The sequence below is a fragment of the Schistocerca americana genome, chromosome 3, assembly GCF_021461395.2.
Source record: "Schistocerca americana isolate TAMUIC-IGC-003095 chromosome 3, iqSchAmer2.1, whole genome shotgun sequence".
NCBI lineage: Eukaryota > Metazoa > Arthropoda > Insecta > Orthoptera > Acrididae > Schistocerca > Schistocerca americana.
In genome coordinates, this window is record NC_060121.1 from 108388089 (window position 1) to 108532267 (window position 144179).

Genomic DNA, 144179 nt, shown 5'->3' on the forward strand with positions numbered 1-144179 from the left:
AGAGTCCGTAAGGACTGATACTTCACACACTTACTACATAGATAGCAACCTATTAAGTGCCAACACTGTAAGTGCAAAGAACTGCCATTTTCCTTCTCCGGCTGTAACACTGTGACTAATAATCTTGTCTGCAGTTTATGCAGTAAAAGTAGTATAACTTAGGGGGTGCGTTCCTCTATTTGTGTACACGTACCCACATACAGTTCCCCAACCATACATACGTCCACTCATCCGCCCGTATAAACACACACACACACACACACACACACACACACACACACACACACACACACACAAAATAATGATCACATTGGTCAATAATTCAAATGTGATTAATTTATTAAAAGATATAACAGTTTACAATAAATATATGAATTATGCTTATACAATACAGACTATAATAATTAATATATAATATTCGTTGATAGAGTTTCTTAACAGTATTAAAGCAATATTAACCGGCAGGACAAAAAGTAATAGTCCATATGGTCGTTTTACGACAATAGAATCAAGTTGACACATTTTCTCTTCTATTAAGTACAAACACTAATGGAATTGCAGCAGCTGCTCGTGCAACTAACATTAAGAACCAATGAACGGACAGAAATTACAACAATACTTTTTTAAAGTCATCAGTCTTCTGATTGGTTTGATGCAGTCCGTCACGAAATTAGAGAGATTCGAGCGCGCACGGAGGCTTTCCGGCAGTCGTTCTTCCAGCGAACCATACGCGACTGGAACAAGAAACGGAGGTAATGACAGTGGCACGTAAAGTGCCCTCCGCCACACACCGTTGGGTGGCTTGCGGAGTATAAATGTAGATGTAGATGTAGATGAATTGGTTCTTCGTACCAGCCTCTTCATCACTGAGTAGCGCAACAATATACAAGCAAGTATTTTATGCTGAGATCATGAGGTGACGAAAGGTCTTTCTTAAACTCCGACAGAAGTTCCAGAATTTAGAGACAGCCGAGAGTACTTCATCCACTGTTTGATCTTACTATACCTGAAAATGAAATTCTGAAAATTGCTTACAGTAGCAGAAGCGACGAGAGACGAATTTAAATAAGTCTTACAGAAGATACCGTCTCCATGACCAGTCATGTTCTCAGAGTGCAAAGCGTAACCTCTTTTGATTTTTACTATCGCCTACTTAGAATACCTCTCTTTAAGATGTAAGTACTGTGCTTGCGAACATTTTCCCAGTGTGACTGACAGGATGAATATTTTGGGGTGATCAGCTGCGTTGAGAATTACACTTTTCATACACAGTCTTTTGGCGGCTGACGAAGTGGTCTTCATCAGATACCGCGAGTGATGTACACGCAACGGGCACATATGCGTAGTACCGTCACTTGCAATGCATGACGAAGACAATAAAGTCTAACGTTGAATCGCCAATTCAGAAAAAGGAGAAAAAGGTTAAAAGACTGGGAACAGAGCAACATAGCAGTTATGAAAGCGAAGAAAATCAGAAAAATACTTCAACAGAATTTTAAAAAGAAGTGTGGCAGTGAGAGTCATTCCTCATTGGACCCAAATGCTTTAGAATTTTGCGGCGCTGCATGGCAATGGCATTCACAAATTTTTCGGAATGAGCAGTAGTTAGCATTTTTTTCGCGTTAGTGAATATTGAAACTTAACAAATAGAAATCACAAAACAGATGGTGTGTACGGCATGATTACATTTTTTGTTGTTGAACAGAGTTCATGATTCTAGATGCGAGAGATGCAACGCAGTCACTGAAGGTAATGTATGCTGACATCCAAGGATCATAAAAGTTTAAATACCGAGTTGATATTCTGAATCCCAAATATAAATGAAAAGGGAGCAGTGGAGACAGAGCCAAAAATACGGAGATACCAGGCCTGGATACTTAAAAATCCAAATCACTATTGGACAACTCTAAATAAGCTACCATAGTAAAAGTGGACATTTATACACATATACAAAAGGCAATTGCGAGAAAAAACAAAGCTTGAAGAAAATATTTACCACAATAAAGACAAGTTGTAGGGTTTGTCATAGACCCATTGCAAGATAGAGTCCGGAATGGGCTGCAAACAAAATATTGACTTTCCAGAAGAGCCGGAAGACGCAAGTCACATGGGTGAAAGAAATACATCGAGATCTAGGGAAGCGTGTGGGGTCATTAAAAGAATTAGAGATCTACAGTAAAGAAAGGAGAGGCTCTGCTTCTGTCAGACGAGGATTAAAGAAGATGACAACGAGTACTTTCGCAAGAAGAGTGGGGAAGAGGAGTCAGAGAATGAAGAACACCGGGTACAGGAAAAAGAACTCAAAATGTGAAGACAACTGTGTAATGATTGTTGAGGAGAGACTGAAACTGTCAAATAAATTTCTGATTTGATGGAATGGAAATATCCTTCGAACCGTAATTCAAAAAGTAAAATTAGGAAAGGTGACAAGAGGAGCAGAAATATTCTTTGCGAGATGGAGATCGAGATGTAAAGCAGTCATAGTCACCTGGAAACGGTGCTAATGTGCCCATTTACTGAAACAGCATTCCACTTTCGTTTCTGATAAACATCCGCTTTCGTGCCATGCCAAGTACCCGACGGCAAGGCTTACAACAAGCTTCAGGTACATATTTCCTACTGGACATCGATGTTCATAACTGGAAGACTGACAGTCTACAGTGGTTGTGCCAGAAGGCGACAAAAACATACCCCTGAGATGTGAATATGTTGCAACAAGAGTAATTTTTAGTGTTCGACTTACGTGAGACTGCTTTGGAGCTCTCTGAATCTACGTGTATATGAAATGAAGAAAACTGGCGAAAATCGAAATGTACCAGCACACTATTGTGTCAGATGATATTACGAACTGTGTACAGGTAAGTACGTATCAACGTAAGCAGCTAATTGGCGAGTATCAATGAAACAAACTTACAAATCCATAACATGCTGCTACATTAACATTTACAATATAGATATAAAATATAATACTGAAATTATAGTGAATGTCAGTCCACGAGAAAAGAACGATAAGCTACTGGTTGCCTAAATGAGAAACACACAGTTCCAGGAGAGAACAGTGTGTTAAATGAAAATGAAACCCAAACAACAGTTCCCTGATGAGTAAGGAGAAGTGGACTGAGTGTTTCGGCATCTTAATTACAAAGCCGCTTGATATGCATAGGAATGAGCCTAGCGTTGTAAGCTTAGAACTACGTTTTCAAATGCTTTACGGTCAAGTAACTGTACTGTTTGCAGATATACAAGACATGTGCTGGACAGGGCTCTCGCTGGTGAGGCAAGTAGAGCTCTAGATTGCCAGCTTACAACATTTTTTACACAGATGCTAAATGTAGATATCGACCGAGAGTGATTCAGCCAAGTGATGAGAAATCCGATGGAACATCCGATTGGAGTAGATCAAGCGACATTCACTTCCACGGAGAGTTGGATTTTGAACCTTGACCGTCGTGACTGGATCGTTCCAAATGTCTGTTGGCTTTTCCCACCACACTGAGGCCACTGTCGGTGTGTTGGACGGCTGAGTTCTGAGCCGGGAGGTCCCCCACTGTGCCGCTACGAGGAGACCGGGTAGTCGGAGGGCCGGTTGGGCAGCGGCGTGGGCACGCACAGCTGGGGGTCTCCCGGCGGCGGCGAGCACTCGCCCCACGGGATCCAGGTGAAGTTCCAGCGGCGCGGGTCGGCGCCTGCCGCGTCCACCGGAAGGTTGGCCTGCGGCACGAGGCCGGCGCGCCTGCGCACCAGCTGCTGCCGCAGGTGCAGCGCCACGTTGCCGTACGTGCGCGCCAGGTTGTTCAGCTCGCACGGGTCGCTCGCCACGTCGTACCTGCGAGCACGTGACCAGCACCAGAATCAACACAGGCATACTACTATCAGTTTACACGGCCACACGCGCAGTCATCCCTTTCAGGTTGCTGCTCGTCTGGCAGCTTGAGGAGCCTTGCGGCCATGCGAGAGAGCAGAGAGAGAGAGAAAGAGAGAGAGAGAGAGAGAGAGAGAGAGAGAGACTCACAGACAGGGCTCGCCGGACTGGGCGGGGTTGCAGGGCGGCGCGTTGAAGGTGGAGTTGGGCTCGCAGCGCACGGTGGCTGAGGCGCGCAGCGTCGCGATGACGTCCTCCCGCGTGGGCCGGCGGAAGCGCACCAGCATGGCGTCCGCCAGCGCCGCGCCCGCCGGGCTCTCCACCACCGCCGTCGCGTTGTATGGGGGCGTGGCCGGGTCCTCGCGGCCGCTCGCCCCGAAGTAACCGTCGTAGCGGCCGCCGCGCGTCGTACCTGCCAACAGTGGCGCATGCTGCAGCACTCGAACACGCTGGAACTCGCAGCAGTCCACGTCAGACATTGTGGCCCCTCCCACATTTCCAGTCATCCGTAAATTAACCCTTTCGCTGTTGTGGACGTGTACACGCTTCCCGATGCACTGTCCCCAGGTGCTGTCGATGTGCATAGGCGCCCAGCTTACTTGTAATGTTCCAGATGTCATACAGTAAGAAAGGTACCAAACATTGTACACTGAAGCACCAAAGAAACTGGCAATAGCATCCGCATCCAAATACAAAGATTGGTTGAAAGGTGGCTATAATTCCGCACCTTACAAGCGCTATTCCACATATTTCTGCCGTGACCTACAACTACAATTAGGTATTATATGATAGGTTATTCATTGTATATATGAATATACGGGGTGGTCCATTGATACTGACCAGGCCAAATATCTCACGAAATAAGCATCAAACGAAAAAACTACAAAGGACGAAAGTCGTCTAGCTTGAAATGGAAACGAGATGGCACTATGGTTGTCTCGCTATATGGCGCTGCCATAGCTCAAACGGATATCAACTGCGTTTATTTTAAGTAGGAACCCCCATTTTTATTACATATTCGTGTAGTACATAAAGCAATATAAATGTTTTAGTTGGAGAACTTTATTCGCTTTGAGATAGATGGTGCGGTAATAGTCACAAACCTATAAGCACGTGGTATCACGTAACATTCCACCATTGCGGACGGTATTTGCTTAGTGATACATTAACCGTGTTAAAATGGACCGTTTACCAATTCCAGAGAAAGGTCGATATCGTGTTGATGTATGGCTATTGTCATCAAAATGCCCAACGGGCGTGTGCTATGTATGCTGCTCGGTATCCTGGACGACATCATCCAAGTGTCCAGACCGTTCGCTGGATAGTTACGTTATTTAAGAAAACAGGAAATGTTCAGCCACATGTGAAACGGCAACCACGACCTGCAACAAATGGTGATGCCCAAATAGGTGTTTTAGCTGCAGTCGCAGCTAATCCGCACATCAGTATGTAACGGAACTGAAATGATGGTAGGGTGCCAGTAATTTGGAGCCCGCGCGTCGGAAACGGGCGCGCTGGTGTGAGACTGCCAGGGAGTGCACCCTGATGCCATCTATTGGCGAAGCTGGGAATTAGCGCTACCTGTCAGGTAATGCACTAAGCTCTCGGAGTCAAATGTATTCTTTTTCTTGGTAATTATAAGTTATTACTGTATAATTTAATGTTGTAAAGCGCTAGTAGTAAATTATTATGACTGGTATGAACTCCAGGGTAATAAATATAAATATTCTTAAATACTAAATGATTTCGGTAAAAAGGTGGTAGGGGAACGCCCCCACTCTTGGTGATACGAGCGTAGCTAGGGGTAGCTGGAGACACAGGGACTGAACAATGGAATGGCCTGGGGAGTGTTGACGTGATCGGACGTGTGTAACTGTGCTCACGCAAAAGTGATTGCACAACAGTGAAGAGGCGAATATCGTCGCCGTTTGTGGAGTAAAACGCGACGAATGGTTATCGAAGCCGCCTCTATGCCACTGGGGCTGATTGTAAGAGTTCCTGCGCCCAGATTTTATGGCGGACGTGCAGTAGCTTATACGAGTGCTACGGCTCGTAGTTCCAGCCGCCATTTAGGGCATGAGGCGTGAAGAGCTGCGTTAGCCACATGCATCTCACCACCAGCACCGACACGTCTACCCAAGGCAAGACTGCTTGCAATTGTTAATTCGAACTTTGTATAAATGTAAAAGGAGAATACCAGTTTTCTTTTATGCAAGTACAGAGGACAGAATATAGTAATGAGTAAAATTAAGACGCATGTTGTTCATTGTAAAGTGTAGTAACCTCAAACATAATATAGTGAAATCAGACTGAGGCCACCATCGCCTCTTTCATATACAGTTCTTTTTGTTCTAGAGTACTTTAGCGTATAAGAATGTTGAATAGAGCAATGGTCACACCAGAATGAGTCGCCTATTTATAGTTACTTAAATTTTTCTGAGTAACCTTTCAAGTAAAGTCACTTAAGTAATTCTATATCAATTGTCCAAAGAGTAATATCCAAAATCATTACATAAAGTTGAAGGATAGAATTTTGTTAACCCAAATTGCATAAATAGTCTTCGTAGTAATTACCAAGCCAACTCCCAGAAATTGAAAGAGTATTTGCTTTGTAGAATCACCTCGAATGATCAGAAATAGTAATATTCAGAATGAAGTTTAAATTCAACTCAAGCCGATTCACTTTGAAACGAGCCAAAAATTGATTTATTCTTTTGCTCCTTCAGAGCTGGCGACCGTACTTACAAGTATTTTCAGGAGGATTCGACGGTAAGTCTGCTGCTCTCGTCGTGCTGATAGGATTATCCACTGCTGCTAGCAGTGGTGATTGGATACATAAGCTCACTACCAAGTTAAGTGGGTCAGGTAGGCAGTGTTACCGTGTGAACTGTAGGGCACTGTAGGCCGTGGATCGAACCCGTTTAATCATCACAGCTCTTTGGGAAATAGTCCGGTTAGGAGTGTGCTAATCATTAGGTAAATACTGGCGAGTAACGGTCAAAATGTATACGCAAGTGAATTTAGCAAGGTCCACGTAGCACATAGTTAATGTGGTGCAATGGCGAGGGTAGGAGTGGAGTAAAAGTGAACTGAGCTTGTGGCAGCTGTGCTGTATTCAAATATAACAACGTGAATTCACTACTACCTCTTACCATTAGGACTGAGCTATTTACTGTTAAAATACGTAGCAGTAAGCGCAAAGGCGTGACAGCTACAAGTCCGTATTGGTTTTATACATACAGAATTAGGAAGCGGGTCATTCCGTCAGTGGAGGGGGTTAAAACAACCGAGTCAGTTGAGAACATACCCCATTTACTGATGGAAAGATTCGGCGGTTCGGTCGCAAGTAGCAGACAAATTGCGTGAGAATCGGGAATATCAAAACGTCGGTGTTGAGAATGCTACAACATCCATTGTTCCCGTACCATATTTCTATGCACCAGGATTGCATGGCGACGACTTTGAACGTCGTGTACAGTTCTGCCACTGGGCACAAGGGAAATTACGGGACAATGACAGATTTTTTGCACGACTTCTATTTAGCGACGAAGCGTCTTTCACCAACAGCTGTAACGTAAACCGGCATATATGCACTATTGGGCAACTGAAAATCCACGATGGCTGCGACAAGTGGAACATCAGCGACCTTGACGGGTTAATGTATGGTGCGACATTGCAGAAGGAAGGATAATTGGCCCCCATCTTATCGATGGCAGTCTAAATGGTCGAATGTACGCTCATTTACTACGTAATGTTCTACCGATGTTACTACAAGATGTTTCACTGCATGGAAGAATGGCGATGTACTTCCAACATGATGGATGTCCGGCACATAGCTCGTTTGCGGTTGAAGTGGTATTGAATAGCATATTTCATAATAGGTAGATTGGTCGTCGAAGCACCATACCATGGCCCGCACGTTCACCGGTTCTGACGTCCCCGTATTTCTTTCTGTGGGGAAAATGAAGGATATTTGCTATCGTGATCCACCGACAACGCCTGACAACATGCGTCAGCGCATTGTCAATGCATCTGCGAACATTACGGAAGGCAAACTACTCGTTGTTGAGAGGAATGTCGTTACACGTATTGCCAAATCCGTTGAGGTTGACGGACATCATTTTGAGCATTTATTGCATTAATGTGGTATTTACAGGTAATGACGCTGTAAAAGCATGCGTCCTCAGAAATGACAAGTTCACAAAGGTAAATGTATCACATTGGAACAACCGAAATAAAATGTTCAAACGTATCTACGTTCTGTATTTTAATTTAAAAAACATACCTGTTACCAACTAATCGTCTAAAATTGTGAGCCATATGTTTGTGACTATTACAGCGCCATCTATCACAAAGCGAAAAAAGTGGTCCAACTAAATAAGTCTTCATTTCTTTACGTACTACACGAATATGTAATAAAAAATGAGGGTTTCCACTTAAAACAACACAGCTGATATCCGTTTGACCTATGGAAACGCCATCTAGCGGACCAACCATAGCGCCATCTGGTTTCCCCCTTCAAGCTAGACAAGTTTCGTTCTTTGTAGTCTTTTCGTTTGACGCTTATTTCGTGAGATATTTAACCCGGTCAGAATCAATTGACCACCCTACATACAGTAGACTGACATTTTCACGTACGCCTTGTAAATAATTGTTAACGCTTATTGCATGAAACGTGACGAAGTGTCTTTATTATCAGTATGTGGTAATGAACGATTGCATATAGTAGTAGAGGTTGGAACGCCAGTGGAGATGAAACGGCAGGCACAGCTCAAGCTCTGGGTGGAAGGCCCGCACAGGTGTTGGTCCCGCTTAAAAACTGGAAGTCCCTGGACGGACGTCATGGTACCTGAGCTCTGGAGCACAACAGCGTGACGGCCGGCCACTATTGTAGCAGGACCGGAAGGATAACCGGGAACTTTGCAAATTTTGCACGCAGGTGAGAAGAACGAAGAAGCGGCACATTGGGAATCACGCACGCTGGGTTACTTCCAAGGATTTTTACTCAGAAACGTGCCATTGTACGAGTATAAATTTTTCCTCCAATATTTCCGCGCTGAACGACAAAAGACTAAAATATGGTTGGTCGGCGATCGGAAAAATCTGTAGAGAGGGAGAATATTCCGTAGTTTCAGGAATATGATTCGTTTTCGGAATTACGAGGGTGGGGAGCCCAGCCTTGATGGGAAGCCAGAGGTGGAGAGGCGAGGTCTTCCATTGTGAGCGCCCGTGTGTGACGGTCGCTCGGTATCAGCTTTGTTGGTATGGACGTGCTTGCTGTCTTTGCTCTCAGGAGAATTTATAGTAAGAACAATTAGGCACTGTACTGTTGCGAACCTGTACGGTTCTGGATCTCACCTCTGGGTTGGAAGTCGTCGTTGAGTATGCAGTGTTCAGTAATTGAGAGCACTTCTTCGGCACTTACTTACGTTGAGAGGAGAAAACAGTATTAGAGTGTATTAGTCAGAGGACCGCCTTCTTCCGTCCTAGTCTTCGAAAACGTTTATTTGTGGCTGGAGTTCTTCCATCGTCGGAGACGAGTACGAGAACTATCACTTCGAAGCACCGGACGCAGTACATACGGTGATATCGCAAATTGCTTCGGCGTATTAGGGCTATAAAGCTAAACAGCTTTCATCACGCTAGTTTATTTCCACTGAGGTTCCACACCCCCGTAGATCATCTTTGAAAGTATTGTCTTCCATTGCCTGGTTCGTTGATGATGTCGTCAATTTAAAACCATATCCCAAGTGCTTCATGCGAACCTTCGATGCGGTTTTGAAGTCACTTATAATCAAGTCTTAGAATGAAGCACCTGGTATACGGTTTTGAATTCACGACATCCAGGAATATATGCACAGTATGACAATATAATTTATTATTTAGAGATGCATATGGGGCCTGAAGATGGCATAGTGGAGTGCCGAAACTGGTAGTCAAAATAAAATAAAATAACATCTGAATTACACTGCTGTTGGCGAATTGCATTGCTAATTACTTGACCAGCTGATGTCCCCTGTCCATGATGCACCAACATAGATGAAAACACAAGATGGCGAATTACTTGGACCATTATGCATAGGCGCTGCGTGTGTGAGTCAAAGCTGTGGAAGTTATAAAGTAGTATGAATGAAATGTGCACAAGGAAACAACATGAAGAGTGACAGGTGATCTAAACAGGGTTAGAATGTGTGAGCCCCTCCTTTGATGGCGGGCTCATATTTTGTGGTTAATCACGTAGCAACGTTTCTCCCGTGAGTACCCGAAGCTTACAGTTTGTGTAGAGGCACTAGAGTGGCTGACAGGCTGGCCGCCGGCATTCAGCGCCACTGACCTATGACGAGCTTCCAGTTGTGCAGCCGGATGGCGGCGTTGCGCGTCTTCTCGTCGATGTTGATGAGCACCTCGTCGCGCCGCGAGACCAGGTTGTACAGCAGGCTTTCCCACTGGTCCACGCCGTCCATGTTCCTCGCGAGGTCCAGCGTGTTACCGCCTTCAACGGCAAGACACACGCAATGTAAAGACACAGTGGTGAACATCACGTCAGATAAATCACACGTATACGTAATGTTGCATCAATACACTACCTACGACTGATGACCATAGATGTTATGTCCCATAGTGCTAAGAGCCAATACGCTACCTACGACGCAGCCGAAATGTCTTTATCGGAATGTGTTATTCCATCTACAGGCATTGAAGTGTTAGGCATTTACCCCAGCACACAACAGAGTCTGGATATACAAGGTGAAATTCATTGAACTAAATGAAAAAGAGAAACGTAAATTAGTTACAAACTGCGGCGTGCACACACTTCTGTTCAACATGTGAACGTCACTACAGATATACGGCTTAGGTTATGACATGATCGATATGCCTGCCATCATTGGCGTCGATGTGGGGCATTCGAATAGTGAAATTCTGTAGGACCCCCGAAGTGTCGGAATATCGGTTCTGTCGATGACCTCCTCGGAGGCTGGTCATCTCAGCAATGGTTTTGGGGTTATTGCTGTACACCTTGTCTTTAATATAGCACTACAGAAAGGAGCCGCTTATGTTCAGATCGGCCGACCGAAGTGGCCGTGCGGTTCTAGGCGCTGCAGTCTGGAACCGCGAGACCGCTACGGTCGCAGGTTCGAATCCTGCCTCGGGCATGGATGTGTGTGATATCCTTAGGTTAGTTAGGTTTAACTAGTTCTAAGTTCTAGGGGACTAATGACCTGAGAAGTTGAGTCCCATAGTGCTCAGAGCCATTTGAACCATTTGTTCAGATCGGGAGAATATGTCGGCCAGTCGAGGCCCATGCCAGTGACCTCTGGGTACACCAGAGCCAGAATCCGGTCCTCAGTGTGCTTCTCTAGGACATTAAACACTCTCCTGCTTGGATGGGGTCGAGCTCCGTCTTGCATGCACCACATCTTGTCGAAATGAGAGTCACTTTGGATACTGGGGATGAAATCACCTTCCAAAACATTCACGTACCATTTGGTAGTCACCGTGCCATCGAAAGATATCGCACCAATTATTCCCTAACCGGACACTGCACGGCACACAGACACCCGTTGAGGGTGAATTGACTACTCGATCGCGAAATGCAGATTCTGAGTATCCCAAATGCGCCGATTTCGCTCATTGACGTGCACATCCAATCGAAAATCTGGCTTTGTCGCTAAACCGAATCATGCATGCGCGTACTAATTCCCATCATGCCCCACGGCCAACTGTGCAGTTTGAACATCTTAACGCAAACAGAAATTATGACCATTTTATTTCATAGTTCAATAATTGCCACCCTGTAGGTATCCCAGGCACCCTCGCTTCATAAGTGACAGGATACTATATTGTAGCAGACACGATTTCTAGCACTTGTCCTGAACAATAAGCACATTCGGACTGCCTACTCTTCTGCATTGTCTGTAAGGTCAGACTGTGTGGTGTGCTTGGACAAATTGCTGTCGCATTAGTTGGTATACTTCAAACCTAGAGAACAAAATGCGATATCACTTGCTATAACGAAATTATTTCAACTCACTTAAATGTGATATAGTGATACCACGTTCCAATAGAAAAGGTAGGCTATTTGCGCCGTCATTACACACACACAGTAGAAACAAATAATTCGTAGAGGAAACGTGGATGATAAACCATACAGACGACAGTAGAATACACTGTAATAAATACTGCAGCCAGCCACAAGTCACTTTTTTTCAAATTTTTTTTTATTTTACCGTTACTAGTTTCTGGCCTGAACCCATCCTCAGATGGTAGCAATAACTTCTTGCAAAATTATACGTTCATGTCTTCATAAGAAGCCCTTCTTCATGTATTACAAGACAGAGGTTTGATTTTCTTTTGCGACACATGTTTATCAATGAAATTAACTAAATACAAAAGATTGTAATCAGTTCATTTCATTGATCACTGTGCATTGTAGAAGAAAAACTGTCTTGTAACATGTGAAGGAGGACTTTTCATGAAGACACAAATGTAAAACTTGCAAAGAAGTCAACGCTACCGCCTGACGATGGGCTCAGGCGAGAAGCTAGTAAAGGTACAATAAAATAATTTGAAAAAATAACTTGCGGCTGGTTGCAGTACTTCTTAGAGTGTTGTTTACGAAAACAGCTGAGGTTTTCTCTAACCAAAATAGAAAAAGTAACTGTAGAACTTATGCTTTCAAAATGAGTTGCTACAGAGTAAGGCTGAAACTTAGACATATTGACCGAAGAGCCGATGAGGAGATACTGAACTGAATTGGGGACAAAATAAATGTGTGCCACAACTTGACTGAAAGAATGTATCTGTTGGTAGGACACATTCTGAGGCATCTGTCAATAGATAATTTCGTGACGGAGGGCACTATGGACTGTACAAAATATAGATCAAGACTAATTTTTAGGCTAAACTATGCTGGTTTAAGTGGATATAGGATCTATATCTTCATCCACACCAAGCAAGTAATTTTATGATGTGTCATGAGGGTACATCGTATATTAATGCTACAATAGTACTCTTTACCTATGTAAAGGTAAACTAATATATGTAACGGATAGCTTTGTTTTTCACAATTTTCACTTAGCGATGTTGCTCAAACATTAATTATGAACACAAAGATGGCCGAGATTTAATCAGTGACTGTTGGACAGCGTTAGTCGTGCATGGATCAAACAAGTATTCAGACCGATGACCACTACAAGATCAGCCTATTGCAATTTACAGCAAGAATAACAATTAATACCAAGAATACACTCTGCGATACATAATCACGACACACGTAATCGCTGTACAGTGCAGTAACGTAACTAATTTGCTACAGAAATATTCTCGTGGAACTTTTCTATACTGCATCTCAGGAACCAGACGAAGAACCTACGCTGCCCTGCTGGAGACGTACTAATATATCACTGAAATGGGCAGTGTCATAGATGAAAATAATGTAAACGAAAATATATGATCTTAACACTAACAACACAATACTCAAAGTATAACAGTACAAGAGGTACAGGTAAGTTCTCGCTTACACCAGGAATTGGTCATTCCCTTTCATTGAAAAAGCGAGGAAAATCGGGAGTCCCCAAGTCATTTCGCAGCTTGCTAGTTGAGATTCACATCTGTCTCACAATAAAGAGCCACATAGCACTTTCACGGAAGTCTGTCAACACTGCCCCACCGTTTGACGACAACATGTTACCTTCCTCCGCAGGCATCAGCATAAGAGCGGCAAGCACAAATAACATCGCGGGCAGTCAGGTGTAGTGGCTCACTGGGGTGCGTTCAGTTCGAGACAGAGTCGTCGCTATGAATGAAGAAGGCAAGCTTTCGACTGAAGATGCTGGCAGGAGTATGGCGTGCCATTCACAACCTTAGAGGCTGTGGAAGAACTACGTTCAAAGGGGCACTACCTGCTGAATTCCTGTTCAAGCAGTAAGAGACTGAGCACACAGCAGGAGGACTCAGAGCCTGAGCATAATAGCCGACTGTTTCCTTTCCTAAACGTGAAGCATTTGCGACGAGAGACCAATTTCCCAGGCTGCTGTGACTCAGCACCCCGAAGGCCGAGGGAAGCTGGACTGAACGCACGGAGATCGGCTGTAAAACAGGAACTCGGCGACAAAATTTTGTTGTACCGACTGGTATTGCCAATGGTCCATCTGAATGCGGCGTGCGAAAACGTGATTTTCACAGATGAGGAGATGTTTTCCACGAGCAACGACGGCACAAGAGTAGTTTACGGGCCGGGAGGGACAAGATATTGTGAAGAATAAAAATGTGTAGTGACAACCGTTATCGATTTCCTGCTGGGGGCCGGCCTCGGTGGTCTCGCGGTTCTAGGCGCGCAGTCCGGAACCGTGTGACTGCTACGGTCGCAGGTTCGAATCCTGCCTCTGGCATGGATGTGCGTGATGTCCTTAGGTTAGTTAGGTTTAAGTAGTTCTAAGTTCTAGGGGACTGATGACCACAGCTGTTAAGTCCCATAGTGCTCAGAGCCATTTGAACCATTTGAACCTGCTGGGGTTGGGTTCCTGCGAGAGGATCAGGAATGCTTCGTAGAACTCAGGGAACCCTTAATAGCAGGCGGTGCGCTCACATAGTGAAGAACGTGTTGCTACCTTCAATGCGGATGCTGTAAGGTGTGGGAGAATTCGCGCAGTAGGAAGACCATTCAGCTGTGCATAAGTCCGCATTCGCTCAGCAGAACGTCATGAACTGCTTTCACGGGCTGCTGATATGAACCCAATGGAAAATTTGTGGACGGAAGTAGCACGAAGACTGCCAGAGAACTGGCTACGAAACCAATCGATTACAGCTGACGTTCTTTCGGGCTGCATTCTAGAAGCCTGAGAAGAGGTTGCCTCTTTTGGCAATGCCCAACGCCTCATAAAATCCATGCCAAGACGCATGACCGAAGTCAGAAATAATGGAGGGTTGTGAACAAAATAGAGCCCTTGAAGGGTTTTATTTTGTTCACTTGTTCTTCTGTTCAATCTTCTGTCAGAGAGGGTCAATGGAAGATCACAGTTTGACGAAAAAATATCGAACCAGAGATAAGAAAATCTGAGTTAGTATCCCTTTACCTTACTCTTTTCATTGAAATAAATTTCTTTTAAAAGATATATTACGTTATCTTTAATTGCTCTCTGCCTACATGCGTAAAAAGGGAGAATCATGTTTCGTTGTTTCAAATTCATCTCTATCTTCCCACTATCAAAGGCTGGATCCTTCCAGAAATATGCAAAACATTCCTTCCAATATTTATTCACCTTTAATTTCCCATCCCACCTCTTTTCCTCTCTTTCACTCGGGTCTCACTTGCCTTTTACTCCATTCTCCCGAAACTAATAAACAAATCAAGCAGTTTCGTTGAAATAATAGCTGCTCTTTTAACATCTCCATCTACCTCACCCCTTTGTTACTTTCTTCCTCTATTATTTCTCCCAAAAATTATCAGACAATTTCCTTTTAAATCCCTCATTTCATTACTCATCCTTCGAACCGGAAACATCCTTGCCTTATCCCTTTTCTCTCTCCTCGATGATAAAAGGAAGTAGGACATACTTTTCTATATGGTCAGTTACCTTTGTCTTCTAGCCACCTCACTCTCCCCTGCGCCCCTCCCTTACTGCCATCTATATCTCCCTCCCACCCTTCCCTCTCTCTCCCTCTTACTCTCTGTGTTTCTCTCTGTCTGTCCCTTCCTCTATCTCATACACACTTACGCAGTGACACACAAACACACCCACCCACCCACCCACACACACACACACACACACACACACACACTCAGAGAAAGAGAGAGAGAGAGAGAGATGGATGGTAGGAAGGGAGGGGCGGTTGCAACGACTCTGTGTCGAACTGAACACTCTCAGTGAGCCATTGCAACTGATTGGCCGCGATCTTACTTGTGCTGACCGCTCTCATGCTGATGCCTGGGGAAAAAGAAAACATATTGTCGTCAAACGGAGTGGTAGTGGTGAAAGACTTGTCACTTTAAGTCTGTTGGTAAACGTACGTGATTCCAGCTTGTGGAGGCCGAGTATACCAAGACAGAGGGGTAATTTCAGGGACCGTGGGTTCGAATTTTACCCAGAATAGGGCGATTCTGTCTTGATTTTATGTTCGTCTATGCGTACTGGTGCGTGTCCCTGAATAAAAATTTTTGAATTAGTTCTTAAGAAAGTTGCTTCAGTTTGAATAGATAATTGTTAATTCTAGTATAAAGTTGCTAAATACAAGTAGGTAGTTGCCATTGTAGACGCGTATCCAACGTCTTTAAAATACAGATAAAAATAAAGGGGAAAAGTCTGTCTGGCCGATGTGCTGTTGCAAATGCAACCAAATTGGAATGACGGAGGTCGCTGGTTCGAATTTGGTCCAAGCCTGAACTTTTTAACGCACCTGTGTCCAATTTAGAATTCTTAAGCAAAAGAAGAATAAATAAGGTGTACTGGAAATAGCTACAGCAGTCATATATGTAATGTATGTCAGACAGTCGTTGGTTTGTCCTGAATACCATGCATTTATTCAGTCCACAGGTCGAGTCTAGGGATAGACGTTTGACGTTCCGAGGTTCCATTCAGCGCAATGTTATATATTTAATCCACATTTACCAGTACAGAGGCAACTTACGTTCACATAGTTATCCTTGTGGTGAATTGGTACAAGTTTAACAACAGATCTTACTGCTGCTTAATTGTTGTTGTTTGAATGCAGGAGACCTAAAAACTCCCGAATGCGCCAGATATCTCACACACGTGGGTGGTAAGTCAATTCGTCTGTATATAGCAAATGGACAATAAAATTGGTTTTACATTAAGTGCTTGCTGAATTTCTCCGAAGACACTATGAGCTATTTATTACTCACATCTATTACCTCATGACAGTGATATGAAATGATGCACCATTTTTACCCTGAGATAACAAACTACTTTTAGAGTGCTTTCGAACGTCTTTGAAAAATGAATTCTTAATGTAATCTGATTTGTGCTATAGCATTACATTTCAGGTACATTATCAATAATTTCATACACCAAGGCAGAAGTGTGAGACTAATTATGAGACAACTGACGAGAAGCTGATTGCAGAGCAGAGAATTCAGTTTAAGAAATGCTCATTGCGTATATCGGGAGAACTTGCGACAGCGAGCGTTTTGCAGACTTGCCCTTTTCGGAGGTCCAGAGTTTCTTACCAGCGGCGGAGTACAGGGTGGGCAGCCAGTCGGACACGTGCATCAGCTGGTGAGAGACACGTGGCGTCTGGTGCAGCAGGTTGCTCCACATGAACGCCACGCCCTTCACCGAACCCTCCCACAGCGTCTCTTTCACCTGTAAAACCGTACACAAACGTCCTCACTCCAATACATCGATACTGCGAAGAGAGGCGATTGTGCGTAGTTCTTCTAGCCTGCCGCTTCTGCCGCCCGCAACACAGTGAAGTTAAACGGGTAGCCTTAGAACCAGTTTCTCGAGAGTGCAGCTGGAAAATAACTATGCATATGGGAGAAAGGAGGAGGAATGTTGGATATTAGGGTATTTCCGAAGAGCTGTTTACTTTGAAAACATGCAATATTTCTCTTTTTGCTATTCTCCTGATATCATGAAAAGAATATTGTTTACGGTGTAACATAAGCATCAGTTATGATGTAAGTTGCATTACTAACTTCGCATGTGTAATAAGCACTTACATCCAGAAAAAACTGATGTTTGTTGCTCTTTTACATCCGACGGATCTTTCTAAAACAATTACACTGTTTTCTGTAAATTATATAAGGGTACACTGCAATCAATACATTTGTTTCGGTTCATGAAACGGACAACATAAGGTCCTACAGCGCAGCGGTTATCGTTTAGATTCCTGCTTTATGGTACATCACACAACCTTTCCTTCAAAGCTGAAAATAAATTTCTAATGAATGAATCAAAAAATGTACTTTGCTAGCTAAGACGAGAAATAATGTTTACGGGGATTTTCGAGTTTTTTGTGTCAATGATAACATAAAACACTGCAGAAGGATGAACAAGGAGCGTTTACATCCATGGAAATTAGAAGAAGAAATGGTTTACAGCTACAAGTCAGTGGGTCGAATGAACACTGGAACACCAAGGAAAATAGGAGAATGATTGGAGCCAGATTGTGTCATATGGTGCACAGGGCCTAGAAATAGAAGGAGCAGAACCTGAAGAAGAAGAAGAGTCAGAGAAGAGGAAGAAATTTGCAGTTCTGAGAACACCACATCAATCACATTACAATAGTCAGCAAGATCTACTTTACTTACTGGATGTGAATGGCATGTTGCATTCAAAAGTTCACTATGTTAATCATGTATTACAGTATCTGAAATAAGCAGTGGAAAAAAAGATCCATAAAACCCAGAATCCACTGCACTACCAAAATAAACTTTTACTTCGGCGTGCATGAACACTGTATTTCATATTTATTCCTCAAATGACCACAGCAGTTGATAGAAACAAAAAATATATATCACTGTCCTGTACTAAGGGATGTGAAGAAGTAACTAAGGAAAGTTTGACATGTAGTTAACGGACCGTGAATGTTGAAAAATAAATAAATATATACACAACACCTCGAATATTAGTGGAAACAGTCATAGTATAATACATATGAAGAAATGGAACAGCTCACCCAGTCAGGTAACAAAAGTATCTAAGCGTCATGTCACAAATACATCTATGTGCACAGCACATGTTTCAACAAAGTGTCCTGGAGAAGACGTTAATTACAAAGCGTTTTAAAATCCGAGTCTGTCTTGTGTCGAGCATAGCACTGATTTTATATGGGAAAATCTGTCAATCGGTAGTAATGTAACGCTCTAATCGCCAAGCGATCCATTTCCTTTTCATTTTAATTGAATTCATTTTGTGTCCAAAAATTGTTCAAATGGCCCTGAGCACTATGCGACTTAACTTCTTAGGTCATCAGTCACCTAGAACTTAGAACTACGTAACTAACCTAAGGACATCACACACATCCATGCCCGAGGCAGGATTCGAACCTGCGACCGTAGCGGTCGCTCGGGTCCAGGCTGTAGCGCCTAGAACCGCACGGCCTCTCCGGCCGGCTTTTGTGTCCAGATCGTGTTGGTTTTCTTCCATGACATCCAAATTTCTCTCGCTTCCTGGCAGTCTTTTTCTCTCCTGTTGTCTTGATTACACTCCCATACATGTTCCACTCATAAGCCACGTCGAAAGCCTCCCTTGTCTTGACGTTCGTGAGGATGTTTATTAATAAATTCTTTTGTTTTGGTAGGCGCCCTTGGCAAGGGCTGCTCTTGTTTCAGTTTATGGATATTGTAATCTTCAGAACTGATATTTCTTAACCAAGAGGATTGCTTCATTTGATCGATTATTTTATTGCTTTTCTATTAGTTGCTTGTTGGCTCTTGCTTAGTGTTTAGACATTTACTTTCTTTGTGTTTATCTTTAATTGGTCTTGTTTGAGGGCCTATACCAGCATCTGCAGAATAAAGTTAAAATTCCATTCTAAGTATGGAGCTCGAAACGTACACAACCAATTAGCCCTCTATTTTTATTTATCCCATACGCTTTCTATTTTAAAGAATAAATTTCGCTCTCAATAAACAACTTAAATTTTTCTGCAGAAATGATGTACTGCGTCTGTCAAATATGCACTTGCACAACACACGTGATAACAGACAGATTGCTCACATACGCTGATGGGCCAAAACATGCGATCACGTGGCGCGGTGAGGAAAGAATATAAGCGGAACAGACACGAATGGGTGGTCGTCTTGCCGAAGACACGGACCGCAAATCCACTGATACAAGCGACTCTGACGAGGGTCACATTGTTATGGCTCTGAGTCTGGGAACGAGAATCTCCGAAACGGCAAGGCGGATCGGCAGTTGACGTACAACTGTCGTGAGCATCTGCGGATAGTGATTGAAGGATGATGAATTTACGAGTATTGGACGTCCATGTCTCATCGCAAAGTGTGGAGACAAGGGCAATGCACGCTGTGTAACGAAGGATAGGCAGCGATCTGTGGCAGATCTGAGGACAAGATACAATGCTGTCGCAGGCACATACGTTTCGGAGCACTCGGTTGAAAGGCAGTTGTTGAAGATGGAGCTCCACAGCACACAACCCCTACTTGTTCCCGTGTTGACCCGAAGACATCGTCGGTTACGATTGCAATGGGCACAACATCACTGAGCTTTCACCGTAGGTCGGTAGACAGAGGTCGCAATTCTTGTTACACCAGGTAAGTGGTCTTTTTCCTTACACGTTGTCTGTCATCGAGGCGAATTGCTGCTTGAAACATGCGCTGCACCACAGATGCAGTCCGGCAATGTCAGAATTATGCGATTGGGTACGTTGAGTTGGGCTTCCGTGGGAGCTGTGGTGGTAATCTAAGGCATCGTGGCAGCTGTGGACTACGTGAACATTACTGAGGACCAACTGCATCGCTTCATGCTTGATGTCTTCCCCCAACGGCGATAACATCTTCCGGCAGGGTAACTGTCTGTGTCACGAGATCTGTATCGTGTGTGAGGGGAATGATAGTGACACTGATGCCTTGGACAGCAAATGCCCCCGATCTATACCCGTTGGAACACATATAGCTCGTCAGCTGCGCAATCGCAAATCACCGGCCCTTAATTTATGGGAATTGCGTGATACGAGCGGTGGCATATGGTCTCGCATAACTCGCGAAACCTACCAAGGACTTTCGGATCAATTCCAAGCAGAATCATTGCTGTACTCTGTTTGACAAGCGGACCAACCCGCTATTAAACAGGTGGTCATAATGTTTCGATTCGTCAGCGTATTTGTATGCTTAATAAATTAGAATATTAAAAAGCTGGTACAGATATGACAAAGACCAAACGTGGAAAGCTGAACATTTGCTCTGTCGCCATAGAAACGTTTCGGAATTCAGTGAATATAATATCCCGGCTTCATTGCTTTTCATTTTCCTAGACCATACACCTTAATTCTTTTCGGCTTAGATCATCAGTAGACTCTCGTCTAAAAGTCTATAGACACAATCTCGTCAGATTTTTACATACCTACAAACATGCAGCACAAGTTAGCGCCCAATTTGATGGTGGCTTATGCCGAAAAGCTTTAAGCTGTATAGTACATTAAAATAAAACACGATAATTCACAAACAATTCCGACAGGAAATGTGACAATGGTGCCTGAAATTAATGAGAATGTCTATCGTTAAAATGCTGAATACTTCTGCTGAAAGAGAACGACTTTGAGGAAAATATATGATCTCATCCTCTTCACGCTGCAGACATCCTGGACCTGTTCATTTCCGTGATTGTTGCGTAACATGAAATTAATAATACCAGTATCTAATAGTCCGTAGATAAATTATTCGCCTCTTGGAGGCTCTCTCGTATACAGTCACGATTTTAGGAAAAGTCAATACATATTGTGACACCTATATTGACATCTATATGAAGATGGTATCTGTTCTTTCGGTCCGTAGATGTCAATATAGGTGTCACAATATGTATTGAACTTTCGGTCCGAAAGAACAGATACCATCGGTGACCTTGCAGCTCTCTTAGAATGAAATGATAATAAAATCAAGACCCTAAGCTGTCGACAGGCGTTGATATACATCAAAGGGGCCAGTTGAAAATGTGTGCCGCGACCGGGACTCGAAACCGGGATCTCCTGCGTACATGGCAGACGCTCTATTCATCTGACCCACCGAGGGCACAGAGGACAGTGCGACTGCAAGGATTTATCCCTCCCACTCTCCCCGTGAGATCCACAATCCCAACTTAATGTCCACACACTGCACTCGTAGTGCCCTGCCCATTACACTCATTACTCGCGGCAGAGAATCTTACCGAGTCTCGCAAGAGTTCGGGCAATGTGTGTGCATCCAGCATAGAAGAAGAAGGTCAGTGGCTGGTTAGCCTTTAGTCTTCGGGACTCGGTAAGAATGTCTGCCGCGAGTAATGAGAGTAATGGGAATGGGCACTACGAATGTAGTGTGTGGACATTAAGTTGGGAATGTGGGTCTCAAGAGAACCGTGCAAGAGATGAAGCCCTGCAGTCGCACTGTCCTCTGTGCCCTCGGTGCCTCAGATGGATAGAGCCTCTGTCATGTAAGCAGGAGATCCCGGGTTCGAGTTCCGGTCGGAGCGCCCATTTTCAAGTGTCCCCGTTGACGTATATCAACGCCTGTCAACAGATTAGGGTCTAGATTTCATTATCATTTCATATTGACATCTGGTCCAGATACTACGGTTAGAACTGTTCCGGCGTAGGCTCAAGTGCCGGCACGCTCGTCGAGAACGTTAGAGCGGAGAGGGCTGTGAGACGAAGTACGATGACGGACCCCTCTCTGGGACGACACCGAGACTGCAGCGGCGTCTACATGTAGAGGACATAAGCGCCGCGCCACCTGGCCGCGGCCTAGTTGAAGACTAGCCGTTTTACGAGCTCTGCAGCAGCGACTTAGGAATCGTATTTGTCTCATTTTTATTAGGAGTTGTATATACTGAAAAGATTTTCTTAATTTGTCGCTCGCCCATTGCTTGCGTAAATTCTCGAGATAAGTGTTATCATTTATCTTACTGTAATAAATAAAATACGATTTGGTTGAATTGTTGTCTAGCGATTCGAGAAAGCAGGTTTTCTAGGTACCTCGTATTCTACGAGTAGGCAGGACACAACAAGAATCGAGATGAAACTTCCTGGAAGATTAAAACTGTGTGCCAGACCGAGACTCGAACTCAGGAGACCAGGAGTCTTGGTGCGGCACACAGTTTTAATTTGCCAGGAAGTTTCATATCAGCGCACATTCCGCTGCAGAGTGAAAGTCTCATTCACGAATCGAGATATCTACAAGAGAAACAAGAAAGTACAGTTTGACTAACCTTTGGAGTCACAAAATAGAAACTGTGGAGTGTTATAAACGAGGATGCACCGGCATAGCTTGGGTTGCTCGCTGGGGTGTGCTGCGATGTGCTGTACTCACCCCTCGGAGTGGCCAGTTGGAGCCCCAGTTGGGGTAGGTGCCGATGGTGGGCGCGCCGTTGTCCGAGATGAAGACGACGATGGAGTTGTCCAGCATGTCTCGATCCTGCAGCGCTGTCATCACGCGCCCCACGGACTCGTCCAGTTTGGCGATCATCGCTGCAAACACATCAGACCACTCGATGCAACTGCGCCACTTGCGATCATGTATAACTTCCATACAATACCGGCGAAATGGTGGTAGACTAATGTGACTTGTTCTTCACTTGAAACTTCTGGACTAATACATCGAGGTCGATGTATAAAACATTCTCATAACGTTTCCTCCAAGACTGTGGGAGACTTCTTCAGAGGTGAAGCGGCGAACTGCAACCAGAACTCCAGGGAGTGCCGAATATTGTCACTGTGAAGCGCGCCACAGTCCATCACATGACGGCGGCGGCGGGATTATCTCTGGTAATGACAACATTCTCGATTGAAAGTAATCGATCGTCGCATTCTTACAGTACAATGTCGACATTCGAATTTTATCTAATTTAATACCTTCCTCCTGTCTGTTAAAACTATTATGTTTTTTATAAATCTCCACAGACTCTCTATTTATGCGGGAATGGTAACCGATGTTTTCCATATGACCCTAATGTCATTGAATTTTATTTCATGATCATCCTCTTGGAGAACGTGTTCCGCTACCGTCGATTTTTCCGTACGTCCCAGGCGTCAACTCGTCTTGTGTTCACCCAAAATGATGCTAACACTTCTTTTCGTGGTACCAATATAAACCATTCCACAACTACAAAGAATTTTATGTACGTCTGGTATAGCCCAAGAACGTCGCATATCTTTTACCGATCTCAGGCATTATTTATCTCCCTGGTGGGCCTGAAGGTAGGTTCCATAACATTAATGCTCTACACTATCCGACTGCGATCTGCAGTCTTACTAGTGAACTGAAACATCACATTATATGCGCGCATGTAATAATTTTAACAGAAAAGAGAAAGATGTCAACGGTGCACCATAAGAACGTCGATCGGTTATTGTCAATGGAGAATGTTGGCATCAGCAGAGATTATCTCATAGCAGATGTCATGTGATGGACTGTTGTGTACACCACAGTGCCCATATATTCGAAGCAGTTGGCCGCTTTACATCAGAAGATGTCTCCCACAACCGGAGAGGAGACGTTAGGAGAGAGTTTTACACATCAACCACGGCCTATTATCTCTGTAGTGTGAAAGGTCAATAGCGGCCGTAGAGGCTTTCACTGTATGATTAATGTGACATAGTATTCATACTCTGAAAGTATTTGTATGGAGTGTAGCCATGTATGGAAGTGAAAAATGGACGATAAATAGTTTGGACAAGAAGAGAATAGAAGCTTTCGATATGTGGTGCTACAGAAGAATTCTGAAGATTAGATGGGTAGATCACACAACTAATGAGGAGGTATTGTACAGGATTGGAGAGAAGAGAAGTTTGTGGCACAACTTCACTAGAAGAAGGGATCGGTTTGTAGAACATGTTCTAAGGCATCAAGGGATCACCAATTTTGTATTAGAGGACAGTGTGGAGGTTAAAAATCGTAGAGGGAGACCAAGAGATGAATACACTAAGCAGATTCAGAAGAATGTAAGTTGCAGTAGGTACTGGGAGATGAAGAAGCTTGCGTAGGGTAGAGTAGCATGGAGAGCTGCATCAAACCAGTCTCAGGACTGAAGACCACAACAACAACATCATTCATACTAAGGTAAATCAAGTCATGGTTTCTGGAGAGCTGTCAATTGGTAGTGCCTGAGAAGGCATCACTGTCTTTGACCACCAGTGACAGTTCGGGAATTATTCAAAGAGAAACTCTTGGGTTCCCCTGGTCGAGGCGGCTAGCTCCGTTATAAAGAAAAGAAAAACATTGCATTTATTACATGCAGTAGTGTTATCATCTACCTGTTGTAGGGAGCGATGCGAGGCTCAATCCACACTGTTGTTAGGTGGCTTACCGGTAATTCAGCGGAAATTTAATTGCTTCTTTATACGGCTAGCTCTTGCCTGTGCCCTTGCACATTAGAATTTTTAAAATTAGCTTCAAGTACAGGTTTTATGTCCAAGATGAAATGCGAAAAAATCTGTAAAAACAGAAATACCGTAACATGGCAATTAACAGTGGTAGGGGTAACTGCTATCTTATCGTGTGCCCAGAGGTATTCCTTTGCCATTTTTCAGCTACACTACCGGTCAACTGTTTACGATCACACATGTAAATGGCTGTGTACTCTATTTCAATGTACAAGCACATCGCACATCTAGACCAACAAAATAAATATTTTCTCTGTCTTTCGTTAAGTGCAGGACAATATATTTTCGATTTTAGTCTCTTCAAAGCGTCCACCCTTTGCACTCAGAACCTCATGGCATTCTGGCGATAAGATTTTGCAGTGCTTTTGCAGATATTGCAGTCCAATTCGTTTATGAATTAAATAGCCCTTCAACATTAAATGACATGTCAAGTTCATTCCATAAGAATTCATTGGGATTTAAGTCAGGTGACTAATTTGGCCAAATCATAGTCTTCAATTCCCCACATTTCTCTTTTCGACATACCGACGGCACAATTTAGAATCAGGTTTAGATTTACGGACCTGCTGCAGAATAAACTCTCAATTAGTAAGTCTCTTGCTAGGTGAACTGCATTGTTCGTCAGTTTCCTGTGATATTCTTCCTTCCTTACTGTTTCATTTATTCCCAATAGATCAATGACTGTATCACCCACAGAACATCCACACCAAGACCGACCCTCCACCATCCCTCGCCGTTGGTGTCATACACTGACACTTGGTACGCCGTCCACAAAGTCGACGAGCAAGCATTCGACAATGGCTTCCAAGTACTTACGACTTAGATTAGTGCGTGAATGACGCGTTGGACCATTGCTGCATGCTCCAGATTTTATGTTTCTGTGCCTACTGCAATCGTTTCACCTTATTTTATTTGCATGATAATGTCATTTTGACCATAGTGCACCTCTTTAACACTTGTTCAAGGAGACTGTAACTGCGCGCATAGTATTTACTTCATCGAGAATTTCAGGCGCAAGTCCTCTGACGTTTACACTGTACACACAGGAAGAGATCTTCCCCCTATGACACACGTGAATTGGCACCAGTATGCTTTATCCGCTGCAGTGTATACGCCACTATAGGTTGAGTTACGACAATTTTTCTTACTATTGTGTTGCTAGAATAGCCTTACTGATGCAGAGCTGCAATCACAGCACGTTTTTCAGTATGTCTCCTGATTCCGCCGCGTCAGTCGGTAATACGGAATTAACCTGAGCAGCTATACGAACACACTGCTAGAGGCTCAGAAAGTACTGTAAACTAACACGAGGATTGCTACGCATACAGCAGAAGGAATGAGGCCTGTTCGAATGGAACCGTCTCAAGTAAAGGCGATAGCCCTGCTTAATCGTGAATCCATAGTAGTGATAGCTGATACAAAACTTTTGACTGGCAGTGGCCTATATTATTTTTGATGGCCGTAGACGTGACATAATTTCGACCTGCTGTATGTCCATTACTATACAAACCCGAAACCTTCTTTCATATTAGAAAAGCAACTACAATTCTACGAAAGCTGCCAGCAAAATAAACATATCTGGAGGCTACCAAGTTATTGTGGAGGGATTAATTTTATTGCTTCAGTGAGATAATGTAACTTCTGTAAAACTGATTACTAAGCATTTTTTGAACACCTAGCACAGATCAATTTATTTAGGACACCGAACTTCTAATTCCAGCTATTAGAAGTAAAAAAAGAAATAAGAAAAGAACTTCTATTTTGAGAAAAAACTCAAAATAATAAAATTTTTCTTATAAGCTGTTCACGTTTCAGATTTCTCAACAATATACTACAGTATTTTGCTCTGGGATTTCGACTGTAATGTTGTTTATTTAGGTCACGCTGGACACGGCTAGATGCAAATAAGATTAACTGACTTTGGCTTCTGCGCCGGTTAATTGTTTGATGCATTGATTTGATACATTCGAAGGGAATTTTCTATAAAGGAACTTACAAGTTGTACTTGGATACGCCATGTAAAATTATTGTATGACATTGCCTTTTCGTCCTCGTCCCCTCCAGACCATTGCAAAGATGACAGTCTGTGCAATGTCTGCTTCTATCATCCAACTTTAATACTTGATCAGATACTGTATAACACCTATGTACATTATTTTTTTAAGATATTAGATTACTACAGAAATTTTAAACGATTCCGTGAATGCTTCACTTCTTTTAGAGGAGGCCGTGGCGACGCATGTATTTCAGTTACTCAATAAGCAGCGAAGAGTTTGTATATAGTTTTGTCGAAGTTTACAGTGGAATGTTTAGCCAGCTAGAAGAGTCACTGCCATGTTGGACAAAGGGGTAAGTCGTCCTTGTGGAACATGCTTTAAAACTTCCAGATCCAGACATCAAATTTCAGAAGGCTGTTTTTAGCCAATACAATGCATTACTATCCACGCTAGGCAGCACATATTTGTAAACACCACAATAATTTAAACAGAAAGAAACTGGAAGTCAAAACATGGATGTCGGCTTAAAATATACGAGTAATATTAACGATTGGTTAGTTGTGATTGAGAACGTGTGAGTGTGCGTGTGTGTGTGTGTTTATGCGGTTTTAAACAGTGCTGGGCTGGTCCCTTGCCTACACCTCAGGAAACAAGATACAGAATCACTTAAAAATGTGTCAACACACAAACCGATGTTTACACAATTTATTGACGTGTGGTTCATACTACTTCCCTACTTTGCGTTAACTAACGCCTGTGGCGACAGGTAAGGCGTCCGGCCACCATGTTAAGTAAAACTGAAAGATTTCTGTTTATTTGCGTACGTGTTTCATTAGAGTGTAGCCTATCAACTGGATACGGTTGAGCCGTAGTTGCGTCCGGCTCTTCGAAAAGCGCACCAGGCGGAGTGCTTTCGCTTCGCGTCTAGTGTTTGCGGTGGTGCTTTCGATTTGGCGCGCTGTTTGGATCGCTACCGCCCTCTGGCGGGAGGTGGAGCAAGTGTACGGTCGAGTGACGATCGAGGGGTACGTACTGGGCGGTGACCGAGAGAGGTGGTGGCGCGAGCGGGGCCCTGCTGTTGGGGGGTCGTCAACTGCTCGCCACGTGCTTTGGACGAACTCTTGGCTGTCAGGGGCTAAGTCTGCCTTACCCGCATGTACGTGGCTTATGAAGCTTCGAAGCCGTGGAGCAGGAGATCAGCGCGTGGGACCGTATATCTTCTTATCGGCAGTTGAAACCACTGGCAGCGATTGGCTCACGTGTGCAACGTGTTCCCGGCGCTGTGGTGGAGTGTGAAAAGTTGAGTACCGTTTTTATGTAACAGAGTTAGTTACATATAAGAAGGTTTTCAAGTTCTAGTGAAGTTTATGAGTTTCTTCACCAGTGGTTTTGTTGGAGTCGTCCCACCACAGTTTTCGTTTACCTGTCCGCCGGAATGTGGTAATTGCTTCTTGGTCCGGCCGTTTCACTCACACCTCGATGGGGTGATTTAGGGTCGGTGTCACGGGGGTCTGTGGTTCTGAGTCTTTGCAGGCACCGCCCTTGCTACATCTTCTGGTTTTGAGTAACTCGGGGAGGTGGCGGCTTGTAATGGAAGTTTTGGGGCTGATCTGCTGTGGCCCTGTAGACCTCCAGTAACTATTCCGCCTATTGTGATCTGGGCCCCTTTACACGTGTCACTCCCTCATCGAGCTAAGGTAAATTTATTTGGGGGAACTGCCTTTAGTGTGAAGGTTTGTTTGCTGGTTTATTCACATTTATCTTGTAACAAATATAAGCTATGTATCTGGCGAGAGACAACTATTTTGCTTTGTGCAAGCTAGCTAGTTAAAGTTTTTTTGGAATTGTTCCCTTATCGATAAACAAGTTTGATATTGATATAACAAGTATAACAAGTTTACAATCTTCTTACTGTTAACGTCAGACCTTGTAATATCCTTTACATAGAACTATTTTATTGTCTTACTTACATATGTCAAGTTAAAATCTCATTGCTGGCAAGTTGTTAATGTCATACCTGGTAATCTGCTTTTCATGATGAAAATTGTCAAGCTATTTGAAATTGTTTTGAAATTTTTTTAAAGAAATGCCGGACTGAAAAATTTATTATTGAGAAAGTTTTAAAATAAAAAGGTATCTTTAGCGGTGTGTGTTGTTTCACCAGCACCTCCTGGCCCCTACTTCCACGATAACGTTTTGGAATAACATGTGTACTTGAGTTTTTGTTTGTGAACCGCCCTAATTGACGGTTCAACGGTATTTTATCATTTTCATATCCTATTTTTATCATTTTCTACTCGTACCAACGTCTATAAAAAGTGATCTGAGGGGTGTGTTTTATTTTAATCTTGGCTTTCCTCTTGATTGTCAGCAGATTCTATTTCATGGACAGTCCCTGTATTGAATGAAATCCATTTTTAGTTTTGCTGTAGGCTAATGCGAATTCTCTGCTCTCACCAAGTTTAGAGAACTAAATCCACAACACAGTAGGTTGGGAGGGGATGGGGGGAGTAGAGATCGGAGAGCAAAGAGAGAGATGGTGGCAGAGGACACCAGATCTCTCTGACTTGGGGTACGTGACTTGGGGCACACATATGGAATGATCACTCCCTCCATATTTGTGGCCGTGTGTTTCCATTGCTTGCGTGAAGCTTGCGGTAGGAGTTTTGAGATATTTCAAGAGAGCCTGTCCGTTAAAACGAATGAATAAGGAACCCATATTCCGCGCTTTTGACACGAGTCGATGGCTCCGTCATGTTGCTCCATGAGGTCAGAGCTTTGATTGACCGGAAGATACGCCAAAAAAGTGAGTCTTCTCGCAGGAGTAGTGGAGCGAACTAGGCAGTTTAAGACGGGAGGATGTGCAGAAATGCTGTTGGCCGATGTGCACACGCTGTTCAGTTGTACCAGGAGGCAATTACGGTGTGACGCAAAGCAACTGCTTGCTGGCGTACCGTCAGATAGTTCGTGACCAGCGCTGGTTAGTATTCCCAATTCTTTGTACCAAACTCTTTTGGATATGCTGACATATTTGTCAGGTGTGTCGTAAGCTACATTACTTACACCGCCCTGTTTTAGGTTGAACAGTGTGTTCGTTATCTTGTTTCAATGACTGTAATTAACATACAGTTTTCCTCTCGCCCTGCTCTTGTTCTGTGTAGATCTATTAACGAAATGTTAAGTTTATCAGCCCCGAAAATTTCTGTGAATGAATAATAACAACTTTCTCTCTTGTTCTTTGTTCTCAGAAATGCTTGTCTCTGATGTAGCATGATAGATCGTGCACAGGTTTATAAAATCCCTCTTGATCCCATAGAGGCCCCCTACTCCCCCCCCCCTCCCACCCACCCCCCACCCACCACCCCCCCATGCTGATCACTTCGTCTGCTAAGTTACCGCCAAGTCTGTATTCGTAAGGGACAGCAGTACTCCAGAACATTATTTGTTACTGAGTTAATCCTCCTCCATGTAAAAAAGTAAGTGTAGCAAATCTAAAGGCTTAAATTCAGTCTTTTACTTCAGGCCATGCAGGTCATTCTCAGATGCATCAGGAAATGGATTAAAATGTTTATGTACAGGGTATTGCTAAACCTTGCGTTCGTCTCCATAAAGCCATACTATACTGCTTGTTTCAGTTGCATCAGAGCAAAGACATTGTTTTACTTTTTTTTAGAGCAGAAATTCCTCCTACTTTAATTAATCACAATGTGGCCAGTACACTTATAGGGCACGAATGCATCATCAATGGATGTAATAAAAAGTAAATTGACATTAGAAGTTAAATGTTTTGAAGTCCCATTTCTGCCTATTTTGGACCAGAAACCCAGATTAAGGTTACTAGTTTACCGCCAGATCAGTCCATGCTACCACACCAGAAAAACAGATGGCTCAGAAAAAAAATAGTAAAAGTTTTTGGTATAATGAAAACGGCGGTCTCAGTACTACAGAATAAACGGCACGAACAAGGTTGTAACTTACTAGCAAACTAAATTATAAAATAAAATACAGCAAGCTCAAGATTATTCGGGTTAATAGGGAGCTGAGACGCCATTGCTAAGTGTCAAAAAAAAATTCCTATATATCACATTTTATAGCCCAGTGTAGTACTTACACGTTATTTAGCCGGAACGAGGTAATTTATTTACAAAATTACTCTTACCACACTGAATTCCGTTCGCGTTCCGGACTGCAATTCAGTCTTTCCTGTTTCTATTCTTCATTCACATGTTTCCTCACAGCATCTCTCATTTTTGGGGGAGTCAAAATATCGGTAGCGTCCAACAACTCTGCATAATGACCAGGCAACATATTTCAGTGCCTCGATGCGAGTCGTAGCAATTTCCTCTGTCAGCCCTGTGTAATCTTCAGTGCCTTGCGGCTCCTCGCGGTACAGAAGTGCAATTTCGGTTGCCTGCTCAGCAGGCGTTAAGCGGTGAGATGATGCGCAACGTGCCTCTAAAAGCCGTAGTTCGGGCGTGGCCTGCAGAGGGTGACATTTGTTGCCATGCTTTCATCCCCTGTCATATGAGACGAAATAGAGCGCCAAACGGTATCACGCCGTCTGCCGGGTATTAATATGGGCTGTACGGCCCAACAAGTTCAAGTCGACTGGAGAGTCAATCAGTGGATCTACTTCTTGGCCCGACGCCTAGCCTCCTAGGTAGGACGAGTGCCAGTAACTAGTCTCTGATGAGTGCCGCTCGTCCATCAGTTCTTCGCTTCACAACCGGACAGAAAAAGTTCTTGGAAGCATTTAGCAACCAGATTTGGACTTTGATTCAGAGCGATACTGTACTGAGGTCGAGTGTCTTCCAAACGAAAGTATTATAACTGGCTCCGTAGTAAATAATAGGAAGTTTGACTTCGTCACTCAGTAGTTCTGCCAGTGGTAGCCACCTAACTGGAACTGGTATAACATACGTTTCGCCTGTTAAGCGTTGTAGTATGCTTTTACAAAGCAGACATCATTCTTGAAGAGTACAACAGAGCAGAATACAGTAGGCTCACCTTCGCTCTCTTGTCCCACCGGACACACTTCGTTGAATGTATCCATGTCATGTAGCTGCTCATATCGTTGTTCTTGGAGATCATCATTTAACCATTTGAAAATATTTTCGCCATCTCCGGCTTCACACTCAGTAGTTTGCACTTTATAGAAAAGTATTCGTTCTAATTATAACAGAATAGTTCAGACTTCATTTTTATTTTTTTCAAAACTCGCTGAACTATGCACAGATATTCCGTAAGGCGGATAGTCCACTCCCAGTTCATAGTAAACTTGCTGTAGCATGTACACACAACTACACGCACCTGGTTACATTATACAGTAAGTCATCAAAGTTCAGTTGCACAAGACTCAGTAGTTGCGTAATGTTTTTTTAGTGTTCACATTGAGAAAAATTGTATCTTTAAATAAATTTCATATTCTTGCTGTGACATTCATATGGCAAAATGAAACTGTCCCAGTAAAAGTTTCATGTACTACATCTACATCTACATTCACATACTTACTCCGCAATCCACCACACGGTGCGTGGCTGAGGGTAACTCGTACCACAACTAGCATCTTCTCTCCCTGTTCCCTTCCCAAACAGAACGAGGGAAAAATTACTGCCTATATTCCTCTGTACGAGCCCTAATCTCTCTTATCTTATTTTTGTGGTCTTTCCGCGAAATATAAGTTGGCGGCAGTAAAATTGTACTGCAGCCAGCCTCAAATGCCGGTTCTCTAAATTTCCTCAGTAGCGATTCACGAAAAGAACGCCTCCTTTCCTCCAGAAACTCCCACCCGAGTTCCTGAAGCATTTCCGTAACACTCGCGTGATGATCAAACCTACGAGTAACCAATCTAGCAGCCCGCCTCTGAATTGCTTCTATGTCCTGCCTCAATCCGACCAGATAGGGATCCCAAACGCTCGAGCAGTACTCAAGAATAGGTCGTATTAGTGTTTTAGAAGCGGTCTCCTTTACAAATGAACCACATTTTCCCTAAATTCTACCAATGAACCGAAGACTATCCGCATTCCCCACAACTGCCATTACATGCATGTCCCACTTCATATGGCTCTGCAGTGTTACGCTCAAATATTTAATCGACGTGACTGTGTCAAGGGCATCTGATATCAGCTACAGTCCCACGCCAAAGCAAATGATGCTAGATCCATTTTTCATATATTAGCGATTTTAAAATCAGTGACGTTGAACAATAGCCTAGTTGTTGTGGCTTTCAGTATCAACACCCAATGTGCAGAAAAGTTTAGACTGTGAATGTTTTTACTGACCAGCAGTACTTTGCATAGTTACTACGCACTCTATTCTGCTGTGAGTAGTTGTGTACAATAATTAATTTTATTTTGTTATTTAATATCCTGAAACGTTATTGTCGCACTTTTTCTTTATTATTAAATAAATCACTCGACGATGAGTTGATGAAAAGCCCAAACCGTAACGACACCTTTTGTGTAACAGACAGATGAATATAATAAGAAACCCTAAGTAAGTAATTTTATATGTCGATCTCGTCTTGTCGGTCGGTATATTTCAACAGAAGTTTTAAACAGCAATTAAATTATGAACACTATCATCTCACAAAGGATGCTTCTTTTATACTTAGGAGATGTGGATATAAAGGACGGCTGAGTATCGTCGGGGAAGAGTGTACTGTAGAGTTAAGTTCGACGTGCGACGCACCTGCGTATGTGCGGCGGTCGGGGTCCGGGATGTAGGGGAAGCGGTTGATGACGTCCTGCGGCGCCTCGAGCAGCTTCCCGCGGTTGCCGGCGTGCGGCGCCACGTGCGCCAAGTAGAGGAAGAGCGGGTCGCGGTCATCGTGCTCCTCGATGACGCTCACCGCCTCCTCCGTGAACACGTCCGTCGCGTACTGGCCCACCTTGTCCCAGGCCACGCCCAGGTTGCGCCGCAGGCCGAACCCGCTGTACGGCGTCCCGTTGTACTGTGAGAGGCAGCAGGCAGAGAATTACCGACAGCAGTGCACGATACGTCTCTTTAATATACACTAATGGCCAATACAGTTGCTACACCTAGGAGAAATGCAGATGATATGCGGGTATTCATTGGACAAATATATTATACTAGAACTGACATGCGATTACAATTTCACGTAATTTGGGTGCATAGATACTGAGAAATCAGTACCCAGAACAACCACCTCTGGCCCTAATAACGGCCTTGATACGCCTGCGCATTGAGTCAAACAGAGTTTGGATGGCGTGTACAGGTACAGCTGTCCATGCAGCTTCAACACGATACCACAGTTCATCAAGACTAGTGACCGGCGTATTGTGACGAACCAGTTGCTCGTGATATGCGGGTATCCATTGGACAAATATATTATACTAGAACTGACATGCGATTACATTTTCACGTAATTTGGGTGCATAGATACTGAGAAATCAGTACCCAGAACAACCACCTCTGGCCCTAATAACGGCCTTGATACGCCTGCACATTGAGTCAAACAGAGTTTGGATGGCGTGTACAGGTACAGTTGCCCATGCAGCTTCAACACGATACCACAGTTCATCAAGAATAGTGACTGGCGTATTGTGACGAGCCAGTTGCTCGGCCACCATTGACCAGACGTTTTCAATAGGTGAGAGATCTGTAGAATGTGCTGGCTAGGGCAGCAGCGAACATTTTCTCTATCCAGAAAGTCCCGTTCAGGACCTGCAACATGCGGTCGTGCATTATCCTGCTGAAACGTCGGGTTTCGCAGGGATCGAATGAAGGGTAGATCCACGGGTCGTAACACATCTGAAATGTAACGTCCACTGTTCAAATTGCCGTCAATGCAAACAAGAGGTGACAGAGACGTGTAACCAATGGCACCTCATATCAACGAGCCGGATGATACGCCAGTATGGCGTTCACCGCGATGTCGCCATACATGGACGAGACCATCATGATGCTGTAAATAGAACCTGGATTCACCCGAAAAGTCAGGGATTTTCTCTGCCTCGTGATGACTGGGTGTTGTGTGATGTCCTTAGGTTAGTTAGGTTTAAGTAGTTCTAAGTTCTAGGGGACTGATGACCATAGATGTTAAGTCCCATAGTGCTCAGAGCCCATTCACCCGAAAAAATGACGTTTTACCCTTCGTGCACCCAGGTTCGTCATTGAGTACACCATTTCAGGCCCTCCTGTCTGTGATGCAGCGTCAAGGATAATCGCAGCCATGGTCTCCAAACTGAAAGTCCATGCTGCTGCAAACGTAGTCAAACTGTTCGTGCAGATGGTTGTTGTCTTGCAAACATTCCCATCTGTTGACTCAGGGATTGAGGCGTGGCTGCACGATCCGTTACAGCCATGCGGATAAGATGCCTGTCATCTCGACTGCTAGTGATACGAGGCCGTTAGGATCCAGCATTCCGTATTGCCCTCCTGATCCCACCGATTCCATATTCTGCTAACAGTCATTGGATCTCGACCAACGCGAGCAGCAATGTCGCAATACGATAAACCGAAATCGCGATAGCCTACAATCCGACCTTTATCAAAGTCGGAAACGTCATGGTACGCATTTCTCCTCCTTAAGGAGGCATCACAAAAACAACGTTTCACCAGACAACGCCGGTCAACTGCTGTTTATGTTTGAGAAATCGGTTTGAAACTTTCCTGATGTCAGCACGTTGTAGGTGTCGCCTCCGGCGCCAACCTTGTGTGAATGCTCTGAAAAGCTAATCATTTGCATATCACAGTATCTTTTTCATGTCGGTTAAATTTCGCGTCTGTAGCACGTCATCTTCGTGGTGTAGCAATTTTAATAGCCAGTAGTGTACATCGTTGTACATGATAACACTGCTACATAAATATGTAGGTATGACAGTGGTTCCCAACCTTTCTTACACGATTACGCCTGAGTGCAATTAGATATTAGCTATTGCCCCACTCTCCCTTTGCCCCCTGCCTTTCGTTGCCCCTCCCCCACCCTCCACCCCCGCCCTCGCCGTCATTATCCTTATCACCAAGGAATGAAAGACTCCTCATCGAACACTTTTATTTTTTTTGCTGATGAAATAGGAATCATATTTAATTTGTGTGTGCAGTGTGTATGAATGAGCGTGTATGCGCTCACGCACGGTGTGTGTGTGTGTGTGTGTGTGTGTGTTACAATGAATTACAAAGGAATTCAAGATGCATCGCAAGTGCTACTCACAAATGCTTCTCGAACAAAAAAGCTACACTCAGTCAGTGTAGACGCTTGCTAAAAAGCATGCTCCCCCGCACTACTCCTCTCCAGTGCGGCCCTTGCTTGACCTTGCAAACTGCAACCGTATTTAAAATAAAAAACAAGTTATAATGTGTGCACTATAATTACTACATTTCATAGCTGCAGTCCTTACTTCTGAACTGTCAGAAATTGGAAGCTTTCTGGCTGTTAATGCTTCGCGTCTGACCACAGCCACTAATAGTAATGGTAATAGTAATAATAATACTGTGTAGAGCACTATACTAGCCCTGCTGTACTTACTACTTTGTCGTACGGCCTATTAATTATTTATAGGTTTCGAAGTGATTAATGAAGGAATTTCTGCACTACTTCAGGTGCTATCTACATCTTGGAGAAGGCATTTTCTTAAGATTTGTAGAATTTATTTCGTATATTTCTCACTTTTATCATCAGCGATTCACGAGGCAAAGCGTAACATATGTGTGTATTGTGTGGACTCTGTGAGAAGCCTTGTCAACATCCATCTCACTAATGCTATTAATTGAGAAAAGGCAATTATTGATTGAGCCGTGCGTGGCTAGTGTTCGCGCCATCTATTATTTTACATTCTTTTTTTTTTACCATACTGTACCATACTGCCACCTCGTTGTGTTAGTTTCAATTTCTGTTGTCACTGAGCTGCTGCTTTGCCTCCCCATGAGCGGCAGCTGCGGCGCTTATCGGTATAAGCCCTGACGTATTATCTTTGCTATTATTTCCCGGTTGTCGTGTGTTAGCAGTTAGTTCGGATCGGTTAGTGAGTTGGGAGGCACTGTCAGTGCAGTTTGGAAATGCCAGTGTTTGACTTAGGACGCAGCAGAAGTTCAGTCAGAGCGCGGCTGCAGTGAGGTCCGGACAGCCATGTCTCGCTCGACGGTTGCCGATACACACCACTTGAGTGCGGACCACCTTGGTTGGTCGTCGGTCGGTAGTGTTGTCGGACGGCGTGTATGTTGGCCGGCGATCGCTTATGGGTTGCCTGCGTGTGCCGACTCGTGATTCGTCCTTGTTATTCCACAGTCACTGCCGTTAGTATTGTCTAGTCCTTCGTGCAAGTGTTCGTGAAACTGTGTGTAGCTTGTGATGTCGACTGCTAAGTTATTTTAGTTCTGTCTCCGTGCCAATGTGTGGCGGTCGGTCGGTTGGCGTGGAGCAGCGAGGAAATCTCCGCCGGACGCGGTTTGGCCGGGCCTGCTGGCGGTCTCTACGCAGTGTCGGAGTGTGTGGGGCTGTTCCCATTGCTATGAGGTTCGTGGCTCACCGAACCTGGACACGAAAGCTGAGTTTGTATTTAATTTACCAACAAGTCAAGACTGTTCACATTGTGCCGTTTGGTTCTCATTGCTGGCTGTTGGACATTCCCACGAGCAACAACGTGTCTGCTCGAGGTGGCGAAGTTTAAGCCACCGTCTGGTGGAGTCTAACTGTATTTAGTTATTTGCAATTGAAGTGCACCACCTGAATTTTCTGCCTTGTGGCCGTTAACGTTCCGATTAACTGCCCTCGCCGTTGACGTAAATTTAGGCAGTGCCATTTCCTCATCGTGTTGTCGCTGTCCAGCACGGTTCTAGTTCTACAGCTTAGTGTATGCTTGGTTGTGGGCGTCTATGCCTTTTACGTTTCCATTGAACTCCCGGTTATGTGCTGGTCGAGTGGTGCCCGAGTTACCTTGTCGGTGGGTCCATTGACTGTCTGTTAGTGGGGTTGTCGTCGGATCGAGAATTGTTGGGCCGACTGCCTGTCTCACCTAAGTGAACGTTAGTAATTCAAGTGCTGGCCGATCCCCAAAACTTCTGAGCGCCGTTAGCTGCATTGCCTTTTCTTATTTTCTGTTGTGTGTATTTGTATGGCTCATAGCCGATGGTTTTGAATCAAAGTTGAACTGTTTTTAGTTGTGTTTTAAGTCTTGGGCATTCAGCCGTTTTAAAATTAAAGTTCATTGCTTGTCAAGTGTTAGATTGTTTGGGGCCTTCAGCCTAATTTAAGATAAGGCTTTATTGTTTAAACTTATTTTACCTTGAGTTTTAAGTCATGGGGCCTTCAGCCGTTTTTAAATTAAGGATCTTTGTCTTTCGAGCATCAGACTGTTTGGGGCCTTCAGCCTAATTGAAGATAAGGCCTTCTGCCACGTGTTTTTTATTTGTTTTTTATTTAATTTTACCTTGAGTCTTAAATCAACTGCCTTCAGCCGTCTTTAAATAAAGGTTGTTGCTTTTCGAGTGTTACATTTTTGAGCCTTCAGACAAGTTATAGTACTTAACGTGAGGCCTTCTGCCTTCTTAATATACCTTTTGGCCTCTGAATTTTGAGTTAATGGCTTTAGCCTTTTTTTAAAAATTAAAGTGGCTCTGGCCTTAAGGCATAAGATAGTGGTAGTGTATTCAGCCGATAACAGAGTTCAAGAATTTGTACTGTAATGTTTGGTCAAATAAATAAAGATGTATGTGCTCGAGTGTAAGTGACGGCCGTACATTTTGGCCCCTTTCCACAATTCCAAGTACCTGTTCCGACCTGCGGGTTTAGCAGCGAATTTCATTGATAATTTATATAATCAATATTGCAGTCTTATGAAATTGTGATAACAGGAGTCATATGTTGAAAGTAATTTAATTTCCTGACTGAAACAGAATCGAATCGTTTGTAGCACTCAGGATGGGAACCACTGATATATGATAATGTTCTAATTTCTAAAATTATATGCGTGGTGGTTTTTATCTACAAAACCAATATTTATAATTTCGTGATTACGTCTATCACTCTATAGCATCACGAAGAATAAAGGTTTCAAAGAACATTAACTCAATAAAATTTCATTAAACGACCAGATCGTTTGTTCATAGTGTAAAAAAACTAGTCTTCAGTACGAAATGGAAATGTATACTTCGTATAAATTGATGGAACTTTATCATTAGAGTCACCACTATCAGAGAAAACATGTATATTGTAATATTAATCGTGAAAACTGTCCATATTACAAAATTTGGCGTTGGAGACCTCTGTATTTTACGAAACAATTTATTTCAAATATGTTTTCGTTCTCTGCTGACCTTGATGTAAAATGTGAAATTATTTGTATTGTAATTTACATATATCATAAGTCGTACTAAAAGCTAATGATGATTGCTTTGTTGAGACGTCATACTTGGTTTCCCAGGAAGAATGGTTAATATTCAGACAGGAATCGTGATTCAAAGGAAATAACTCTAATAAACATTGGCTCTAAAACGCATACATTAAGAGCTACGAGCACTTCTGTGCGCCTTACTCCCACGGATAGCGCTCCGTCTGCCACCAATAGCAGCCATAATGGAGATGGAAGACTGAAGATGGACCGAGGAAAGGGCCGAAACCGGTTGTCAACAAATAGAAAAGCTGAAAACGCAAACTGAACTATTTTACAGATCTTTAACATTTTAACTGGGTGTCGTCGTGCTCTGTAGCGAAATTTGGTCCACCATTGCGGTAACAAGTCTGTACAAGAAATTCACCCGGTATTCCAATTTCTATCCGTATTTTCAGATTATTGTGCCGATGTGTAAGTCTCACAAAACGCCACTTATTTCAGTATTGGTAAATACTAGAGTAAATTAACACGCAGTGGAGTTCTAAGAGTTGACATATCGTAATGTGATGAGGATAACTTATGACAGCTCGGTTAGATTCGTGTAGGACGACTTTTGCTGTACGCAGGTTCACAGAGCAGGCAGAGTGTACTCACCACATCCTGCAGGATGTAGTCGTAGTAGCTGACGAAGCCGCCGTAGTAGCCAAAGTGCGAGTCGAAGCCGCGGAACGTGGGCGTCATCTGCTTGCGGTAGTAGCCCAGGTGCCACTTGCCCACGGCCCTCGTCACGTAACCCAGGTCCTTGAGGTACTGCGGCAGGATCTTGCCCTCGGGCATGCCGCGGGGCTCCGCCGCCATCAGCGGGTACCCCTGCATGCCTGCCGTCATGTTAACACATCCGTCATTAGAATACTGAGGATCCGTGAACACTGTGCAAAGAAATTCTGTGCTTTGCGCTACACCAGTTCAAGAAAGAGTTCTGCAATATACCGGGTGTTCAAGAAGTCAGTATAAATTTGAAAACTGAATAAATCACGGAATAATGTATATAGAGAGGTACAAATTGATACACATCCTTCGAATGAAATGGGGTTCTATTAGAACCAAAAAAAAAAAAAAAAATACAAAAGTTCAAAAAATGTCCGACAGATGGCGCTTCATCTGATCAGAATAGTAATAATTAACATAACAAAGTAAGACAAAGCAAATATGATGTTCTTTACACGAAATGCTCAATAAGTCCACCATCATTCCTCAGCAATAGCTGTAGTCGAGGAATAATGTTATGAACAGCACTGTAAAGCATATCCCGAGTTATGGTGAGGCATTAGCGTCGGATGTTGTCTTTCAGCATCCCTAGAGATGAGATTTTCACTCAGCAGCGGAGTGTGCGCTGATATGAAACTTCCTGGCAGATTAAAACTGTATGCCGGACTGAGACTAGAACTCGCAGGACAGCTCCTGTAAAGTTCGGAAGGTAGGAGACGAGGTCCTGGCAGAACTGTGAGGACGGGGCGTGAGTTGTGCTTGGGTTGCTCAGTTGCTAGAGCACTTGCCCGCGATAGGCAAAGGCCCGAGTTCGAGTCTCGGTCAGGCACACAGTTTTAATCTGCTAGGAAGTTTCATCCCTAGAGATGTCAGTCGATCACGATACACTTGCGACTTCATGTAACCCCAAAGCCAATAATCGCACGGACTGAGGTCTGGGGACCTGGGAGGCCAAGCATGACGAAAGTGGCAACTGAGCACACGATCATCACCAAACGACGCGCGCAAGAGATCTTTCACGCGTATAGCAACATGGAGTGGTTCTAATAAATCCCCATATCATTCCAAGCACGTGTTTCAATTTTTACCTCTCTATCTAGATTATTCCGTGGTTTATTAAGTTTTCAAATTTATACTGACTTTTTGATCACCTGGTACATTCTGTGACATTTTAAACTACAGGGTAACCCAGGAGTAAAAGAATGTTTCAAATGGCTCTAAGGACTATGGGACTTAACATCTGAGGTAATCAGTCCCCTAGACTTAGAACTACTTAAACCTAGCTAAAGACATCACACACATCCATGCTCGAGGGAGGATTCAAACCTGCGACCGTAGCAGCAGCGCGGTTCCGGACTGAAGCACCTAGAACCTCTCGGCCACAACAGCCGGCAACCCAGGAGTCAACTAACATTTGCAAATGCACTAATTCGAGGTATAATATAGGCAGAGAGGTAAAAATTAACAGCCATGCCTGAAATGACATGGAATTCCATTTAAACCAAAATCGGCTGCCAAAGGATAGCTCTATGGTTTTGTTTATAAATAACCTTCTGCTACCAGTCACGATATTCCTTTATTTATGTTTTACACGACGCGTTTTGGGAAATGATTCTTATTTTCAAATGTGTATTTCTTAGTATTAATACATTTTTTCATAGTTTTCGATGCATGTGGTTCTGCTTCGTCGCCGTCTCACACATGTCAAACTTCACTGACGACTTAGATTGCATAGTACACATCGAGAGTAGCTTACATAAACAAAAAAGCTGTTTGTGTAACTTACTCTCGATGTGAGACTCTGGACAAATTGGCCATAAGAAAACATAAAGTCAACAAAACAAAGCATAACATCACACATTGAAAAACTTACGAGAAAATGATGTAGCACAAAGAAATACATACTTGAAAATGGGTACCATTTCCCAAAGCGCGTCATGTAAAACGTAAATAAAAAGAAATCGTGACTGGTAGCAGAAAGTTACTCTAGCCGAAACTTATTTATAAGCAAACTCATTGTTTTCACAGTCGCAGACTTTCAAGAAAACCACATACAACGGACTAAGTGAGGAGGGCTGTATATAGAAACTCGTCAGTGACGCCGCATGAGCATCTTGTAAAAAGTAAGCTGTAGTCGGAGAGGAATTCACATGCTCCAGCAGACGTGGCATGTTGACTTTATTGGGAAATGCACACCTAGTAAAGCTTCACTATCAGACTGGAGAATATGCTACTGCAGCCTTACGGTCCTGTAGCCATAAGAAAGGTATTGGAACCGGTAAAAATCCAGTGACAAGTGTCCCTGTGAAGAAAATTGTCAACTTCCTAACCATGGGTTGGTTCAAAATGGTTCAAATGGCTCTGAGCACTATGGGACTCAACTGCTGTGGTCATAAGTCCCCTAGAACTTAGAACTACTTAAACCTAACTAACCTAAGGACATCACACACATCCATGCCCGAGGCAGGATTCGAACCTGCGACCGTAGCGGTCGTGCGGTTCCAGGCTGTAGCGCCTTTAACCACTCGGCCACTCCGGCCGTCTTAACCATGGGTTCTTTAGACGGTCGGACCCGTAGTGGGCTACCAGACATGAGGGCGTCTTATGCTCCGCGAGTACAGGAAGAAATAGACACTTTATCGGGTTCACCCCCGCATAGTGAAGACAGAACTCATGAAGTCAGAGCCCGTCAAATCGGCATTACAAGCACACATGTTTGAGCATCACTAAGGCGTGCCCTTCAATGCTGTCCATATAAATTTCAGTGTCAGCACGAACCGCCGGCCACCGATTTTGTGATGCGGAGGGCAAAAACCGTTGAAGATGACGATTGGTTGTTTAACGCGTTGTGAATCAACGAAGCCCATTTCACACTCCCAGGGCCTGTCAGCACTCATAACTGAAGAATTTGGGCTCCAGAAAATGTTACAATTGTCTTGAAAACTGCATTGCATGACGAGAAAGTCACGGAGTAGTGTGGATTTACCACATCAGTCGTGATCGGAATTATTTTTCTTCGAGGAAATGCTTGACGCGGCTTTTCAAACTGTCAGCGTAACGCGTGCGGGACACGGTGATATGTTAGAGAATCGCATCATCCATGCGCGGACCCTCCCGCCCGAGGTTCGACTCCTCCCACGGGCATGGCTATCTGTGATGTTCTTAGCATAAGTTGGTTTAAGTAGTGTGTAAGCTAAGGACCGATGACCGCAGCAGTTTGGTCCCTTAGGAATTCACACACATTTGAAAATTTTTACATCGTCCCTACCGGGCGGTATGACTTTTATGCAGGATGGCACTCCACCCCATATTGCTATACGTGTGAAAGATCCCTTGCGCACTTCGTCATGGTTGGACTCCCAGGTACCAAGGCCTCAATCCGTGTGATTATTGATAGTGAGGTTACCTGAAGTCACAAGTCTAGAGCTACCGTCTGACATTATGGATACTAAAAGACAGCTTCCGAGGGCAGTATCTTTCCGTACCTACTGATATGCTGTACAATGTTGTTCATAACATTGTCCCTCGACTACAGATACTGTTGATGAATGACGTCCGACATAGTGAGCATTTGTTACAAAGAACATCGTCCTCGCTAAAAATCACTTTCTATGCTGTTCAGTGCTTTTGCATCATACGGAGCACCATCTGTTGATCATTTTGTGTACTCATTTCTGGTTTCAATAGAAACTCACATCATTTCAGGAATGTGTGTCAAGTTTTACACCCCTACTTACATTATTCCGTGACCTAATGAATTTTCAAATGTGTACGGACTTTTATGTCATCCTGTACGTCTTTCATGTAAACGTTTCTGTAATTTTCTTTGCTTTATTTAAAGCACAAAAATTTTTCTTAAAGGAGAAAGGAAAGAAGTTCTTCAGCAACGGTCTCACGTTATTCCGCTAACATGCAACCATAATTTGATAGTGATGGTCAAAATTACGATTGTCTCTTGTATTTTTATGAAAATGAGTAATGTAGCTTGTAGCATTAATAGAGCTTAATTACGACAACAATATGTCCGTCAACAAAAGTGAAATGTCAATGGCTAAGACTGTCACAACAAAAATTTACCTCCGATTTTTGAGTAAAACAGTGAAACATACTTCGGTGCAACTGAAGTTCGAAGTATGAAGATAACCTCGTCATATACTTGGGTCAACAATCTGTGGAGAGATTTTCAAGATGATTAGTGATCTCGGATCTGGTTCTGGTTTCCGAATGATCGATGATTTTTATTTTTGTTTGCACTCTTTAACCTTATCTGACGATCATCTAAATAATGATTACAGTTACTTTGTAGCGAGAATGAATAATATTGCACAATGATAAAGGAATAAATTACGAGAGAAAAAAGAAAAATGAAAGGTTACAGACTAACGTCCTGTCGACGACGACTTCATTATAGACGGACCACAAACGCCAAGTGCCCGAGGACGCTGCAGGAAATCGACCGGACTCTTTCGAAGAAGCGATTCCGGCATTCTTCTTAAGCGATGTAGGAGAATCAAGGGAAGTCTAAAGCTCTATAGCCTAACGATAATTTGGACTGTGCCCTCCCGATTATAATAAAGAGAATAACAGTGACAGAAAAAATATAGATATCCGTGGAAAGTTTACTAAGAAACCAAACATAGGAAAACATTAAGTCAGCATTTACAAGAAGGAAATATAGACCGATCAGTTTCTTCAGTCCGCATTAAGAAAACTGCTGGATTGCGAAACCAGCATTTTTACATCACATATATCTCGATATTGAAGTTATACGCTATGGCAAAAATTGGAGCGGTGCGTGTAGAGTTCGCGCAACTTATTTATGCGCGTAGACAGTTCGTTCATTGTAGGAAGAGAGAATGTCGAATCCATTTCCTTGACTTTTACAGTGAAAGTTTGCTGTTTCCTAAATTTTATGGTTTTAGATTAGCGGTAAGTACCGTATGAGTCTTGATGAATGCGTTGGCAAGGAAGCTTCAATTTTGTACACTGCCAACGGACACTGGACTTTAGTATGTGACATAAATTTGAACTCGATACCTTTACCCTTTTTTGGAGTCAGAGAGACAGACAGACAGAGCAAGTGACCGACTGACTGCCAACAAAGTGATCCTATAAGGGTTCCATTTTCACCTATTTAGGTACGGACCCTAAAAATAAATTAACGACACGGGTTGTACCATAATGCCGGACCAAATATGTATTCAAGACCCGAAAAACGTCTGAAAATACCTGACACTGGGTTATTCACGAAACCACAGTCACATTTTCTGTTTAAAACAGCTGTCACTGCACAAGAATCAATCGTAAGTAGTAGTCTGCTATTGTTTTTTGGGGGTATAATGGGATGGCGTCGGCTTCAGAGCACTGAAGGTCTGTAGCACCATCTCTCATTATACCTCAATTTCTGTGACAATCATCCTTGTCAGAGATCTTTAACTGTTCGTACAGGCGCAACGCTAGGAGAGAAACGTAGGAGATCGGACCCATTGAAAAGCCCATTTCTGAGTGGCCAAGCACCATTCCAACTGGTAACGGGTCGGAAGGGATCTCAGTTGTAAATATTTAGAACTGGATATCCAGTCCTGCAGTTTGCTTTACAACCAAGGGAAGCGTTTGAGGTCAGTACCAGGATGGAAGCTGATTTTAGTTTGTTTCTCAAACGGTTTCTCCCGCGCAAGTATCTAATAGCCTAGTGCGTAACTGAGTGTTAGCTTGCGTGTCTAGCAAATTAATGTGGGTGGCTTCCTCGGAATCTGAAGTGTACCTTCTGTTTTGATGAAAACTTTGTTTTTCGAAACCATTTATTTACAGTAAATAAAAGGCAAAAGAAAAAAATACATGAAAGTACTTTCGCAAGATAACACGCATCTGATAATCCAGATAAGAAGTTTACATCTTTGTGGAATTAAAAAGAATGTATGTCAGTGCTGAAGTAGAACAGTCATGAATTTATAACGTCGTGGACAGATTGCAACACTACAGGTAGGAAAACTTCGATTACTGCCGTAAAGTTGTTATTTTCAAGGAAAGCCAGTTTATCCTACTGTGAAAGTGTGTCGTTCCCAGACGAATTACGCCTGAGCAAGGCAGAGAGGTGTAGAACGTTTTTACTGAGCAACGGTGTTGGGAATGCGTTACGTCCGAGCCGGCGGCTGGAGGGGAAGAAACGTTACGCTGCGAGGTAAGCGCAGCGCTAGTGGCTTAGAACTGACCTCAAAGTGAACCGTCACGGTGTATTGAGCTAATATCGACCATTCAATTCAGTTTTCGTTATTTGGACACTGAAAGGTGTTGAAAATCATGATGTACAACAACATAATGAGCTCTTGCCAAATTGTTCGTCAACCTGTAGTTCGAGAGAAAGAATCAGAGCAGAAAATCTTGTATACATCGGCTATGTATACTGTGTGAAAGGAACGCAGAAATGAGCACAATTTGTTTTCATTTTATTGCATTTTTCACCCTCCTGTCATACAAATTCCATCATAGACGGTGCAGACTTTTTAACACTTCAGTACTGTCACATTTTTACGAGTTACTATGTAACGTGTTCGTTTCACCTGATGACGACCACCTAGGAAGTAAAAAACTGGTTATGACATAATGTGTGTGACGCAAGGCGGAAAAATATAATAAAATAAATACTGTTCACTATGCATAGGTGCACTTATGCTGCGACAGTACGAATATCTTTTTTTAATAACAGCAAATGCAGTTCATAACTCTCATTTGCATACCGGAGCTATATTACGTTTGAAATGCTTCTTCTTCAATGAATGTACCTTTTGAAGTCACCCTGTGACCTTTGTTAACAATTCTTGAGTTCCTGTCCTAGTTCATCGTGTTAGTTTTCTTCGTCTTGTTAAAGTTTAATAATAATAACAGTGTCTGCGCCGGATTATCAAAGTTTTGCGTTCATCCTGTCATGGAGATCACATAGCCCGCACTAATTTTCTGCATGTCATGAAAATTGTGTATCCTTTGATAGATATAATACTGAAATATCTCCTGTCCACCTTTTCTGAATGTCCCATTGTACAGCCCATATTGTTGCGATATCTCATTTTTCATGGCAGCCGATTAATGGTGGTCCTGCAGTATTTACTTTTCGTCCTTACGGTCTTACGAGCACTCGCCATTCACAGAGTGTGTAGTTATGTCAGCTCTGATGCTCCGAAATTCGTTTTGACCTTTGGCCACTGCGTATGTTACCTCAGACGAGCTCCGATTTATCAGCAAAGATAGAAGAAATGGTTTCATCAAGTGGTGAAATAATTGTACAATACACGATACACATTACAAATTTTTGCCTGATATTATTTTGAGGTGCCGATCACTTCAATACGTAATGAAGAAGTCATGAAATACAGCGAAAAAAATGAACATGCCACGGCAGTATCGCTTGAAATGCAAGAAAATAAAATCATTAAGAGCTTTCTCAGTTCTTCGGCCTGTAAATTGAAATCTCTACTTGGCTAGTTATGGAAACCTTTATTGGGTTATTGAATTATGAACGGTAGTTGACGAGAAATTGTGTTCTATTTTTAATATTTTGCGGTACTTGAATATTCTGCAGTCCACAATGCTTCTACGAAGTCATCATCACGCACCGTGGCCAGTTCATTAGCCCTTAGTAACAAAGATATCCTAGAGCACCATTTAGATGCGTAGCCAGAGGTCACCTCTCGACAAACTAGTGCTTGAAAGTTTGGAAACTGCAACACTCCAGTAGAAATGACATATTCTAATGTGAAAACGGGAATTATGTCCAACTGTACAAGTACAGAAACATGTATCGCAAAAATACGCTGGTCAAAACAGTTAGATCAGTTGAGATATCTAGGTTCTGAAGCATTGCCATCGGCAGAATGAACTAAAATGGTTCATCTTTCTGTCGGTTCTATGTAGTGGAGACAGCAACATTACGGTCACCGAGATAGTGGTAATAACGGAAAGCTGCTGCAGAGGGGGTTGGTATTGGCCTGTGTTTACTCTACCAAACGAATTACACAAGCAGTTGGGTTCAGATAGTGTAGTGAGTAGGTAGTGCAATGCAACAACAACGTGACTTACCCGAAGCTATGGCACGGAGAGCCATAGGACGGTTGGAAGAGAGACAGAAACAGAGGGAGGTGGCTGCAGCTATTGGAATGTCCCAAACTGAAATTTCCAGGACCTGGGCGCGATTTCGAGAACAGGAACCGTTAAAAGAAGGCAAGGCCAAGTCCGTCCAGGATGACGTTACCTCCGGTTAACAGCCCGTCGAGACAGGAGGCTGAATGCAACTCAGAACGCGCAATATCAACACAAACAGTCCGAAATCTCCTTCGGGAATCTTCGGGAATGTGGCCTCTACACACGGAGGTACATAGTGTGTGTCCCATTAAAACCACGACACCGTATAGCCCGCAGAAATTAGGCGGTGGAACATCAAGATTGGAGTCGTAACGCATGGCGCCGGGTGCTGTTCACAATTGAGTCAGGATTTTGTGTTCAGTCTTTCCCACATCTGGAGAGAACGTGGAACTTGGAACAATCCTGCTTATGTGCAGGAAACATTACCATATCATGCTGATGGACGAATTCTGTGGGCAGGAGTCAGTATTGGTGCACGTACGGACCTCTATGTCGTTGAGAATGGCGCTTTGACTGCTCAAAGCATAGAGACGAGAACCGTCGAATTTTTGTTGTGCCCTACGCAGGTGTAATAGTGGATGTGTTCATTCTGGTCGACGATAACGCTGGTCCCCACAGAGCTGCACTGGTGGACAACAAGCTTGAAGCTGAGGGAATTGAACGAATGGAGTGGTCAGCTTGTTCACCGGACTTAAACTCGACTGAGCATGTCTGGTATGGACTTGGCAGACGCAATGCAGCCAGACCAGTACCTCCTACAACGGTTGCAGAGCTGGATATGGCACACATGTAGGAATGGCCAAATATCCCTCAAGAGCTGATTGATAACCTGATACTGTCCGTGACACGCAGGTGTGCAACTGTGCTGGCCGTCCGAGGTGATCACACACCATATTAGAGGGCAACGAGAATGACTTTTTCACTATTATGATAGCCCCATGGCGCCTCGCTCCACGTAAACACCATGTAAACTTCAAGTAAATAGTTTAGACAGCAAAATATAGTACTATCTCACAAATTAAGTTGTAACCGATATCTGAGAAAAATGCGTTACCATATGTCTATTGTGTATCATATCCCACCTAATCCCCTAATTGTTTTGGGCAGTGTAGAATGAAATTTGTTTTTGCCTAGCGGGTCGGTTTGTGGGGTACATATAATTTTTCTAACAAATTTGCATATCGAAATTTCGGACAGGTAGGAGGTCGGGCGCTTTTTCATTAAACATGTTTTCGATTGGCTATATAAATGGCTGCTTTGGGAAAATATATGCATTTGTGAACATAGTGAAATACCTTTGTATGATATGCTTTTAAATGATCATTTCTGTAGTTTGTTAATACTGCACAAAATTCGTTAGTCTAAAATCTGATATACTATCTTAGTGGGACTATCGTAGTTGAAACATGTTATGTAAAATTTTATCATTTAAAAAAATTCCTGACATGTAAAATCGAAATTTCAAACTGTTCAAAGGAAAAATTAAAATCTGTCCGGAGTAATCGGACCTGCGAGAAACGTGACTAATATTCTAGATTCATGACAAGGCCTGATCTCCGACACAATGATTCAACGCATTGTAGAAAATACAAACAAATTTTTTCTTACAATAGAAGATAACTATTCTCGTTCAAGGGAGGCTCAACAGACATGCACAGTGGAAATGAAAGCATTATTTGGGGTGCTTTATCTCGCTGGTGTGTACCATGCGAATCGTCTGAATCTCAACAACTTATGGCGGATGGTTGACTTCCTGTCATGAATGTAGAAAGGTTTCAGTTTTAATGCGATCTATTCGTTTTGATAAATTCATTGTGAACTACCAAAAATGCTATTCACTTGGTGAAAATGTCACAGACGATGAATAACTCGAGGCTTTTCGAGGTAGATGCGGTTTCATACAATATATTCCAAAACAACCATCGAAATGTGTTATAAAAATGTATGCTTTGGTCGACTCTCGGCTATTTTATACATATAATATTGAGATATACGCTGGAACCCAACCAGATGGTCCATTTAGTGTAAGCAATAAACCATCCGTGTTGTGAAAAGGTTAGCATCACCCATTTTGTACAGTGGTAGAAATATTACTGCCTACGGATTACGATTTGCTAAAGGAATTGGCATAAAAATATTTCGTATCTTGGCACGTTACGTAAAAATAAGCCTCGGATTCCTTCAGAACTCACAGCGACAGCAAGCCAGAGCCCCACTCTAGTGTGGTTTTGACAAAGAGGCAACACTTGTTTCATACGTTACAAAAAAGTACAAGAATGTTTTGTTGATATCCAGCCTTTACGACGATGAACAAATCGATGAAGTAACAGGTGATCTCAAGAAACCAGAAATTATAACTTCTTACAATCGTATAAAAGGAGGCGTTGACACTGTCGACAAACTTTTTGGGTCTTTCAAAGTTGCGAGAAACACAAAGCGATGGCCTCTGGTGGTGTTCTTTTGGATGTTGCCATAAATTCATTTATAACCTGGAGTGGAAACACCAGCAAGAATCTCAGGAGAAGAAAATACCTCAGATATCTTTCGACCGAACTTGTGCAGGAACTTGTAAAAAGGAGAAGTACGAAAGTAACTGCAGACCTCCATACAAAAGTTATAAATGCGTGGCACACAGAAGATGAGCACCAACAGCAACAAAAAAGAGGAGAAGAAGATCAACCACAGGAGCCTCTGAAGAAAAGATGTAGGCCATGTTTAATTAGTAAGGAAACGAGAATCACCCGTTTCAGTTGTGAAATATGTGGACAGTTTATTTGTTTACAGCATTCAAGAAATGTTTGCAATGACTGTATTTCAGCTGCTAAATAATAACCCGTTTCAAATGTGAGATATATAGACGGTATGTTTTGTGTACATCATTCAAGAAATGTTTGCATTGACTGTATTTCACCTTCTAACTAGCTTTAGTAAATTGAGAAACCAAAACTTCAAGCATAATCCTGTATAAATTTGACATTCGTACAAGGGAAGTAAATATCAGTAGCTCAAGAAGCTGTGGGAAGAAAATGCGTGTTTTGAAACATAGCTTTATTTTTAAATAAGTTTTTTACCTTGCTTTTGTTTGTATAGCCCATGAATAATACCGAATATTACTTTTATGATAAAAATTTAATGTTTAAAAGAAACATAAAGTGTGTTAAAAGTAAGTGGTATCTGCGAGATACGCACGACGGCCTTCGTCCGACTAGAAGGCGCACCTACCGGAAGGTTAAATTAAATAAATTCTTTTTGTTCACTCAAGAAAATTTGATAAATTTTTTGGTTTGTTTATTTCATGCGGAAGTTAAGTCTTTCTATAAAATATGTGAAGTTGACTTGTATCAAGCAGTGACGACGGAGTGCTCATAGGTACCAGTTTCTGCAGATCCGCCTCGTACTAGCTTTTATGAATTGGTCAGTGAATAAGAAGTAACAGAATCTAGTGAGAAGAACATATAAAGGCGAAAGGACATTTTTCCTAACAACAGGATGCGTTACTTGTCTATTTACATTTGTAACTGAACGTCGCCAGCTGGCGGACAACGTCCGTGACGTAAACGCCAGGTACTCACCGAGGTGTATGGGGTACCTGCCCGTCATGAGGGAGGCTCGCGTGGGCGTGCAGACGGGCTGCACGTAGTGGTTGTTGAGGATGATGCCGTTGAAGGCCAGCGCGTCGATGTTGGGCGTCGGGATCTGGTCCGAGCCGTGGAAGCTGACGTCATTCCACCCCTGCAAGCGGAAACACAGCTTCCAGTAGTACCTACTTCAGATAGGGAGCTCACACTCCATGCTAAATAAAGCGCAAAACTGTGAAGTAGATCTAACAGTTATACTGCTCATATTATACAGTCCCTGATAAAAAGTGTCCACACACCTATTAGTGGACATTAATATGTGTCGTGTCCACGCCTCACCTTTATGACGGATTGAACCCTCCCGGGGACACTTTCAATGAGGCGTCTGAATGTCTGTGGAGGAATGGGAGCCCATTCTTCCTCAAGAGCCGAAACCAGAGGAGGTAGTGCTGTTGGGCGCTGGGCTTTAGAGCGAAACAGACGGTGCAACTCATCCCAGATGTATTCCATTCCCCAGGTCGGGAGTCTGTGGAGACAAGTCCATTTCCAGAATAGTGCTCTCCACAAATCATTGCTTCACAATGCAGCTTTATGACAGCATGAATGAACTTCTCCTTATGTGTCGACACTTGGCTGTTTGAAGCGCAGCCGAGCCCGAGCGTAATGTCTCAGAATGCCAAGCTTTTTCACCAATACAGACGAAGGTTGTAGTTGCCCTTGAACCAAATTTCAAACGTCTGTCTAGTAATAGGAGACATGTACGAGGTTTCAGAAAAGTGACTCTTCAATTTTGTTTAACAAGGTGACTTCTTTATTCTATTTCATAAGCTCGGCATACGTTGCAGCAATATTAAATTTCTTTGTGATCTAGTAAACTGTTGATTTTTAGTGATGTAGCTATCTAGTGTAGATGTCACGTGTGTTATATTCTTTTTTCTTTACAAATGCTTTGAACTTTTCCCGAGTCCTACAAGAATTCTAGGTGTCCAATTCGCCGTCTCTACTATTAGTAGCCCGTGCGCTTTCCACTATTTAGGGATCAAAATGACTGATGACATTGAGAGCACGCATGATATAAAACGTAGACAGTAACAAAAAAAGATTTTGTAAAAATACTGATATTGTAAAATAGAATATAAATATAAGTGACTTTTTTAGGCGGCTGTTCATCACCTGCGCTCTGTCTTTTTTTTTTTTTTTTTTTTGGCGAAATAAAAATCAGTATTTTTTCACTCACTTTACTGGCTTCGAGAGATTAATCTGTCATCTTTAGAAGTGCAACACAAGCTGATATCATGGGTATACCAAAGCCAAATAAGTGTAAGACGATAAAAAAGTTCTAAAAACATTTATTACAAAATATAAAAAAAATTTGTAAAAGATAAATGTGCAACAGTTCCTTACCAGAAATGTATGACACTTTTAACAAACTTGTACATTTTTCTGATGATCAATTATTGTTTAAAAAAACTTTTTTATTATTTTCACTTTTTGTTTTTGGGTAGTCTATATCTTCTGGCCCCTATTTAACACAGAATTACTTATGATTTAAGCCGGTATCGGATTTCTAAAGATGACAAATTAATCTGCTGAAAATGTAAAGTGAAATTAAAAAGAAAATATACAGTTGACAGTGGGTTTTTATTTTGGTGAGAAGAAAAAATTAAGTGTTAAGGGGGTAGGACGGCAAACGGGCCGACCTGGAGCAGGAGAGGAACCATAGGACATTTTAATATTCACTGTGTATATTTTTACAAATAAATTCATAAAACTTTTTCAGAATGACCATAAAGGATTCAATATTCACACTCATAGCAATGGAAGTTCAAAAAGGTAATATAATAGTTTTTTCATAGAGAAATTTCATCGTTTTTCACTTACTGATGGCTGCATTTGTTGCTATAGGTACACTTTTCGACACAAGTAAGAGAAGTTCTTCGATGAAGTTTGCACAGCATACAAACCATCCTTACAGGTATATCAAACTCTAGGATTTTCCAAATCTATTAAAAACGGTAGTAAAATTATAGATAATTAACTATAAAGTTTGAGTTTCTTCTAAACATCAAGTTTGAAATGTAACAGCGCATTCACTTTTTCATAAAGTGAATAAAGATTTCGAAGTGGGACGCTGCAGAATAATCAGGAAGATCATATAATTAATGAAGGGGAACTAATCCGGAATCGTGAAAAAAGAAATTTATAACACAACTTGAAAAAAGGAGTATGTGATAAGTTGCATCCAGAGACTTCAAAGAATAGTCAGTTTTATAATGGAGGTATTATGCTGTGTGGTGGAGGGGGGGGGGGGTGGGGATTCTGTAAAGGGAGACCAAGGCGTGACCATCATATAGAGGTTTAATTATAAATAGATGGAAATAGCCATGCAGGAATGTAGGGACTTGCACAGCATAGACTGATGTAGAGTTTTGCACCAAGCATTGATTGTGACTGAGGACCACTACAGCATCAAACACTCACTGAGACAAGTGCCCGAAGAACAGAAAAATCCAAGGCAGAAGAGATAAACACGTCCATCTAAGCACAGCGTTCAGCCTGCAAATATTTCTTCAGCAGTGGCTTCGTGGATACAGGCGTAGAACGTCCGGTTGGAGCAACTGACTAATTGTGAAACCATTTTCTTTCTTTTCATTATTTTCTATCCTTGCCCCAAACGGAGACTGTCTCATTGATCACTTGTACAGACTGTCAAGCGACTATGTGCTTCAAAAACAGAGAAATGCGAAAACACATAGATGCAATCTAAAGCAATTCGATTCCGATCTACTGAAGATATTTTGTAGGAAAACGTTGTGCCGTCAATGATACGCTGGATGGTGATGACGTTGGTGATTCAGTATGTGAGATGGGAGGCATGACGACCAGCTCCATATACACCAGTGAGTGGAAAGCAAGAAAAGTGGAAGTGTGACAGGGGATTGGAGTTGAAATATGCCGTGGGAGAATAAAAAACGCCAAGTACTGGCGTAATGAAGCAGGATATGGTTAGGCTTCTCAGAGAGATTTGTTGCGTTTGTTGCATGGAAGAGTGGGATGAGGATATAATAATGAGAGAAGAAATGAGTGGGAGAAAGTCGAGATGTAATTCTGGGAGTATGTAGGAGTGGCATGTAGATGAAATATGAAACGATCAGCTACTGTGACGCAATGAAGTATATGAGGTGATACATTTGCGGGAGAGTTGACACTAAACAGGATTTTATCATCCGTAATTGGAGATTGCTGTCTCGAAATTTCTTGGCAAGTGAAAATTTAGTTCTGGAAACAACACCTAGACTGTTCCATCCACGCATGTTAGTTCAACATGGTGTACAGGAGTGGTCATATGATGTTCGGAGTTATTTACTATTAGCAGTAAAGTTGTGACGGCAGGTTGTGGATCGCATCTGTATAATTCAGTCGGTAAGAACATGGCCCGCGAAAGCCAAAAATTCTGCGGTCGACCGGCACTCATCTGACCTGGCGTTTCATAATGGTTATAAAGTTCTCAGCCATAACATGAATGTATCAGTTTCAGACTCAGTTGGTACAAGAAACAACTGGTTCTCGGAATAAGGTTACAGATCTCAATTACCAACCGAAAAAAAAATCACTCACTTATCATAATCAAATTTGTGTGCCTAGCCCTTTTGTGCGTAGAAGGTTTTTCAGAACATTGCATCAAGCGAATTCGTCGCCCAACGTATGTCTTCTCCAAGGAAAACACAAAGTTCTTTAAGAAAGGAGGATAGAAACTGCAACAATTTCGATGCCTCTTGCTGTTTCTTCCCTCCTGTTGAATCTCAAACACGAACATCAACACAGCTATGGCTAACAGTGGTATCCGTAGCGGTAAGGAATAAATCTTTAGCTCATATATGTTTCCTAGCAACGTGGCATCAGTTCTGCCTTTCACTTCATTCCCCTCGGCCATTTGATCTTATCCGTGTGTGTATTTCTACAGAGTGTGGTTGACAGTGTCTCTTGTATAACTTAAGTCTTCGTAATATCGCAAATTTCTGCATTCCAAGCCGTCGTTGTGAACAAGGAAACCTTCTGTTTTTATTCGAACAAGACGGGTGATGAGCTTGTGCTCCGTCTTCTCATGTCGAGGTGTCGACAGGAAGTTAAACGCTAATCCTTCCTTTTCTTCCCCTTTCTTAATTTCTCTTAGGAGCTGCAGCGGCCGATGGTCTGACGAAGCACTTCCGCGCGTGTGATGTGTGCTGTGCCAGCGAGTGACAAAACGGATAAACAAAAACGTTCCATACTAACCGTCGGCTTTCACCACTGATGTCATATCATTCTTCAATATGCTACACGAATATAATTTCAAAATGGCGATCAGTAAGTATGTTTCTAAGGCGCGAAAATATAAACATCAGTTAAAAAATAGCACAAATTCTTAGTAACAAATATTAAAGGTGAGGGGACTCTCTCGGAAAAATAACGAGTCTGGATGAGGACAAATTAAAATCTGAAACAGCAAAATCACGATAACAGTAAAATAGACAAAACGAAATAATTATAGAAAAACGGTAGAGCATAATGGAGAAAATGCTAAATTAGAACAATCTAAATATGACTAGTGTCGAATAAATCTTTTGAACTGTATACCTCAGCTGAAAAGTCGGATAGCGATACCGAAATCCAAGAACTGGCAGAAAACAGATAACAGTACAAGAAACCAGAAGGCATTACCAACACAGATAGCGAAAAACTGCGAAAGTAACGAAAGCCGGTACCGAAAACTTAAGTGGACCTACTCGTATATAGCTCTACTTAGAAGACCGATACCAATTAAGACAACCAAAGGATTAAACAGCAAAAAAAACTTTTGCGAAAGAAAGAATGGAACTTACTAGACAGAAACGTTAACATGACAGAGACACCGAAATACATGAACAGAAATAGCAGTTATGGATAGAGAGAAAACAGTGAAACATAATAGAATAACACAATGAAATAACCAGTTTAAAAAATCTAAATAACGAAAGCACAAATATAAATTTAAAGAAAAAGCAGTGCCATATACGAAACAATCCCAAGCCAGATTTCCTCGCAACCACCAACAAAGGGAAAAAAATTACGCCCGATTCCATTTAACTTACAAGCTGGGAACTATATAGTTTTCCTATTACCCACATAAGACCCTGGAAAATAGAGTAACCCAAAGGATCTCTCTTCTGCTATCAGTACTCGTCAAGATGGGCCTGTAAGATGAGGTAGCGCCTTTTTCCATTTAAGTCAGCAGAAATGTTCCAGCAGCAAGAATACCGATCTATTTCTGTCCGTTCACAAACCGCAGTTTCATGCGTGGGAGATTTGATGGAGGACACACACAAAAATGTCAACTTATCCATGACATAGAGACTGAGTCGCGATCTCTCGAATCAAGGCCTGGTAGCCTATACGTCATCTCGACGACATCCCCGCATTTAGTTCTCGGAAGAGCGCTGAGACGGAACCTTTGGCAAACTCATATTAACACCACATCTGTGACATTTACCACGTTGACACGTGGACAATACAGATTGACTAACCGATCAATTCATATGGAGCTAATTTCCAAATAAGGATCATTCGATTCAGATTGCATTCATTCCCACGGCTTGCAAGAACTATGTCACGTCTTTGAGACAACGCACTTGTCTGACTGTATTGTGCTTAAATTTAATAAGAAAAGACATTTTTCGAGATAATGAACACTGATGAGCCACACAAACATTATGACCTGTGCTCACCACGAAACTGAATGCTGACTGATGGCGCTGTGGACAGGTGATGAGGTAAGGAAAGAATGTAAGTGGAGCAGAGATGATTGGTGAATCATTCAAGCGACAATAAGGCCTGAAAATGGGGAACTTGACCGACATACTCGACTTTTATATAGGACAGATAGTTATGGCCAGGTACCTTAGAACGACCCCTTTTGAAACTGCGATGCTGATGTGCTGTACGTATCCTGTTTGCAGAGGATTTATGGAATGTGGTGGATTATTTTCACAGTTTCTAGTATGTTCTTAAAATATGGTTTGGACAATACAGAAGTTTCATTCTGGTAACATCCCCCAGACTGTGGCAAAGCCATATCTCCGCAATATCCATTCTTCCAGGAGTGCTAGTTCCGCAAGCTTCGCGGTAGAGCTTCTGTGAAGTTGGGAAGGTAGGAGACGGGGTAATTCCGGAAGTAAAGGTGTGGGTACGGGTCGTGAGTCGCGTCTGGCTAGCTCAGATAATAGAGTACTTACCCGCGAATGGCGAAGGTCCTGAGTTCGAGTCTCGGTCCGCCAGAAGGTTTCAGTACAGAAGTTGTTGCAATCATCACAAGTGATTCTGTATACTCCAGAAGTGTCGTACTCTGATATTGTGGTTGTGCTTCTACCTAATTTTGTTATCAAAAATGGTTCAAATGGCTCTGAGCACTACAGGACTCAACTTCTTAGGTCATCAGTCCCGAACTTAGAACTACTTAAACCTAACTAACCTAAGGACATCACACACATCCATGCCCGAGGCCGGATTCGAACGTGCTACCGTAGGGGTGGCGCGATTCCAGACTGTAGCGCCTAGAACCGCTCGACCACTCTGGCCAGCTTTGTTATCACAATGTAATTTTTAAGGAAGGCCAGTTGCATGTGTGCAGGTTTAAATAGTGCATTTATCTCATGTGACATTCGTCGTAGGTAAATTGCAGATATGTAGGAAGTTCTGTGTTTTGTTCAGGTTTCTCTAATGTCATCATGTATCGTGACGGATTTCGTTTTTCGGAGTTTTTGCACAATTTTGATACCATATTTGGATCAAAATAATTTTTTTAGGCCTTATTACAAAGTGTTCCCAGTTCATTTGTATATCTGATCGTTCTAGAGATAAATTGGTAATTCGGTAAATCATTATGTGGCAGAAGGCATGCTTTTGCGTTTTAGGATGGGATGAGTTGACATTTACTATATTATCTGTGGTGGTAGGTTTTATGTGTATGTCAAATCTGTGGCGGTTGTTGTCTTTGCTAATTTTGAGGTCAAGGAAGTTTATTGAATTACAATGTAAATTTCGTATTAGGATCGAGATTGTTAAGTGCCTGATCGACATAGCACCAATTAGTATCAAAGTGCCGTTTACGTTTCTATAATAGTATATGATTTTATTATACGTTGACCATTGTTAGTTATAAAGTTTTTCTTTCGAATGTGTCGAGAAATGTATCTCTGTTGTGCCAGCTGTACACCCTTCCATTGCTACTCTATCCGCTTGGATGTATATTTTTTCTATGAATTCAAAATAATTTCGGGAAAAACTAGCTTTAACGAGATTATTATTTCGTAAGTTCCTGCCGTAGAAGTTACACGTTATACAGGTCTTGGAGTCACTCGCGTCCATCTAGAAAAGGTCAGGCCTTATCATACGGCTTCGGCAATATAATTACATTTCTGAATGTTCGATCACTAGTGAATTTTCTTATCTGTTTTTACTATTTTATATTTCTAGTTTTTGCAGAGTTTAACGAAGGCGACGTTGGCGTGATGTGTTCGACGTTGCCCGTTTGGCTACACTCTCTAAAAGATCGTTCTAAGAAATACCAGATAAAGGTATCTGCTCTTTCAGTATTTGATCTGTTTAAACATGCTTTTAGGTTATCCAAGTCTGCACAACGCGATCGCCATTCTTAAGTAGATGTATTTGTTCTCTCTTTTCTATGTAGATCAACCTGAAGATGCCTAAATAACTGAAATTGGAAACAAGAATGTTTTTAACAAATAAAGTTCTCCTATGTTAAAAGATTTTGTTTCATAATTTCTATTGATTCCCGTACTGGAATATTGGCACATACGTTTGCAGCGTCAAAAGAGACAAATCTTTGATTGGGTGTAATCTGTACATCTTTTACTGCTTTCGCCAAAGCACGTGGTACATTTCTTGTTGTATATCCGAGATCACATAGTAGTATGTTCACTTTTTTACTTATGAGTTATGTAGAGTTATTGATACAAATCACAGTTTGCAAGATATTTTACGTATCTTTTGTTCAGCACGTAACGTTGGTGTGCGTGGGTTCACAGTAATACAGGATTTCTTTTCATATTCCTTACTACTGCTTTGCTATTTTTAATATTTTTCTTGTTGTGCTGCATATCTGTTTGTTGTGTCATTCTGTAGTTCAGTGACACTGTTAATTTTAAAAAAAAAGTCATAAATTTACTTGTTGTAGTCATTGCGGTTGGTAGAAAGTTAGCCGTGACGATTGCAACAATTTCTAAATTGGCCAAACCGGACGAAATTTTAACACACTGCAATATTCTGACATCCACACCGTCAAGAACGTGCCGAGAGTACCAAATTTCGGGCATTACCCCTCACCACTGACAACGCAGTGGCCGACGGCCTTAACATAACGTCCGAGAGCAACGGCGTTAGCTTCGAGCTGTCACCACTAACAGACGAGCAACACTGCGTGAAATAACCCCAGAAATCAGTGTGCGACGTTCGGCGAACGTATCCGTTAGGACAGCGTGGCGAAATTCGGTATTAACTGGCTGTGGCAGCAGACGACCGACACGAGTGCCTTTGCTAACAGCACGACATCGCCTGTAGCGCCTCTCGTGGGCTCGTGACCATATCGGTCGGACCCTATAGGACTGGAAAACTGTGTGCTTGTCAGATGAGTCCTGCTTTCAGTTGGTAAGACACGATGCTACGGTTCGAGTGTGGCGCAGACACCACGAAGCCACAGACCCAAGTTACAATGAGGCACAGTTCATAACGGCGCGGGCTGCGTTTAGATGGAACGGACCGAGTCCCCTCTTTCAATTGAATCAATAATTGACTGGAAATTGTTATGTTCGGCACCTTGGCAACTATTTGCAGGCAATCATTGACTTCATCTTCCCAAACAACAATGGAATTTTTATTGTAACATTATAAAGCATGAAGTGCACATGATAGCCAAGACTTTTAGCAGACTGTACGTAATGTTGTGTTTTGGTTGTTATTGTTGTGTGGAAAGTGAAACAAAATTTAAATGAGAATAAATGCCCGTAACTATGCCAAAGATCTCGACAAACTCTGGTTATGAGGTTAGCGCCGAGCGTCTGTGTCTTGTCTCAACATCTAAACGTATAGAAGAGATTCTTACTTCAGACCATCACGTGAAATTATATTAGGAAAAGCGCATGGAAGATTTGCTCGGAGGGTTCTGCTACAGTGTGTGCACCTTTAAATTAAGCAACATGCAAGACGCGATGCCGCCAGTTCTAGAGTACCGCTGAAACGTCTGAAGGTCTCATCAAGTACGCGTCACAACAGACCACAAGTGAATTCAGAGAAGCGCTGCTAGTTTCGTAAGAGGTCGGTGTAGTCCATACGAAACTTTCATGGAAAACGTGGGGGAATTTAATTGATAATTCTTTGTAAAAATACGACGTAGATCTCGAGAAATCCGTGTTGCGTAAAGTTAGAGAACATGTTTTCGGAGAAGAGTATTAGGCGTTTCGAAAAATCATCGTCAGACATAAAATGAGCCATAATGTACAGAAATTATGAAATATGTAACACATACCAGCATAATACATGATCGTGACAAAAACTGTACGCGTAGTTGTTTTTTTACCTACAGGTGGATTTAATTTTCAGGGTCAACAACCGAGCACATGGACTGTATATAGTAATACAATTCTCATTTCATAAAGACATCTTATGGCAATACAGTTTTAAATTCAATGAAATCGAGTGTCACAATGGCTGTTGCGTGTTAACCGGTCAAAGTAGTAAACTATACCGACAGATGACATAAAACTTCCTGGCAGATTAAAACTGTGTGCCGGACCGAGACTCGAACTCATGACCTTTCGAGTCTCGGTCCGGCACAAAGTTTTAATCTGCCAGGAAGTTTGATGTCAGCGCACACTCCGCTGCAGAGTGAAAATCTCATTCTGGAGATGACATAAACGTTAACCACAGGCACTTCACATTAACGAGTAAATATACGAAGATACTACTCCCTATACTAACCTATTCTCGTTTTAACATTTTATGGAATTCGTTTTGTAACTTATTGTATTATTTTACTCACTGTATAGCAACTGACATCATATATATATATATATATGACTCTCGTTAGTTAAGTAGTTCTCACCTACTGTGTTACTGTTATAATACGATGTTCCTTTCCTAAACATTTTGTTTTATCTGTGTCATTGCTATATTTCGATGCACATTTTATTTCCATTTAACTTTCATCCAATGACGTCGTTTAAATACCTTCTGTTACAAAAGTTCTAACGTCATTTTGCAGATAATTAATCTTAGTCGCTGCGAATTGTATTTGGTTAGTGCTTACGCCGCTGTCAGTGTACGAACAGTTCATTACTTTGGCAGTTGAACACGCTACATCTTGCATTCATGTAACTGACCCCTGTACTACCATATACAAGCCTTAAAAAATAAGAATTGTATTACTTCTTACAGTCGATGTACTCAGATTGTTGAAGCTAATAACTAGGTCTACAAGTATGGGTTGAGATAATTCCGCATGCAGTGCTCTATGCTGATATGTGTTACTTATTTCATAATTTCTGTACGTTGTCCCACAGGTTATGTGTGACGACTATATTTCGAAACGCGCAGTATTTAATAAAGAATTGTGCGATCAGGAGTATTCCAAAATTCTGTCAAATCTGAATGGTCGCCTACCTGTACTATGGAAGAAGACTCTACGACGAATCTGGAACCACCGTTGTATACCTCCCATAAGCGTAATGAGGATAAGCTAAGAGACGTTTTTCCTCGTTCTGCTTGCGAAATAAATAGAACAGGGGTCATTAACACCAGCACCAAGTCCTCTCCTACATGCGCTGCATGATGGCTCGCGAAATAAGTAAGCTATATCACAGTTAACATTAAACACTGACGCGAACGAAACTATACGACAACAGAAGAAAAGTCGTCCCAGTAAGGAAAAGTGCGAAAACGAGCCTTTTATGAGACAGCTTCTAATGAGTGTCTACGAAGTGCCACAGAATTTACTATAAGGTATTCTCGTAGTTCGTACAAAAGCACGGAGGCCACATCTAATTGAGAACATATTTAAATCATGTACAGCAGTCGGGAATCTGGTTAGACATCGAAACACCTAGCTCGGAATTGGCAGTACGTTGTTGGTGTATGAACACTATATTGAAGAATATATCGTCGTGACCATAAGTACTCGGTTTAGTCGATGAACACAATCTGAACTGTTGTATGCAGATAAATCGGAACATTAGAAAATTGTAGCACAATACAGGCCAGCTACAAGCTGTTGACACTTTGTGCAGCGATTCGTAGTTCATCCCCACCAGACACATATTTAACGTATAGCTCGTAGACGATGGGAAGACGAACTGTTGTTTGGTTACGGAATCCAGGATATTCACTGGAAGCAGACACATCCATTAAGTATCCGGGATGATACGCACTGTGCGATTCAATTTGTAACGACTACTTAAAAACCAACTCGATTCTGTATTCTCCAGTAACAAGCACACCCCACTCCACTCGACTTTGTTGGCTGTACACGCTGGCGTAACATGTTTCATAAATTGTACTGAGTACATTGGAAGACTCGGTTGGTCCTTATCATTGTGGTGTGAAGATGACACTTTTTGCTGTCGAAACTGGTGGCATGTTTTGAGGAAATGGCGATAGATTACAATACAGTTGTTGGTTTCAGTTATCATTATTCAAGTACTTCATGTCCGGCAGCTGTCCCGTTGTCTTCGATGAATAACCAGGGACTAGTGGAGAATAATTTTGGATCTAACTTTAGAGTGTCTTACGAAACCTCGTTAGTGCCCTTGTGTATTCCTAGGCTGTTCGACATTTGACTGATTCTCGTCGGAACTACGCAAGTCCTGCTAACAGGTCCCGTTCAGCCAGTGTAACTTTCGGTAAGAGGGTTACGTAAGCTTGGTGTGACAAAGTCGCCGCTCACCCGCCGCCTTGGCGCTTTCACTGCCAGCTAAAATCACCTGCCGTTCTTCTGTTTCTTTTTCTTCCGCTACGTTTAGTGCCGCTGACTCGTCAGTTGCATATCCGTAAGCTAACCCCGCGGAGAAATCACGCGGTGTAGCGAGTATAATAACGCTGCGACTTTCGCCCGTGACCTCCGGAGTCACGTTCAGGTACTTTCACCGCCTAGACCTGCCCGCTTAACTCAGGACGGATTATGCCACTGACCGAGAGGGAAGATGGGGAACATTATGGTGCACAGTTAAAGGTAATTTTGGTCCTGGGCCCATGAAGGTCGCAAGTTGGGCTTTATAAGCGCACAAATCATAGGATTATTAGTGAAACTTACTGCGATCTCTTTCCGATGATTTCGTGGTTCAAATGTCTCTGAGCACTATGGGACTTAACACCTTAGGTCATCAGTCCCCTAGAACTTAGAACTACTTAAACCTAACTAACCTATGGACGTCACACACATCCATGCCCGAGGCAGGATTCGAACCTGCGACCGTAGCAGTCGCGCGTTTCCTGACTGAAGTGACTAGAACCGCTCGGCCACCGTGGCCGGCGCTGATTTCATGCCTCAAGTGTAAGAGAAGTCGTAGCAACAATAAGACGCTTGGAAACACCTATTCATTGACCACTAATGACGACTGATGATAGACTGCGCACATTAAGAGCGAGTCTGCTCAACATAGACCGACACGATTACCCTATACGAAACGTGGGTTGTCCTAAAGAACAACAAACGATGAAGCTGTTGACAGCGTATTTATGATGGACAGAAAACGAAGATTATAGTCGAAGCCTCGTGGAGGAGGGGGGTTTCCTTCGTATTTATCTTTATCTGTAGTTCCTTAATTCGACTACCAGCATTTTCAATTGCTTTTATTTCATCACTCAGTTGTACTCTTCTGCTACCTATTACCCACTTAAATTATAAATGGTAGATGTTTGTCAAAACATATTTCCTCATAGTAGCTCGTTTCATCATGCCTTGAATTTCTTATTTTGTCTACCCATTTTATCTTTTCTCTCTGTCTCCAATACTAAATCTGATATTCCCCCAAAAACATTCGGTAAAACACTTTTCAAGTTCTCGTTTTTAACTCATGTGATGCTTCACCCCAGGAGTAATTTTTGAGTCTTGTTTTCCTCACTCTGAAATTAATTTTCCTAGTCAGAGGAAATCACGTTTTTAGGACACGTCGTCCCGCACGTTAATTTCATTATTTCAATAAACGTCTCCTCAGTAGTAGTCTTCAGCTATATATCTAGAAGTTCACACATTAGGCCTTACTCTTAAATTTAGGCACATTAATTATAGATATTTTAGTAACTTCCTTATGTTAAGTTTTCATACCATACTCTGTGCAAGTTTTAACTACTCTACTATCTTTTGTCATTTTTGTTTCAGTGGAATTACCCTCAGACTTCAGCTTATTTCTAATCATCCCTCCTGCTTTAAAATCGTCCACTTCAGCTGACACCTCTTCCCGTATACATATTGACTTTTTTGGGATACTTCCAATTTTAGCATTATTGGTGTCTCCAATCTCAGGCGTAGTTTTACATTTTGTACAGTGAATAAACAATAAAAAAGCCTTATATCACTCCAGCCTATTATTATTTGCTTTAATATTCTCTCATCTGGTCCAATTGGTACGATTAAATGCTTTCTTATAATATATGAAACACAAAAGCAGCTCCCTGTTTACCTTTAAACACCTTCCTGAGCTCAGCCTCAGTAAACCAGCTGCGTCTCTTGCCCCTTATTCCCCATACAAATTAAAACAGGTTTTCTTCCAATACTTCTACCGTTTTATTTTCCATATGCCTAGTGATTGCAAGTGCATTAATTATTCCTTTGCGTGAAATAAGGCTGGTCAACCCATAAACACTGTACTTCTTGCGGTTGTTTTCTTTGACAGTGCGACTACTTTTACCTGCAATAAAACATTTGACCATTTACCACTTTGATAGACTGTACTGGCCATTATAGTCAAAGTGTTTTCTCCATACTCTGGCATATCATCAGCTCATCCTAAGTGTGACAACGCGTGTTCCTTCTTTGCACCGTGCTGGCATGATCGAAACCGATTATCTGAAAACATTATTGTGATTGTGTCAGTAAATGAGAACAGTTTTACCAGTTCTAGCTACTACTATCATTTGCAGACGATTCAGATGTCATACCCGCCGCATGTTCTTGATGTCTTTTATCATACAGCTCACACGAATTTCAGGTCCTCTTTCGTCACCATCTCTCCCCTTTTCTTTCAATCTAGAGATCGCTTACGTAACAGACGCTGCCGGAAATGAACTGATGTGTGTAAAGTGCAGAACTCTATCGGAAGCAACCATGGAATTGAGGACGAATCATGGAAAGTATATGTTGTTGTTGTCTTGAGTCCAGAGACTGGTTTGATGCAGCTCTCCATGCCACTATATCCTGTACAAGCTTCTTCAGCTCCCAGTACCTATTGCAACCTACATCCGTCTGAATCTGTTTAGTGTATTCATCTCTTGGTCTCCCTCTGCGATTTTTACCCTCCACGCTGCCCTCAAATACTAAATTAGTGATCCCTTGATGCCTCAGAATAGGCCCTACCAACCGATCCCTTCTTCTAGTCAAGCTGTGCCACAAATTTCTCTTCTCTCTAATTCTGTTCAATACCTCCTCATTAGTTATATGATCTACCCATCTAATCTTCAGCATTCTTCTGTAGCACCACATTTTGAAATCTTCTATTCTCTTCTTGTCTAAACTATTTATCGTCCACGTTTCACTTCCATACATGGCTACACTCCTTACAAATACTTTCAGAAACGGTTTCCTGACACTTAAATCTATGTTATATTTTAACAAATTTCTCTTCTCCAGAAATGCTTTCCTTGCCATTGCCAGTCTACATTTAATATCCTCTCTACTTCGACCAACATCAGTTATTTTGCTCCCCGAATGGCAATACTCATTTACTACTTTAAGCATTTCATTTCCTAATCTAATTCCCTCAGCATCACCCGACTTAATTGGACTACATTCCATTATCGTCGTTTTGCTTTTGTTGATGTTCATCTTATATCCTCCTTTCAGGACACTGTCCATTCCGTCCAGCTGCTCTTCCAGGTCCTTTGGTGTCTCTGACAGAATTACATGTCATCGGCGAACCTGAAACTTTTTATTTCTTCTCCATGGATTTTAATTACTATTCTAAATTTTTCTTTTGTTTCCTTTACTGCTTGCTCAATATACAGATTGAATAACATCGGGGATAAGCTAAAACCCTGTTTCACTCCCTTCCCAACCACTTCTTCCTTTTCGTGTGCCTCGACTCTTATAATTGTTATCTTGTGTCTGTTCAAATTGTAAATATCCTTACGCTCCCTGTATTTTACCCCTGCCACCTTCAGAATTAGAAAGAGTTTTGCAGTCAACATTGTCAAAAGATTTCTCTAAGTCTACAAATGCTAGAAACGTAGGTTAGCCTTACCTTAATCTATTTGCTAAGATACGTCTTAAGGTCAGTCTTGCCTCACGTGTTCCAGCACTTCTACGGAATCCAAACTCATCTTTCACGAGGTCGACTTCTACGAGTTTTCCCATTTGTCTGTAAGGAATTGGTGTTATTATTTTGCAGCATTTGCTTATTAAACTGATAGTTCGGTAATTTTCACGTCTGTCAACACCTGCTTTGTTTGGGATTGGAATTATTATATTCTTCATGAAGTCTGAGGGTATTTCGCCTGTCTCATATATCTTGCTCCCCAGATGGTAGAGTTTTGTCAGGACTGGCTCTCCGAAGGCTGTCAGTAGTTCTACTGGAATGTTGTCTAGTCTAGGGGCCTTGTTTAAAGAAGTTAGAAACTGCAGGCTCATAGTAAAAGCAAATCGTAAAGATAACGGGAAGAAAATACGAGAAATGATGTCATTAGGACACAATTTTTTTGTGAACTGGAGTGTTCTAAATAGATTGTTCAGCATATCTACAAAAAGAAATCTGGATTGTATAAAAATTGTTAAAATGTTAATGCCTTCAGAAGAAAGTCGTCTTAAAAAACTACGGTCTTTTGAGTATTTACGTATAATCATGTTTCAGCGAGAAATGTAGAGACTGTCAGAAAAAACTCATGGACGGAATAGCAAGTGAGAAACAGTTCAATGAGAAATATCAGAAAGTTTAATCTACCGCCTACGTTTCGTAATAACTGTAAATATGACAACTGATTTCAGACCAATGTTGGTAAGACGAAGACACCTTCAAAATCTTCAGATGAGTTTCTGTCAGAACTTGGCGTTGAGAGTCCTTCGTTTGATGTATAGAACTATGCGTTAACGACTAATTTCCGTCTGCGAGGCACATTAAATTTTAAATTATTCATTCGTATTATGAAATTACGATTCTTGGTGGTTAAATATCGCATATAGCTAAATCTATACTTCGTTGCTGCATTGCATTGCGTAGTTCAACTTCACACACAATACTCACACTAGCCAGCAATGAATTATAAGTATTCCGGAAAGCTTGCAGTATTGTAAGCGTGTAAACTAGAACCATGTTTATGTCCATAGGAAGTTTCAAACAAAAAGTAAGTTTAGTACTTCAAAACTTCCGTCTGTTTTAACTATATTCCAGAAGTTCGATGCAAAATACATTGCCGTTTGCATGAAGTGGATGAAGGAATCAAGAAATGATATTACAGTTGTCGAAGCTGTCGTCGTCTGAAGTTTGCAAATGTTCACATAAACGTTTGAAAGCAACGGCAGCATACACAACTTGGCATCGAATTTACCGCTGTCGAACCGAGAATACCGCAAACCGCAGGACTGCAGCAAAAACTAACCGCTGCCCGCGACCTGGAAAGCCTTAGGATTTGAGTGTCACTTGGCATCATTCGATATGCCCGGTAGTATCCGTATTTACGTCATCAGTCAACAAATACCGATAACATTCCAGTCGTGTTTCTAAAAGCAGTGGCGGAAGTGGGTACGAAGCTATTGTTCAAATTTGTAGAATCTATGAGGACATGCTGTCTGACATTCCACGGAGTCCCGAAGAAAGCAAGGGCATACAAACGCGACACACGTCGTAGAATCAGCTTTGTATCCTAATTGCTCGCAAGAGTAACATACATGTAAAAAATGGAGAATAAAACTGAGGATCTGTTAGATGACGGTCACTTTGGTTTAGGGAAGGTAAAGGCAGCAGAACGGAAACTCTGACGCTACACTTAGTTATGAAAGGAAGAGTTAAGAACAATGAAAAAAAAGCTTCCGGCGGTGTAAATTGTTGCGATATATTTGAAAGGCTGAGAAAAGTAACTATAGGCTATAGAGAGAAATGCAATCTTAAATTTCTTGTCACGTCAGTTCTTAGTGTGTCCACGACCTTTGCCACCTAAGATAAAAGGAGTGAACATGGCTCCAAGTACGGACAGAACATTCCACAAATTTTATAGTCCTTAAGAAAAACATTTCTCAGAAAGTAAGTCTGGGCCACAGCACTGTAAGGTAGTAGATGACAAAAAGTGGTAGAGACGGCATAAAAGAGAATCAAATCGTTGACATGTGCTGCTACAAAGTAATACTGTTAATTAAATGGACTGATAAGGAGTGAAGCGGGTTTCCGCAGTTTCGTCGAGAAACGAATTACATGTAAAACAGAGACACATCCTGGAGTAACTTCCTAAGTACGGGAGGAAGCAGCAGAATATAAAAGCCGTAGGGAAAGACAGAGATTGAAATATGTTCAAATAATAGTCGAGGACGCTGGTGAAGGTGTAAATCGCGGTGGCCCTCGTAATTCGAATCAGAACCCTAATGCCCGCAAGCTAACCTCTGGAAGCCACTGAAAGTGGTGATCGCCGTTTCTTAGTATTTTCAACATGTAAGTCGTTCCTTTTTGTGGTTCATGTTACACATTTAGAAACTTCCACTGTTTATGAGGTAAGAAAAAATTGGAACAATTACTTGTGTCGGTCAGTTTTACTTTCCTTCACGAAAGGCTACTATATAATCTACATTAATTTCGACAATTCCATCATGCTGCATGACGTACACTATCAAAAAGGGATATTTTCGTACTCAACTTAAGCATCAAATTATCTTCTCTAGAATTCAGATCATTAGCCCATCATTACGCATCCGATTTACCCATCTAGTCTTCAGCATTCTCCTGCAGCATCACATCACTAAAGCTGCCACTCTCTTCTTGTCTGAACTGTTTATTCTCCACGGTTCACTCCTGTCAGATTACATTAGATTAGATTCAGTTTTCGTTCTTCCATAGACCCAAAAAATGAGATGATTCTCGTTCATGTGGAACATGTCAGAAAGTATAACATAAAACATTTGGATATAATATTTAATAACCTCATCATTTGTCAGGAGATGCTCGAAATAGGTGAATAGAATGTCTTAAACTGGAACAGCTAATATTTACAGAATCACCACGCTGTCAGAATAAAACTTTTTATGCACTATTAATAAATTTATCATACAAAAATACCTAATCTTGACCTGTGACCAAGTACTGTCAAAACTGAAATCTAACACACATTTTTCTTAACCTGGCTTAAGAGTTTCTGTTAAGATATTCATCTATACAGTTGTAGGAGTTGCCTCTCTGTTTATCTCAAAAACCGAGTTCTTAATAGTTGCTGGCAATTTATTAAAAATGAGTGTTCCTGAATATTGATCCCTTTCTGGACCAAGGTTAGTGATTTTAGGCCTTTAAGTATGTTGTTCTTATTCCTAGTACTGATTGTATTGAGCTATTGGTTGGAAATAAAGATATATTTCTTACAAAAAATTTCGTTAAGGAGTAAATATACTGAGAAGAAGTGATTAGAATACCAATTCCTTTGAATAGGTTTCTACATGATGTTCTTGAGATTACACCACAAATGATTCTTGTCACATGCTTTTCACCCTAAAAACTTTTGCTCGGTTTGATGAGTTACCCCACAATATGACCCTGTACGACATAATGGAATGAAAGTCAGCAAAGTATGCAAGTTTCTTTTTATATTTATATCTCCTACATTTGACATAATTGTCATTGCAAATACAGACTGGGTTAGGGGCTTAAGCAATTCTGTGGTATGGTCTTCCCAACTGAATTTATTATAGTGTTGTAACCCAGAAATTTAACACTGTCAACCCCTTCGATCCGCATGTCTTCATATTTTATACACAAACTGGAAGGAAATCTCTTACAGGTTCTGAATTGCATATAGTGGGTCTTCTCAAACGCAGGCAAATACTTTCATAAATGTTTTCGTGACATTGCTTTTCGTGATGTTTCCAATCATTATTTTATATCCTATCTGTTTTCGTCATCATCACTTCATTTCCTGTCCATATAAAACTTAACTTACCTATTACATTTAGTATTCGAATTCCTAACCCATTTCTCTTCCAAGTAGAACCCCACAAGTGCCGTCACCTAATGCCCCAGGAACTCCGTCTAGTGGATAAGCATCCATAATGAGCGAACACGTGTCTCGGCTTATCTGTAGATACTCATCTGATTCTTCAAAAAGACGCTCAAACTTGTCGAGATATTTTCACGATACTTTATGTGCCTTTTACAGCGCGTTCTCCTCAAACGAAGTGGTGTCTCAGAGGTTAGCATCGCGGCTTCGTAATTTTGCTTCCCTTGTTCGAAACCCAATAATTGTTTTTTTATAGATATTTTAATTTATTTTTGTTGTTTAGATTTATATACCCATGTCCTTAGAAGGTCACTACATCAGTGTTTCTTACCAAATTAGGGGCACAAGGGGATAATATTAACTGTAAAATTGTAACTGCATTTGATAATAAGTGTCACACATTTATTTTATAATATATGTGTATATGGTATGTCGAGGGTTTACAATCCTTTTAAATTTTATATTCTTATGTTTCATTCTCATATCAATTCTTATAGTAATTTATTCATATTTTTATTCTCCAGGAACATTTGGTGCATTCCCTTGGACGGTACTGATTATAGAGACATTAGAAGCACTAGTATTCCAAACACCACGAGCACGGCGCGGAGCCAGGTTTGCCACATTGACATTTCTCCGTACGAATCTCACTCGGAAATGGAAGGTCGTTAATACTGGTGAGGATTTCACACGTTCGCAACAGTTTCGCTGCACACCATGCATAACGCATCACTTTTCCGAAAACAGGCGCTTGCGGTTGATTATGAATGAAGATATATTACAGGAATTTCACTGAAAACAATTTCAAGTAATTTTCTCATTTTTTAAAGTTCATTCATCTAACGAACATTTATTAGACGAATGAGGACAATGTTATAGCAATATGCACTGGAAAACATTCATGTAGTAATCTTCCACAAACATTGGTATGTAAATGAAAAATGGAAATAAAAATAATAATCGGATTTGGGATACAGGGCGTAAAATTCAAAATCCACAATGCTAACCAAAGTGTTCAAATGGCTCTGAGCACTATGGGACTTAACATCTATGGTCATGAGTCCCCTAGAACTTAGAACTACCGCACGACCACGAGCTGCGGACAATGCTAACCCCTGAGCCACCAATTAGTCTGAGGATATCACGCGGCTAAAGGGACATAAAGTGCCTCGAAAATACCTCTTTTTTTTCAGAAACGCTCGAGTCTCTACAGATAAGCCGAGACATGTTTTCGCTTTTTTTGGCCCCTCTCTCCGAGCGGAGTTTCTCAGACATCGGGTTATGGCACTTGGTGTGTTCTCCTCGTCAGCATCGCCTAATTTGATTTGACTACATTCTCTTAGTCTTTCTTTGCTTTTACTGATATTCATCTTATTATCTTGTTTCAAGATGCCCTCTTTTCCTTCCAAATCGTTCTCTGACTCCGTCGTGAGTAGCATATAATCGAAAAAACCACAAAGGAAATTGTTTTTTACTTTTGACTTTTATACCATTTTCAGATTGCTGTAGGGCACAGTAACGCTTGTAGTTACGCATTTTTTAAAGTAATCGGTAAGATACGCCAAATGGGAAGACAAATTTTGCTACCATGACGCAGTACTACCTTCACTGCCGCGTAAACATAGAAACATAGAATAACAGGTATCAAATTGCCCTGCGCAGGCAGAGTTCATCCTTACATGTAGCAGTTTTAATTTTTTTTTTTTTTGTAGTTTCTTGGGAAATCATAAAGAACACCAAGCCAAGCTTCTTTCGAAGAGTTACTAAATGCATCTAAAACAGTAAACTCCTCCGCTAGACAAAATTTCTTGTGTGAGGATAACACGTTCCCCAGAAGATGAAAGCCGGAAATATTCATGCCACTAGAGCTTACGTCTCCACAAGTAGACGTCGACTAATTTCGATTACAGTGTAAGAATTTCACTGAAGGCAGGTAGCCGCGGACTGAATGAAGCATTGTACCATGAAACGCGTTGAAGGCCTCAGGGCGACCGGGCACCTGGGAAAAAGCTTGCACTGTGCAGCGTGAGACTCGACAAAGTCCCAAAGCACTCCGCCACACCACGTTGTGGGCGGAGTGACGAAGCGGATCCCTAACGACTTGGGCGCTGTTCCACATTCTGCTCGGCCATTTAAGCGACTCTGGGACAATCACAGTTCTTGCCCATAGTTTCGCACTGCTGAATGAGAGTTAGCGCACCTGAAGAAGTTTCTTGCCCGTAAGGTCCAGCAGTACTTTCTCCCAAATTCCACGGCACCCTTCGTCCACTTCCTCCGCGAAATTTTGATGGCTGAGATCTTCGTACGTTAGCAGATGATTAAACGGGCGCAGAAAGTTTTGACTGTACAATTGTACATCGAGAAATCTAACCGAATGTTGACCCTTAAACTGTTAAATGATACCTAAGTGAACCAAACAGCTGCTAAACTAAAATCTTGACCATGTAAGCAGGGGATCCCGGGTTCGAGCCCCGGCCGGGGCACACATTTTCTGCTGTCCCCATCGAGATATATCAAGGACACCAGTCGGCAGCTGGGGGTTTCAGTTGTTGTTGTTGTGGTCTTCAGTTCAGAGACTGGTTTGATGCAGTTCTCCATGCTACTCTATCCTGTGCAAGCTTCTTCATCTCCCAGTACTTACTGCAACCTACATCCTTCTGAATATGCTTAATATATTCATCTCTTGGTCTCCCTCTGCGATTTTTACCCTCCACGCTGCCCTCCAATTCTAAATTTGTGATCCCTTGATGCCTCAGAACATGTCCTACCAACCGGTCCCTTCTTCTTGTCAAGTTGTGCCACAAACTCCTCTTATCCCCAACTCTATTCAATACCTCCTAATTAGTTATGTGATCTACCCATCTAATCTTCAGCATTCTCCTGTAGCACCACATTTCGAAAACTTCTATTCTCTTCTTGTCCAAACTATTTATCGTCTATGTTTCACTTCCATACATGGCTACACTCGATACAAATACTTTCAGAAACAACTTCCTGACACTTAAATCTATACTCCATGTTAACAAATTTCTCTTCTTCAGAAACGCTTTCCTTCCCATTGCCAGTCGACATTTTATATCCTCTCTACTTCGACCATCATCAGATATTTTGCTCCCCAAATAGCAAAACTCATTTAGTACTTTAAGAGTCTCATTTCCTAATCTAATTCCCGCAGCATCACCCGACTTAATTCGACTACATTCCATTACCCTCGTTTTGCTTTTGTTGATGTTCATCTTATACCCTCCTTTCAAGACACTGTCCATTCCGTTCAACTGCTCTTCCAAGTCCTTTGCTATCTCTAACAGAATTACAATGTCATCGGCGAACCTCAAAGTTTTTATTTCTTCTCCATGGATTTTAATACCTACTCCGAACTTTTCTTTTGTTTCCTTTACTGCTTGCTCAACATACAGATTGAATAACATCGGGGATAGACTACAACCCTGTGTCACTCCCTTCCCAACCACTGCTTCCCATTCATGTCCTTCGACTCTTATAATAGTCATCTGGTTTCTGTACAAATTGTAAATAGCTTTTCGCTCCCTGTATTTTACCCCTGCCACATTTAGAGTTTAAAAGAGAGTATTCCAGTCAACATTGTCAAAAGCTTTCTCTAAGTCTACAAATGCTAGAAACGTAAGTTTGCCTTTCCTTAATATTTCTTCTAGGGTGAATCGTAGGGTCATTATTGCCTCACGTGTTCCCAAATTTCTACGGAATTCAAATTGATCTTCCCCGAGGTCGGTTTCTACTAGTTTTTCCATTCGTCTGTATAGAATTCGCATTAGTATTTTGCAGCTTTGGCTTTGTATACTGATTGTTCGGTAATTTTCACATCTGTCAACACCTGCTTTCTTTGGGATTGGAATTATTATATTCTTCTTGAAGTCTGAGGGTATTTCGCCTGCCTCATACATCTTGCTAATCAGATGGTAGAGTTTTGTCAGGACTGGCTCTCCCAAGGCTGTCAGTAGCTCTAATGGAATGTTGTGTACTCCCGGAGCTTTGTTTCGACTCAGGTCTTTCAGTGCTCTGTCAAACTCTTCACGCAGTATCATATCTCCCATTTCATCTTCATCAACATCCTCTTCCATTTCCAGAATATTGTCCTCAAGTACGTCGCCCTTGTATAGACCCTCTACATACTCCTTCCACCTTTCTGCTTTCCCTTATTTGCTTAGAACTGGGTTTCCATCTGAGCTCTTGATATTCATACAAGTGGTTCTCTTTTCTCCAAAGGTCTCTTTAATTTTCCTGTAGGCAGTATCTATCTTACCCCTAGTGAGCTAAGCCTCTGCATCCTTACATTTGTCCTCTAGCCATGCCTGCTTAGGCATTTTGCACTTCCTGTCGATCTCATTTTTGAGGCGTTTTTTATTCCTTTCTGCCTGCTTCATTTAGTGCATTTTTATATTTTCTCCTTTCATCAATTAAATTCAACATTTCTTCTGTCACCCAAGGATTTCTACTAGCCCTCGTCTTTTTACCTACTTGATCCTCTGCTGCCTTCACTACTTCATCCCTCAGAGCTACCCATTCCTCAACTACTGTATTTTTTCCCCCCATTTCTGGCAATTGTTCCCTTATGCTCTCCCTGAAACTCTGTACAATCTCTGGTTTTATCAGTTAATTTATCGGTTTATCAGGTTTCAGATAATTATCATTTATTCTAGACAAGCTGCAGGTGCATCAATGGTATGTGTTCTTTCGAGAACAGTTACAGTCTTCATATATATAGTTAAAGGCTTCCCAGCCATTGACCTTCGTCTGTGCGAATGCGCACAGGTTGCCCGACCCCTTACGGGAATCGTCACCATAGTCTGCGCGAGCAATGCGTGAATGGGCAAGTACCTATTAGGTAAATTACGTATACAGACTGCGGGCAGTTGAGAATGTTCGTCTCACGGGAACCGTGCAAGGGATAAGTCCCTGCAGTCGCGCTATTTATCTGTGTCCTCGGTGGCTCAGATGGATAGAGCGTCTGTCATGTAAGCAGGAGATCCCCGGTTCGAGTCCCGGTCGGGGAACACATTTTCAGCTGTCCCCATAGAGGTATGTCAACAACACCTGACAGGGGCTGAGAGTTTCAATTAATTATCATTTATTCCTGAAATTCTTCGAAATGATTAAAGTGTTTGTGTCAGGTTAACTGAAGACCTCACTAGAATTCCTAATACAACCCTGCATAGCATTCTAACAGAAAAGAAACACGTGTTGTCGCTTTGTACCCCACTCACTCACTGACGATCAAACAGTTTGCTGAATGGAACAGTGCGAAGACATGGAAAGATCAACTGTCAGAGACCCAGATTTCATGACTCGCATCGTAACAGGTGATGAAACATGGCTTTTCCAGTACGAGCCTGTCCCCAAGTGTCAGTGCTCTGAATTGAAAGATGTAGAATATCCTAGACGGATAGAAGTGTACCCACACAAAAGCAGTTTTCTCTTTCATTCAAAAGAAATTAACCACGAGGAAGTGGCTCCAACAGGTCACTAACGGAGTACGGATGAGTACTTGACTGTTTTAAATCGTTCATGGAGACCATTGTTGACTTTCGTCCTGAATACCGGAATCAAGAAGCATGGTGTTCGTTGCACGAAACTGCAGCGGCACACAAAAGTTACATCGTACTCGATTTCTTGCCTTAAAATATTTCGTTGCGCTTGAAAACCCCCCACACTCGCCTCCATCCAACTCCGGTTCTTTCCGAAACTGTAAATGGCATTGCAAGGAAAGCGTTTCGACCCAAAGTCAGATATGTAGAATGCTACGACCACCGTAATGCAGACGGTTTTGAAGGTCGAGTATCAGTATTATTTGGAACAATTTTCCCAACGCTTTCTGTTGTGTACTGGCTCACATGGAGCCTATTCTGAACAGTAGGACAGCGTGAACTAAATACAAACAGGTCTTGTATTTTATTTCACGTCAGTCGGCTTTCCTGCGGGACCCACTGTGCAGGACCACGGCGCCGGCAGCTGTCTGCTTTGTTTTGCTTACCAGGTCGTCGGCGACGATGAAGATGATGTGCGGCCGGACGGATGCGGTGGCGACCCTCAGGTGAGCGGCCAGCAGCAGCAGTGCGCAAGCGCGCAAGGCGGTGGGAACGGACGTCATCTCGCTCGCCTGCGGCAGACAACAGACAGACATCTATACGACCTGCCACTTGCTGTTTTTCCGCGCCTCTCCTCAATCTCCACCGACAGTTGTTCCCCTTCGTGCTCGAGGTCAGGCCATAACACATCCTTCCACAGGACGTTGGGCCTTCCTTGAACAGCTAGGGCAGTATGGAGGGTGGGAAAAATAAAACTAGCCCGTAAAATATTTCATGCACCTAAACATAGGCAACCTAGCCTACATCATCCCCTTCGAAGACAAATGATATCACTTGGATTGCCTGTCTTAAGATACATGACATATTTTCCGGGAAAACACTAGTATGCCGAACTCTTGTTCGGTCATTTATGTAAGTATTTATTCCCTATTTAGCCTGGAAACATTAATGTCCTCTTTTGCCTCTGACGAGAACTGATTCCAATGAAAGGTTGACACCGAGTCGATGACGAGTGTTCTTCCTATGTTGAATAATAAAGAGATGGAAACATAATATTTTGGTATTTCTGAAACATTTTGGTTTTAGTTCGCATGCTAAGATCATCTCCTGTAGCACCGAGTCGGTGTCACCCTCTCATATGAATCAGTTGCATAACGGTTCAGATTTACGGTTCCAGATTCATGGCAAAAAAAAAAATGGTTCAAATGGCTCTGAGCACTATGCGACTTAACTTCTGAGGTCATCAGTCGCCTAGAACTTAGAACTAATTAAACCTAACTAACCTAAGGACATCACACACATGCACGCCCGAGGCAGGATTCGAACCTGCGACCGTAGCGGTCACGCGGTTCCAGACTGAAGCGCCTTTAACCGCACGGCCACACCGGCCGGTTGTTTCATGGCACCATACGATAAGCTTGTTAATACGAAATAAGCGTATTGGGCATGAAGATGGCAATATTGAATTGCCGAAACTGGTAGCATGTGATATATAAAATCAAATAACCCAAAATATACGACTGTTGGTAAAGATTTTTGAATCTAGAAATACGTACCAGCCGATGTCCCCTGGCCATAATGGACCGACAGAGGCAGTCAAATTAGTTGTGGACAAGATAACGTCAGTAGATGATCAACGGCTTTAAGACCCACTGCTCAACCGAATCAATGCGACCCAGAGGCTGTTCAGCCTTGCAGTGATATGTGGGCTCATACTGCAAAGTGCTTTCTAAATTTTACTCGATTTTGTAATAACCGAAATAACATCAAATACCCTCTCAATGTATGAAATTCCGTTCCTTTTCTTCTCCCATTCAGTGCATTTTGTTTCTTTGTCAGTCAGTGTATTATACAGATCAGAATTAAGTGTTAGACTAAATACTGTATGTTACAGACTATACTGGCCATATTGCGCACTTTAATTTTTATCCAATTTTCTTTTCAAATAACTTTTTTACCATTTTTATTATTAGATAGCAAACAGAGTAAAAAATTTTATTTTACGCAATCAAACTGACATTTAAAATCCCTGAAAATCCTTATCGTAACTTTCGTCTTCTTCTTCGCCATCGTTGTCCTCTTCGTACATAAGGTGGCCACCGCTGCCATCGAGAGCATTAGGTACGCCGCACTTGTTGAAAGATTTAACAGGAATGTCTTCTGTCACCCTAGACCACGGTTGTTTTACCTTCGGCGTGAATTCATATTGTGTTTCATCCATCTTCCATTTGTTCCATTCTTCTCTCACATACACTTAAAGTGGTTTATTTATCGAAACATCGAGAGGTTACAATAATGTGAAGTGAGTCCTCCGGAATAACAGCAAGCTCTGTATTTTCCTGTGTAAATTTCTCTTCCCCAGAATTTTTCAAATGACTGCTTGATTGATATAGCACAAGAAGAGAACTCTTCTTCCATAAATCACCTTTCCTTCTCTCCCACATTCTGTTAGTCTGTAAATCCATACCAGCCTCGTCCATCCACCCCTTGTCATGTACGTCAGCAACAACATCACGGCGGTATTTCAGAAAGTTTTGGCATTGTTTTGCGTTTGAAAATGATCATTGGATTAAGTTCAGTTGTGTCAGAACATGAAAGGACAACGGTGCAGTAAATTTCTTCATGTCCACTTGTTTTTTAGTTGCAGTTTCAGCAGCTTTCAGGGCAACAGCTCTGTTACTCAGCACTTCAAATGTTGGAGGAGTTTTGTCCATATCCACTATCTGGCTTAGTTTCACACTGGTTTTCTTTTCGTGTTGAATAATAAAGAGAGGGAAAGATAATATTTTCTATTCATACTCTTTCGGTATTTTCTGAAACATTTTGGTTTTGATTCGCATGCTAAGACCATCGCCTTTAGCATCAATCAACTCCACCCTTAATATCTGTTAAGTTCCACTGTAGCGCTAGCTTGCGGGCATGTATTCGAATCATTTTTGGATACATTCCAATGCTATTTTGACGGTGTCCTTGGATCCATTTCAATACGTCATCTTCTAGGGTTGGCGATTTTGCATTCAGTCCTCTATTTGCGCATTTAGTGTTTCTCATTCTTTTTCAGTTCTTCACTAGGCCGCCAATCGCGAATGATTTTTTATGTTGGTGGAGGACCGAAATGCTGCTCGGATGCTCTGGTTCCATGTTCTTCTGCAAATGCTATTACTTTCAATTTATAGTCTGCATCATATGAATAGCTTTTTTTTCTGTTACGAAGCTAGCTACTAACAAAAATATTTTACTGTTACCAATAACAAAAATCACTTTCAATTCAAGTTTAGTGGCACCGTAGACTGCAATGATGCGTCATAGGTTAGGCAGTGTTCTGGGTTTGCGGGAGGGAGACAGTGTTAGCAAGCTTGTGTATCCCCGCAACACTCATGTTCGACGCATCTGTGCACCGCTGCTGCCAGTTGAATCCTTTGCTGTCAGGTAGAGACAGGATGGTTCAAATGGCTCTGAGCACTTTGGGACTTAACTTCTGAGGTCATCAGTCCTCTAGAACTTAGAACTACTTAAACCTAACTAACCTAAGGACATCACACACATCCATGCCCGAGACAGGATTCGAACCTGTGACCGTAGCGGTCGCGCGGTTCCAGGCTGTAGCGCTAGAACTGCTCGGCCCCACCGGCCGGCCAGAGACAGGTTTCCTGCAGCATCATATATGAGTCCAGTTTTAAGACTGGCGGGAACTTTAAATCAAACACTGGACGTTTTTGTATTAATTTAGAGTATAAGACGCACCTGAATATTCCAAGCAATTTTTCGAAGAAAAAAATGCGTTTCATACTCCGTAAAACACAGTAAACTATTGATTGCAAGTTTATAGTGACAGACATAAATTATGTTATTTTTTGGAGTTTATAACTTATGGGATCAGCAACCATCATAAAATGCTATTATTGTCAATTTCTTCGAACAACTCACAAGATAAAATAATTGTGAAAAATAATTTTCTTTGAGGATTCACTTTTAAGCGAAACAAAATTTCTTGTTTTTCATCCTTCACACATAATTATTTCGACGATGTTACACCATCATTACTGGGTTACCTTTTATTCTTCTGTGAAGCAATTATGAATGTTCGTATCGTAATCGCCATATTCACGAAACGTATTTCGACAAAAGCTTGTTCCTTAACATGGCGTTATGTTACTGTTTTTGCTGTCTGTCATCTAATATTATGACAATGTTTTTCATCTGCAAATAATAAGGATTTCTTTAAACTGCTGTGTTTCTATGGAGCGAAAATTCTTGCTTAAAATAAAGCTGTTGGTGTATGGGCTATCCTCCACTTCGTTAGTGTTATTGAATAGTGTGCTACTGTTTATTTGTTGTTTCTACTATCAAAATGCAATGGTAATTATACTTACTGATTATTTTATAAGACAGAGAATGGTATGAGGAAAAATGCGTTGGCGTTAAATGAGAAAATAGACTGTTTCAAAAAGAATATACGTATTACGAAGTATTATTTTGTCCAAACTATCGATCGCTGCGCCTCGGCTCGGCTATCGGAGAACCGATTAAATAATCTAGTTTGTATTAGTAGCCGCTGGGTGTCAGTTGTCTTCTCTTTTGCTTGGTAACCCTCATATGTTTAAAATGGCTACTCCGCAGCAGAAATCATTTTGTGTTGTCGAGTGTGCGAAGTGCAATTCCGTGATTACAGTGCAAAAAAAAAAATGGTTCAAATGGCTCTGAGCACTATGGGACTTAACATCTATGGTCATGAGTCCCCTAGAACTTAGAACTACTTAAACCTAACTAACCTAAGGACAGCACACAACACCCAGTCATCACGAGGCAGAGAAAATCCATGACCCCGCCGGGAATCGAACCCGGGAACCCGGCCGCGGGAAGCGAGAACGCTACCGCACGATAACGAGCTGCGAACGATTACAGTGCAAAGACGTTTCAGGTTGAGGTACCAAATTGATCCTCCGAATGGGTGGAACATTCCCAGATGGTACCGACTGTTTCTAGATACAGTATGTGTATGTAAAGGAAAGTGTCCTGGCCGCCCTAGCGTTCCTGAAGAAAATGTTACACGAATTCGTACTGCTTTCCAACGTAGTCCTTCAAAATGAAATCGCCGCGCCAGTCTGGAGTTACAAATGCCTATAATACAAATTTGGCGTGTTTTGAGACGTCGGTTGGTTATGAAGCAGTACAAGTTACAGCTGTTACAAGCTCTGTGACCTGATGACACACTCAAACGTGTGGCATTTTGTAACGAGATTCTTGATGCTATTGACAATGATAACACTTTCGCACAACGCATAATGTTCAGTGATGAAGCGAATTTCCATGTTAGAGGTCAGGTAAACGAACACAATGTTCGATTGTTCAAGTGGCTCTGAGCACTATGGGACTTAACATCTGTGGTCATCAGTCCCCTAGAACTTAGAACTACTTAAACCTAACTAACCTAAGGACATCACACACATCCATGCCCGAGGCAGGATTGGAACCTGCGACCGCAGCAGTCGCGCGGTTCCGGACTTCGCGCCTAGAACCGCTAGACCACCGCGGCCGGCCACAATGTTCGAATTTGGGGCCTTCAGAACCCACATGCAGCCATTTAACATGTACGAGATTCGCCCATAGTCAATGTGTTTTGTGCGATGTCCCAATCATCTGTTTACGGTCCATTTTTCTTTGATGGAAACACGGTTAACGGCCAGCAGTATCTTGCTATGTCATTAAACTGGTTGTTTCCGAGGATGCACGAAGGCAACTTCGTTTTTCAACAAGACCCCTAACTGGAGTCGCCAAGTGCGTGAATATCTGAATGAAACTGTACCGAACCGTTGGATTGGTCGTCAAGAAGCTGGCGACTTAGCTCGTTTCAGCTGGGCTCCAAGGTCACCGGATCTGACACCATCTGACTTCTTCCTGTGGGGTTTCGTTAAAGACAACGTTTATGTATCACCACACCTGGTAGAGTAGAAAAACCGGATCCGTACTGCCATAACGTCAGTGACAAAGGACATGCTTGCGCGAGTATGGGAGAAATTTGAGTATCGACGTGATATTGCTCGTGTCGCTGATGGAGGACATATTGAACATCAGTAATGTGAACCTGAGAGGTTCGTAAATATGTGTGTAACGTTTCACATTCGTTTGTCTTAAAGTTTATTAAATATATGCATTCGAGACACGTATATTCTTTTTGAAACACACTGTACTTTAGTGTTGATGGAAAGTAAGTAAGTGTTTGCAATGAACTGTGGCTGTGTCTGTCTTAGATATATTCGAAAGAAGCACTGTTAGGCTGGTTACCTTACATTTGCCGAAAAAAAAAAAGAGGCTTCGTCATTTGCTCAGGACAGAATTATAAAGTGCAAACACGGACACAAGTAACGAGATTACGTAAAGTTAACATCTTAGATGAACACTGATCGCTGGTAAAGGCCACACGTTTGGGGCTTTATAAGTAACAACTATTTCAGTGGCGCATTTCCGTTGAATATGTACGAAAATGATTACCCTCTATGATTGTAAACATACCCATGTTTCTTCCAGACTTACTGTTGCATACTAGATGGGAAAAAAGAGCCACAGCAGCACTGGGACATTCCCATTTAGTCTTGAATATCAATGAGCTTGATGAAATATTAAAAAAGAAACGAGGACTGTGCTAGTTTCAATTATCATCATCCACAAGAATCTTGTTACTAACGTGCTTCGATGTAAAGGTAGGGAATACAGAAAGCTAATAGAAACGCTTGCATATGTATATCTTTTCTCGTCCTACTTTATTTCGTCCCATTGAATAGAACTGGCAACATCAAACCAAGTCATTTCGCGAATTCATTGGAGAGGAACCGATTACACGCCAGTGCTGACAGGGAAGAATTTCTGCCGAGTCTGAGGAAGAGATCCCGGGACGTGGGGTGTCTCACCCTTAGACGGCTGACATGGGTAGGGGTGGTTGGCGGTCGGCTTCGTAGTTAATAGCGGCGCCGAGTAAGCCAGCCTGTGCGCGGGGGTTACTCTTTATGGGGGCTCGCAGCCTGTAATGGACGGCAGGAAAATTCATCCACTCTCAGATAGGTTCCACGTCTCCGAATGTGTATTTGATGGCTTGAAATTACTATTGTTATTACTATTATTATTATTACTACTATGTTAAGTATAAAGTAAATTCTCACAGATTTGTATTTTTTTTTTTTTTCAATATCTGAGGAGAGTACTATTTATAGGTTCTGGAGACTCTTTCATTAGTTCACATTCACAGTCGATATTGTGGGTCTCGTTACGGATATCGGACGGATGGACGTTGTCAGTCAGTGGCTTTTAAAAATCCGACTTTTTTATTCTGACCCCGGTTCTCACTAAAATGAATTTAAAGCAAGCATTTGAGACCAGCCACTTACTCACGACTGACAACGGTTTGCTACAGTGTTGAGTGCGTTTCGGAAGTATCTGGCAACATACGTGTCTTTTATTCTATTACGTACCTATAGAAGCCTGTGTTGAACCAGTAGAAGTATGTTGCACTTGTTGGTAGATCTCTGTGTTGGTCAAAAGTTGCAGGTAACAAGTAGTTTCGGGCTGCTTGCAGGTATAAGGGATTTCTCGAATCACGGACAACCATATACTTTCAGAATCACTTTATGCGTTTGGTCGTTTACTAGTCGATAGTTACGAATATTGTATTATTTGTGATATTAAAAATTTGTAGACAGCCAAATAGCACTGTAAATTTAATAAAAGTTCATCCGATTACACGTATTTTTTCCATTATATCAATTTTAATATAAACAGTAAGGAATATGACTGTGTTGGGAAAAAAAACTGACGAACGGGACTCGATCCAGCGATCCAGCAGGTACGGGGCTTGAACGCTAACCACTTGGCTGCCGCCGCTTCATGGTAAGAATGGTAACGCATAGGTATATATTTGACGACTGAAATTATCTTGCGATTTTCTCAACAACTCTTGAGAAGTACGCGCTGTTGCTTACACATTTTGCTGTCCTCATGGAGTACTACGAGTGTACGAAGTCTGAAGTAAATCCGCGTTCCAAACGTGGTGACCTCCCCTTGTTAGTGCGTCAAGTGCCCGCAACAGGTGGCGGTGTGCAGTGTCGATAATGTTTTGTCTCATCAGTATACCTTGTTACCAAGCAGTTCTCTTTCGCTGAAATTGCTAGTTGTGAAATTTCTTACGATACACTTTCACATTTCTTCTACCGTTCAAAAGGAAAACGTGATACAAGTGAAAGGGCGGGGACATGGTGGGTCTCTTTTGACACACCGAATGCAGCGTCGCTCTCACTACTTTGGATAATATTTCGTTGCTTACGGAATCGTCAGGTGGGTCACTTTCACGCAACGACATCTACACGACAAGTTCTTTGTGACTACTTGAAATGTTGTATAAACGACCTTCTCAAAGCATGTTTAACACAAATTCCTCTCCTTTCCAACAGACGCACGACACGTTTGGTCACGTTTATTTGAAAAACAACTGACATATTCCGCTTCGCACCGGATAATTCCCTTCTTTGACCTGTTAAGATGTAATCGTCGGGTGGGAATCTTGGTGAATAACGAAATAATGACAGTATCTGAGAGCACGGACTCGGGGCATCTTCTTGGGCTCCATATTATATGAAAATCAGCTCCTATTCCCTTCATGCGTTATTTAGTCTGTGTGCGTTTTACATTTATGCGGTATATCTCTGTTAACGCGGAATACATCCTAAGCAATTTGGAGTATTTTAAACAATTAAGATCGCATGGCTGTTCATAAAGACAATAACAAGGAAAATTAATACACAAGATTTTGTGGAATGGTTCTTCAAAATCAGGCACCATGTCGAGGAGACCAAATTTATACCAGGTGTGCCTGACATGATGACTGAGATACAAGACCAATTTCGTTCCGTTCATTAAATATGTCAACGAGAAGAAAATATTTTTGTACCTGCATTAACATTTTTAAAAATTTAAAAATATTTTTAGTAATTAAAACTTTATAATTTATTTGCAACTGTAGGTTTACTAGATAGGTATGGCTAATTGCAATTTATAGAAAAAAGAAATACAATGCATTAGAATCTTGTAGCTTCTTGCCATTTCTTTTGGCACTACTTGTTTCTTTTGTAAACGTATATTATTTATATTTATGTCCACACAGTTCAGAAAAAATAACAATTAAATTCTTTTTTGTTCCATGAGATTAGAAGGGAGAAACTACATTTTACAAAAAATGAATGTATAATTGCTTAACAGAAATTTTATCTGCCTAGCAGTAGAATTCTAGCCTTAATTCATCATTATGTGTATAATTCTGAGGGGTAGTGTAATGCAATTTCATAATCAGTTATCGAAGCGTCTTCTTTCATAAACTAAGTGCCGAAATGTAAACAATGTGTTGGTGTAGATTGCATTACCGCATGATGTATTCATTGCTGGTAGTCTTCCACATTGTCATGGCGGCTTTTGTACATTGTTAATTTATAAGTCCATATTACAATTCACGCTTGCTTGTGAATTGTTATAGGCTAAATACAGGGAGATCAAAACAGACCTCTTCCCCCAGTAATTTACTCCAGTCTTCCTCACTAATGACTTATCCCATATTTCATAAGCCTACAGAACGTTTTTACACAGGTGCCTCTGATTAGTAGCTGTATAGTAAAGTATTGCAGTTTTCAGTCCCTCTACGTAATTCGATAAAATGTGCGTCCAGTGCTGACAAGCAATACATTTCTTTGATATCGTATCAAGTAATTTTTCTTCCAGTGTTATATTAATATGCGCATAATTTGCAGTCAGTGGCATGTCCACTTTTGTTTAATTTTCAGTATATTCATATTGGTTTGCGTTTTATACAGCATGCACTCACAAGCATGGATGAGGAAGAAACAAGTTACATTAACTCCTTGGGTGTAACACTGTGCAATGCCAAGGCAGTAAACCTTCAGTTGTCTTACTCTGCCGGAATACTTCAGCTACGAATTCAGTTACAGTATAACTGGAGTCTTATGAAGCATGATTCAGCTGCCCCTATTGATGTCGTTTTATCCAACGACACATGACAGAACAATGGTGTGTCAAAATAACTGGTAAAATGTAAGATGAGACCTTAGACTTATTGAACAAATTCTGTTTATGATACTACTTTTGTACATTAAAGTAGCGAGTCCTTTATTAACCCAGTGACATAGTAATATTTTGGCCCGTAGTCGACCCTGTTTTTACTATTTAAATTTACGAAAAGCAGCACATTTGGTGTTACACACTTTTCCCAAAAACATATAATTTTATAGGAATTTTTATAAATATGTTCTTACTATTTATTGAAGTGATGATGAGTGAAGTTTCTGTTGATGTGGTAGGCCCGAAAAAACACAGGCATGTGCAATGCTGCTAGACATTGGTCACACACATTCCGTGCATTACTTTCCTTTTTCCTTACTGCACACTACACAATGTCTGGAGGGTGTTTCCTTGAAGTTATTGGGGAGGCATAAATGTAACAAAACCCGAAAACTATTGCCTATATTTCTAAAAATATCGAAAGACATGGAGTGTGTTACACGCCACTAAATAGATCGATTACTCAGCTTCCAGTGGTATATAAGAGTAAAATGTCATGCCATCTATTAACAGCTGCTCGGTCCTTCTCACAATTGGCAATTTACTAGCGGACTTCAGACTTGCAACCAGTTGTGGAGCCGGCCGTATAAGCCAATGGGTCATATGCCAAAAAGTTTTTACTTCCATGCTTCCCATCTTAATGTTTCCTGTTAATTTCGTTGCTTCCAACGGTTAATCACACTCTATAAGGCAACGTTCCTCAACCCTTGACGAAAGGTTACGTACTATAAAAGGAATTAACTTACAGAGACATCCAAAACGTGTGTGACTCCTAATTACACACAGAAAAACTGTAGACCCTTGGATAAGTACGGCAGAATGAAGGTATTTATTGGTCCGAAAATACTGTGTAACTCATGGTTAATCCTCACATGTTATTTTTGCAGTATTATTACGTTTGCTAACAGTCGCCCAAAGCTCTGAGAGGAAACCTATATCGATTACGTGGGCGTCGACAGACTGGTTACCTTTCCTGATGCAGACGTAGTGAGGGTTGCATAAAACGACATCGGTAGGGACAGCTATCATCCTGCCGCATGGCATGAAAAAGAAAAGAAAAAAAACACTAATCTTCATATCATACAACATGAAATTCAAAAATAGTATATAACTGGCTTGCCCTGGTAGGGTAATCAAAACATTCCAGATGACAGTTGAATGTTTACATCCGACAGTTGAGAGGTTTCAGCCACTAGCAGCCGGCGTGAGTTTAACAGTGGAACGATTGTCGTTGGTCAGCGGGTCAGTGGCTCCGAGGCGGTCTGGACGCGCTACACTGGGCCCCATCAGCTGACGTAACGGGTCTCGGCCGCTGCAGCCGAGCTATGTCTCATCGGGAGTCACTGCTGCCTGCCCGGCGTCGCATTGCGGCGGTTACGTCAAGAGGCCGGCGAGAGCAACACGTGGCGCCATCGTGACAGAGAAACCGCCCGGGAGGATCTTTCCGCAGGCGCAATACACTCGCCGGGTGTACCAATCGACTCATTTTCTTCCGTGCCCGGTTTCCGCGACCGGAGAGAGCCAGTACTCTCACGAGAGAGACGGGGAGAGCTATTGGAGCTGCGAGTTTTGCCCCCAGTTCCAACAGTCTGGTGCTTCCGCAAAGGCTTTTTCTGCGAAATTCTTTTGGGTGGATGACCGTCTCATATATGATAAAACTACGGTCGTTTTGGCTGCAAGTGGAGGCAGATTTCATTGGACTGTCTACTTTTGGTTTGTGCCTAATTCCTTATGTTGATTACTTGGAGGTATCTGGGCGTCGTGGCATATTATGTTTTGATAAGCTGACTAGATCTAGAAGGAGAAATATCAAATGCTTATTGTTCGTTTTAATGAGTGTAAGGGTGCTGATAACCTCGCCGTTGAGCGCCCTTCAGATCCAGACACACACACACACACACACACACTGAAATGCTAATCGGTTCGAATACAATAGCCGGTGCTAATCAGTGCTAGAAAATGTGTAAGAATTAGACAATTCATCTTCGCAGCGTGCACGTATGTCGTTTCTAGAAAAAATGTAAGTCGAGTGAATAAAAGTATTGTTTACATATCAACAGAAATAATCCTGGTGATTCGTCCTGATCGTATACGCACCGATAAAACAGCAAATTGCTTGTGTTACCTTCGCAACGCAGCATTGAAGTCTCCAGTCCACTTAGCCCTGACGTCAACGTAATATAGATACGTACCTCATTTCTGATAAAAAAAAAATCTTACGCCCTTGGATTTGAAGACAGGAAGTACGTCTCCAGTAATCTTATAGCAATTTTACGAGATGTTTAATAATAAAATATTTGCTTTGAGTTTTCATAGTTTCTTTGTAAAACTAAGGTCGTCTCGTGTAGTAGTGATAGAATTTTGGCATTCTCCACTTCAGAAACTCCGACATTTTCAGCATAAACATATCACGCAATGGTACTTTCAACTGTCGTTACTACCATCATTAACATAATCAGGTTTTCGACAAAACATACGAATGAAATCCTACTAACTGCAAAAGATAGCTTCATATTAAAGCGATGGCACGAAACTCTTTGTCACTGCCACTTAAAAGCAAGAACACACACATAGAAACGTAATATCATTATTTCGAAGGAAACGATTATTGAGATACACTTAAATTCACCGACTTAGCATTATATGCTGTGTAAAAATAAACCATATGACTCCATTCCCTCGTAACAATTGTTGTGTTAAGCACACAACCTTCAGTTAATTACTCGCGAGAAATTTATGTGAGGCACTAAAATTGATACATATGAAAAAAAAATGGTTCAAATGGCTCTGAGCACTATGGGACTTAACATATATGGTCATCAGTCCCCTAGAACTTAGAACTACTTAAACCTAACTAACCTAAGGAAATCAACAACACCCAGTCATCACGAGGCAGAGAAAATCCCTAACCCCGCCGGGAATCAAACCCGGGAACCCGGGCGTGGGAAGCGAGAACGCTACCGCACATCCACGAGCTGCGGACGATACATATGAAATGTGGACCACAATTTCCATTGATCATCCTCAGATGGCAAACCGTGTCTATACTGGACAAACAAGAGAGAAGATGAAACTGATCACTGGTAACATTAAATTTTGTCTGCCTTACAAGACTATAGAGCAGTCATAAAATAAAATGTTTTAAATATATTTTAAAATTTTCTTTAGCATTTCAGGAAACTAAAAGTTACAACAATAGTTGGAGAATACAATCGCCGCTCTGGCCTATCTTTCACAATACTGCCCTATACGTTATAATACATTCCATAGCTAATAACGATTGAATGTTAAGAAAGTTTCATATTAACAAACATTATTATTCTTGCGACTGGAGATTTTAGTTGATATAATTCACGTTTTTCAGGAACTGTCGTTACGTGTATTGTACGTGCAACGTAATCGCTATTTTAGAAGTAGCTTGAATTATAAGTGGGCTTTGATCCTATAAAGAGAGCGTTTCAGAGCTAAACTGGAGCAACAGTTGCGTCAGACATCCAGCTATATGCACAGTTCATTAATATGAAGAGTCCATAAATATGTATTCTACGAAACGTAAAGGCACCAGAGAGACGGTTCTTTTTCTTTTCATAACGGAAGGAAAACTGAAGAAAAATCAAGACAGGTTCATAGGATTTCTCAACCTAGAAAAAGCTGCAGACAATGCAAAATGGTACACGATATTCGACATTCTGAGAAAAATAAGAGTAAGGGGTAGGGATGAGGAGTAATATACAATACTTACAGGAAACAAGAGGGGATAGTGAAGCTGGAAGACTAAGAACGAAATGCTCAGATTGAAAAGGGTATAAGACAGGTTTGACGTGTTTCTATCCTGCTGTGTAGTCTATACAGAGAAGCAGCAACGATCGGAATAAAAGAAAAGTCTAGAACGGGGTTTAAATTCAGGGTGAAAGGATGTTAATAAGGTTCGCTGACGACAGAGCTATCTTCTGTGAAAGTGGAGAGGAAGTACAAACTTAGCTGCTTGAAATGAACAGTCTAATGGTTACAGAATTAAATCGAAGAAAGACGAAGGTAATGAGAAGTATCAACAATGAGAATGGCGATAAACTTAACATCGAATTTGTGTTCGTGAAGCAGAGGAAGTTAAGGAATTCTCCTGCCTTAGAAGCAAATTAATCCTTGACGGGACGGACGCAAAGACGACATAAACAGCCGATTAACAAAGGCAAAGAGGACGTTCCCGATCAGAAGAAATCAATTAGTTTGAAACATAGGCCTAAATTTGAGGAGGGATTTCTGACAATGTACGTTTGGTGCAGTGTATTATAGCAATGATGGACAGCAGACTAGAAGCGTTAGGGTTGTGGTTTTACGAGACATTGTTGAAAATTTGGTGGACTGATACGGTACGAAACTAGGAGGTTCTCCGCATAACCGGCGAGGAAATGTACATGTGGAAAACACTGAAGGGACGGGGGTGATAGACATCAGGGGTAATATCCACATCATTAGAGAGGGCTGTAGAGAGGAAAAACTGTAGAGGAGAACATCCTACCAATAACTGACGGCGTTGGGTGCATCTGCTACCCTGAAATGAGGAGGATGCTGTGGCAGGCCGTATCGGAGTAGTCAGAATGATGATGACTAAAAAATGTATACAGTGTATTTGATAAATAATCGTATACACTTGGTCGTTGTTCTAAGGTGAGAATATAGCTTCTCAAAGACCTGCGGCATGAAGCAATTCTACTTCTGAAAAATATTCCATAATTTGTTAGATACATGGTTTTTGATAATCCTTTTAAACTCACTGTTTGAAAATATCTCTCCGAAATTCATATTTACATACAAGCTGTTAAAGGTACAGCACTGGCTACTACACTGAGAATACGAATTCAGTCGGACATACGTGTAACTCGATCTCGCAGAACACACACAGTATTTACTGAATGAATGCAAACCAAGAGTACAGTTGCTCATTAACAATAATGCCCGGCGATCGGCTACGTCACGTCACAGACCAGCCGTGGCTTATTCATCCATCGCGGCCAATACTATCAAACTGTCGTCGCTGATTACGACAGAAGAGTGCTGTTGTCATTCCACACGGGGAGCACATGAGCGTTCACAAAACGGGCTGCAAAAAGATTAGGTTTTGACTTCTCTTTGACGTCAAGTTTGTTAGAGATGGAACGTTAGTTCAAATCGTTAGAGGTGGAATGTTGGTTCAGTACATGAAAAAGAAATTGGACGTAGTCATTTCAAAGACAGCACTTCCGGCAATCTTGGGAATTGCTTTTTGGAAAACAAGTGCCATTGTCTGCATGTGCACTTGAACATTCTCTACTCCTGCACTATGTTGCACGAGAAACTGAGAACCATCTCCATGCAAGGCTTGGTGATAAACAATTAGTATTGCACACTGGTTCCGTGTTATTCGTGCCCACTGTTTAATGCGAAACGGAAACTCACGACTTATGTGAAGAGCAGTTTTCTACTTAGAACACACAACAATCATTTGCTCATTAGCGCTCATATTGCGTTCTTTGCGAACGACTATTCTTAAAATAAATGAAGAGCTCTAGGCAACACAGCGAAAGTCATAAGAGAATTGTCTAGTGTATACTACACGTAAAACAGTGTAAGTGATATCTTCAGTAAAATCAAATAAGGAGTGACATGGCAAAATAGTGAAAGGTGTGGACGAATAGTCGAGGTAGACGTGGGTGATTCATTATTGATTAAAAGAGTATGAAACAACCCCATCCTTGTCGAATCTGAGATTGTGCTCCATCTCTAATGACGTCATAGTCTACGGGATGTAAGTATGACGACCTTAATGTACGTTTTGGGGTACCATTTGTGATAGCGTTTTCAACTGGACACAAAACTCGTACGTAGACGTCAGGAGTTCGTAAAGGGAAATTATCTTCCTTGTCCTCCGTAATCCGTAGTTGATTTTACTACCCTAAGAACATGACTTTGCATGTAAATATGCAAAGATCAGGAATTAACTGTATGGATCTTCTGCCGGTAGAATCGGCGCTTTCTGTGGGACTGCCCTCCGCAGATTGGCATATCAGGTATAGTCTTAGGAATCCAACAGAGGAATAATAGGTGTCACGTTCACGAGTTACTAACTGTTGTCACCTGGCTAATGTTATCGTGGCTACCACACTATCAACTGCCAAAATGCATACGTCGACACGACTTTCCAACTAATCTCCATATTATCAGCTCGTAGCTAAAAATACTACTTTTAGTAACATTATTTTAGCATGAACCATAACGCTCATTTATACACATGTTCATTCATGATCATTCTATACCTCAAATTTATTTAAATATCTCGCCGAATTTTTTATCGCTTAGGCTATCGCCGTCATCAAAACGAAAACCTTCCTGCAACATATACAATGCATCTATAATCTTACTATGAGAAAGTTTTGCGGCATGAATTAAAGTAATTATTATAAATTAAACATCAACCAGATGATGCTATCATGACTATAAAAATCAGAACAGAAAGTACGTAAAGAGTTACTCAGCTTCAATGATTTCAGGAATACCTCGCCAGTCGCAACTGTTGAAAGACAGATAATCTGTCAGTGACCTTAAGTGTTCAAAGGGGTACAGCAATTGTTGCCTTGAAATGGATTATGCACCACCAGTTTACATAAACTTCTCCCTCCTTCTGTACCCAAAAAACGACTCTGAGCACTATGGGACTTAACATCTGAGGCCATCAGTCCCCTATAACATAGAAATACTTAAACCTAACTAACCTAAGGACACCACAAAAATCCATACCCGAGGCAGGATTCGAACCTGCGATCGTAGCGGTCGCACGGTTCCAGACTGAAGCACCTAGAACCGCTCGGCCACTGCGGCCGGCTTCTGTATCCAGAAACATCAATAAAAGGCTTTACCGCTTGTCACAAAATGCGCTGTACATCATAAAGTTTAAGGAAATATCAAAATTTAAAAAAGGATTACGAAATTTGAAGGCTGAGCTACTAACCCTAAACGTGAAACCATCTTCATTGTATTGTGGTACCTGTGCATTTCACGAGCTAGTATATACAGTCTATGTAAGGTTTATAGTCATTCCAGCTGACTTCAACACTTACGTGAGTGATACCAAGTCTAGCAGCTTTGACAGCAACAGTCAGATCTACTTTGGAGTGTTCCGCGTCAGCACCTTTCACGATCCTTACAAGTTACGTACAGACAACGCTCAGGATTCACTGAGCAGGTTTCTGCAGTGACAAATTATTTGAACTTTTTTCATTAAGATTTCTAATGGCGTGTAGAAGATACAGTGTAAGTACCACAAAAATGATCTCCGGTAACAGTCACTTCACAGTATGACGAAAACATGCGAAAATGGCGAAATTGGAATCAAAATACTAGCCCCTGACTCACACTAGGATGAATTGGTAGTAGTCACCAAATAACGCAAATAAGATAATTTTTGCGGAAGAGCCGGCCGCGGTGGTCTCGCGGTTCTAGGCGCGCTGTCCGGAACCGTGCAACTGCTACGGTCGCAGGTTCGAATCCTGCCTCGGGCATGGATGTGTGTGATGTCCTTAGGTTAGCTAGGTTTAAGTACTTCTAAGCTCTAGGGCACTGATGACCACAGCTGTTAAGTCACATAGTGCTCAGAGCCATTTGAACCATTTTGCGCAAGAAATGAAACATTCATTTCTCAAAGTAATATCCTTTCAATTTGAAAGGAACGTCTAAATTAATTTGTCTAGTGATTAGAGGACTTAATTGCTGGTGACTTTCCATTAAATTAATCTTTGCGAAAGTCTGCTATTCTCTGTAAATTATCACAGTACCACTCTAATTCTTTATCTCTTTCCAAGAAACCTGTGACATTGATTACATCAGAAACCGCTCCAACGTGTAACTTCGGGCTGAGTGTGTTTGAAAGTCTTTGCTAAAGTGTTCGTAGAACATCAATTATCTATAGTCTTTCATATTATCAGAAATTTGTAGTATGTTATAGAGATCCGCGTCTCACTAGTTCGCTAAATTACGGCAGTAGTCTCGATTTTCATATCTAGGGTGATTTTAAAAGTTCGAAAAAGTTTTTTCACTAAGGAAACGTTCGAAAGGAAAAAAAGTCAACTAGAGCGCTGTATGTTCGTAGAACATCAATTATCTATAGTCTTTCATATTATCAGAAATTAATAGTATGTTATAGAGATCCGCGTCTCACTAGTTCGCTAAATTACGGCAGTAGTCTCGATTTTCATATCTAGGGTGATTTTAAAAGTTCGAAAAAGTTTTTTCACTAAGGAAACGTTCGAAAGGAACAAAAGTCAACTAGAGCGCTGTATGGTGTTCAGACCTTCTTCCTCCTGAACCGTAAAAACTGATATCATTTAATTCACAATAAAAGTATATTCTATAATATATGAAATAGTCATTTTAGAGCCTTTTCGAAATTTTTAATGGTAACGGATTTTAATGTGAGGGTATGGATATTTTTCAGCTGTATTTGTGATAAGAGATGGAGATAATGAGGAGAAAATAGCGACGGTGTTACTACAGACGGAGGAAATGTTATCGTTGTTCAATACTGTGTACGGAAATTATTTGAGGGCTTCTCAAATGAACCATCCCGGCACATGCCTTCACAATTTCTATGTATGGATGATCTGCATAAGTATCCCATTCGCTGATGTGAGGCACTAAGGTAAGCGGCGAAGCGCTGATTACGGAATCGATATTGGGTGAAGCTTTTCTGCTTACTTCTTCGGGTAAGTTTATTTCTTTTCTTATAAAGAAAAACGTCATTTATCTTCACAGACGAGTTTAAGAACATCACAAGAAGCCTCATAGTAACCGCCATCTAGAAGCGTTGCATCTCATCAGTAGTCATTTCCATTCAGCAAGCAGAGGGTGAAAGAAGACGTCTTAAATTCATCACGCTCCTGAAATGGGTTATTTGAACCTTTTTCACTTGAGGTGATTTCCAGTTCCTTAAATGCTCCCTATACCTACGTTATTTCCTAGTCTTCTCTACATGGGCCAGTATCTACTGTGTAGTGACGTCACTGTCAAATAAACGATAATATCTCCGAAATAATTCGGGCGAACGGCTGGATGTTAATGTCTAACGGACAAGCAAGGAAGCGATCACTGATTAGTTCGGCAGCGCACCTGATGATGGAAACGTGGCCGGTAGTCGATACATTGTACCCGTTAGACACTCACATCCCGGCATTCACCCCTGAGCTATTTCGTTATGAATTACTCAGGAAGAAGTTGAACGATCGCTATAATGTTTTCCTCTACTGCCCTATCCCTTGTTTTACTGGAATGTTGCAGGGCGTGGTTTTCACATATGCGTTTCTTCACTGTATGTTATGGGAGATAGGAGTGTTGTACGTCCGATTATAAAGTATTCTACTCGGCAGACAGCTATCCAGTGCTTGGCCACACAATCTTCTGAACTCGGTGAAGTATGCGTCTAAAATACGTGTCAAGAGCTAAGTGATTTAAGTTATTGCTTGAGATATACCAACACTATTTCTTTATTCAAAGTTTCTTTCTTTTATTTTGAATTAACATTGAACGTCTGCGTTCTAGGCACATTAAGGTGGAAAAAGAGCTGCAGAAAGACAATTTTGCTGTCATGATTAATAGCATCTGTCTGGTAAAGTATTTAACAATAGCTACCTGCGCAACTTGTTTGAGAATGCAAGTAGGTCGAAAATTTTGAACAATTTGCTATTCGAAACTGTACGAGGTCTTTAGGAAGCTGATATCACACGTGATGTCGTACGGGACATATGTTCCAGACATTTTCTGAATAAATGGGTTTACATATTTTATCACGTTTTTGAAAATATGTTTCAGGGTATATAGGCCACCCAGATCTAAAACCTCGTCGTAGCAGCTGGTGCAGATTGTCAACTCACACAATTAACAACGCGCAACATACGCTGTGACGAGTCTTAGGTCTGATGACTGCGTGTAGGGGCTGAAACAAGCTATAGGAAACATTTATAAAATATGGTTTGGACTGTGATGCGCAGACGGTTAGGAAATACAGATAGCCTTGATGACTCCACGACCTTGTAATGCCGTCATTTCGTACAGTCTTCATACTCAACAATTTCCATACAATCCGGAAATTGCAACGAAAGGACCTAGACAAAAGCACTGATGAGAAACTTCAGCGAAATGATTAAGAGTCTTTTGTAAAAGAAGAAAGGAAACTCATTGTCTCACTAAGTTCAGTCACACTCCTCAGTTGCAAACTGTTATTTATCGAGATAAAGCTGCATAGGAAGATGCGAATCGGGCTACCGGTTGAATTCGTTTATACATGAACGTTTGCTACGGCTTTTGCCGGCATGTGGCAGAGGGTTCCCTTGGATCGGTCTGCGCGGCGCCGCTGCCTACCTGCAGGTGGAGGATGACCGCTGGATTCGAGGATCAGCTGGCGAGTGCAGCGGAGACCCCGGGACGCCTTGCAGGCACTGTGCGGCCGCCGCCCCTCCAGGCCCTGGAGAAATCACCGGCCACGCCCCCTCCCCGCTGCCCGCCTCGGCGGAGAAACTCACGTTCATTCACAGCTTCGTACGGCAGCCACGCAACTAACAAGTGTCTTTCCTTCCGCCGGAACACTTGCGAACACACGCGTGACAGAACACGAATGCTGTGTTCGACAGGATGAGTACAACAGGTCTGCGACAGCAAATACCAACGCGTTTTTGGGAAGGTGGTCCTTAAGGCGAACACAAGAGAATGAGCAGTATCGGACAGTTTACCAGTGTTCGCTACGATTATCTTGTATCTATGAATAACTGTTTACACTGGACGAGACAAGACCGAATGAGACGTCTAATTTCAGGCTCTCACGCCGCCAATCAATAATTATACACACACACACACACACACACACACACACACATATATATATATATATATATATATATATATATATATATATATAATTTTGTGAATTTGAAAGATTATGTATGAAAAATTAATGCGGTAATCGGCATTTCATTTATCGTTTATTAGAACGGAGTTCTCGTTGTTCTGAGAATAATTATTTACACTACTGGCCATTAAAATAGCTACACCACGAAGATGACGTGCTACAGACGCGAAATTTAACCGACAGGACGAAGATGCTCTGATATGCAAATGATTAGCTTTTCAGAGCATTCACACAAGGTTGGCGCCGGTGGCGACACCTACAACGTGCTGACATGAGGCAAGTTTGCAACCGATTTCTCATACACAAACAGCAGTCGACCGTCGTTGCCTGGTGAAACGTTGGTGTGATGCCTCGTGTAAGGAGGAGAAATGAGTACCATGACGTTTCCGACTTTGATAAAGGTCGGATTGTAGCCTATCGCGATTCCGGTTTATCGTATCGCGACATTGCTGCTCGCGTTGGTCGAGATCCAATGACCGTTAGCAGAATATGGAATCGATGTGTTCAGGAGGGTAATACGGAATCCCAACGGCTGGATCCTAACGGCCTCGTATCACTAGCAGTCGAGATGACAGACATCTTATCCGCATGGCTGTAACGGATCGTGCAGCCACGTCTCGATCCATGAATCAACAGATGCGGACGTTTGCAAGACAACAACCATCTGCACGAACAGTTCGACGACGTTTGCAGCAGCATGGATTATCAGCTGGGAGACCGTGGCTGCGGTTACCGTTGACGCTGCATCACAGACAGAAGCGCCTGAGATGGTGTACTCAACGATGAAGCTGGGTGCACGAATGGCAAAACGTCATTTTTTCGGATAAATCCAGTGTTGTTTACAGCATCATGATGGTCGCACCCGTGTTTGGTGACATCGCGGTGAAAGCCCATTGGAAGCGTACATTCGTCATCGCCATACTGGCGTATCACCCGGCGTGATGATATGACGTGCCATTGGTTACACGTCTCGGTCACCTCTCGTTCGCACTGACAGCACTTTGGACAGTGCACTTCTTCTTGGTGTAGCAACTTTGTGGCCAGTAGTGTATGTTTTTTTAATAAAATTTTATGAATTTGGAAGATTATATATGAAAACTTAATTCGGTAATCGGCCTTTCATTTATCGTTTATAAGAACGAAGTTCTCTTCGTTCTGAGAGTAAGTATTGAGTTGTCTGTTACCCTAGTACGTGACTTTGTTATTGAGTGAGTTGCGTTTTTTCGTAAGTTCTGAAATAAATAAATACCTAAAGGAAAACGCACTGAAGGATTTGTTCAGAAAAGCCATCAGCACATCACAAACTGACATTTGCAGAATCATAGACCTACCAATCGTTTACGACTACAAGTGTGTTGATTTTCCGCATTTACCGAAGCTGGTACGAATTCAAAGTAATTCGCCAAGTCTGCGGGTACTTATTGAGAATTTTAATAGTTGCGGAATCGGATCCACGCTTCGATCGTCCAAATTGCATGAGTCAAACCTTTAAGTAGGTATTTTTCATCTCTGTTACTTTCTTTGGTCAGTTACGAGTATAGCCATAAGTTTCCCTTCTTGCTGTACTTTCGTATAATAGTTTACAGAGCCTTTTTTGTTTAATGTCAATCAGATTAAAGTCGAATCGAAGTTACATTCTTCAGTTACTTGTTAAACATTAGACTTGGACGTTAATACTTCTTTGCAAAGATGAGCAAATATTCTTCTGTGGTGTGCGCATACACGATCTCTGGGTCTGAGATATTATTATCGCGAACAGTTGACAGGAGTCAGAAGCGTTCGGAAGTAGCGTGCGGTAAAGTAGCCACGCGGCGTGAGAGGACGCAGCCCACCGTTATCGTGCTAGCACCGCCGGAGGAGACTTTGGTATTGAGGATTTTTCGCAAATTTGCCTTTTTACTGCACGTAGTTGTTGGTTGCTTGCGCACAGAAGGGATTTTGTCAGATTTGTGTTTGCATACTTTCAGAGTATTATACGTATCTTTGTTGTGGCCAGAGCCGGGTTTATTGAGTATAGTCATTGTGGAATAATTAAAATCTGTGTAATGTTTGTCAGTGTTTAAATAATCTATTTTGGGAATATACTAAATTAAAGTTTGTATTGCGTTCTTTCAATTTTTTACGCCGTTTAAGGCTAATTGACAAAACCCCTCCTGATCATTTCTATAAAAAAATATATGTGGCAGTAGTTGTTGCAGTTGTTACGAACATGCATTGCACTCAGCATGGAGCGCTATATTGCTTTTGAAATATGTTTAGCAAGTTGCTGATCGTGCAGTTGCAGCGGCAAGACGAGTAAATTGTCTGGTGCGTACAGGAACATTGCAGAGTAATTGTTAGCGAATATTTTAAAACTCGCAGTCAGATACTTGAGAAATGATTTCTTTATGATTTGTGGGAAACAATTATGTGTTATTGTTTCTATCGATTGGGACAGGTTAAGATATAAGAACACATCATCATGCATCTACATTGTTTACTCAATACTGAGGAACATCCCAATATTACTTATGAATGTTATCTTTGGCTGTATTTAGTACGATGAGAATTTCACTGGAAGTAGCCAGGAATCAGGAACCCACAATCCAGCAATTAAATAAAAGCTGATTTATTGCAAGAGTCACCAGCTAGATTAAGATTAGAATTTAACATCATTATTCGTCACGCCTGTTCTCAGGCTGCCGTTAATGTGTTTTACTGTCCATGAGTACGAGAGATAAAGTATATATCGATTAGAATTACTGACTGGGACGGAACAAAATACACCACTTAAGGCTATCCTACCGTATACAGTACCCATAAAAGAAGTGATATTAAAATTTATTTATGTGGCACCTCTAAGAATATGAGGGAATGAGAATAACCTATGAACGATGCGTTATTCCGTTTCGGCGCCGTTAATCGGCACACAGGATACAACACTATGTAATTAGAGTCATGATACACAATTTCAGATATCCTAATTCTGCACAGTGAACGCAGTTCTTTTCGGACTGTAAAGAAAATGCCGTAGGGAAGGAGAATTGAAGCGTAAAAAGGTATGATGATACGGCTGTGAATACTGAACTGCAGCTACAGCTTGGCTTAACATTATTCCAAAACTTTGCACATACGTCCATTTACGCTTTTCGCTGACTCCTCATTACAACATTACAATTTTGTGCAGTATCGACTATACTTGTATTATGTAATTTCTTTATCGCCATATTCTTGGTTTGACCATCTGTGTAAATGTTTATTCATATTTGCTGCCAGTTTATCTCACTGTAATTACTCTGTGGAAGTAATTTTCAAACCTATGTTCTCCTTAAATGCTGTTATATTGAAGTTTTGTTTGTAGAATTGGGTCAGGCATAGGGGATGTAGGTTCGTACTGAAGTAAAGCCTACAGGGAAGTCCATTCGCTACGATACCCGCATATTGGGGATAGAAAGTGTGGGCAATGGAACATCAAGGGATATTCTTGGCACAGTCCTTCGATGGCTCATACATTAACTGTTCAAATATTGTGTATAGAACGAGGTTAAGAAATCAAACAGATTCAGTAAGAACGGGGAAGATCATTCATGGTATATATTGGTTGGCTCTGAATCAAGAAACTCCGGCTCCTAGAACATAATTTTCAATGCCTTTACACACTGAAGAGCCAAGGAAACTGGTACGCCTGCCTAATATCTTGTAGAGCCAACGGGAAGCGCCGCAGCACGACGTCAAATAGGCCTTACAGAGGTCTGAAGTAATTAGGATTACATTAATGCCTTCAGCTGCTAACGGGCGTTGATATATATCAACGGAGACAGGTGAAAATGTGTCTCCCGACCGGCACTCGAACCTGGGAGCTCCTGCTCACATGGCAGACGGTCTATCCATCTGAGCCACCGGGGGCACAGCGGATAGCGCGACTGCAGGGACTATCTCGCACACGCCTCATGCGAGACCCACATCCTCACATTGTATGTCCACACACTTCATTCGTAGTGTCCCACCCCAACACAAAAAATGGTTCAAATGGCTCTGAGCACTATGGGACTCAACTGCTGAGGTCATTAGTCCCCTAGAACTTAGAACTAGTTAAACCTAACTAACCTAAGGACATCACAAACATCCATGCCCGAGGCAGGATTCGAACCTGCGACCGTAGCGGTCTCGCGGTTCCAGACTGCAGCGCCTTTAACCACCCCAACACACTCATTACTCGTGGAAGACATCCTTACCAAGTCCCGTAAGAGTTCGGGGAATATGTGTGCATCCGCACAGAAGAAGAAGGTCATGGGCGGTGTTGCCAGAACTATATACTTACATGGATATGGTATCTGTTCTTTCGGACAGACACTACATTCGTAGTGTGTGGACATACAAGGTGAGAATGTGGATCTCGCGGGAGGCGTGTGCGAGATATTCCCTGCAGTTGTGCTATCCGCTGTGCCCTCGGGTGCTCAGATGGATAGAGCGTCTGCCATGTAAGCAGGAGATCCCGGAGTCGAGTCCCGGTCGGGGCACACATTTTGACCTGTCCCCGTTTAGTTATATCAACGACCGTTAGGAGCTGACGGTATTAATGCAATTCTAGTTTCGTTCTAGACACCTGCAGGTCTTCAAAGGTGTCTGTTCTTTTGGTTATGTCCGAACTGACACGCTGAATCCTGCAGGGCTGTCCATAAATCCGTAAGAAATCGAGATTGTGGAGATCTTTTCTGAACAACACAGGTATGCTCAATAATTTTCATGTATGGGAAGTGGATTGCCAGCGGAAGTATTTAAACTTAGAAGAGTGTTCCTGAAGCCACTCTGTAGCAATTCTGGACATGTGGGGTGTCGCATTGTCCTGTGGAATGCACTATGGACATGAATGGATGCAGACGATCAGACAGGATGCTTACCTACGTGTCACCTGCCAGAGTCGTATCTAGACGTATCAGGGGGTCCCATATCACTCCAACTGCACACACCCTACACCATTACGAAGCCTCCATCAGCTTGATCAGCTTGAACAGTCCCCTACTGACTTGCAAGCTCCATAGACTCAGGAGGTTGTTTCCATACCCGTACACGTTCGTCCTCTCGATGCGAGACTCATGCGGCCAGACAACATGCTTCCAGTCATCAACAGTCCAATGTCGGTGTTGACGGGCGCAGGCGAGACGTAAAGGTTTGTGTGGTGTAGTCATCATTGGTACACGAGTGGATCTTCGGCTCCAAAAGCCCATCCTGATTTATTTATTTATTTACACGTCAAGTTCCCTAGGACCAAACTGAGAAGCAAATCTCCAAGGTCATGGAACGTGCTAGTACATCAAATTACAACATAAAAGTAACAACAGATAAAAAAAATGTTTGTAAACCCGAAAAAAGTCAATCCATAAGTTTAAGTAAACGCAATCAACAGTACAACAAGAATCAGCTTAATTCTTTAAGGAACTCCTCGACTGAATAGAAGGAGTGACCCATGAGGAAACTCTTCAATTTCGATTTCAAAGTGCGTGAATTACTGCAAATATTTTTGAATTCTCGCGGTAGCTTATTGAAAATGGATGCAGCAGTATTCTGCACACCTTTCTGCACAAGAGTTAAGGATGTCCGATCCCAATGCAGGTTTGATTTCTGCCTAGTACTCTTGGGAGTAAGCCAATGTTCTTAACATGAAATGACAGTAATGAATTTGCATATTGAGAGGCCAATGTCAAAATACGCAGACTCGTGAACAGGGGTCGACAAGAGTTTCGTGAACTTACACCACTTATTGCCCGAACTGCACATTTCTGAGAATACCCTTTTAGAATGGGAAGAGTTACCCCAAAATATAATACCATACGACGTAAGCGAATGAAAATAAGCAAAGTAGACTAATTTTTGTGTTGAACGATCACTCATTTTGAATACCGTTGGAATAGTAAAAATGGCAGCATTAAGTCTTTGAACAAGATCCTGTACGTGGGCTTTCCACGACAGTTTACTATCTGAACACCTAGAAATTTGAACTGTTCAATTTCACTAATCATGTGCCCATCTGTGAAATTAAAACGTCAGGTTTTGTTGACTCGAGTGTTGGAAACTGTAAAAACTGAATCTTATTATAATTTGCCGTTAGTGTATTTTCTAAAAGCCATGAACTTATATCATGAACTGCACTATTTGAAACCGAGCCAATGTTGCACACAGTATCCTTTACTGCCAAGCTAGTGTCATCAGCAAACCAAAATATTTTAGAGTTACCCATAATAGTAGAGGGCATATCGTTTATATAAATAAGGAACAGGAGTGGCCCCAACACTGATCCCAAGGCACCCCCATTTGACCGTACCCCACTCAGACCCAACATCACAACCATTCTCAACACTGTGAATGATTACTTTTTGCTGTCTGTTGCTAAAGTAAGAGGTGAACCAGTTGTGAGCTACTCCCTGTATTCTGGAGCAGCATTTTGTGATCAACACAATCAAACGCCTTAGTTAAATCAAAAAATATGCCTAGCGTTCGAAACCTTTTGTTTAATCCATCCAGTACCTCACAGAGAAAAGAAAATATAGCATTTTCAGCTGTTAAACGACTTCTAAAGCCGAACTGTACATTTGATAGCAAATCGTGTGATATAAAATGATCAATTATCCTTCCACACGCAGCATTTTCAGTAACTTTAGCAAATACTGATGGCTTAGAAATAGGTCTAAAATTGTCTATATTAGTCCTTCCTCCCTTTTTATGAAGCGGCTTTACTACTGACTACTTTAACCGCTCAGGAAACTGATCATTCCTAAAGGAAAAATTACAAATATGGCTAAATACAGGGCTAACATGTGCAGCACAATACTTTAATATTCTGCTAGGCACTCCATCACATCCATGAGAGTTCTTAGTCTTCAGCGATTTAACTATTGATTCAATCTCCCCCACGTCTGTATCACAGAGAAGTACTTCAGACATCAATCTCGGAAAGGCATTTGCCAAGAGAGATATATGATTCCCTGTAGGAACTAAATTTTTATTTGATTCACCAGCAATGCTCAGAAAATGATTGTTAAATACTATACATATATCTGATTTATCAGTAACAGAAATATTATTACTACGAACTGACTTTGTAACGTCGACCTTAGTACTGTTTGTAGTGGGCAGCTGTAGCTTGAGTGTGACTACTTCTAACATCCTAATATAATTTCCACTTTGTTCTATATGATATCCTTATCACACTAGTCAGCCACACAGGGTGGCTTTCACTGCTAGTATCCCGTTTAGAACTTTCTGATGGAAAGCAACGCTCAAAGATCATGAGGGATGTGTTAAGGAAAGCATTATATTTGTCATCTGTGTTATCGGCACTATAAACATCCTGCCACTCTCTATTGCTGTTGGGTTAACTTCCCTACATTGTTTGTAATTATATATGACATTTGTTTGAGTACAAAAGCCTTTTAGGGTTAAAATTTGTGGATCATGGTCTGAAAGGCCATTCACCCTCCTACTAACAGAACGCCCATCCAGTAATGAAGAATGACTAAAAATATTGACAATGGCTCAGCTACAGTTATCCTGCACCCCAGTTGGAAAAAACAAATCTGCATCAGATCATGTGAGTTTAGGAGATCCACCAACATACTTTTTCTTGCACAATCACATACAAAATCAATATCGAAGTCACCACTTATAACTAATATTTAGTATTTCCTATTAAGTGAACCAAGAGATCTATCTAGCTTGAGCATAAAGGCTCTGAAGTCAGAGTTAGGGGACCTATAAACAACAATAATTTGAAGTTTAGTTTCACTAAATTCAGCTGCCCCTGCACGACATTCAAATATCTGTTCAGTGCAGGCCGTGATACGTCTATGGACTCAAATGGAATACTGTTGAATACGTTCATGGCTACTCCCCCACCCCGCAAGGAACTCCTTGAAAAACAGGCACCTAATCCGTATCCTGGTAAAGGAAACCTCTGGCTTATCAAACTATTTAAGTGTTGCTTCGATACACCAATAATTTCAGAGTCAACATCTATAACCAGTTGACTAACTTTATCTCTAATACCGCTTATATTTTGATGAAATATGCTAATTCCTTCTCTACTTGGAAATATGACGTCCTCTGTAGGTGAGCCCTTAGTTAGAGGGACTTCCTTTAAGCACATATACCTATCAGCTAACTACAATCTAAAAAAAGGTGCAGCTCTAACACCAACTACTACAGGAATTTTTCCATGGGTGATCCCAGCACCACCCACTACATTGGCACCTATAACCTTTGCCAGCCTCCCCTTCCCATACCTATTGAGGTGCAGGCCATTCCTATTGAAAACCGATCTACTGATAGACCCACCTGGCACCACCGCAATGTGACCCATGCCCTTGCCATCAGCCCCCCCCCCCCCCCCCCCCCCAGCCCCATGTTAATGTTCCTAATGGCCGCATTAAGGTGAGACAAATCATGACGCTGAAACAGTTGCACGAGATGCACTTTAGTGCCATCCAGTTTGAGTAGCTATCTTTACCAGGTCACCACCTGCATCATATTCCCTGTCCCTGTCAAGACTGTTCCCTGCTCTACCCACTATCACTACCTGATCCTCCTTCGTAAAATTCCTACATAACTCTCCTACGCTGTCAGTCACCTGAGCCATCTCAGCATTAGGCTTCACAATGCTGGTTACCTGGTACTCACTCTCCAACACTTACCTCTACCGTGGGAACTACTTAGCAGCTTAACCTTCTTCTTTCTGTTAGACTTTGGAACTGACCTAGTCCTCCTAACTGCTGAGGACTGCTGCATGTTTCGTTGAATGGTTCGTACGCTGACATTTGTTTATGGTCCAGCTTTGAAATATGGAATATTTGCTGAAGGGCTGCACTTCCGTTACGTTGAACGAGTCTCTTCAGTCGTCGTTGGTCCCGTTCTTGCAGGAGCTTTTTCCGGCCGCAGCGCTGTCGGAGATTTGATGTTTTACACGATTCCTGATATTCCGGTACACTCGTGAAATGGTCGTATGGGAAAATCCCCTCTTCATCGCTACGTCGGAGATGCTGTGTCCTATCGCTCTTTCGCCGACTATAACATCACGTTCAAACTCACTTAAATGGTGATAACCTACCATTGTAGCAGCAGTAACCGATCTAAGAACTGCGACAGACACTTGTTGTCTTATATAGGCGTTGCCGATCGCAGCGCCATATTCTGCCTGTTTACATATCTCTGTATTTGAATACGCGTGCCTATACCAGTTTCTTTGGCACTTCAGTGTAGATCAAGATCTATGAGTACGCTTTCTGCCTTTGCTTAAGCTGCAGATCATCACAGCCATCTTACGCATCTGAAGTAAAAGTTTAGCATTGTGTTTACTTTCATGGACCAGTTATTTCCCTTGTTTGCAATCGCTCCTTTGTCATTTTACACAGACAGGATCCTTTTCCTAGTAATGCAGTATATCCGAGTAACCTATTTTATTGAACTGCAGAATATTCATTGCTTTCATAGTGGACGTTAAGTTTTGTGGAGTGGTAATTTCCCTGTTCAGTTTGTTTTCTTTCTGGAGTATTCCAGGTAAAATTTCATAAGTGAATAGTTAAAGTTCTGCTAGACGTAGATGGAAACAAAAAATTAATTATTTTGTCTAAACTTCATATCTACCAAAATCTTAGTGCACTCTGAAAATTAAGAGAGTATAATAGCCATCATAATATTTGGTTATTGGCCATTGCAGTTAAGTGGCATCCTGGCAACATAATGAACACCTGCTATACAGTTTTGTCAAAGGTTTCACATTATTTTCGAGGGTCGTCCACAAAGTAAGTTCCGTTTTTATTTGTATCTGCGGCAGCGCTACGATCGGAGTCCCAAGCATGCTCGGCAGTTACTCTGACTCAAGGAGAAGACATGAAAGCAATTTTCAGGTCGCTGCTGCCGACGTGTGCTTTGCAGTGTATCTTCATAATGTGAGCCGTAGTTGAAAATGCCGCCGAGTGTGAAATCAGATCTGTGATCCGTTTTCTCAACGCAAAGAAAGATAAACCAAAGAAAATTCGTCAGCAAATCTGCGAGGTTAACAGACAAAATCCTATGAGTGATTCAATGGTTAGAAGATGGGTCAGACTGTTCAATGAAGGACGTGATCAAGTGCACGATGAGGAACGAAGTAGACGCCCGTCTGTGGTTACTAATGAACTGGTTCACACAATTGAAGAGAAGATTAAGCACAACCGTAAGTTTACACTTAGTGCCCTTGCTATGGAAGTTCTGCAAATCTCACGATCACAGATTCATGAAATTGTTACTGAAAAACTGAAATTTCGAAAACATGTTACTACATGGTTGAATACAAAGCCGGCAACCTTCTATGAAGAAGGCAAACAAAAACGTGTGCCACGCTATGACCAGTGCCTACAAAATTTCGGGAGCTATGTAGAAAAGTAGTTTAATAGTTGAACATTTTTCTACAATAAATATTTTTCTGTGTCTCTACACATTTATTTTATGTAAAAAAACGGAACTTACTTTGTGGACGACTCTCATATTTATGTTTAAAACTGTTTTTATATTTAGTCTTGCCAGAAGTGTGCAGTTCTGCCCTTACTCAATTGACAGGACAGTTTCTTGGGCCCTATGCTAAATTCTGAGCCAGTGTTACGATAATTATTACAGTGAAAGCGTTTATGAAGTGTAGCATCCGTTTTACAACAGTTGTATTCTTTAAGGGTGAACTAGAGTCAACTGTACAGACCAGATCAGATTCAAGTCCTCCATGTAACATTTATGACTTACTGAATTGCAAAGAAATAAGTAATACCGAATAATATATGAATCAGGTCAGTGAATATGGCATTTTAAAGCTAATTTCCGTATCAGTAGTTTCAGATAATTAAAAGATAAACGCTCCTTACATCCATATTAGTTATGCTCCTCTCTCAGTAACTGATTTCGAGTGATGAACAGTAGTTTTCCTACTTTAAATACAGAGAGTAAGTGTTAGCGAGAACCAATTTGTTGCCAAAATATTTTTAGAGTCCGTCTGTGTTGCACAACTTAGTCCGGAGTGGCATGTGGTCAGCACACCGCCCTCCCGGCCGTTTCTCAGTTTACCATACCGTGAGCCGCTACTTCTCAGTCAAGTAGCACCTGAGTTTGCCTTGTAAGGGCTGTGTTGCTCAAGGCATATTTACGAGTATATTCCTAGACATGCTAGACCTCGTTACTGTTCCATCTCCTATTTGCAACACAGTTATTATTACCAAGTAAAGTGATCTACAGTAGCTAATTTTCTTAATGAACAGTATTCTCACTCAGTACCACTTGCCTAATTTTGCCGGCGATAATTTTTTTAATTACATAATACACTCTACATCAAAACTGTCATCAATCTCTTTCGATTACTACCATTTCAGCTGCAGTTTCCTGTCAAAACAGAGTCTTTCGGTTGTAGTCCGATATGTTTTTCATTGTCCACGATCACGGTCATCCTTGATTCATTTCGGCGGATTCCTTTAGTAATATAAGCCGATAGTGCTATAAATTGAGGAAACCTCGACCAGCACTACCAGAAGAATCCAATTAGTGTCAACAACAGACGTATACAAGATAGCGAGCGCAAACTTTGTGTACGGATAGTGCCGAAGCTCTAGTGTTTGGGTTCCCTACCAGGTCGGATTAAACGGAGACATCGAAGCAAATCAGGGGCAGGATGCCACAATTGTCAGCGATAGGTTCGATCAATACGCAAGCGTTACCGAGATGCCTCGTGAAATCAAATAGAAATCCATGAAGGGAAGGCGAGGTTATTTTAGCGGAAAACTACAGACAAAATTTACAAAACAAGCATTTGAAGCTGACTTACACAACCGATTCCACTGCCGCCGATGTACAATTGGCGTAAAGACCACGAAGATAAGAGCTGAGAAATTAGGACTCGTACGACAGTGGTTTTTTCCTCGCTCTGATTTGCAATGGAAAGGAGAAGGACATGAGCGTTCGTATAAAGGTACCTCCCCACCACGCACCATGCAGTGGTTTGCGGAGGATGTATGTAGTTGTAGACTTCTCAGTAGGCTGTAAAGAAGCTCTTATCGGTTACCTAACTCTGTTAGCATGTATGAGGTTTGCACCAGAATGAAAAAAGTTTCTAATTCCTTTTCATACAAAGCAAACTATGTTGACGCATATTTCCCAAGACTAAACCGCAATACCAGATCGGATACGTCTAGCATCTTGGCTGTACCTTTACGTAACACAAAATCTTTCTCCGTGTCATTCTCCATCTCACAAGGGGAAGGCCTCAGACACGGCCAACCGATACGGCTCAGATTTGGTAGGTCGCTTATGTAAAACCTAAAACGAAGGAATCTAAGATATTTTGGGTCAACACCCCCGAAATTTTGAGAAAATCACCCCTAAAGGTTATGACGAACAATCGACTCAAAATTGGCGGGATCGATAGATAATTGTAAATAGAGCATTTTTCATCATCAGGTATGGGGTCCGAAAACTCATACTTTTCCAGAAATCGAGGAAAGAAACTTTTACAACTGCCGCTTCTGTACCCACATGGTAAACGCTTTTCACCGACAGCACCGATAGCTGCCGGCACGGTAGCTCAGCGTGTTCAGTCAAGAGGGTTAGCTGCCCTTTGTAATTAAAAAAAAAAAAAAAAACTGAGTCAGTGGATTCACGATGAACTTGAACAACTAGCGGATGATCTCATTTTCATTTGTATTTTTCCATATCTCACCTGATAGGGATAGAAGGGTAAATAAGGTAAGTGAATCAATAACGAATGATAATAATCAGGTGGGCAAATAAATTTCTCAAACCTCTTGGGATAGTGAACAACTAAAATGTTACTCCAGGTCACTTTACAATGGCTATTCCAGTCACTGCTACGTTTCCTCACTTTTCTTCGAACACCTAGACGGATGGTACTTGTCATATAATTATCCGAAACAAATGTACTCACGACACCAAGAACATCTAATGAATGCAATGTTTTGAAAGCTACACTGTTCCTTCCGAAGAGTCGACGGAAAACAAACTTGATTTACATTTAAAAATATGTCTTTTTCGGGAATTAATTTTTATGCGTACCACGCATACGATATTATTGCCTGACAAATCGGTGCTTAAAGTTGGTTATGAATTATGCTGTGAATAGTTATTGCATCCGTGTGGTTGTGCAATTCCCGCTGTGTTTCCAGAAGCACACTGCAGTTCAGAAGCCTAGAGGTTTTAAAACATTCTCAAGAAATGTTCTGTAAATCGCATTCGTCAGTTTCCCGGATTTGGAGCTGTTAATGTAAACATTTTTCAACGAGTGGGTTAAACGATTGACTTCTATAACCCGAGGACAAAATGTAACATTCGTTTCTTGTAAACACAGGAAAACCTTAGGCAACACTTTTCCAGAGGCTGTGATGGCATATTGCGCCGTGTACGAATGTGTTAGTTTGTTTTTACTACCAACTGCGACAAGGGTTCGTTTTTCTCTCTTATGTGATAACGTGCGTCGGATGTTCACCCGATACTAGCATCCTGTTTGAACGGTGTTAATCATGTAATCACGATTAACACCGGTCATAAGTGACGCCGTTTGCGTGCTGAAAAGAGCCGCCACTTTCTGTATATCTTCTATATTTTGTACCTCCTTATGAGAGACGTATTTAGTGACGTGCCGTTGACGAACTTTATACTCCGATTTGAAATTTATTGCCCAAGATAATGATGCAGCAAACGTAAAATCCTTGTTGACCGTATATTGAAGCGCTGTACCTGCAGCCCACTCCTAAAGTACTCTCGTTGTTACATTCTCGTTACGACAACGAGATTCGACAAATCGGCCGTATGTCCACTTATTTATCGTCTGTCATATCTTGTCCCTCCTTTAACGATATCACTTTCCCACAATTTCAAGTCCTTCTTCCTTTTCAGGGCTGTTGTTGCTCCATTCTTTTGCAGTGTTTGTAAGTTCCAATTTGGATGATTCCTGGCTAGCGCTACCGCCTTTACTTTTACTTCAAGGGGTATGACGCCGTTGTTCAATCGTTTAGTAACCGGTTCATAGTACTCATCGGGAACAGATGAAGCACATATTGCCAGTGACGTGGAGATTTCCAAAGTGTAATGACCATTTTGCGATTCACTCGTCGGGATATCTTCCACTGAATCACCTTCTGCTTCGTCTTCATGGTACAGTACTTCAGTATCAACAAAAGTCGTTTCGTTCGTCAGCTCCAAAAATCGTTCGAAGATAGCCGCTCCTATCAATCTGGAACGCCGAGAAACAGAACTGCCTGCTTCCGGTAGTGCATTGATAAGGCATCTGTCTTGCAACACTTTTACAAACCAAAACACAGCGTCGGTAACTTCCCGCTTGCCATCATCTGTGACAGGCTCCCAACTATATATTACCGCGCTAGTCGAAGGGTGTACATCCTCCATTATTCAGATTATGCACCTGAAAGATATGACACAACAAACAATAACTAGTTACTACGGAATAAACAGACGAGGTAATTATTACAAACTACATACAGTACTCTTCATACGTTACTTACGGAAGAACACTGTATTCATCCACAAAACGTATTTCATTCGGCGCATTAACGATGGAAAAATCACTACATGTATCCGCGAGGTTCGCGGCAGCCTAATGACGGAAAACAACTCTTTCCGATTGACTTCTACAAGGCTCGTGCTGGACACCTTCACTCTTCCAGGAACACAACTATGATATGACGAAGATGCCGGCGGAGGTTCAAGTCCTCCCTCGGGCATGGGTGTGTGTGTTTGTCCTTAGGATAATTTAGGTTATGTAGTGTGTAAGCTTAGGGACGGATGACCTTAGCGGCTAAGTCCCATAAGATTTCACACACATTTGAACATTTTTGAACGAAGAGGCAACCGGGACAACATAACTCTCCCCGCGTGCATTCTGTCCCGTGTCTCCATGTAAACAAGCGTCGCGCCATTGGCTATCTGTGATCCCTCGTGAGGAATTCGCAGCACTCGGAGTTGTTTTCATGTGACAAGGCTTAAAAGTTTAATACTTTACTAACACACGGCCTACGTTATTATTATCATTCCTTATTGATTTACTTACCTTATTAACCCTTCTATCCCTATCAATTGAGATATGGAAAATACAAACGAAAAGAATAACATCCGCTAGGTTTCTTCGAAATTCGAACGGGGGTTTTCCGATTCCTAGCCAGTTACCTTCGCCGTTGCGCTGTCGGCGAAATGCGTTTACCATGTGGATACAGAAGCAGCAGTTGTAATAGTTTTTTTCTTCGATTTCTGGAAAAGTTTGCGTTTGAAGACTCCACACCTGATGATGAAAAATGTTCTATTTACAATTATCTACCGATCCCTCCAATTTTGAGTTGATTGCTCGCCATAACCTTTAGGGGTGATTTTCTCAAAATTTCTTGGGTGTTGACCTAAAATATCTTAAGAGTCCTCCGTTTTAGGTTGTACACAAGCGACCTGCCAAATTTGAGCCGAATCGGTTGGCCGTGTCTGAGGACTTCCCCTTGTCAGCCATACGACTATGGAACGCGCGCCCCTGTGATCTGCGTCTTACCCAGAACCACTCAGCATTCAAGAGGGAACTCAAAACTTACATATTAGGGACGGTATAGCCACCATTGTTGTGCCCCTCTCATCTCTTTCTTTCTCCTCTCCATCATAGCTTCGAATTTTATCATTCTATTTCTCTTCCTCTAACCTAGCTACCTCTTCTATATCTCTTTCACCTCATTGTATCGTCTTATGTCTCTGCTCGATGAGAATAACTCACAAGCTGCAAGAACATAACGAGAAAATTCCCAACTAGCAATAGGACTGACATTCATAAAGGAAAAATATGTTTACTTTCATATACATAGTCATTAATATTATTATTATTATTCTTGATAGTTATAAGTATTTTTTTGATTGTTTTAATTATCATTGTACTACTGTTATTATCTCTATTTTTTCTTCTTTAACATTAATACTGTATAACACGTTATATGTCCTTAATGTTCTGTACAAACAGAAATTCGTTCAATTTGAGTATGCCTGGTTAGGTGTAATAGAGGGCCTGAAGGCCCTAATCTTGCCAGATAAAATAAATGCATAAATAAATAAATAAAGTCTAGCTATGTTTACGCGAGGAACTAACGACAATAAACTGCAACATTTTGTTCCTATTTTGCTTCAGATATTAAACTGAATGCTTTACTGGTTACTGCATGATACCTGGATGGAACCAGTGTAACCTTCTGAGACGACACTGTAGACATACTGTAAAGAACATCTCCGATTTTCCTCTGGTAGTTTTCTCAAACTGTTTCACACCCAGCTTCCCGCGGTTTAGGCCCAGCAAGTGGTGTGACCTTCCTGAGACGTAATTTTCACCTGACGCTAATTCTCGGTTGCACAGAGGAGGCTCCTAATTACAATCAAGGTGTTTCTCAAGGAGCGTTTAAATCTTTGTCAGATAATGCATAATTATTGCAATAAAAACGTCCATAGCAGTTACATTTGCCTTTTCACCTCGTGTTCACACTTGTCTACAGCTACCGTAACCTTCCACGTCAGCTTTCGTAACGACAAGCAGTGGCAAATAAAAACTTGATAGAACTGAAAACTTTAACAACACAGCAATTAATGTGAGGCAGGCTTGAAGCACCAATATTGTAATTTCTAGTAATGTACATCCCCGATTTACAAATATCACATACGAGAGCAAGTTTCGTTGGTTCTGTATTTTCTGAAATTACTCAAAATTCTAAATTATTTCTCCGAGTGCAGCGTGTACAGTACGATTATAGAGAGCGCTATCAATACTCTGTAACGAGCAACTGCTGGGGAAAGCTGCTAAGCCTTTTAGGATGATCGGAACCTTATGCAATGTTCGAATTAACAGATTGTGTCTTCAAAGAGATTATGGTTAGAGGGCAATAACACTTACATGCTCGAACTACTGCTTTTCGAGCAGCTGTCATGTTCCACGTACTATTCGACATCTTGAGAACTCATAGTAAGTGCTCTACTCCGTAAATGATTTATCTAACACGATGCTGAGTCAACAGCATGGCTTTGCTTCAACAAGTTTATTGATTTACAAGAATTCGTGACAGCGTCAAATGTGATGTTCAATGGTATTGCGTTTTTTTTTTTTTTTTGTGTGTGTGTAATGAACTTCAGCTAAAATCTGGGAGTTTAATGAAATAAAACTTATAACCAAGACTGTTATATCACACCTTATTTCGCTCAACTGGCGTGTAAACTTCGTTTTACTGTGAGCCAGCCGACGGTGGAACAATGTTTTGTCTTTGAGCAGATGTCAGTCTTCATCTTTTTTTTGTCAGATGTCAGTCATCTTCTCTTTTTTTGTCTCCCTGTCACTGTCACCTGTCTCACAGCCCAAGTGTCCTTCCTTCTGTCCTACTACTACAGTCTCCTCTCACTGTCACTGTCACCGTCTCCCTCTTGCTCTTTGTTACTGGTTCTATCTGCTCCATTCCTTCCTTCTGCTGCCGTCTCTTTTCAGTATGATTACCTCTCTCTTCCTCGTTCTCGTTACTACAGACTGTCTCCCATTATCCCTAGCTCTCACCAACTTCTACTTAAGTCTTCTCTTTAATCAATAATTTTTTTCTTTTTTTTTCGTAATGCGGGGCCACAGTCCTAACATATTTCTTTAAAGTCAATACCGCCATTAGATTTTTGTTTATTTACAGTGTTACATTTACGCTTACACTATTAGACACATTGTCTAAGATTCTATATTTCTGGCACAACCTACTGCTTTGTTTCATCACTAGTATACCATATTAGAAGTGTGTCTAATAGTGTATTTTAATACGGCAGTATGCTATCTTAGGTCATGTATAACACTTAAAACACTTGATAATGGCACTTTGAAGCCGAAATCATGATTTTTTAAGTGTAAATGTAGAAGTGTAAATAAACAACAGTCAAATGGTGATACTGACTTTAAAGTTCTCTTTATTCCTCTTTCACTAGCACTGTTTCCTTCCTATTTTTCCTAGTACTGATCTATCACACTCAACTATATTCCACTGCCACAGTATGTTTCTGATGTGTTGGGAGAAGAGCCAACACTGTGTTGCTAGAGGAGGCCGAAATGCACGCGTTTAATTACACGCTGACTGGCGTGAGGTCTGGAACAGTTAAGGGAATTAATAGTAGCAAATAAAGTACGTAGTTGATATAATACTTAACTTTAATCCACAATTGTAGAACATCTCTCGTTACGGTACATGCTTCACAATATTAATTATCAAATGCTATGGCGCCTTGCTAGGTCGTAGCAAATGACGTAGCTGAAGGCTATGCTAACTATCGTCTCGGAAAATGAGAGCGTACTTGTCAGTGATCCATCTCTGGCTAAGTCGGCTGTACAACTGGGGCGAGTGCTAGTAAGTCTCTCTAGACCTGCCGTGTAGCGGCGCTCGGTCTGCAATCACTGACAGTGGCGACACGCGGGTCCGACGTATACTAACGGACCGCGGCCGATTTAAAGGCTACCAACTAGCAAGTGTGGTGTCTGACGGTGACACCACAGTTTCTCTCACACTTCCATTATTACCTTTGCTATTTCTACACCACAAAACATGTCTCCTGTTGTCCAGTATGTAATACTTTTTCCGTCTGTTTCCCACTATCACTGTCCACTTCTCTCTTAGCACAAAAAAGTGCGAATACGTTTGTACTCCAAAAGTTTTGGGGAAATTCTTCAGTTGCTTAAGAAGGTAGAATGAGATAGGTATCCTCTAAAAGACGAGCATATTGGCCTGGTTGTGCTCTTACAGGAGCATTTTTCCGCTGGTTTTCGTTTTTCCCTTCCCACAGAAGGACGAGTCACCTATACGAAAAGAACTTCAGCGTTATATGCACTGATAAGCCAAAAGATTATGACCACTGCCCACCACGAAGTTGGATTCCGCCTGGTGGCGTTGCGGGCAGATGACGAGGTAACAAAGCTATGTATGTGGAGCAGACACGGACGGGGGATCAGCCAAGCAAAGATATGGGCTGCAAATGTGAAAATCCATTGACATAAGCGACTCTGACAAATGGGAGATTATTATTATTATGCAGCGCCGGCCGCGGTGGTCTTGTGGTTCTAGGCACTGCAGTCCGGAACCGCGGGACTACTACGGTCGCAGGTTCGAATCCTGCCTCGGGCATGGATGTGTGTGATGTCCTTAGGTTAGTTAGGTTTAAGTAGTTCTAAGTTCTAGGGGACTGATGACCTAAGATGTTAAGTGCCATAGTGCTCAGAGCCATTATTATGCAGCGCCTGTGAACGAGTATCTCGAAAACGGCGAAGCTGGTCGAAGCGGTAAATGGTTGGACGTCCGCGACTCTTCAAAGAACGTGAGGTTTGGAGGCTTGTCTACTCTGTAAAATATGGTAAATGGTGATTTATGGCATCTCTGCCGAAAGAGCACACTAATGGTGCAGGCAAAAGTGTTTCGGAGCACACCGTTCATCGTACATTGTTGGACATGGGGCTCCGCAGTAGACCATCCCTAAGCGTTCAGATGTTGACCCAACGACATCGTCAATTACAACTGCAGTTGGCATGGGACAATAGCGATTCGACCGTCGAATGGAAACGTGTCGGTTCTTCTGGCAAATCATATTTTTGCCACCCTAGGTCGATGGTCGTCTCCTTAAACGCCATCATAAAGGTGAAAGGCGGCTGGGAACGTGCAGCGCGCCATGGACGCCGGCTGGTGGGAGGCGTATTATGCCATGGGCGTCATTCTCTTGTACTTGCATTAGACCTGTGGCAGTAATCGAAGACACGCCTGGAGCTGCGAACCACCTGTGTCCCTTCATGTTTCATGTGTTCTCCGATGTCATCTTTCGGCAGTATAACTTGTCCCTGTCTCGCAGCCAGAACGTGATATGGCGGTTTGAGGAGCATGATAGTGAACTCATGTTTATGTCTCTGCGAGCAAATTTGCTTATGTAAATCCCACGGTATCCATCTGGGTAGCTGTCGGACGAAATCACCGCGTACGAATATCAGCGTTCAGCAACCTACGTGCATTACATGACCTGTGTGTAGACATCTAATGCCACATACCTTCACAAACCTACCAACAAACTGTCGGATCCCTCGTACGCAGAATCAGTGATGTATTTCGTTCAGAAGACGGACAAACAATCTATTAAGCAGATCGTCATAGCGTTTTGGTTTATTTATGTATATACATATAATGTGATGTCTGCTCTTTCAGACATGTCCAAAAGAGGAGATACCTGATGCGATCCAGCGGTCATAAAAATACTATTCAAATGTTTTCAATTATACTAGCCACATTTGGGTATTGAAGTGATTCAATAGCAACAGGTGAAAATTTGTGCCGAACTGTGACTCAGAGGACCTCCCGCGTAACACGAGCGGTCGTTGTGCATCCGCACTGAATGGATGGATCTTAGGTGGTAATAACTTATTGAGATTCAAGTACGGGCTGTCCACAATTAAACGTTGTAGAAAGAGAACCACTAATCAGAATGACGTCAAATTTGAACAGCATATTACTGACGCCGGGGAAAACGTCATGGAAGACAGCTGTTCCCCATATGACTGGCTCCATGAAAGGTCGCGCATTTCTGGTACAGCTCTGTTACAAGAACAGCGACAGTGCACCAGTAGCCCTGCAGAAGTTCCGGCCACCCAAGGGTATGAAAAATGGCATTGTCCTGTTGTCTGCTAAGCGTCTGGAGAAAATGATTAAAAAATTCAAAAAGTTAGGTTCTTTTGAAGTGCATTGTGGCAGATTAGAGTAAGCAGTTGATCCGACGTCTGCCGAAGGTGTGACCACAGCACCACAGGAGGGGTCGAACGGTGGTGTGCAGACGTGCAGTGCACGGGGAATTGCTCGAACGTTGGACGTACCTACGAGCTCGGTGCATTAAATCCTACGAAATATCCTGCATTTCTATTCATATAAAGTAACCCACGTTCAGGACTTGCTTCCTGTTGCCCTGCCATCAAAATAAACGGTCTCTCTGGAATTTCTTGCTAGCATGGTAGTGGACAATGTTTCATACAACATTCAGTAGGCAGACGAAGCCCATTTCCGTCTCCACGAACATGTCAACACGTTGAACAGTAGGGAAAATCTGCGGGCAAATAAGAATGTAGAATAAATTTCTTTTACTTCATGGATATGGTCACAAATTATTTTGTCAGGAGACTACCGGTTTCGGTTTACAATAATAATCTTCAGGTCTGTTTTATAAAAACATGTCCTAATATACAGATCTGAAGATGATCATTATAAACCGAAACCTGTAGTCTGACGACAAGAAATTTGTGACGTTAGACGTGAAGTAAAGGAAATTCACATTCAGTATGCTGCAGCATGTATCTCGCTTTAGTCTCACGACGATTAGAAAGTCATTTTGCTTTTTATGCGATCTTTGGACTCTTTGGTCTTAGGGCAATTACAAGCCTATTTCTCCCATTATATATATATATATATATATATATATATATATATATATATATATATATATATGTGTGTGTGTGTGTGTGTGTGTGTGAGTGAGTGTGTGTGTATTTCAGTGAGATTATCTGCATTTTGTCAGTGAAATGAATTATTGGAAACACGGGATCTTCGTGCCGGACTTGGGCTCGAACCGTATCTCCCGCTAGACTGTGCAGTCGCCTTATTTGCCTCTACCATCCGAACACGCACCCCATCCCATCCAGATTCGCAGCCAGTTGCACGCTACTAGCGGAGTGTCGCCTGCCCATGAACCCCTCACTCGCCATTTCGTATTCCTGCTCTGTGTGTGTGTGTGTGTGTGTGTGTGTGTGTGTGTGTGTATGTGTGTGTGTGTGTGTGATGTGTGTGTGTGTGTGTGTGTGAGTCTGTTTTTTCGTTCCTTTTACAAATTGAATTTAAATGAAGTATGATTTTTCAATCTGGTATTATTGAGGAGTAACCATCAGTCTTCCACTAATGCCTTTTGCCAATGTAATTAAACTAATTATTATCATGTTTTAAGTAGATCTATAGCTCAATTAGAGCCTACCTCTTCTCTGACCAATTAATTCAAACCCTTTTTAGCACTAGTAATTTACTTTTATTGTACTGAAGCAAAATTTAGCTCTAGACGTTATAGGCAGCAGCTATTTTGTCGTCTCGCTATGGTCTGTGACAATGTTGCATTACTAGGTCACAACAATAGTAGACAATTTCGGGTGGCAAAAGAACTTTCGCTGCGTTACGTACACGCTTCTGTGACAAATAATATTATTTCCTTTGAGGTTTATTGATTTTGCGTACATAGCATATGTAATCAGAGAATTTCAAGTGGAATTTTAATGTCAACTGCTGCTAGCAAAATCACATGCACTCTAACGGACACCATTTTACGACAAGAATGTTACTATGTGCCGTCTCTAATGTCCTCGATGTTGACGTTAAACCCAATCTGCATTCCCTTTTTTATCATTTTTTTTTCATTTAAAAATCTCTTTCATCTTGTTTGCAGCGGATTCCACGTAGTGGGATAGTCTGTCAATATATTTTCTGATATAAACAAAAAAATTTAAATTTGCAAAAGAAAAATAAAGCAAAACAGTACGTAGAAACACATGCCCCAGTTGTCTAGAACATTAGTCTTTGGTAATCTACAGAGCCAATCCAGCAGCATAGTACAAAACTAATTGACGATTCCTCAATACAACAGGATGAAAATTAAAAAAAACGAAATGCTTGAATCTGGCGCCTCGTCGACGTCCAGGCCATTAAAGTCGGAATATTCGCTCAGCTACGAAATGGGGAAAGCAGCCGACAGTGGCATTCGACTATATCATTTTCGACGTAACCGGGAGTGATTTGACGAGACTGCGTATGATGGCTGCTTAGAAGGTTGAAATGGTGCAAATGGCTCTGAGCACTATGGGACTCAACTGCTGAGGTCATGAGTCCCCTAGAACCTAGAACTATTTAAACCTAACTAACCTAAGGACATCACAAACATCCATGCCCGAGGCAGGATTCGAACCTGCGACCGTAGCGGTCTTGCGGTTCCAGACTGCAGCGCCTTTAACCGCACGGCCACTTCGGCCGGCGCTGCTTAGAAGGAAGTTTTACATTTGCTCCTTGTGAGTACGAGACAAGCGGCATAACTTCTGTCGCACTTCATACCATGCATAATGAGGAACATGTCAGGTTGTCGTGATAAAAGCATTTGTGTGTAGATTTAATTAAACATCGTAATGGTAGCAACTAGCTGCGGAACATGGATACACGAGTTAAGATATAAATCAAGTCAGGTTTACATTTAATCCTGACATGTGCGGAGAAGACAAAGTAGTTGGAAACAGAACGGCATACTTGCTCGACAGAATATTCATGAACCGCTTGAGAGAATGTTCTCGAAAACCGCGGGTTAGCTCAGAATAAAACACAGCTTACAAGAGACATGTTTTTCGAGCTTTGAAGGTGCGGTGGCTGAGAACAAAAAGAATGTTAAACCTACTACCTAAACTAATACACGTAGGTCTTAAACTCGCTCCTGACCACCACAAGGTTGCGACATGCTAAGGGGACTCGTATGCAAGAACAGGACAACTGAATGCACGTCGTATCTGCCAGCAGAAGTTATGGTCATGCTACTTTGCTTCATTCCCACTAACATAAATGAAGCAACTTCAGCCGTGGTAAACAATATGCAATATCTACGTCTGGAATTCCCTGACGGAAACCACCAACTGGATGCTGAGCCGCTGTCAGTAGTTGCGAAACATGAATAACAGGCAAGAGTGGAATTAATTTATCCTAAATTTCTAATGCACAGCTTTGCTCGTATGGACATTCTGAATTTTCATACAAATGTATTCGATGGAAATTTCCATTTGTGGCATTACTAGGAGACGACAAACCACACTTAGTTTGTATGCTGATAACACGATGCTCCGACATTTTACGTTGGAAATTAAAGTGGGATTGAAAATAAATGAAAGGAAACCTCGCGATCCAGTCCTGAAGTCCGCGTGATAGTAGACCAGCCGCCGTGTCTTCCTTAGCCACGGGATGCGGTAGGAGGAGGCGTTGCGTCAGCACACCGGACTCCCGGTCTTTGTCGACGTTTAGAACCTGGAGTCGGTACCTCTCAGTCTGATAGCTCAGTTTAAATCACGAAACTGAGTTCACGTCGGTCCAGTCCTTCCACCAAGGAAAAATACCTAGCAGTAAAGGGAATCGAAGGCAGGTCGGCCGGAGTGGCCGAGCGCTTCTTGGCGCTTCAGTCTGGGACCGTGCGACCGCTACGGTCGCAGTTTCGAATCCTGTCTCGGGCATGGATGTGTGTGTCGCCCTTAGGTTAGTTAGGTTTAAGTAATTCTATGACCTGGGGGACTGATGACCTCAGATGCTAAGTCCCGTAGTGCTCAGAACCATTTGAACCATTTTTTTTAAGGCAGGTCCTATGATTGAGGGTCTGCATCGTTGGGCACTCGAGTACAGAGGCGGAAAATTGAACTGGATGGGATACCAAAATATAAACTTCTGAACTGCGACTAGATCGATACATGATTCACACTAGATCAAATTAGTAAGCAATCCAACTCGGAATGGCCACTTTAGTTATCTTAGAATGTAAAATAAGTTTACTTTCATTAAGTAAATCATTTCAGATTCTGTAAAGAAGATGCTACAAAAATGTGATAGATCAGAAAAATAGCTACGGCAGCTAACTCTTTCACAAACTCTATGTAACATTTACGTTTACAATTTCCATAAAAATAAAAATTAGGTGACAGTAAGTCAAGAATTAAATAAATTATACACACTAATGTAAGTAAATAACTGTAATATACGAATGTGAAGACCTGGCAGTACATCGCTAACGCAACATATCTTGAGAGTACATAAGAAGATGAAAATTATGTCTTTGCAAGGTAAGCATCAGGTTGGGGCATAAGTTCCTAGCTGTCATTTTTTATTTATAGTTTACTGATGCTATTTGAGTTTACATATCGCCATTTTGACATCTGGAGATAGCCAGTGGAGCTGTGAACGCTAGAAAATGAAGTCCTATGTGGAGATATTGGAACATTTCCGACATATTCTTTCGTTTGAGTTCAATGGAGGGATGACAGCAGCGGAAGCAACCAGAAACATTTGTGCCGTGTATTTGTGCCGTGTATGTGGATATGGACAGAGCACGGCAAGAAAATGGTTTTCTCGTTCTCGTTTTAAGGACGATCGTTTTGACGTTAGTGTTTCTCCACGATGAGGAAGACCCTCGGTGTTTGATGAAGATTTTGTAAACTCATTAATCCACAATTATGCATGTCATTGTACTCGACAATTGGTAAATTTGATGAAGTCTGATCATTCGACCATCGTGCGACATTGGCATGCAAATGGGAGAGTTCAAAAATAGGGTGTATGGGTACCGCATTCCCTCAGCCAAAACGACAGAAATCAGCGGCTGGTCACACTTGCATCTCTAGTTGCTTGTCATAAATTGGCTCGTTAACGAAACCGACCATTCCTCCTCTGCATCTTACTCCCCGCGAGAACTGGTATCTGTTTGATAACATAAGGAAAAGAAAGGAACAATTTACCCCATACAAGGCAGTAACTCCCGTATAAAGACTTGCGCGCATCCACAAGAGATAATGTTATGCACCTGCTGGAACGACGACGGCGTAATGTACTTGCGAATTGCTCACCCGTCGTGTAACCATCACATCTGACATTTATTGTCCGTCACTGAGACGTCTTGCAGACGCAATCCACGAACAACGACCACGAAGACTGCGCATTGTTATGCTACTGCACCGTAACGCCTATCCGTATTCTACTACAGTGAAAAAAAAAGTTGTACAGGAGCTGGGTTGGGAAGCCATTCCGTACCCACCGCATTGATCCGATCTTGTGTTCTCAGATTTTAACCTTTTCCGCTCTCTACCGAACAACTTCAAGGAACTTCGTTTCCCAATGAAAATGCGCTCCGAACATCGCTCGACGAGTTCTTAGCCTCACAATCACATGATACCTACCGTCGTGGGAATCGAAAACTTACCCCAGCGCTGGCAGGCTGTTGTAAATAGAGAAGGAGATTATATTATTGAAAACTAAAATGTCTGTTATGAGCTTCTGTTGTGCTTGTGGGAAAGCGCTACGAAATTATACGGCGGCACAACATTAAACGCAGTACAAAATAGTTAACAATCAGTAACTGAAGTGGTGTCACATTTCATCTAGGCTGCCGCACGATTTACGATTATGATAATGATATGCACTGATGAGCCGAAACATCATGACCACTTCCTTACTACCATGTTGGTCCATCTTTGTAAGGCAATACAGCAGCTAATCTATGTGGCATAGATTCGACAAGCCCTCGCTAGGTTTCGGGAGGGAAGTGACACCAGATGTGTAAGCATATCGAAAACAATTAATAAAGCGCCGGTGTTTCACACTGTCACACGATTCTGGCCTTGTGACACTGACAGTCACCCCGCTGGAAAATGCCACAGCTGTGGGCATCAAAAACTGAAGTAATGCAAGTGGGCAGCAATGATGTTCACGTAATGGACACCTGCCACAGTGCTTTCGATTACTATCACATGTTCCATGGAAGTCCTGGTGAACGTCACTTTTAGGATAATAGCGCCCTCACCTACCTGCGTCCTTGGTAACGATGCATGACCCAAGCAGCCGGTCGTCTTGATCACGCCATATGTGGACAAGGCCATCGGTTTGGTGTAACAAAATAGGTGATTCGTTCAACCTGGCGAGACGTTTCCGTTGATACACTTTCCAGCCTACATGATTCCGTGCCCTCTGCAATCGTTATTGATGGTATCGTTGGGTGAACATGGGGACACGTAGGGTTCTTCTGCTACTGATCCGAACGGTGTGCTCCGAAACACTTGTAGTGCCTGCATCTGCCCTGTATTCTGTTGTCTGCGACAGTTCGCCGTCTGTCCTGTTCTACTGTGCTGGCAAGCCTCCGACCTCCACGTACTCAGATGAGTCTTCGACAACCAACTTCTTGTTGGCTTCTCGCGGTTTCTCCGTCCTTCAACTGCTTTACATAGACCCTTATGACAACACAGGTTTCGCCTTTTGCGAGATGCTCGTTCCCAGGCACGGGGAAATAACTATGCGCCTTTTGTCAAAATCACTTACGTCGGTATATCTTCCCATTTGCGGCCCGTACCGTCGGTACAGTGATGTTCTATTCGTTTCTTTTCGGCTTTTGCCACGCCACCAGGCGGTATTGCATCTCACTCTTAAAGTCTTCGCTAACTAGTATAAGCGCATTACTATTTTCAAATGATAATGACACAAGAAAGTGAAGATAGCCGAACATCGGCCAAACCAAACATATTCAGAGCCTGACATAAAATTTCGTTACACAGGAGAGATTTTACGATTTTCAAGGTAATTGTCGTATACGATCTGAAACAGAAAATAGTAATGAAGTAGTTGAAGAGGTGCGTGAACTATCTCGGCTGTGACACGAGTTACCATTACGATAATGGTACAAATATAAAGCTTCTCGAAGTTCTAGGAAGAAATGGAGTAGTAAACAGGAGACGTAACTCCAAAACCCGACAAGATACAGTAATTAAACTTCATGAAACTATGGCGCAACCACTACTGCTCTATCATAACGAGAGCTCGATAAATAAGAAGAAAGGTGATAACAAAATACAAGCGGAAGAGATAACATTCTTGAGGAGATTGACGGACTGCACTAGGATAGATGTAACTGGACATAAATACATTCCACATGAGTTAAATGTACACACTCTTAAGTGGAAACTGTTGGAAGCAGATTTGGTGGAAACGAAGTTGCCAATAGAATGAGAGTAGAAAGACGGCGAAAAAAATCTGAAGAGCAAACGAGAGGAAGTGGTGGCACAGGTCGAGCAAGGGAAAGATAGACATAAACTTCGTGAATATGGAGTAGGAAGATGTCAAAAGCTTTTATTGAAGGCGACTACGGTTAAGATTTACCGACTGAGAAATTAAAAAGTACAACATTAAATAGCAATGAAATCATTTTGTTACAGCAAAAGACCAAATACAAAATTACAGGTCGGCTGGGGTTGCCGATCGGTTTTAGGCGCTACAGTCTGGAACGGTCGCAGGTTCGAATCCTGCCTCGGGCATGGATGTGTGTGATGTCCTTAGGTTAGTTAGGTTTAAGTAGTTCTACGTTCTAGGGGACTGATGACCTGAGATGTTAAATCCCATAGTGCTCAGAGCCATTTGAACCATTTGGACATAATTAAACTCGAGACTGAGTTATTTTACTAGATAGTCCATAGCAATGATCCCCCTCTAGTTTAGTTTCTGCTACTCTGCATCTTGTAAACTACATAATGTTGTACAGTTACTGTAGAGGAGTCTAGTAGCCACCGTGCATTCAGTGTGATCTCTTCGGGCTCAAAACCTGCATTACTTATAGCTACAGGGCGATATATCCCGCGATGGTGCTATAAAGTTTGCTACGTTACAACATCACTGCGTGGGTTACTGCGCTGTTGACTGTGTCAGATATTCTCAGGCGCTCAAAACGTGAGAATTTGCGCTCTGTTCACAACGGAATGAGTCACACAAATTGGAGAAACCATCTGAAAATAGCAGTTACACTATTTAACGAATATCCAAACCAAGTATAAAGAGTAAAAAAATACAGAAGATTTTATCTGCACATATGGTGATAAGATGGAGAGTAAAACTATTCTTACTGGCAGTAGATCCAAACAATATTGTAAAAAAGAGAACATATATGCTGAAATTAAACATGAGTGAACGATGTCAGTTGCGACGAAGGAAATACAAGGATCACCATGACAATCCATGCTATACGTAGAGATTTGACCTGGGACTCATGATTGGTTAACTGCACAGAAAATTCTGAAGTTCTTGAAAGACTGGCAAGGGCTAGAATCGACTGCACTGGATAGGACTAATGATGTGCCAAAGTTGTTTGATACAAACAGGAACGATGGGTAGTTTGATACAACACTGAATGCAGTATATCAAGTTTTATTCCCGGCTAATACTGTTAGTTGCCGTCGTTCCCGCTAGGTGACATACGCGAATGAATTATTCCATCATGGAGTAGTAAAATGGACCAGTGTGTGCCCTGTGCTATTTATGGTTTAGTGAATACACATCCACTACGACAGTTCAGAGACAATGTTAAGACTAAATATCGGAAGCCACCATCTCAAAGACAAACTGTTATTATGTGGCACAATCTTATCACGGAAACTGGCTGTGTATAACATAGAAAGCCAGATCAGGATCTGTCAGCAGCCTCTGATGCAGCAGTTGAATAAGTTCGACAGTCTTACATTCATACAAGCAAACAAACACCGTCTGAACAGGTTGCGAATGCCCAATGGTACCGATCGGCAGCTGTGTCATCTTCAGCCCTTTGGAGTCACTGGATGCTGAACTGAGGGGCATCTGGTCAGCACACCGCTCATTTGTCAGTTTGCGTGACTTGAACCGCTAGTTCACAATCAAGTAGCTCCTCAATTGGCCTCGCAGGGCGGAGTCCACTAAGCCCAATAGCGCTTATCGTCGGTGATCTGTTACCTGTGGTACTTGTGTTATCACTGCGGTAAGGCCGTTGGCGTCTTACATTCATACTCTAGGTAAATTAACGAGATTTGCCAGCTTAGAATTGAATATGGCTAGTGTTACAGTGTGGAAGGTGATACTTAAACGCCTGTCATTGTACCCTATAAATTGGACCTGTTGCAAGCTTCAAGAGAAAGTCACAAAGAAAAACGAGCTGAGTTTGGTTCAGAATTGTGTAAAAAAAAAATGATTTTCTTAATAAAATTGTGTTCAGTGACGAAGTTACCTTCCATACCTGCTGTAAAGATAAAGGCCATAATGTTCGGATTTGGGGTGAGAAGAAACCACGTCACATAATCGAACATTTACAGGATTTCCTAAGGTAAATATTTCTTTCACTGCAAGCTGTAACAAGATTTACGGTCATTTTTTTTCTTTTAGAGGCACCTGTAACTTGTATATCGTATCTGGACATGCTTGAACATAGTCTAATGCCTCAATTACAACAGGATACGGGCACAGTATTTATTTTCCAGCAAGAAGGCACGCCACCACATTTTCATTGTGAAGTTGTCACGTACCTCTACAGGAATGTCGCGATTTGGATTGGACGAGGTGGAACAATATCTGTACCACCAAGATCAGCCTGTTTATTCTCAGTGGACTTCGTTGTATAGGGTCACATTAAAGACAGAGTGTCTGTTCCTCCTCTGCCGGGAAACGTCGGCGATCTCTGACAACAGATAACACAAGCGCATGCCAGCACACATAAAGACTTGCTTCATAGGATTTGGCAGGAAACTGATCGCCGACGGGACGTTTCCCGTGTTACAACAGGTAGCCACACTGAACATTTGTACAGTAAACTTGAAGATATACTGCATTCGGCGGTGTATCAGATATTTCTGTAACTTGTCTTTTTCACAGTAAATGTTTACTTTATACAACTAATTTACAAACACTCTTCGTGGGTTCGTGCTGTCGATTTTTAAACTGAGTGCTCGCTCTGCTTCTGGCGGAATCTTCTTTAACGCCATAACCCGAGAGGTCATAATTATGTCCTGAGCACTTATAATTCGGCGCACCTAAGCTTGTCCTCCCTGTCACACATGGACCTCCACCCGATTCATGGCAGATTACTGTCGACAATCCCTCTCTCAGGGTAGTATGATGTTACCTGTGAACAAGGCACGATTCGGCGTGATATGGATTCTGAAAGTTCTTGGAAGGTTCCTGGACGTATGTCTGTATTCCTGTTGAGTCATGTAAATTATCCGCCGATAGCTGTTTGACACGTAGCTGGCGCCCTGTATTTCCCAGAGGAGTTCCATCGGAGACAGACCACGCAAAAGTGCTGGCCTGAGTATCAACGTGTGTTAGTTACCATATTCCTCCAAGCGCTTTAGCATCTGGTCTTGTGACACGGACAGTTATCCTGCTGGAAGATGCCGTCGCCGCCGTGAAACATATCAAGCACGAAAGGATGCAGGCTGTCTGCAGTCATTTTCACGTAGTGTGCAGCTGTCATAGTACCGAAGATTATACCTACAGGTCCAATGGGAGCCCAGGTGAAGGTTCCCTATGTCATAATACTGGCCCCACCAGGCTGCGTCGTAAAGCGTTGCTTGTCCCGATCAGCCTTTCGTCTTAATGCTGTACTATCTGGACACGACGATCGACCTGGTGTATCAGGCAAATTGATCGTAGGACAGACGAAATGTTCCCATTTATTCATAATGAGTCTCTACGCCCACTGCAATCGTAACTGACAATGTCGTAGGGGTTGTCTGCTGCCGAGCTCAATGTTCAGCAATGTGCGCAGTACGGCGTGCCCCGAAACACTTACACCTGCGCTACCATTGTATACTTTCGTCAGATTTGGCACAAATCGCCTCGACTCCCCCTTTACGGACCGGCCAATTCAAGTTGGCTTGGAAATTTTCGTTAATGCGGCTCTATAGACGATGGTGACATGCTGTAATTTTTTTATGTTTACACTTCCTGATACTGTTGGATGTGATATGGAAATAATAATAAATGTTCACTACTTTTTTATTTAGCATAAGGGAAAAAATTACATTCGTCTATACATTTCAGAATCGCAGTATTATGCTGTTCTCACAATACGAGTATTTCTCATTGTTTTCACCTCTCTTTTCACTGGTTTGTGTTAGCATGCAACGGTATTCTCTCCTGTACCAACCTCCTCATCGCAAAGTAGCAATTCCATCCAGCGTCGTCAGTCATGTGTTCTGTACATTCCACCAAATGTCATCCCCCTACAACTTCTGCTTTCTACGGCTCCCTCTAGAATCATTGACTTTATCTGACGTCTTAACACGTGTCTTAGCATCCTGTCCCTCCCTCTTGAGAGTGTTTTCCACGTGCTTCTCTCATAATTGGTTCTGCGGAGAACGTTATCTCATCAGTCCACCTAATTTCCAACACTCTCGTAAGTACCACACGACAGAGCTCAAATTATCTTCTATTCAGATTTTTCCGCAATCAGCGATTTACTTTCCACGACGCTGTGCTCGAAACTTACTTTCTGAGAAATTTCTTTCTAAGAGTGAGGCTGATGTTTGATACAATCGAACTTCATTTGGCCAGGAATGCCCTCTTTTCCTTTGATACTCTGCTTTTGATGTCCTCGTTGCTTCGTCTGTCGTGTTATTTTCCTTACTGGTAGGAATTCCTTTATTCCGAGTAGATCGTGGTCCCCAATTTTAACAAGTTTATTGCTTATCTCATTTTTGATATTCCACACTGCTTTCGTCTTTCACCTGTTTCTCTCAATCCACATTCCGTACTCGTTAAGCAGTTCATTCTATTCGTCTTTTAATCTTTCTTCACTTTCACTCAGGATGGCAATGTCATCACCAGATCCTACCACTGATATCTTTTCAGCCTGGATTTCATTCTTACTCCTGAAACTTCTTTTATCTCCGCCACCGATTTTTCGCTGTATAGACGGAATAGTAGAAGCGAAAGACTACTTCCCTGCCTCACACCACTTTTAAACCGAGTACCGCGTTCTTGCTCTTTCATTCTTGTTGATCCTCTTTGTTCTTGTACATACTATATATTATCCGTCGTTCCCTGTAGCTTACTCCTATTTCTCTCAGAATTTCGAATATCTTGCACCGTTTTACACTGTCGAACACGTTTCCGAGGTCGCGAAATGCAATGAATCTATACGACTTTTCCTAAGACTTGCTTTCATTATTAATCGCAACGTCAGAACTGCCTTTCTAGTGCTCTTGCTGTTCCAAAACCCAAACTGATCGCCGTATACTATATATTTAATTTTCTTTTCCATTCTCGTGTTTATGCGATAGAAAAATGATGTTGAATCATGACTCAATAAAAGTAGTTTGCTTATTGGAGGTATTATTCATAGGGCACAGCACGTGAAGGATTGTGTCATCTTCCAGGCGATGGCAAGCTTAACATATGCCCATTGACACAGCGCCTTGATAACTCAGTTTACCTGCGTCCCCCTGTTTTTGTTTTAACCTTCACAATTGTTCATATTAGTGAGAGAAGACTATTAGCGTCATTAAAAAAGAAACGGTCCTTAGGCTGTAAAATGGAAGCCGCTGATGGGATCCTAATGCCAGGATCGTAATGCCATTTCTTACGGAAGAATGTTGGTCTCTATAAGTGCGCTGAAGGACCAATAAGTATTGAGGGACACTGAGTAACACCAGTACAAGAATTACAGAGGAAAACTGATAGTATTTGAGAGAAACATTATGAGAAAGATATTTGGGCCAGTGAAGGAAGAAAAAAGGTGGAGAAGATTGGAAAATGAAGATGTATACACTATGATGTATCAACCCAATATTGAACAAAAAGTGAAGGTTAATCAGCTACAATAGGCTGGTAATGTTGCGAGGATAGCGTATGATGTTATTGCAAGGAAAACTTTTCCGTACAAGAGACATGTATTAATACGCAATATAAATGTAAGTGTTAGGTCTTTCTTGAAAGTGTTTGTCTCGAGTGTAATATTACATAGAAGTGAAACTAGGACGATACACAGTTCAAAGAGACAATAGAAGGTTGAAAAATGTGATGCTACAGGTGAAAGCTGAATATTAGATGCGTAGAACTGGTAAATAGCACTGAACCGAACTGGAAAGGAAAAAAAATAAAACTTGTTGTATAACTTAACTGAAAAAAGCTATCAGTTGATAAGAAATACACTGGGACATCAAAAAGGCTAAGATGGACATAAGGTGCAATAACAGAAGAAGACCTCTGCGCTGCAAGCGTGGAGAGCTGAATCAATAAAGCGTTCAACAAGACCACTAAAACAACCACAAAATCAAGCCGTTCATTGTGACATGTAGAACAGAAAAATGTCTGGATGAAACGGAAACCTAAAAATCAGATTACTTTAGTGTTTAGGTGATATAGATGAACCAAAAAATTAGTGTTTTATAAGCAACTAGCTGCGTCTATTGGTGTTACCCACCATTAAACAGTTATTTATAAAGAAATGCTAATCATGAAACTCAATATCCACGCAAAAACGTCATCGCACAAGTTATCCCTTGTTATCTCTTGTAGGTATCTCTTGTAGGCCACCTGCGACCCAACAAACCACAAATTGGGAGAAAGAAGAAAAAAAAAGACGACAATGCGGGAACCTGACAGAATGCATGTCGCTCACAACTCATATTCCAAAACCAAGTTCAAAACATGTCGAAACGTTAGAAGGAAATGAAATAAGCAAAAACATTATAAATCATTGAAATCCAAACAGAAAAGCCACGTCATTGTTTAAAAATTCCGACTATATCACAATTCAATACGCTTCTAAAACATTCTACACGCTGCGAAATATTTTCATGCAGAGTTTAGTGATGATTTTATCCTACAGGAATATTTCTGCTGTCTTAGATTTATGTATTTACTTAACAGTGATGTATTTAATTAATTTGTCAAAATAGCTAAAAGCTAATCCCTACGCTGAACTTACCGCATTCACTCGGTAGTTAACTTTCATCGATGATTTTTTAGTCACGTTACACATTCGAAAGGAACAGTTGTCACGTTGGACCATACCACTGAAACAGTGATTTTTTTTTTCAGTATAAAAGATAGCCTATGTGTCAGTTCAGGATATAGCTATGTCCATTCCAAAGTTAATCCAAATCCATAAAGCAGCTTCAGCGTCAATGACTGACAAACATAATAACTCGAGAAAGACAGAAAATAAGCAATTTTTAGCTCGGTACAGCGCAAGTTTTGCAATATTTGTAGAATTGTGCACGCCCTTTCTGAAATGGCTCGTCTGACACCAATAAAATTCAACGAACAAGTTGCATCCAACAGGAGAGTATTGGCTTGTATTATTCAGGCAATTGTATCTCTTTGTTAACAAGAACTAGCCTTTCGCGGCCATCGAGAAGATGAATCCTCCAGCTACAGCGGTAACTATCTGGAATTGTTGGATTCACTAGCTCAAGGAGAGCAGTTAATCCAAGACCATCTGTCATCATCTTCAACCTTTAAAGGAACTTCTCCAGATATACAGAATGATGTAATAGAAATGATAACCCTGGCAGTTAATGAGAAAACAAAATCTGAAATTCAGAACTGCAATTTCATTTCAATTCAAGCTGATGAAATATTAGACGTGTCATGGAAGAAGCAAATGAGTATAACATTCAGATACTACATTGCAGACAAAATTGAGGAAAGATTCGTTGGATTTTACGATGTTTCTGGAGATAAAATTGCTGAAAGTTTGTCAAACATTAGTCATGCACTACTGAAAGAATGGAATGTGGAATGAAAAGTGGTTAGTCAAACATAACGATGGCGCTTCAGTAGGTGGGCAGAGAAAGAGGACTACAACAATTGGTGAAGCAATTCTGTCCCTATGCGCTGTTTATTAATTGTTACACACACCAACTGAATTTGGTACTGTTACATGCCTCCAAAATCATACGACAAGTACGCATGTTTGTAAGTGATTTTACTGCATTCCATTCGTTTTCCAGCAAATCATCAAAACTAACTGTATTGTTAACTGAGAAAGGAATTAAACTGCCACGTGCAAGCAACACTCGAAGGAACTTTCATTCCAGGGCAGTTTCAACAATATCTAGTCATTTCTCAGAGCTATATAGTGTTTTTAATTATACAATTGATGATACAGACTATCAGTGGGACCCAGAATCTTTGAGCTGTGCTGTGAGAATGAAACGACGGATGGATGATCCTACTTTTGTCTACTGGCTTTGTTTCTACCGAGGGTGCTTTGTTTATGTTGTTCATTTCTTTAATGTTCTTCAGTCAAAATCTGTCAGTATAACTGCTTGCCACGACGAAATAAGAACTGTTTGGAGGAACTTACGACAATTAAGAACGGAAACATTCGTTGATGAATGCATTAAATGCAGTTTGTGTTTGAATGGCAACTTATCATTCCGTGACAATCAAAAGACATATCTCAGGGCACTAACTTACGAGATATTGGATTTGCCAATTGTTCAGATGGAAAGAAGATTTCAAGAGTTTCCCCAAATTCAGTTTGTGAACTTTTGAACGAAAAGTGTTTCCCGAACTATCAAAAAGAACTCCCAAAGTTGAAACTGCTTTAGTTGTTAGAACAGTACCCTTTTTTCAAACAAGAACAACTTGAAAATGCACTGTGTAACATATACGCTGATGTGAAAAACACTAATCTCCAAGAATCCTCTTAAAGTACATTGTCAACAATGATTTAGACTCTGTTTATGAAGAGACATGCGTTTGGTTTTGACCCTACCCGTAACTACAGCAAGCAGTGAACGAAGCATGAGTACTCTTAAACGAGTGAAGAATTATTTAAGGAATTCAATGTCCAACACCCGGCTGTCGTGTTTGAGCACGTTAGTAATAGATAAGACATTACTTCGAGAGCTATCCAGTGATCAGATCTTTGTAGACCGAGTGATAGACTCATTCGTGGCGCATTGCACTTGTGTACAAAAAAATATAAGTGCTTCTTCTCTTGCTGCTGGAGTTCTACAAATTTGTCATCGTTTCTTGAACAAGTTAGTTATTATTATTATTATTATTAGTGGCGGCGGTAGTGGTCGTAGTAGCAATAGTAGTAGTTGTTGTTGTTTTCTTTGATGCATTTTGTTTCCTTTGTGTAAATTGTTGTTTATTGTACTATTTTGTCTCCCTATAATAAATGTAGAGTCTCCCCAACCTTTACAACCACGCTACGCCACTGCCTCAAATTAAGGCCGATATTTGATATTAGTAGACTTCTCTTGGCCAGGAATACCCTCTCTGCCACTGCTAATCTGCTTTTGATATCTTCCTTGCTCCGTCCGACATTGGTTATTTCGCTGCCTAGGTAGCAGAATCCCTTAACTTCGTCTACTTCCTGACCATCAATCCTGATATTAAGTTCTCGCCGTTCTTATTTCTCCTCGGCCCCTTTGACGGAGCGGTTCTAGGCGCTTCAGTCTGGAATGACGCGGCTGCTACGGTCGCAGGTTCGAATCCTGCCTCGGGCATGGATGTGTGTGACGTCCTTAGGTCAGTTAGGTGTAAGTAGTTCTAAGTCTAGGGGACTGATGACCTCAGATCATAGTGCTTAGAGCCATTTGAACTATTTATTTCTGCTACTTCACATTACTTTCGTCTTTCTTCGAAGTACTCTCATTCCATAATCTGTACTCAGTACACCGTTCACTCCATTCAGCAGATCATGTAATTCTTCTTCACTTTCACTCAGTACAGCAATGTCATTAGCTAATCATATCATTGATATCCTTTCACCTTGAATTTTAATCCCACTCCCGAACCTTTCTTTTATTTCCATCATTGCTTCTTCGATGTACAGATTGAACAGTTGCCTCGAAAGACTAAATACCAGTGTTACACCCTTTTTAATCCGGGTACTCACTTCTTTGTCGTTCACTCTTATTATTCCCTCTTGTCTCTTGTACATATTGTATATTACCCGTCTCACCCTATAGCTTACCCCAATTTTTCTCAGAATTTCGATCAGCTTTCACCATTTTACATTGTCGACAGCTTTTTCCAGGTCAACAAATCCTATTTAGTTTCGCTTCCACCATCACCCGCAATGTCAGAACTGCCTCTCTGGTGCCTTTGTAAGGTAGCAGTATTTTGCACCTTACTGTAATATAATAATTGTTGCAAAGACGAGTTAGATATCGCTTATTATGTTATTTATCAGGCAATCAGCCAATTGAAATTAATATAGGGAGTATCAGACGGCATAAGACGCGTATTAGCTTTAAGAAATTCGCATGTTGCATGAAGTCAGGGTTCAGGTGATATTTTCACGGAGTTTAGCTGGAGGACGAGCGGCACTGCTCAAAGGCAGGGCAGAGGGGTGAGGAAGTTTACAACCGACCATTACGAGTCGGCATGCGAAAGCGTCCCACTGGGGGAGACGCGCCGCTGGAGCAGGTAGGCACCCATTGCGACGACAACAGAGGCAAGCCTTCGTGGGACTGCGCCTCGTTGGCGCTGGGCGTTACGCCGACGCCACTACGTCGAGATGAGCTGGCGCCCCCTTCCCACGAATCTTAACGTTTTTTGGGGCTTTGTAAGGAACGCGGTTAAGCTAGTGCAATGACCTTTTCCCACGCGAGGGCAAACAGAGAGACAGGATTGGTGGGTTTCAGTTTGTTCCAGAACATTCTAGGCGCAGAAAGGCGCAGAATGTTTTAATTGGCTGGAAGAAGCCAGGAAATAATAGTGGGAGCGAACTGACATGAGCTTAAAACCTGCGAAGATCCCGACACAGTCCCCGCCCACCCCACTTAAGCTCCACCCCTGATCAGCAAGATGCTCCGCCCAACCGGAGCAAAACGATACACATCGTCGCAGATATGTTACTCCTAGAACGAGAACTAGAAAATGAACAATTTCCAACGTATAATGCAAAGACTTTAAGTTACAGGTATTAATGTAAACGTTTACAGACACGACTACGATTATAACTGTATGTTATTGACGAAGTAGAAGTGTCTATAACTTAAAATGGATTTCTGGTACCTAATGGTATTTACAACAAGCGGAACAAAAAATCACAAATGATTTAAAATGATAAATGAAAGCGAAATACAAACGTGCTGTCTATTAATTATAATGTGAGCCAATTAGCATCAAATTAATGGCTTAATATAACGTGATCTTTCGCAAATAATGTGATTGGAAATGTTACGCATGTCGGTAATAAAAGCTTACGATGTCGCAGATGGCAACAGAGTTTATTTCTTTTATTCATCCAAAAAAATCTTTCCAGATTATAAGACACAGAACAAACACAAACCAAAACAGCACAGTAAAAATACTGCATTATGTCAGTAGAGACATAAATGTAAGCTTTATCCACCAAACAGCTTGCACTATTTTCATTAGCTTCACTATCTTGTTTCTAGTCCCTGTATCTCAAACATCCAAAATATTCTGCTACGGAATAGAAGCAATAATCTAATACGAATAGACAGGCCTACTTGTTTACGATGTCCTCACTTGACTCAATATTTTTATGTTTATAAAATGTAGCTTGACTCATTAGACCTAAAGAAGTGAAGAATATAAAAATCATACTGATAACAAAAACGTTATGAAGACAGTCGTATTTTCCATACATGACACATGAGGTATTTCATTAATATAGTATTTGCGTCTGTATGTAAAGTTAGAAGTAGGTATATTGCAACCTATGAATTATTGTTATAATTACCAAATACTTCAATGGAACGACTAATTCACTTAAAAATTACGTACTATTTATTGATCTACTTTCAGTTTATCTGTAGTGACTTAAATGTTGTGTGGGTGCAGGAGTGCCTTAAGAAGTAGGAGCTCTTATTTTGTATACTTGCTGTAGTGTCCGTTCTTGTTACGAAATAAATATTTAGCGTTTTCAGTAATACTTTTTCTTAAAAGCAATTCGTTTAATAGAAATCCCAATACTCGCGACGTAGGCCGAAATATTGTGTTACATAAACATTAAAATATCTGCTTAAGTTTTCTTAATAATTTAAATTTCGTTAAAACAAGGCAGCAGTTAGTTCCAGTAGTGTCTATTCTGTCTGTTCTTACCAGAAAAGAGTAATTAAACGTTTTAATTCATTTTTATCAACACAGTTCGTATTTGTTATTGGTTAGACAGACGTGATGTAGGCATACAATTTCTGAGTTGCTAACGTTTAAAAACATATCTAAACATTCTTTATAACGTGAGTCTCCAAAACCAAAGCAATTAGTAATTAAGTCTTCTGCCGCTGTACCTCTAAAACAAAACGTAAACAGCGGCAACAACACAAAACAATTTATCAAATGCAGGTAGTCAGGTACTGTTTCCGGTCTTCCGTTGTGAGGGAACTATAGGTGGTGGGGTGAGGTCCCGTTCGTGAGCGAGGTTTGGGGGTGGGGTGAGGACCCGTCGTGGGCGAGCTGGAGTGCGGGGTGAGTGTCGCAGGGAGGTACAGTGGGGGGGATCCTCGCTGGGATCTTCGCAGGTTTTAACGTTTGGTAGCGAACTGTGCTGGTCTAGAGCCACGGGATTGGCCAGCTCTAAAAATAGCGTGGGGGTGCTGATCTTTGCAGAGGGAAGCTTTTGGAGCTGTTATCGGGGAGAAGCGTCTTAGCTCCTGTAATGAGCGGACGTCATGCTTTCAGCTCAGCTGTAGGAGAGTAAATTCTTTTCAGTGTGCTGTGCAGAACATTGAATAAGTCTGCCAGCTGCAACTGAAACTAGTATTCAGTTAGGGGTACTGTCATGTTTTACTGTTAGAACAGGCTGATTCCTCTAATACGGTTGGGAATACTGTCTCACAGGAAGCAGACAGGAGCAGAGCAATTTCCTTGAGCCACACTTTATTAAAGACGTTACTGATTCCGCCTTTGGGCTGGTGAGTCCCGTCTTAACGAGTGCGAGACGATTGGAAAAAAAGCAGAATTAGCTTTTGAATAGAAGTTTACTAACAGGAAGCCAGTTCGCGAAAATAAATTCATTTTTGTTGCAGCTGAGGCTTCTCGACGACGCAGATGCCATCGGCAGCTTGCTGACCTGTCCACGACGCTGCACTGAGTAACGAGATGCTCAGCTTCGGCATTTAATCCGATATTACGCACGCCTGTGATTGCCAGAGCTCAGTTTTCCAGCCACGCTCTTATTGAGAATTTGGTAATTGAAGTAGGTTTGTCTGACGTATTTTATGCCATCTGACAATGGGAGGGAGTAGAAAATAACAAGTACAGATGCGTTATCCGACCTTAAGAGTTAGTTTTCGAATTTAAGGTTTATTGCCATTACTAGCTTAATTTTATCATTTGCAAATATATGTCATTGTTCAGTTTCACGTTAGGAAGATTGGTGTTCAATAAATGTGTTCATTGCTATCCTTGTTTGTTTAGCAGTGATCAGTTGCCTGAACACTATTTAGTTATTAAATATTAATCAAAATTAGTGAAGGGGCAGTTTTAATTAACAGGTTGGGTCTCATAACAGGCCTTCAGCCAGAGCCAACGACCCGATCCAGTAGGCAAAGTGAACAAGTAAAAGCATACTTGTTAAAACCCCCCCACATTTCGCTGACTCGCCTAGGGTTCCCTAAGCATCATTTTATAGAAAGATACCCCTTCCACGTGGCTGACCCTGCCTAGGATGCGCAGACGGCTGTGATCTTCTGATTACTAATCATGGCGGCAGTTATTTGTGCGAGGTAAATTCTTAAATTTGTGTTTGTGTATTTATGTTGTGTATTTGTTTCAGTGTTTCTATGTATTGCTGACGCGCCGTTAATTTGTTGTTGTTGGGATTACTGTGTTGCTTCGTGTTCTGTGTTTTGTCACAGATTGAATAAATAATTTGGATTAAGGACATAATGAGAGTAATTGGTTAGGAATAGGATCCGCAGAGATCGGGAAGATTTGTGGGATTTGTTGGGTATCCTGTTCGTGAATATTGCAGAGATATTGGGAGTTAATGATTATAATGTGTATTTTGTGTGTAAAGTTTTGTTAGTGTTTAACGTTAGTGGGTAAGGAAACGTAGATGATTACGAGGGCTAAGGCGCGCTAAATAGAGACAGTTCAAGGCGCAACAGGGGTTGACAGAATGGCAGTCATGAGAGGAAGCAGCGACATCTTACACGAATTAGCGGCAGCGGAATTCGAAAGAGAAAACAGCTATTTTCGGGAACGAACAGAGTGCATGGCGTCACCGGACGACATGGAGCATGATGCAGGAATTGGTGGGCCATTGGCGAGTCCAAGAGGTGCAGTCAGGCACACTGAACAGGTGATACGCACGCGCGAGTTCGTCAGCGTGCCACCGCGGGGGCAAACGTCGCCTTCGAGAAGCATGAGTGGGTTGCGTACAGGAGGATCGGAACAGGTTAGTCCGACACTGTCGTACCGAGCAGGGTTTAGACCTTACTCGACAGGAGACGAAAGAATGAGCAGGAGATCTCCTGCAAGTCATGACAGTAGTTATCATGCGGAAAGGAGAGACTTCGCGGTTCAAAAATGGTTCAAATGGCTCTGAGCACTATAGGACTTAACATCTATGGTCATCAGTCCACTAGAACTTAGAACTACTTAAACCTAACTAACCTAAGGACATCACACAACACCCAGTCATCACGAGGCAGAGAAAATCCCTGACCCCGCCGGGAATCGAACCCGGGAACGCTACCGCACGACCAGGAGCTGCGGACACTTGGCGGTTGGCGGTTCAGGTATCCCGCGATTCTTGGAGCGTATGATGCAGAAGATAGACGCTAGTACGAAAGTGATGCAGGAAGGAATTGAAACGTGTAGAAAGGAGGCGAATTAAAGTAGGGTTGAGACGAAAGCTAGTTTGCAAAGAATCAGTGAAGAAACACAGAGGAGCGTAGAGGAAAGTAAAGTAGAGACGCAAGCTAGTCTGAAAAGAATCAGTGGAGAAACACAGAGCAGCATACAGGAGTGTAGAAAGGAAACCCGGGCGCAGCTTGCCATCATAAAGCGTGAGACATGCGGTGTGGAGGATGAAGTAAAAGCGCTGCGCGAGAAGTTAGAGCGAGAGACAGCCGAAGCGAAAAGAACCGCCAATGAGGCGAAATTAATAGCGCCGAGAGCCAAGAGAATAGCAAGAGAAATGAAGGTGGTCACAGAGAACACGACCAAGGTCGGCAAAATAAATATAAATAAGCTGCAGACGCGAGTGAAAAAGATTGAGGAAACCATGTCGAGCAGGAAGGAGGTAGCCGGAGAGGCACCACTGATGGCAGAATTTGCCGAATTTAAACGACAAATCGAGAGTAGGGTAGAGGCACTGTCAGTCGACAGAACTTCTACAAATACAGGACAAACTGGGGCCTATATTCAGACGGTATCCACGGAAGAGGTAACCTCGGAAGTATGGCAACGGGACACAGTATCTGTCACAGGAGCAGTGAACCGACGTGATAATGAAGCACGCATGCAGGAAACCAAACCGTTAGAACGTTAGAGCAGCTATGAACCGCGAGTCACACGTACGGAGGTGCCGCGCGTAATAAGTGATTTGCCGGAGGCGGAATTCAGTAGCAGAACAACTGGCGCAAGCAATTGCTACCCGCTTAGGCGATCCACCACGCACTTGCGAGAGTCACAGGATATCCAGGAAGTATGTATGAAAACATCGAAACACGACCGCAGAAAGATGAAACTAGGCAGTTTGATTATAAACACTTTCCGTCGGTACGTAAGTTCCAGCACTATAAGAATGATAATAATACGTTACATCCAAAAACGTTCATTGGACAGTTTGATCTAACGTTACCACCACAGTGGCCGTAAATGTACAAACTTGATTTTGATTGTGCTCACTTGGAAGGTGCATCAGCGGAAAGTATGCGTAGTGTTGCTAAAGGTTGCAGAACCTACCAAAAGTTCCGAGACGCATTTATGAGCCGATATTGGTCAAAGGAGACCCAAGACAGAATTACACAGGAAATCCTTATGGCACGCGACTTCGAGAGCTCAGGTTCCCGAAGTGTTGTGAAATTTTTTGACAAAATGCTGAAAAAGAATCAGTATCTGGACGAACCGTGCAGCCCTGGGGAGATTATACACGTATGCTAAATGAAGTTGCCACTTACATATCAGCAGACGCTAGCTGGCAGATGCGGAAATGAGGTGGAAGTATTTAAGGGCATTCTAAGGGAACTGGAGTTTGTCTATAACGAGCAGCAAGTGCGTGAGAAGAAGAGGCAAAGGGAACCGCATGAGGAAGACCAAGGCGCGAATATAGAGAGAAACAGAAGCCAGAATTGGCAAGGAAACAGAAACCAGATGAAGAATAACTGTGCCGGTAACTACAGGGGAAACAACCCACAGTGGCGCGATAATAGACGACAAAATTTTCCGCTACAGGAACGTAGGTGGAACCAGGGTAGTAATAACTGGAACCCAGCCAATCAAACTGGAAGGGAGCAACCAGTGCAGAACCGGAGAGCGAGTGAAGACCGCAATCCAGAACCTGCACAAATAATCGAAATATGTCCCGCGAATCCTCATTTATTGAAAGAAACCCCTTCCACCTTTACCTTTACTAAAGCCAAACTGATCGTCATCTAACACATCCTCAATTTTATTTTCCTTTCTTCTGTGTATTATTTTTGTCTGTTATCTTAAGTAACGTTAAAGGCACATTCTGGAACCCGACGACTGGCAGCATGCAGTGTTGCTAGACCTCACAGCTCACCGTGCTCCTGCTGGGCAGTCGACGCAGTGTTTACAAAAACTAAATCCAGCGTTTCTTTACTGTAATGAACATACGTGAATAGCATTATGACGAGAATACAGAAGTGTCCTTCTAAAGTACTCTAAGCTGGTGAACAGTTTCCGCCACTGGTTTTCCCCAAAGTGCCCGTGAGAGAGGGCAAGCGCTTCCTTAAGGTCGCAGAGCACCGGCTGGCTTCATTCCACCCGACGACGTGGCAGAGGAGACTGACGTCATTAGCGTGAAGGCGCTTCTCAGAAACGCGTTTATTACTTTGTGAGATAACGCATAATTATTGCAGTAAAACTGTCGGCGGCAATTACACAGGAGTGTGGAAGATAAACAAGCGGAATTGTTAGTTCGCTGAAATTACCATACCGTGGAAAAAAGAAGAAAGATCAGGGTTAACGTCCGGTCGTCGACGTGTTCATTAGAGACGGATCACAATCTCAGATTGGAGAAACATAGGGAGGGAAATCGAGTCCTCCCTATCGAGAAAAATTCTCCGGTATATGCCTCAAGTGATTTACTAGAAACAGAAATCTGGGTGGTCAGACGCGAGTTCGACCCGTCGTGATTGTGAACTGTAGCTAAGGGCTCCAACTACTAATACTACTACTACTACTGCCATTACCAATATTACTCACTTACTTACTTTCTGCTAAATACTACACTGTATTTCCAAAGTCACAAACCCTAAGATCTAAAAATCTGCACATTCGTCTAATCTATTGTACTCATTTTCCGTCTAAAAACAGATTACTCCTCTAGTGTCTGCTACGTTCTCTCTGGTAGCAATAAATTGGTCTTCCGCTTGGAACTCTGTGAAACGTGATTGATATCTATGTCTACATTTACAAACAGCCAGCCACCATATGGTTTGTGGCGAAGGGTACTCTGGTACTTCCGCTCCTCTGTTTCACTCGCGAACGTTCATATCTGGTATGAGACATTCCGGGGGGGGGGGGGGGGGGGGGGGGGAGTGGAGTGCACTGGGGGCCGAACCGCACAATAACCTTGTGTTCCGGTGAGGGCTGACGGTGAGGTAGGTGGACTGTTGTGGGGTTGTCAACCACTGAGGGCTACGGCGGGACGAAACCTCTCCATCATTTCTAGGTCCTCGGTTTAATAAACAATATAGTAGAAGCCTAGTAACTGACAGGTTAGATCCACGGACTTTCAAATCTCTCTTTTATAATGGAGATACTAACTAATAGAGGCTTGCGTGCCTCAGCGATACAGATAGCCGTACCGTAAGTGCAACCACAACGGAGGGGTACATGTTGAGAGGCCAGACAAACGTGTGGTTCCTGAAGAGGGCCAGAAGCCATTTCAGTGGTTCCGGGAGCAACAGTCTGCATGATTGACCGATCTAGCCTTGTAACATCAACCAAATCGGCCTTGCTGTGCTGGTACTGCGAACGGCTGACAGCAAGGGGAAACTACAACCGTAGCTTTTCCCGAGGGCATGCAGCTTTACTGTATGGTTAAATGATGATGGCGTCCTCTTGGTTAAAATATTCTGAAGGTAGAATAGTGCCCCATTCGGATCTCCCGGCGGATACTATTCAGGAGGACGTCGTTATCAGGAGAAAGAAAACTGGCATTCCACGGATCGGAGTGTGGAATGTCAGATCCCTTAATCGGGCAGGTAGGTTAGAAAATTTAAAAATGGAAATGGATAGGTTAAAGTTAGATATAGTGGGGATTAGTGAAGTTCGGTGGCAGGAGGAACAAGACTTTTGGTCAGGCGAATACAGGTTTATAAACACAAAATCAAATGGGGGTAATGCAGGAGTAGGTTTAATAATGAATAAAAAAATAGGAGTGCGGGTAAGCTATTACAAACAGTATAGCGAACGCATTATTGTGGCCGAGATATACACGAATCCCACGCCTACTACAGTAGTACAAGTTTATATGCCAACTAGCTCTGCAGATGACGAAGAAATTTAAGAAATGTATGATGAAATAAAAGAAATTATTCAGATAGTGAAGGGAGACGAAACTTTAATAGTCATGGGTGACTGGAATCCGGTAGTAGGAAAAGGGAGAGAAGGAAAGGTAGTAGGTGAGTATGGATTGGGGGTAATTTTGTGGACTAGCAAGACAGCCAATCCACTAGGACGGG

At 41.9% G+C, this 144179-nt stretch overlaps 1 protein-coding gene and 1 non-coding gene across 2 annotated transcripts; both read right to left on the reverse strand.

Moving 5' to 3' along the window:
- Positions 1 to 406: 406 nt before the first annotated feature.
- On the reverse strand, positions 407 to 77243 carry LOC124605765 (arylsulfatase B-like). The gene is made up of 9 exons (XM_047137649.1): positions 77124 to 77243; positions 51686 to 51845; positions 39864 to 40087; positions 33607 to 33868; positions 22848 to 23005; positions 17049 to 17184; positions 10197 to 10355; positions 4013 to 4274; positions 407 to 3826 (listed from the first exon to the last, which is right to left on the reverse strand). The coding sequence occupies exons 1-9, from the start codon at positions 77238 to 77240 to the stop codon at positions 3556 to 3558; spliced, it is 1749 nt and encodes a 582-aa protein (XP_046993605.1). The 5' UTR covers positions 77241 to 77243; the 3' UTR covers positions 407 to 3555.
- Trnas-gga lies at positions 42433 to 42516 on the reverse strand. The gene is given in 2 exon segments: positions 42433 to 42467; positions 42477 to 42516. It is a non-coding gene; the product is annotated as a tRNA-Ser (tRNA).
- Positions 77244 to 144179: the final 66936 nt, after the last annotated feature.

Bases quoted from the DNA above. Each gene is read 5' to 3' on its own strand.
- LOC124605765 (XM_047137649.1), bottom strand. From the start codon at position 77,240: ATGACGTCCGTTCCCACCGCCTTGCGCGCTTGCGCACTGCTGCTGCTG. The intron at 40,088-51,685 runs GTGAGTACCTGG...ACATGACGGCAG, and splicing joins CAGGTACCCCATACACCTCG to GCATGCAGGGGTACCCGCTG. The intron at 3,827-4,012 runs GTGAGTCTCTCT...ACGTGCTCGCAG, and splicing joins CAGTCCGGCGAGCCCTGTCT to GTACGACGTGGCGAGCGACC.